The following is a 140,961-nucleotide window of genomic DNA, read 5'->3' as shown; positions in this document are numbered from 1 at the left end:
TTACTTACTTACATTATCCTACATCTCACCATTTCCCATTACCCCATTAACATCATTTTTGCCTACAGTGGCTCGTGTTTATCAAAAGTTGCATAAGGCAAGTTGGTTTCCTTGGAGATCATGTTCCTCTCTGAAACATTGAGTAAATGAGTCATCTGTTTCTTTTCTCCATGTCAGAACCCTTGTGCTGAGTCTGCAGACTCCAGTAGTTCCCGTTTCTGCTGTATGTGAATCCTCTGTAAAGCCAGCCTCCCTGCTCCAGGCTGCGCCGCTCGGTTCCTCCTCTCTGAACATGGGCTGGATTTGGGAAGCACATTGCTAATGGCGATGCAGGCATAGTGCAGGAGAGGTAGATACGGGGTCACTATTTGTCTGGGATATCCCCATGCATGTATATAAACCATTATTTGTAGGTGATACTTTATTGACGATACTTCATTTGTCATTAACAACAAATCACACCTTTTGCCAAAAGATTAATGGTTATTTAATATGTTAATACATTTTCTGCTTGACTGAGTTAATTCCAACACTTATTGATTTTGTAATATAAAGATGCCAACTCCAGTCTCAGTCCTTTTTGTGTTCCACTCTCTTTCTTGTTGTCTTCATTTAGGCTACTTATAACAACTTCTCTTTTTCATTCTTTAGTTCTTTCTCTGTGTCATTCACTTCCATGCAAATATGCCAGCAATCATAACCTGGACACAAGGTGTAATACAGGTTTAAGTACGCAGTAGTGTGTGAGCGTGAGTTTTATTTGGGCCGTCCTTTGTCCTCAAACGTGTCTATCACACAGAACACACCTTGTTTCATGGCCCTCTGATAGCAACATACACACTTATGACTGTGTGTTCAGTCCTGCTCCTGAGGGTGTGCCTCCTGTTTGAATGTCTGCCTGAGCACCCATTTCATACTGAGTTGTTAGACACACACACACTTTAGCAGCCGCATTTCTGAGGTCTCTCTATGCCTGTATACTCTTCCTATCATGAAAATGTGTAACTCTCAGCGTGACAGAGATATGAAATGAGAGTTGAATGTTTGCATACAACTGTGAGAGTCACTAGTGGACTATCACAGCACAATAAAAAAAAAAAGAAAAAAAAACCTGAATGTTTTGGGTGTGAAATACCATCCTGTGACAGAATTATGAGTGCTGACAGAGAACGTCTGCTTACATGAACAAGTTCTGATAACAAACACTAACAGGTATATAGACGCTGAAACGCAGGGTGCGGTTGCTCAGAGGAATGTGCTCAAGGCATCTTACCGCACCCAAACGCCATCTCCCTCCCGCTCCCTCTACCCCCACCCCCTCTCTATTTCTCTGTCTTCCTGGTTTAGCCTCTCTCTCTCTCCCTCTCTCTCTCTCCCCATCATCCTCCCTTTTCTGACGTACCTGGCAGCCATTGAACAGGTATACAGGTCCAGGAAGAGTCTAGGCGCCAGCTAAATCCTGGCCTGCACCTTAGCATGCCTGGCTGAGGAGTCTGTCTTATCTGGGTCTATTTGAATTCAAACGAGCTTTATCGACAAGTACAAACTGCACAGATATGTAGAAAACATAAAGTGCACCAAGTTGTTGGGCCTTCAGAAAAGCCTCAGTTCTCCATTTCAGATTCTCCAAGTCTCTGGACTCTACTGGAGGAACAAACACTATTTTCATAGAATATTTAGTCTATTTCCTCATTTGGTGTTGTGATGATGGTGGTGGACAGTTCTGTCTATTACTGAGGTCCAGATTTTTCTCCAATAAGTGTTTATCTAGGTTCAGTGCTGAGATTGTAAAGGTAATTTTCATACTCATCAGAACATTCAGTGACCTCTCATGTATGGATACACTATATGGAGTCATATGAGGAAATCCAATGTAGTAACATGCATTATTAAAGATTTAGTTTGACATTTTGGAAAGACTGGAAATGGGGAAACAGCTAGCTTGGCTTTATCTGTTACATTCAAGCCCTTGCCAAACGAGACAATGCTGATTAAGCCTATCAGTGCCAGGTAAATCTCTCTGTATTTTTGCAATGTATATATATATATATATAGTATATGTATATAGCAAACGTGGTGATGGATACGGAGTAGGCTGCAGCAACTAGGAGTATGGTGGAGTTTATGTTAGAAAACAGTTTCTATTTTGCCCCATTTATATCAATGAGGGGTGAGAGAACAGTTGAAACACCTGTCAATATAACAATACAATTCAACAGCAGCCAAAATGATCATACAATTGAATCAACACTTGAACTGAAACTGTTTAACCTTTGTTAAGGCAGGATAACATCACAGTAGTGGTAGCTGAGTGTATTATGATAGATGTTAAACATGATATCTTCTTCCTGTTCGGAAGGTTTTTCATAGAAAAACTGAAAAATTCTTCTGTGTGTTTTTAAAGAGAAAAGATGAGATGAGCGATCATGCAAATTAGATATAAGCAGGGTAATTGTGTATTATATAAAAAATGGAGAGTCGCTTGGTGGATCAGGAATCAGAAAACACCAACAGTTCAGGGCACTTTTATTTCAGTTAAATTTCAGACCATGCTGGGTGTGTTTTTTATTTGTATTTGAAGCTATTTGCTGATTTTTTTTTTCCTCCCCTTGAATTTATTTGGTGCATGTCCATAAATGATGTGGCGTTTGTTCCTGGTTAGATTTGATCAGTGTTTCCTTGGATGAATAGAAATGTGCCTCAGTGCTGTAGAAAGGTAATACAAAGACGTTACTCTGTGAATGTGCTCTTGTCTTGTTTCTCTCTTTCTCTCTCTCTGTTTGTCTTGAGCCTGCATCTCTGTGGCCCTGTGAGCTTACCCAGCATGCTTTTCTCACGCTGTAATGTCACACCTGAGTATAAGGTGACTCTCTGGAGCCTGGGGCTTTGAGGTCATCCTTACACCACTGTGCCGGGAGGAAAGGTGCATACACATGTTTAACACTATACACTAGTTGAATGGCTATATGTGTGTTACTCTGTGTTTTTGTTGAGTACATGTGTACACAGGGTCTCGTGCCAATGAGAAGACAATACATTCTGATTACCACCCACCATATAATGATGTTTCATTTCACCTCATGTTTCTTCTGTCTGCAGAACAGAGTAAAATATGATCCTTAATATGTATGAGAATGATTATGTGTGTGTGTGTATGTGTGTGTGTGTGTGTGTGTGTGTGTGTGTGTGTGTGTGTGTGTGTGTGTGTGTGTGTGTGTGTGTGTGTGTGTTTGTGTGTGTGAGACTAAGAGACCTGATTATATAATTGTCATTATGTCATTATAGATAACACTTCAATCACTGTCAAGTACTTTTAAATGAGATTTGTCTTAGAAACCTGACAAACCTGCGTGTGTGTTATCATGTGTGTGTTATCGTGTGTGTGTGTGTGTGTGTGTATGTGTGTGTGCGTGCGCTTTGACCTGAGCTCAACATCTTGTCAGGAGACTGTGACAAGCATTACAATCAGTTTTCAGTACTGGGTGGAGCATTATTATGAACCATAAACAGCTCAGGTAGAAGGAAAGCCCCACCAGTGAGTGGAAGTTTTTTTTTCATTCACAACGTCACTACATACCTGTGACAGGTGTTGTTGTTTTCAATCCATTATTGCCACCCACAAAATGACGGTAATGATTATTCCAGAAACATGATGCATAACTTCACAGACAGGATACAAGTCAGAGGAAACAAGGGGTCTTATTATCTAACCAGCTTGACACCATCATAGTTGGCATGATTTTTTGTTAAACCTGTTACTACCTCTTATTAATAATAATTGATGCTTGATAAAGCAAACAACAAATACTTCAAGGGCACATCTGAAGACTGTTCATTTTTAAAAAATATATATATATATAAGAAATGCTCATTTCAGAATTACAGGTTGTCACACATTAGAGAGGCCCTTGTGAAGGCCTGGTCTTTACCTTTGGACTTTATCTTAAACATCACCAGACAGGACGGCTGTGCTCGAAGAGCTCAGCAAGCACTCCTGGCTCTTACAGGAAGTTCAAATGTCAGTAATGTCATTGAGGTTGAAACCACACAGGCGTCTTGGGTAATTAATGCTGTCCTAAAACAGGTCTAGGTGTGAAAAGCACTTCAGAGGTACAGACAGAGAAGAAAGCAGGAAATTAAAAAAACAACTTTACCCTCTTTCAAAGTAGAAATGTGACCCAGATTAGTTTGAGATTGCACCACCAACACTTGGGATTTGATTTTCCATGAATACCAAATACAGGCTGCAGGAAGAGCTGTCGATGAAAAAGGCAGACAAGACTGATAGAGGCATAAATGTGCAGCCATGTACTGATGGATATCAGTGACCAAACAGAACACGCTGACAAAGCAGTTAAAACTCAACTTGATGGGTGCAAATGTTCTAGACAATTCCTGCCTGGTCAAGAAGAGCATGTTTCACATCTTTATTCTTTCTAAATAAACTCTGTTTGTATACACCCAGGTGCCTGTACACCTCGCTAAAATGAATACAGTATAATCCAACATCGCAAATCCTCATAATCATAATGTTAAGGTGACGATTCAACTTAAAAGTCATTTTAGATCTAGGATTATTTTGCCTGTCCCTTTTATATCAGTAAGGGTAGACTAATTATTGGACACACATCTCTGTAAAACACAATACAGTTCAACAGCACCACAAACTATTTAGGTAATCGTGAAATGCCTACTGTAATTAATTTTCTTTTCAGCTGTGTGACTGGTTGAGCCGCACGTACTTTATCATCAATGACCTACATATTATTTATAGTTTTTTCTTTCTGGCATGACAAAACTGGTCATCTTGGCTATAGGAATAAATTAAAGATCAGATTTTTTTACTTGTGTGCAATTGAGCCCTGGTTTGGGGAAAGGACGTATGTTTTGTGAATAGTTATTGTGAATGTATTTGGAAAAACCCATGTGTTCTGGCAGATGTGTGAGCCTGACGGAGTTCATCGGGTCATCAGGATGACCTAACAGTTGGCAGTGGTTCTCCAGTGTCCAGCGCTCAGATATTAAAAGTTTATTCACTAACTGTGATGGAATGGAAACCTAATCCAGTTGGTTTACTGCTGAGAAATAGGCGGTGCCTTGCTGGAAATCCCAAGACTGCTTAAAATACCACTGTGCACCAAAAGATGTCACCCTCCTGTTCAGCTGCACTGCAATTACAGTATTTCCGTTTCAGCATTGTTGTCTTATACTGCCCCCTACTGGACTGAACCACACTGGACTGGAGTGTGTTCTCAGCTGAAACCTGATATCACCGCCATCGTCTCAGTTGCATGTTACTTTAAATGAAACAAAAACTGCATCAGTTGAAAATATTTTACTATCGGTTAAGACAAAAATAAAATGATCGTGTTAGGGATTAAAAACAGAATACAATAATTTATTTATCAGCTTTCAGGTAAAGAGGAATACATAGTTTTTCTCTTTTTTTACCAACTGATTCGAGGTTGAAGGAAAAACAACACTTCTTATTCATTTTCGCACTTGTATTCATTGATATATTCAGTTATATTTAAGACTTGTCTGATATTTAAACCCCTTTTGTCGATTTAGCAAAACCTACTTAACTAATTCCGTATTGCTATCCACAAGTAATTGATAAACAGTAATTATCTAATATATATCTCTAATTACTTGGGCAGCATCTCGTCTAGGTTACACACGTGATGTTGCGTTGGCTTTGCATCACATGACGGCACACGGTGGACCAAAACAAAACAAAAAAAAAAAGAAAAGAAAAGAAAAAAAAGATGGAAAGCGAAACCGTAGTGTTAAGTTTCGTTTTCCAGGCTATCAACTGTAGTCACATAATAAATAGAGCGGCTGTGACCAGAGCGCTATTCACAAGCTGCAGCATCGCTTCATCTCAGCGTTTCACTTCATCGACCAAGCGCTTTTCAACTATCCGATCACCGAGCACCATGAGCAGATCTACAGGTAACATATAATACTTTGTAATACTTGTTGCGTAGTGCATTTATGTTTCTTGGGGGTTTTTTTGGTTTTTTTTTTGTGCAATGCAACATTTGTTTTGGCCAATTTGACGCCTTTGCTGCTTCATTTCCCCTGTGTTTATAATTGGCTACATATATGAGTTTCTTATATTTTCATGTTATGTTAATTTTGAATTTTTGATTTAGAAAGATGGAATAAGGGAGTGGCAGTCATTTCCAAAAGGCAGACCTGTCAGAAAAATGACATTATTTTTTATCTTTTTGTATTTGAAGCTTCCTTTCATTTCTTTCTACATGCTTAGAGTGTGGTTATCAGTCCAGGAAGAGCAGTGTCTGTTTGTTGTTCATAGTTCAGTAACTCAGAGATCATCAAGATTTTTTGTTTCACTCTTGTGCAGACTGGATTCCTGGCCTATGGCTGGACACCTTTAATGATTTGCTGTATGATGACAATGAGCTGGACTATGGAGACCAGTGGACTCTCAACTTTAACTACTCTCAGACAGACCAAGTCACCAAGGAGGAGAGGAAGAAAGGCTGGAAGGTCTACTGCTGCAGAGCCTTTGGAGAGTATGTATCTTTTTATATTCTTAAAGTAGCAAGATACAGTATACACAGTGGTATTTATTCAGTTCAAAGAAGCCAAAAAAACCGTGCAATCCAACAATAACAACAGTGACTAGATACACTGATTGTGTTGTTTGGTTTCTCAGGCTCCACCCTATTTTCTTTTTTCTTTTTTGTTGTTTTCTTTGCAACTTCATGCCAGGTCATATGATGAATTGTGTGTATGTGAAAGGGAGCAAGTTATGTGCAGTGATAAAACAATGCCAGTCTGTGGAAAAACTGCACCCTGGTAAAAGAGAGCAACTGTAGTTGTACAGTGACTCAAAAGAGTGCACGATATATTTAAAGCAACAAAGTTATGGGAGGATTGTAGTGGAAAAAAATAGCACTTATGGTTTTAACCTTTTTAAAGAGGTAAGTCTGTTTACCTAATGCATCAAATGTAACAAGACACAGCTGCAAGTGTGAATTCTTATTGTAACTTCTTCAAGGACATTACAGAATATTTCTGTATAAAGTAAGTGTTTGAAGTGTTTGAGAAAGATGATGGCTCTTGCTGTCTGAAACTTTTGGACTGTAACAGCCCCATTTGCAAGTGTCATGTTAAACTTTTTATTACACAGATGTCACCACAGGATTGTTTGAAACTGAAATGGCAGTTTAAAATTTTCAAAAACTTAATTTCAGAAACATTCACAGGTTAAAGGGGTAGCTGTACACCTGAGAATACCTCTGTGCCTATGCCTCTCATGAACTGTCTTCTCATTTCCCCACAGTTTCAAGTGTGCATCCTGCTCCAAGACCTGGCCCTCAGCACGGGTGGTGGTGTTGTTCCGTTACCGGCTGCGGAGTGACCGGGGGACGGTGATCATGCGGCCCTTTGGTCAGGCCTGCCGCAGTTGCAAAAACAACATGTTTGAGCTCCCTGGTTTTTCAGACAAAGAGGTGGAACAGGCCTTGGTCAGGCTCTTTTCGAAGATCCGGAAGAATATCTATGGGGAGGATGACGACGATGATGGTGGATCGTCAGCCTCCTCTAACAAAGTGTGGACCAAACCACATGAGAAGACCCTGTGTCAGGCCTGCATTATGGGCATTTGCACTCAGGATAATGACTAGAAGTCTTTGTGTGTGTGTGTGTGTGTGTGTGTGTGTGTATGTGTGTGTGTGAGAGAGAGAGAGAGTGAGAGAGAGAAATTGAGAGGAAGTGGCTTAGTGTGTGTGTGAGGTGCAGAGGCTAGAAGTCTGACAGGTAACTTAGCTGAGATGCACATATTCTTTATTGCTAATATTTTGTTTACTTTGTTCAGTTCTCTTGGTATTTAATTTTGAAGTTAATTGTCTATAATGGCAATGTTACACCGTCAGGATAAGCATGTTAAAGAAAATATTTGAATTTGCATATTTTTTGTACTTTGTGGTTATTAATAAAGTGTTAGTGTGACCACACATTTGTTTTTGGGGTAATGATTATTTCGTGGCTTTGTGTATGAGTATGATGAAGAAGTGGTAACAACAAGTACTCAACTACTGTACTTGTACTTATAACTTATTCTATTTTATACCACTTTATACCACTACTCCTCAACAGTTCTGAGGTAAATATTATTGTACTTCATTTGTACTTTACTTGGCATTAATTTGGTAGCTGTAGATAACAGTTACTTTACAGATAAAGATTTCACATGCAAAATAGATAGTCAGCTCATTAAAAAAAAATATATTGAGTAATTTACCAAAATAAAATGATCCTCACCTTGGGCAGCTACAAAATTATAATGCTGATTATATATTTATAAACCAGTATTAACATCCAGTGATATAATACAGTGGTCAGGGGTCACAACTGAAGGAGGTTGGAAATCAATGTAAAAATGTTGTAATGGAGTATTTTAGGGTGCATTTAGAATACTGAATACTCTTTATCTGCTACTCATTAACTTCCCAAATTATTACAATTATGAATTAATATGAATGTTTTCATTTTGCTAAAATACAATTTTACAAAAAGTTAAAAAAAGAAAACAGTTGCGCAAATATGTGTTCAATATTAAATAAATAATTAATGAAAATTCAATTCATTATTATCAAATATAATCACTTGTATTCTCATATCAGTTCAGTTCATTTTATTTCATTATAGAAATTTTAATTTCAACAACTGTGTGATTGTAATGTTTTCCGTTTTGTCACATTTTATTTCATGTCACTTTTCTTAATTTCATATAGTTTTTCAGACGCTGACATGTCCCCACATGTCACATTTATGCAGTTAGCTACTGTTAGCTGGAGTAACAACAATGTCAAAATAATACTGTAGTTACATTGAAAACCAGTTTGCAAAATTTACTTTTGTGGCAACTGGAAGCAAATGTTTCTCGCCCATGAATATGTTAAGAGAGCTGTATATGGCATTGTCAGTCAGCCTTGCTGCCAATTTGTCCCAGAAACCATCTGTGGTATTGCAATGAAAAATCCCATGCGGCCCAAAAAGCATTTTCCTCAAAGACCACAATAAGAGGTATTTGTAAAATTGTTGACAGGACACCGTCAACTCCAATAAAGATCAGTTTTTATGCTTTCCAATACAAATTTTTAATCCAAGGAGGTTTTATTACTGTGAAAGAGAGTTTTATTAGTGTGACATCATTCCTATCTAAAGTCCATGGGCCAAGTGGGAGTATGTTTGACAGGTCCAATGGGCGAAACACAAATATGCATTTGGAGTGGAAACAGACCCAGAAGCTATTGAACTTTTTGGCTCATGCACCAGGCAAGCAATTTCATTCAAGTGACCGGGCGCCATCTTTGAATCCAGTATCCAGTTCCCATAGTAGTATAATATATCCATGGTCTTGCCATTTTCCACATAGAAATGGGAACGAATTTCAGTCTGACTTTGCCATAAGTCTGTATCAAGCATTTAGCTCCCTGCTGTAGACACACAGTACACAAACTCTGTTTTTATTTAGCTAAGGCTAAATAACAAGTTAATTACATAGCTGGTTAACTAGCTGGGCTAGTGACATTATGAAATAAAATATGACATTGAAAACGTAATTAAAGATAATAGCAGTTATTTAAAAGTGTATTTTAAAACAAAAATGTCTATGATGAAATAAATTGATATCCAATTAATTATTTTTAAACTAAGAATACTGAAGTAACATTTCAAAACAATGAGTTGAGTCTTGATATATTTCCTTAGTTATTTCAAAAATTGTTATTATATATTTCCATTTGCATGATTTATTTATTTCACGATGTCTTCAATGTACTTAATATTGACACTTTGAGATTCCATACACCAAAACCAACCAGTGAACCCAGACAACCGACCAATCAGGTGAGAGCCCTCCTTGTGACAGTTGATGCCGAGCATGCGCAGTGGTCTTTTCTCTTTGGCAGCAACAACAACATACTGAAGAGATCCAGTCAGTCTCGCCCCTCCGCTCTCAGCAGCATCATCGTCGTCCCCGCTGGGTCCGGTGGCAGAGAGGATGGTCCAGCGGAAAAGCAGTCGAAGGGTGCGAATGACAGTGATAAGATAATGGCCCTCGGTTTTCGCATGTTTCCGAATGTGCGACTAGTGACCAAGTGAAACCACCGTGTAAGTAGAACGGCGGAGATTTGGTGTTGTCCTGCTGTAGGGAAGGTATTGAGGCTAACATAACGCGCTAACGTAAACCTGAGAGAGGGAGAGAAACGGTTTGCTAGCTTCGGTAACGGCAAGAAGGTAGGCTGCTTTGGGTGTTAACGTTTTCCCACGGCGCCGGTACAGCCATGGGGAAACGTTAACACTCAAGGTAAAGCGTTTTGTCGGCAGCATTTCGGACAGTGTACACCTAACAGTCGCTTTCTAGTTGGGTTAGTTATTCACACAGACTGTCAGTGTGTTGAACAAAGGAGCTTTAACCGAGGGGCCGCATGGACAGAAACATACAGAGAGAAGTCGGCTGCTGTTTGTTTTGTGCTCCATTTCATGCTGACACACTTCTTCGGGGATAACCACACGAGGTCTGACCTGAATATTTAGCTGATACGCGGTGACCTAGCTAATTATGGTAAATGCCAAAGTGATTTTGAAGTTAAGTTGCACTGTACATCAATATACAGCTTTTGCCTGACTTTGACTCTCTCGTATAAGTTTTATGTGTCTTTTGACAACCTGACTTTGCCCCCCAGCTGTTTATACAGCGGCATGATCCACTCATACTTTTAGTTGAGCTGTTTGAGTTAATGTGTATCAGCTGACAGCAAGTTTTGATAACTGCAATTGCACTGCAGTGGGTGGTTTTTGTTTTGAAGACATGTTACGGTGATAGTAGCAAAGTAGTAACTGTAGATTTGACTTTTAAGGTGTTAGCAGTTAAGGCTGAAATGCTATTTTCTTGTTTGTAAAGTCTTCAATCAATCATAACTTGCTGAATATAGCTAGACTGTGAACACTTATCACAGAGCTGAGATACACATCAGTATGATATTAATATCAAGGTTTGACAGATAGTGTCCATGGTAGGACTGCAACTAGTAATTGTTTTCAACTATATCTTTTTTTAATAATATTCAGTTGTTTAATTCATTTATCAAGCAAAACTGCCAGATAATCAAGTTCCGTCTTCTCATAAGTGCTGATTTGCTGTTTTTCTCTGTTTGTATGTGATTGCAAACTGAACATGTTTGGGTTTTAGACTGCTGGTCAGGCATAGCAAAAAAATTTCAACACATCATTTTGTGCTTTAGGAAGTTGTGATAGGCATTTTTCGCCATTTTCCTGTCATTATATTGACCAAACAATTAATTGATTATTTGAGAAAATAATTGTTAGATTTATTGCTAATGAGAAAAGTTATTAGTAGCAGCCTTAATCTGACTAAATCCATCTTCTCTTTTAGAAAACAGTGAAGTTGGCTCTACACTGTGTCCCAGGACAGGTTCATTTCCTGATGATCATTTTAGCTTGAACCCCACTCACACCCACAGTAGCATCAAGAATTGCGATATTGGTTGAAAATATTGTGACGCTTGACTTTGTCATTGTGTGAATCACTGGATGGGTTTCTTGAGAAACGAAGGATGCCGTGACTTGAGCTATTGTAAGCAGGAATCATCAGACAGGTTTTCCAGACAACATTTGGGATTCTGGAGCTAATGAGTCATTAAGTCTCGATGATTGCATTTCTTGAAATGGGGAATACCGTACGTACCAGAGGAGGTTCTGTGTAGATCTGGTGGTATGAGTGTAACTTCATATTGTTGATTTTCAAACTTATTTCAACATACTTGTGTTACTGGTGTGGTTTAAGGCTAATAGGACAAGTGTCCATTCCACAAGGAGGGAACCACTTCGTGAGCCTCACTCCACCCGACTACTGAGTGACGTATTGACTCAAAGAGCTTTCATAATAGTATATAAATGCACTGTCACAGCCAAGTGCAAACAGCCGAACTTGCGATCCTGGAATTCCAAAGTTCCTCCATGTCCAGACTTCCTGTCCTTATTTAGTATGAGAAACAGATAGAGACTGGCAGAGATGCACAGTGAAGTGAAGTGAACTGGAAGTAAACCAGTGTGCACAAAACAGAGAGCCAAGCAGACAGACTGACCTATTAACTATAGTAAACCCCCGTCACCACCACCATCATCCCTCCAGATACACACACGCACACACACACACACACATGGATAAGGTCCAGTCTAATGCTTGCATCACAGGAGCAGAACTTACAAAATGTTGGCTATTATTCGCCAGTGGCAGCAGCTTCTGTGTGACCCGTATGTCTCCGTCTGTCAGTGTGTGTTTTTCCTGTCTGTCACTGCATAGAAATGGGAGGCAGAAGAGGGGAGGCAGCCAGCCGCGTTATTCAAATGTTCCAGAGCCTGGCCAGCCAGTGGCCAACTGTAGCCGGGCTAAAAGAGGCTCTTTGTGAGGGCCAGACAGATGGCCATAGAATGAAGACTGTAATGATCTCAATGGCCCAATACACACAGGCACATGCACAGACTCCACTCATTACAGGATGTAATGGTGTGTCTTTGTGTGTGTTAAAGACAGGACAAACTGTATGTGTCTGTGTGTGTGTGTGTGTGTGTGTGTGAGAGAGAGAAAGAAGGAGAGGTTGGGAAGACTTGAAGGAAATGAAGCAGAACACATTGATAAAGATAGTGATTATGAACAATATGTGACAAAAGAGAGAGTGTTTGTTTGTTTCCCATATCTGTTCCCTTTCACCACTCTGTTATTACCTTTGCGTCGCATGTCATATAATTCCTTTGTGATATAAAAACTGCTTGTCATGCCAGTTAAGTGAGTTTAAAATTCATAGGAGGATGAGAAAGATAATGAAAAGATCATGATAACTTGTGAATCAACAGGAGGTTTACAAGCTGTTGCCTGGGAGAGTAAACCCAGCTGTAGTAGCCATAGCTGTGATTCTTGTGATTCTTTGGTTTAGTCCCTGAGAGCCAAAGTAAAAACTGGTTGTGGCCCAGTGTATTAGTGCTGCATGGTTGAACACACATTCAGACTGTCATATCTTCAGTAGCAGACAAGCATGTAAACAGCTTAATATATGCAAATTCTTCACAAACGCGAACTAACGGACTCGCAGTGGGCAGCTGAGGTAATATTGACCATGCCTTTCATCAACTGTCTAACAAATCAATGGCTTGGATATCATTAACTTTCCTCTCTGGCCTGTCCTCTTTATAATTATCTCCCTGTCTTCTGAGCTTCTTTCCTCTGTCCCTCTGTTTTCTCTCTATTTCCGGTAAGATAACGTCCTCGCTGTAGCACATCAACTGATCGATGGATGGACTGATTGATTGATCTTCTCTTCATCTCTCTACCATCTCTCCCTACTCTTAGCTGCCGTCTTCTGTCTTGTTATTTTTCTCTCCTTTTTCCTACCTTCACCAGCCTTTTTTTTTTCTCCACCCATTCTAATTCTTTCCTTTTCTCATGTCCCTCTTTCCACCATCCTTTTCCTCTAATCAGTGTCTCTCTCCTACTTACAGGGCAGGAAAACACTGAACCATGTTGCTGTAGGTTGTGACCTGTGGTGAACGGGGGAGGAGGAAGAGGAGGAGGAGGAGGAGGAGGAGGAGGGAGGCGTAGGCAGACGGGCAGACGGGCATCTGCCACAGCTCCCTTAAGGCGGCCTTTTGCAAGCTTGAAGCCATGGGCAACACAGCCACCAAGTTCCGCAAGGCCCTGGTGAGTGGCGACGAGGCCCTGGCCTGGCAGCTGTATGAGGGTAACCCTCAGTTCAGGGACGGCCTGGACCCAAATGCATCATACGGAGAGCAGTACCAGCACAACACAGCCCTGCACTACGTCTGTCGCCATGCCATGACCCGTCTGCTCAGGTAAAACTCATGCTTTGTTTCTATTTTGGTTTGGATTTGTTTGAGGAGTCAATTGAATTTGACCGTCATTTTTGAGGCTGGGGTTTATAATGTAGTTAAGCAGTTATCTAATACAGTTACAAAGGCAGTGAGTCATATTAAATTGAATAACAATTAGCAGTATGTCAGCTTTAATAGATATCTGAGAGTCACCATTTTCATAATTGTATTTTTAAGGCAAATAAAGTAACTTACTACACAGACTATAAAGACTGCAGACTACAGACTATACTAGAAAAAGCGCATGAGCCATTAGGAGCACTGGCAATTAGACCATCACCAACACATATTTGTAGAAAAAAACGCAAACTAGAGCCTTTAAAATGACCAATGACTTCATTGAGCACCTGTAAACATCTCAACAAAAAACAAACATTAAAGGAGTTTTTACAGGTGATGTTCATAGTGCTAGTCGTAGTCAGCCTGTGAAAACAGTTGTGCAGTGGTCTTGTATGGCTCTGGAGGGAGCTTTCTAAGTCTGAAAAAATAACTAATGATGTCATCAGGGTTAGCTCAAACTGGGCTTTAGACTTAAACATTTTAGCAGAAAGCCTGCATTACAAACTTGTTATGTGGAAAAAGATCTGGGCACCTAGCAGAGTTTCTGACGAGAGGCTAATGAGTTGCATTCTGGGAATGCAACACACACACACACACACACACACACACACACACACACACACACCAGCACACTCTCCCTTGGATAATGTCATAAGAGAAACCATAAAGGAGAGTGACTGAGTCTAACATGACCTAAAAGAAAGGGGTCAAACTAAAAAACATATGGAGAACAAGACACCAGTGTGTCTTTGTACCCCCTGCAGGGATAATCAGGCTGCTGGCCATGACCGAGACAGCTGATTCAGTGACTCAATAGCCATCCTTACCTCCTCCTCCTCCTCCTTACACTCTTCCTCTCTCTTGCCCTTTCTTTCCATGATTACAGGGGGGGTCAGAGGAAGCTGTTTGAAAAGGCCAGTCAATTATCTGTGCATCTGCATGTGTGCACACGTGCCTGTGTGTTTTGAGGGGGGAAACTGTGACTCCACAACTGCTTAACGTGTCCGAGTCTGTGAATATAACACAGTGAATCAATTGGTGTGCTATTTGTGTCCCTTCCCACTAACCTATAATGGGCCAGAGAGGCGTGCTGAACGCAGCGCTTGGCTCCTGATAAGTATCAGAGGAAATGCTTCTTTGTTCCAACAGCTCGATTGGACAGAGCAGATAGACGACCGAGAAATCTCAGACAAAATAAAGACTCATGGAGGACAAGCGTGGGCTGGTAGATACAGAGTCTGTTTTTCAGATTATTTTTAACATGTATCTGCTTAATGTTTATTTGCTCTCCTGTAGTCATCTCCATGGGTTGTATTGGCTAGTAATCCCATGAGATGTGCAAAGTGGGAAATCACAAGTAGACCTATTACTGGAAAAATGGGTGTAGTTCAGGAAGTGTAACCCTTCCTCCACAACAACTGAGTACACACTCTTAGAAACATGTAAATAACAACTCTGACTTGGTTACTCATTTATGAACCATTGATTTTTCTGCTGTTTGAAGAAGCAACGGTGTTAAGAAATTTGTCAACATACAGCAACTTCCCCATTATTTTTCACTAAAATGTTATGTGCGTGTGTGTGTGTTCTCTGAGGTTTAGTTTCCTCAAGTTACTGCACTGTCTGAACAGCTTTGACGCTTGACAGTTGCAGCAAAACGTGACGTCCCCTAGCCTGTTGTTTGTAGTAGACTGATATTAGGGCGATCCATCCTGTGCGTGTGCGTGTGCGTGTGCGTGTGCGTGTGTGTGTGTGTGTGTGGAGGTGGGGGGTGGTGGGTTGTAGTTGAGAGGGGGATAATTAGTGATTATTGCTGTGCGGGTGAATTGGCAGTGCGCTGTCATTAGGGGGAGGCTCGGGGGCTTGTGGATGACAGGATAAAAAGGTCAAAAGTGGAAGAGCAGGAGAGCAGTGGAAGAATAGGCTGAAGGGCTGCACAATAAGGAAGCATTCAGACACTAATTCAATAGTGGCTACTGCTGTGTCCAAATTGCGGAGAGAGCCGAGAGGGAGATGTTTTATTTTTTCAGTGGAAATCCTTTGACATCTTATTATTTTCTTCTGTTTTGTTGAATTTTTGCATTACTGAGAAGGTTCAAATACCCATGTTATAACCACTGATCAAAAAGAAACATGTTTTTCTTTACAGTTTAACACACAGCTGCCATGGGACAATGTAATAAAAGATGTCAAATGGAAGAAAGATAGAATATAAATAGACACCGTAGAGGAGGAGAAAAAAATAAGTATAGGATAGAAAAAGAGAAATGGAAGTTTTCAAAAAAAGCAGAAAGAAACTTGAAGAGGAAGAAAGGAATAGGAGGTGCCATATAAAAGAGCGGAAAGCTAATCAGTAAATGGAGATTTTGACAGACAAAGAGCAGAGAAAAACTATTTACTAAACAGAACTGCAACCACAGCTGGGCTCCTGGTGCAACTGGCACATCCATCACCATCTGAGTGTGTGTGTGTGTGTGCACCCGCCAGCCAGCATGTCCATTATCTCAGAGATGCTAAACAGAAATAGTCAATATTCAGCCATCTTTCTTCTCTTCCTTCTCTCCACCTTTCGTCTTACCCACCAACACTCATCTCACAGACCATCTCACTACCATACTTTGTCCTCCACTCATCCCTCCGTCCACTCCTCCCTCTCCACATCTCTGTATCTCTCTTAGGCGCGTTTTACTTTTCTTCTCCACCTTCCCTTCCACCCTCCGATTAAAGCCTTCTTTCCTTATAATTGTCCTTTTGTCCTCCTATTTTATTTAATCTTTTTCTTGCCTGCATTGTGTAGGTCTTTCCTGTTCAGCAAAGAGGGGAACCCCAACAAGCGTAATGTGCACAATGAGACGTGCCTCCATGTGCTGTGCCAAGGCCCGCAGATCCTACTGCTGCCAGAGGGAGCGCTGTCACCACGACTTGCCCGACCACAGAGGGACGAGCAGCGCCGTGCGGACTGCCTACAGGTACAAACACATGTGCAGAGATATATATAGTTTAGTGTACACACTCACATGTTGATGTGGGGAAAAAAAACGTGATGTAATGTATTAAGTCATTGCTTTTATTAAAGTTGACATACAAATAATGTGTCGATGTATTTGTGGGTTTCCCCGCTGCCAGATGATCCTAAGCTGGACTGGGGCCAGGCTGGAGGGAGGCCAGTACGAGAAGGCCAACGTTAACGCCACCGACAACCACCACAGCACCTGTCTGCACTATGCTGCTGCTGCAGGCATGAAGAGCTGTGTGGAGGTGAGAGAAAGTGCTCTGAAATTCAAACATTAGGATGAGCCATCATTTGTGTGTGGCAGATCTGTTTGAGTTCTTTAAGATTGGATTTGGCAAAGGTTTTATAGCCAGTCAAATATGTAGGCTGAACATTATGCCTGTCCTTTCATAGGGAGCATCTGCTTTGTGTTTCATTACTGTCAGATCCAAGTAGCGCTTCCTCCCTTGTTTTTAAAGATTGTACAGCTTTTGGAGCAGGAAGAAAGTCCACTCCTTGAATTAAAAGAACATTGAGCTCAGCTCTGATATGGGCAGCCTAAAAATAACCCAGATATTATCCTTTAAGATAAAAAGTTTGAAAGTTTCTTTTCACCTCTACATTCTCTTCTTTCATCTTTTATTCAACCTTTCATAAACTGTGTTTACACCTCTTTCTTGATGTACACCTTTCAACCCCTTTAACCCATTTTACTATATGTCCTTTTCTTCCTTCATTGCTCCCTTTCATTTTTTACCTTTCCTCTACTTGTCATTTTTCTCCCTCTTTCTTTACATGTCACTGTCTTCCCCTTCTCATATATCTTGTCTGTTTTCTACCATCATATTTTTTTACTCTTTCTCTTTTCCCCCTTCCTCCTGTTTTTTCTTTGTCTGCTCCCCTTGCTCTCGCCTCTGGCTTCCTTTGTTGTCTTTGGTTGCAAGTTCATTCAATTTCTTTTTCCTCCACATTATCCATTTCTCTCTTTTTTTTCACCCATTTCTTTTGTTCTCTCTCCTCTCCCTCCTCGTCCCTCCCTCTAGCTGCTAATCCAGAGTGAGGCGGACCTTTTTGTGGAGGATGAGGACAAGCTGACGCCATGTGACCATGCTGAGCGGCATCACCACACAGAGCTGGCCCTCAGCCTGGAGTCACAGATGGTTTTTTCCTCCTCTTCAGCTCAGCAGTCAAACACAGACGCACATGGTGAAACCAACCTGCTGCAATACAAGGAGGTGAGACCACAGTTACGAGATCTGGGGGTTTCCTGCTGCCCTGACGTTTATAATTAATGTGTTATTTTTATGCTTTTTAAAGTCACAGATCTTAGTTGGTAAGTCATTGTCAAACTTTGAAGCATTCACTTCTTACATTGTTCTTACAGTGGTGGCATCTTGCCTGGGAAATGCTTAATGTTTATTTTCACCTCTCATACTGTCAAGCAAACTTAACTCAAAACTATGCCAGGTGCTTACAGTTTCATGTAGAAATTTAAATTTAATTAACTGTAAACCTTTCAAGTAATGGAAGTTCCTAAATAGTCATTTAAAGTCATGTGTGCAATCATCTTGCTTTTACAGAAGGAAATGTGATACAGGCATAACAATAACACAATTAACACCTGCTTTTTTTTAGACAAACTCATACAGAGAAGCACAAGGAAAAAACATATGAAGATAAAAAAGGTACACAGTGGCTCTTCCTAAAGAGCTGCAACAATTAGTCAATTGAAAGAAAAATTTATAGATGATGCAGGATCATAACTATTACTCTGAATAGACTGTTGGAAATCTACATGAAAGCAAATTGGAGACCATTTGTGCTATCAGTATTTCACAGTTTTATATTATCTTTCTCATTCACTCAGCTTTTGCTGAGGTCAACCAAGTGATGTCAAGCAGTAAATTAACGCGAGTAGCTGCTATTTCAGTCTTTTTTTGTTCTGTATGTTTCTTAGTGCCTGCATTTGTGGACAAACTAAGCAGATTAAATTTCTCACTTATCTGCATTGAACGGCTCCCCTCATTCTTCTATGTAACCATTGAAGCCCGCAGTGCCTGTGACGGTATTCTTACCACTCACCTTCAAATGTCACCAATTTCTCAACAAAATATCTTCTACAAACTTGCACTGGTTCTTGCAAGTATAGGAATATGAGAATGCACACACCTTGCGTCATGGGTCTTAGTTAAGCAGAGGGCACTAGCACAGTCGTCTAGCAGTGGCTGCTGCCAACTGATAGCGGTTTGATCTTCCGTCCAGCATTCAAATCCATGCTAATACTTAATCTCTCTTTCCCACCACAACCCCCTGTGCTCACTGCCTTACATCCCAGTCCTTTTCATTTTTTCTCACATTATCATTTTCACTTCCTTAAACATAGCTCAATCTCATCCTTTTCTTGTTTCTGTTTAATATATTTTTCTCTTCTCATAATTTCTTGCCCTCACCTTCTCTCTGACATAGTTTTCCTCTTCTCTGCTTCTCGTTTTTCTGTCTTTCATCTCAGCCTCCTCTTTCTTTATTTCTGTGTGTATTTTCCTAACATTTTACCCACTCTATCCTTTCAGCCTTACGAGGGACTGAAGCTTCAGGACCTGCGCAGGCTGAAGGACATGCTGATTGTGGAGACGGCAGACATGCTGCAAGCCCCCCTTTTCACTGCTGAGGCCCTGCTCCGAGCACATGGTGTGTGTTTGTCTTTTAGTTCACATTTATACATTGACTGAACCTCACAGCACTGCAGTGAGATTGCAATATTTATGAAAAATAAATAATATAGAATTTGTTCCCTGTCTCTAAACATGTATTTAACCTCCTCCCTCTCTCAGACTGGGACAGAGAAAAGCTTCTGGAGGCCTGGATGTCAGACGCTGAGGGCTGCTGTCAGCGCTCAGGCGTGGCCATGCCCACCCCACCACCCAGTGGCTACAATGCCTGGGACACGTTACCCTCACCCCGCACCCCTAGGACCCCGCGCTCACCCCTCACGCTCACCCTCACCTCTCCCACTGATAGCTGCCTCACACCTGGAGAGGAGGGCCTGGCTACGGTAAGACAGAGTGATGACTTAAATATGACAAGACTGTTTTTTGCTTTTTTTTCTGAATAGAATTTTTTTGTTGATTGCTTTGGGATTGTGAGGTAGGTTGTGATGACAGGATTACTGAAAGTCATAACTATTAACCTTGGGAGCCAACTGTAGTGAACAGCACAGTTTTCATTGTCCTGTTGGATTTCAGTCTAATCTAAATGTACAGAATCTAAGACAGGCCCTGTATGTTCCCTGTATTTAAATGGCAGCCATGTGTTAACAGATAACATGAATGAACGGACTGACGTGTTAAGATATTGCAAACTTTTCTTATCAAAGAAAACTTTTATTGTAGTTGAGCTTTTGATAGAATGCCAAGTGTCTCACTTGTTTGATTACAGTAGGTTAATGTCTCATCTTATTAGAGCAAAGAAGGTCATAGGCCTCTTTCTGACAATTCCTCTCTCTGCTCTTTGTAGTTTTACATCAGCATCAGCCTGTTGTCCACTTTTGCTGATGAGGCAGGCGTAATTACACATCCAGTCCTTACCATTTGTCTGCCTGCTAATCCTGGCTGCAGTTTAACTTTCAGGCTTTTAAAATGTTCAGATCCCAAGTTGTTAGGCTGCTTCTACCTGAAGACTTACATGAACAAGATAAAGGACATTTGGGTGTATCTTAGGCTATGGATGGGATTTAATATTACTTTAAAGGTATGATGAAACAGCATGAACCTTGGAAAAATATGCCACATCATATTCTCTCAAAACATACAATGGAATTGACTTAATCCTCTAGCAAAGTCACAGTCTGTTATTTTGTCCTTCCTCTGTGTAAAATGATGGAGATGACACAGCAAAAAGTACAGAATCTTTATTAAATGGAACATACAACAATTTTATAGGTGCTATTATGCTATCAGTCGGTGTAAATCATGTGATTTGTCCTTCTTGTCCCTCTGCAGTGTGGAATCTGTCTCTGCTCTATCTCAGTCTTTGAGGACCCAGTGGACATGTCCTGTGGCCATGAGTTCTGCAGAGCCTGTTGGGAGGGGTAGGGACCTGTGTTTGTGTGTAAATGTTCCTGCATACGTATTAGATGTCTTCTACATTTTTCTTACGTTCGTGTTTTTCTCAGGTTCCTCAACGTAAAGATTCAGGAGGGTGATGCACACAATATCTTCTGCCCAGCGTATGAGTGTTATCAGTTGGTGCCAGTGCATGTGATAGAGAGTGTGGTTTCCAGAGAGATGGACCAGCGGTACCTACAGTTTGACATCAAGGTAGAAACACTCATACATGCATACACTCTGCTTTTCTCCCTGTTATTTTTTTGTGTGTCTTCGTCCCTCGCCTAACATCTATCGTTCGTTTCTAGCTGTGTCCTTTCTTTCTCTCTCATCTCTCTTATCTCCTCTCTTGTCACCCTTTTTTCCCAGGCATTTGTGGAGAACAATCCCGCCATCCGCTGGTGTCCTGCAGCCCGTTGTGAGCGAGCGGTGAGGCTCACTCGACCAGGCCCCGGGGACAGTGACCCACACAGCTTCCCACTTCTGCCCTCACCAGCTGTTGATTGTGGCAAGGGTCACCTCTTCTGCTGGTACACTTCATGGTTCATTGGCTATACACACACACATGCAATTATCCTGCACACATAGTTATCTTAACATACATATAAACAAGGTGTTACTAACATACCATTTAGCAAAGCCAGACACAAGTCTCCCTTGCTCAAGTATAAGCCAATATAATGTTTAAGCCACCCTCTTTGTCCCTTTTCTCCACAGCTGGAAGAAGAGCCCACTTTGTTGAACATGGTCATTACTGTTCACTCAGGGCGTGACAGCGTTAACCATTAGTCTTGTTTTTGAAAACCGCACTGTAAATTGCAGTTTTCTTTATCACAGCTCACAAAACTGACCTAAAAACTTACGTGAGGCAGCTATTATCTTTTTTGTTTTTGATCAGCCCAACAAATTATATGTTATCACAAACTATGACTTCATTCTGCTGTGCATTTTCCCTCTCTTATCTTTCTGGAAAAGAATGACAAGTTGTCAGACTCCTTAAGTCTTAGTGCCTTGTAATTTACTATGCCCCTCCCTGTCTGCAGGGAGTGCCTTGGTGAGGCCCATGAGCCATGTGACTGTCAGATGTGGAGGAACTGGCTCCAGAAAGTCACAGAGATGAAGCCTGAGGAGTGTAAGTCTGTCCTGTATTGTTTGTGCTTCCTGGAATTTTCTGGGTGTTTCTGGTATAGCCAGAGATCATTTCAGCTGCACCTCAGTAAGATGGCACCACAGTAAGGCAGTTAACGAAAGCTGTTGGCACAGCCTACCAGGATGTGTCTAATTTACTTTTATAACATAGTGGCAGGTGTTCAGGTCATTGATATTTGCCAAATGCATGCATGTGTGTGTCTGTAAGGCAGGTGTTGGACAATTGAGATGTAGCTGAACTGTGTGTTTGTGTGTACTCTCCACAGTGGCAGGTGTGAGCGAGGCCTATGAGGATGCTGCTAACTGCCTGTGGCTGTTGACCAACTCCAAACCATGTGCCAACTGCAAGTCACCCATTCAGAAGAATGAGGGCTGCAACCATATGCAGTGTGCCAAGGTATACTCACTAATCTCTTTGTCAGCATGTCAGCATATTTTTCTTCCATTATGTACTATATTTAGGTTTAAATTATTAAAAACATCTTCTCTCTCTTTGTGTAGTGTAAGTATGATTTCTGTTGGATCTGTCTGGAGGAGTGGAAGAAGCACAGCTCATCAACAGGAGGGTACTATCGCTGTACTCGCTATGAGGTCATCCAACAGCTAGAGGAGCAGTCCAAGGAGATGACTGTCGAGGTACAAACACACACACACTCAGACACTAAAATACAGAAGACACACTCAGTTAATCACACACAGGTTCTCGCTGATACATACATGCAACCAAAATATATCCACACAAACGTACATTTACCTGCTCACATTTCCACAATACAAGAACTACAATCACCTGTCAGATAAGCACATGTTGAAATGCTCCAGAGCATTTAATATACTCACACAAACTGATACACACGCCAATCATCATTTTGTTACAGGCAGAAAAGAAGCACAAAAGTTTTCAGGAGCTGGACCGGTTCATGCACTACTACACTCGCTTCAAGAACCATGAACACAGTTATAAGGTAATTCTCTCTCAACACACACACACACACACACACACACACACACACACACACACACACACGCACACATACGCATGCATCTGAATCTCAAGATCATTACATAATAAATGTGTATTCTCTCCTCTCTGCCCATTAGTTGGAGCAGAAGCTGCTGAAAACAGCTAAAGAGAAGATGGAGCAGCTGAGCAGAGCCTTCATTAGCCGTATGTCTCTCTTATACTGATCCCAACCTGTTGGCACGAGCTGCATCAGAATAGAGTTTCAAATGTCAAAATGTTTGTCAAAATTGCTAATACGTGATTAGAGCATAGTTCTGTCAGCCTCACACCCAAGCTTTGGCTTTATCATAATACATTAATCCAAACCACGTTGTAATACTGGCTAGGTTAATTGCTACAAGGAAATCAGAGACCATAATGGTGCCTGTATAAGTGTATCTTTTCTGGTGCAGGTGAAGGCACTCCTCCAGACACACGGTTCATTGAGGACGGTGTGTGTGAGCTGCTGAAGACGCGGCGCGTGCTGAAGTGCTCTTACCCATACGGCTTCTTCCTGCAGCAAGGCAGCACCCAGAAAGAGATATTTGAGCTCATGCAGGTAAAATGATACATATCTGTCATGCATGCATCTACTGGAACAACAAGACTAACAACTTCAGAGCTCAGCTGTTAACTGGATCCCCCAGAGTTTAAATGGTTAGAACAAAGTATTGTTCCTAGATTCAAATGGCAATGTTACCATTAGTTTGTGTATTTTTATGTACAAATCGGTATGTGGGCCGGGTTGCCATTTGAGGACCATAAATATCCAAAGAAAAATTCATGTACATTTGGCTAGTTGCTGTTGAGAGACTGTACAGGCATCCTTGGGCAAGTGACCTGCACAACATGACTTTTTTATGCATATACGCATCATAGTTGACTTTCCCATTAGTGGTCGCCACAGGGGAACACCAGCCACATAGTTGATTTGGCATAGATTTTTACACAGGATGCCCTTCCTGACACAACCCTGGGTTTGAGGGGCTGGAGAATGAACCGCCAACACAGTGACTAGCAGCCAACCTGCTCTAATACCTGAGCTATGCCTTCCCTTTTGTATGCATATACTGCATATAAATGATTTTTCTTCACACTTTCTGGGCAGAGCACTTTTATGCATGACCACATTTTATAAGATAATAAGATAAGATTTAATCTGAATTCCAAAGTGTTAGTGCAGTTTCTAATTTGCATTTTTGATGCTTGGACATTCCTAATAGTTAAAACACTGCTTTTGTTTTAGCTGGTGTTTTGTATTCTCATAACATGGTACTAATCTAGTTTGCAGCATTGCTGTGATAATGATTTTTTGGTCATGCTGAGTGTTGAGATTGTAGTGATTGAATTTAAGTACAGTTAAGCACAGAAGATCCTTGCAAAAATATTTGAACCACTAGAGGTCCATTTCATCTACTTTTCAGACACTTAAAAAAGGATTAATATTGAATAAAGTCTGCTGTGAGATAATCAGCCCATATCTTATCTACAGTATGAGTTAAATATATGTTACAAATCCCTTTTTAAATTTGAATTTCCAGTCTTTGAGTAGATGGGAGTTGGCATGTTTTCTTTGTTTCGTCCCAGACCGACCTGGAGATGGTAGTGGAGGATCTGGCACAGAAGGTGAACCGGCCGTACCTGAGGACGCCGTGTCACAAGATAATCAGTGCAGCCCGGCTGGTCCAACAGAAGAGGCAGGAGTTCCTGGCATCAGTGGCCCGTGGCGTGGCTCCCAACGACTCTCCTGAGCTTCCCCGCAGGAAGTAAGGACAAATACACTCACACATAAACAAAATGTAGTTTCGCTTTGCTCGGGTTAACAAATTCTTTGCACAGAAGAGACACTGGCAGAGACTCAGGAGACAAAGTACAGGTATAAATACCCTTGATAAAACATTCTTGTGTTTGTATTTGTTTCAGCTACCCTGGAGGATCATGGGACTGGGAGTATCTTGGCTTTGCCTCTCCAGAGGTAAATAGAGACACACCAAAACATGAACGTTTTTATTCTGCCAACTTTTTTTAGTTCTTGCTAAGCTAATGCTGCTTTCTCAAACCACACTGGTGCATTTCGGTGACCTACTTCTGTATGAAGTCATATTAATGCATGACAACGGCTGCAACTGACTTAAGTTTTCTTATGTGTTAAGATGGGGAATCGTCACACTGTACTGGGAGCAGATCAAAGAGAGAGGCAGTCACAGGTAATGTACCATAGTTTCTTGCCATTTTTTGCATATGCATGGGCTGTATTCAGTTTCCTTACAACACTATAGACTAAATGTCACAGCTGCTTAGAGTTGGTTTTGTAACCCAGCTTGAATCACTCTTTGCAGGATTATGCTGACATTCAGTACCGTCGTAGACACAGGCCACGGCGCAGAGGAGACATGCTGAGTCTGCACAACCTCAGAAGCAGCAGCAACACACCAGAGACCAGCAGGAGGAGTGACAACACAGGTCTAGAAAACAGAATGTTTCGTAGCCTTATATAATGATCTTTATTACAGAAGGATAATCCAAAAGGCAAGAAAGGTGTATGTATTCTATGGGGCATTTATAGTACCATATACAGCAGATTTTTTATAGCAATGCATTTGCACAAACTATATATCCCAGTCCAACTCTATTCCCTGCCTCCATTTATAAATTTTGACTTGTCACTGCACCAGACAACCAGCAAATGGGATTTTACTTTATGGCTCTATGAATCAGGTCTGTCGAAGCACACAAGGGCATTGATCACTTGGATCAATTGGCAGTCAAGCCACACAAAGCAGTCCTCGTTTTAATATGACATTTTCTGTTCCAGAAGTTCCAGAGAGGAGCGAGGGCCGTAGGAGAGTGCTGGGCTCGCTGGATGAGGATGACCCGAACATCCTCCTGGCCATCCAGCTTTCACTCCAGGATTCCCGCAGAGAGCGAGGCCTGGAGGGAGGCCTGGAGAGAGGGATGGAGGGGAGAGCGGAGCTGGAGCGTGGACTGGACAGAGGACAGGAGAGGAGGCCGGGTCCCACAGGAGACCTGGGTGATGTTGCTTTGCACTCCCTCAACACGGACGGTCCTCCAGGAGCCAGAGGCTCATCTTTCCCCTCTTCTCTCCTGGATCCTCCTCGCCCCCCTAACAGGACAGACTCCACCTCCCAGCCTCCCACATCTAACCCTCTCCCCCTTCCTCCCCCACCTCCCTCTCTCAGTGCAGAGCTGCTGGAGCTGGGAGACAGCCTTATGAAACTGGGGAACATAACCACTCCTTATGACCTGGACACACACACCCAGGAGCAGCTCTGCTCACACCACACATACAACCACAGTACTCTCACTGCTCCCTACACCATTGAACCCGCTTACAGCGACTGCAGCCATAGACAGGAACAGAGTGCACTGACAGCTCCATATGTGCTCGACCATATCACCATCACAGATCCTCGCTATGACGGCAAAGAGCAGAGTTACTGCCACGCCACTGCTTATTTGGCTGAGGCTGAACACACTGCCTCCTGTACGGCAGAACGCACCCAAAATCCCACCTCAAACCCCGCCCATCCTAGTTCATATAACCGGGAGCACGCAGCCACGTATGACAGCACCCCAAAACCAGACAGCTCTTACAACCCTTGCCCAGAACACAGTAGCTCTTACACTCAGGAGCGTCCTCCTGCCTACGCTCTTGAACGCCCACCCAAAACAGAGCCCCAGCCCCCTGCCCAGTTGTGCCTCCCGTCTCCAGAGCTCGAGCCGGAGCTGCTGCTTTCACCAGTGATCCCCCCAGGGGGCCCTTTCACCCCCAGCGACCCTCAGAGTCTGGAGGCCCTGGACCCCACAGCCAGTGCCCAGCTGCTGGACAACATCATGGCCTGGTTTAACAACAACATCAACCCGCAGAACAACCCCCAGAGCCTGGCCCTCATCCCTTCCCCGCCCACCACAGAAACCGACTCCTCCCCTGACACACACACTGAGACTGAGTCAGAGAGCCAAACCTCCAGGGGCGTGACCCCCGCCCCGCTCTGGCAGCCCCTGGAGGGCGAGCCAGAAGCGGACAGGGGGTCGGCGAGTCCCCGTTTAGGTGCTGCCGGCGTGGAGGGCCTGAAGACCTCGAGGCCCAGCACTCTGGAGCTGGAAAACAGAGAGGCTGGCGAGGAGGGTGTGGACACAGGGTGTGTGGCAGACCTGTCGCTGGACGAAGCGCACACACACCCGTGCTCACACTCCCAACGTGGAAACAGTCCCGCACACACTGCCCCGGCCACGGAGAGAGACTTAGACCTGGTTCTTCAGCTAGAGGTGGACCAATCACCTGAGGAGTGGGAGGAGCAAGTACACCTGGTGTGATGGAGCAGAGAGAGAAAATTGAGCCAAGTACAGGAAGAGAGAGATGAGAGAGTGATGAAAGTGAAAGAGGAAAGAAAATCAAAGACAGGAAAACTAGAGTGAAACTCTGATGGAGAAATATAAGATATAACGTTGATGCCTCGATGAAAGATGTAGGTCTTTGGGGGTTGAGTGTTGCTGTATGTATTATACTGTATCTAGAGAGGACATAAAGCCCTGCAGACTTTGTCCAGTAAAGATGATGTCATACGCAGTTTTATTTTATTTTTTTTTTTTAAGTGCTTTTGTCTGCTGTAAAAACAGACAAACTTATTCTTTGAAAACAAATGAGTGTTTAAAACAGAGTCCATCAATGGAAAGCTACTGATATCATAACACATAAAATGCTGCACGTCTTATTTTATTTATTCCCTGCCTCCTGTATTTGTCGTCTCAGTTTGTTCAGGGTGAAGTTTTGGTGCTGCTGAAATCCAAACTTGCCTCGTACACCAACACTTTATTAACACACCGACCCAACCATGAGCCTGTTCAGAGCTCCGAGAGCCAAATATGATGATAACTTTAACCTTGGAGCTTGTCAGCGTACTGTACAATCAGAGGGCCTAATTCAGATTTTTGGACCTTCATGCACACTGTGCCTGCTTTGTTAAGAGAGCCAACACACTACTGATCTTTCCTGTCAGTAGGCTGCAAAGAACCACGATACACCTGCCTGCTCGGTAAACGTCACGCTCGTATGATGTGCTTATCTGGATTTTATGACAGAAACAAATCTTTTGTAATACTCAGATGATCACAGAAGATAAATTGTCTTGTCCCCTCTGCACAGAGAGGTCAGAGGTCAGTCTCAGCAGTAGGAATTCAGTGTCATGGGTGCTTGTTTTCACGGGGGATTGAACCCTCTAATTTTCCTGGGCACTGCACCGTCCTGCGACTCATTCCATGTACTTCTTTGTCTTTATCAAAGATGAGCTTTCATCCATGACTTTCATACAAATATTTTTTATACAGTATTTTACAGTTGCTTTGGCCCAGTTTTTGTAACGGTTTCAATTTGCAAAACACTCAACACAAAATGCTTAACACATACAATGAAAACATCACTATAAAATTAGGTAATTATGTTTATCAGGGCATCACAATTTTGAATATGTTCATCACTGAATTTTATTCAGTGTTACATGTTAAAATAAAATTGTCATTATCAGACAATGCTGTCAAACTAACTAATTCTAGACCATTTCCACCTCCACAACATTTTATGAACTATAATGAACTTCACTGCATTAGTTTACTTTTTCACTAAAATGTAAATATCTCACTACTACTGTAATCTTGGAAAGTATAACATTAAACCACAATGTGTTCAGGGGAAGAATGTATTAAGTCAGTGTATCTCTTCATTAACGGTTTTGCAGATGGAATCTGAACCAAAGCAGTTGTGAAATACTGTAAATTAAAATCCTTCTGCAACTTTTAAGTTTGCTGTTTTTATCATATCTGTTCCACTACTGATGGCTAGTGCAGTGTGCTGTTGATAGATGGGAGATGAGTTGGGTTTTTACTGTAATTTATCCTTCTTTTTTTTTTAAATTCCTTTATTCCTTATCATAGAGATGAAATCTCTTCCAGTTAAGACCAGAGTTGTTGGGTCTGTGTGCCTTTTGTTTCGATTGTACTTGTTTATTTGTCGGTATTTATTAGTGTCATTACTTTTTAAACATGCTAAACAAGTTGCTAATGGAAGTTAATGGAGAACACACCACTCTGGCTGTTGCCATAATACACTGAGGTTCTTGATGCACATTTGTATTTTTTGTCCTTTCAGCCCTGTTTTATCTTATTTGACCTCATCCCCAGAGAATACACGCCCATGTTTTAGCGATTTACTCAATCAGACGTTGCTTTGAGGCTGTCTGAAAGAATTGATTCTTCTATTATTCATACTTTGAGTTTCCATTATAATTAACAACCACTTTATCTGAATGTTGCTCAAGTGTAGTCGGCCTTTAATTTCATTTTCAAATGTGATGTAGCACTCTGACTCCTGGGTTGTCGTGCAGCCTTTATCTTTAAACTTTATTGCCCAACCATAATGTTTACAACAGAATTAAACACTGCCTTTTGTGTTGAGATATGATTTGGTGCTTTGGGGACTGGAATGGTAATGATGGAGTGTTTTAATCATACTTTGACAGCATGCCAAACAAATGTAAAAAAAAGAAAAAAGAAAAAGAAATCCCATCGAAGAACAAATTCTGATTTTGATGAAATTCCTCCTTCGACTTTACGAAAGCAGCCAGTTATAATGTGACATGCGATCAAACATGCATCACTTATAATTGATAGTGTGAGTTTTGAAGCTTGTTTAAAGTGAAGTGATGAAGTACTCCACAGAAATGACCTTGACTTTAGAGGAAGTGATAAAACCCTGAAATTACACCCTTTCCTCTCCGTATTGAACATAAGACTGCAAAGGTGCTGGACAGGTTGTAGGTGCTGACGAAGACATTTCATAAAGCCTGCTGAGATGTGAGGGCAGCTGGTGTCGCCCCACAAAGTTTCAGACTCTGTTCACTGAGGAATGGCTTGATCCACAGGACTGCACACACTTCTTTTGGGTTGCATGGTGCAACAGTGGAAGCACTGAGTCTGGGGTCTTTTAATTTGCACAAGCATGCTGTTAATGTGTTGCACTAATTCAGTGCTGTCAGGCAAGGTGTGGAGGACTGGTGAGTGCCGCTTTTATTATTATTTTCTCTTTTTTGTTTTCTCAATTAAAAGAATTGGATTTATGGCATCAAGGGAATGGCCCTGTGCCATTTTGCACTTCATATATAATGTTTATATTTTAACAATCCCTCAACCAACAACTTCACAATTCAAAAGAATGAAATTGCACTCTCATAGATTATACTTGATACATTCCCAGTCGGTCCATAAGAGAGGTTTGATGTGTGGCCAAAACTGTAAATGAAAGTGTCAGTGCAAAGTTTACTCTCAATAAAAAGAACTGAAAGTGTGTCGCTATGAGTTCTGTGTAAGTGCTTTGTGACAGTTATTTCAAAAGTGCCTTCAATGAAAATCCGAAAAAGCAGAACAGGCTGCTTCACGTCCCTTTTTCCTGTCCCCTGATCCCTATGATCACTAGAGCATCATATATTTTACATTTAAGATTTGTTCAGTTGACAGTCAGTTTCCACTTCTCACTAGTTTTCAACAACTTGCCAGAAATTATCAAGTAAACGTCATGTTTTTTAAATATTTAAATATCCTGCAGTAACTTGTTTAAACACTGCTGGGGCAATGACATTCAGGATTAAACCCCGTTGTGGGTCAGACACAACTTGATCATTATTTAAATATTGAGCTGTTGATTGCTAATACTGCCAAGTCAAATGAAGTGTTATTCATTCAAAATGTGTTAGTGCTGTGGCTGCAGGACAGTACCTCTGCTAGTGAAAAGGGTACTCTACCAGTCAATACCATAATGGGAAAATCCTCAATCCTCAGGCTTAAATAGCCTCTGCTGGCAGCCACTGGAAAATACAACAACCCCAGCCAACATGCATCTATCTCTAACTTTGTCAAATTCTGTATTGGGATTTCCATCACAAACTTCAAACTTGAAATCATACAGGTCTCCAGAGATGCAGTAAGAGTGTGGTTGGTGTAGCAGCACAGCTTTACTGAATATTACTCTACAATATGTCTACATTTCCAGCAGGTACAAACAGACCTGGGTGTAGTGGTGCCGCATTCAAAGTTTCATCAGTGCATTTCATTCCTAAACTAACAAAGAGCATGTTGTTGGACCTTAATAAAATGAATGATGGCTGAATTCCAGACAAGGAGGATGTATTTAAAAACAAATCATGGCTTTTTTTTATTGTTTAAATATAAGATAATGTTGGTTTGATTAATAAGTAATGAAAATAAAGATAATATTATATTGTATATTTAGATTTGTGGATGTGGTAGTTTGCCTATATAATGACTGAAATAGTAAGATACATTTCTTTTTGCTTATTTTTGTCAGGATCATCGAAACCAGAAAGCACATTTTCTCATTTATGAATCCGATAATATATTTCCTTAAACTTTTTGCATGAAGACAATGCCAAAATGGCTGTAACAGAATAACTACACAGATGTAATTTTAAACCTGTGAAGAAAAATGTTTGGTAGGACAAAAAAATTCTTCCTGTGTTTCACTAAACTAAAAATATATTAGTTCAAGAAAGAAAAGTTGAAACTTCCCTTGATCTGTCCCTCCCTCCACCGGTAGTTGGCGATGTGGTCGCATGTAACGTCTCTTCTTCGCTGTGTCACAGATTACGTGACGTCGTGACACCGCGACGTGAACCGTACGACAGCGGCCTGTGTTTTCACTTGAGCGCTGTAATTTTTTCTCTCTGGTGGAGGATTTGTATCTGCAGTCCGTCACCATCATGAAACTAGTCAGGTATGTGGACGTGAAATCACTTTGTTTGTCGAGTGCTGTGATGATATATGATGAAAACAAAGCGACGCCGCCGGATGGATTAAGATATTTACGGAGAGACGGTGATGAGGCGGGAAGCGAAATGAATGGAGGCTGGTCGGCGATACAATGACCGAGCTCCAGGCTTTGTAACAACTCTACACACATGCATTATGTACAAATAAGCATTCATACACACACGTGGGGTTTTTATTAATTTTTGAGCAGTGGATTTAGCTGTAAAGCCGTTCAGGTATTAGAGCCGAACTGATTGCTAACTAGCTCGAATTAACGTATCCACACCGACGTTAAATTACTCGTAGGCCCCGTCTCTCTTTAGCTACTCCAAACCTAATTTAAAGTTTAGTTCGTTTAAAACCTTACCGAGAAATGCCTTTTTAAAAAAGAAAAAAAAAACTAATCGTAGCAAGAAAGTTGTTCGTGCATGTAAAGCGTAGGCCGCGCTACACAAGTGCTTTTGTTTTGGTGCTATAAGCTCCACAGCGAATAGCTAACCCAGGCTAACTACAAGTTACACCATGCTTTATACGGTTGAGTTCAGATATCACTGTGTTCACACTGTAATTTTGCTCAATGGTACCTTTTAAGGTTTTTGATGAAGCTCAGCCATGAGACGGTTACCATCGAACTGAAGAATGGCACCCAGGTCCATGGCACCATCACAGGTAAGAGCCCATTGGAGCTACAAATCCTTTTCCCTTCAGTGTTGTAATGTTCAGTTGTTGAAACTGTCTAAGAGGGGTGTTGATTCAAATTAATGATCTTATTGGAGCCCATTGTTTGCAGTGCTGTTGTTGTAAAAGCGTGCATTTGCCAGATCATTTTTCTGTGTGCATTCTCACTAGAGTTTTCAGGTTATGTTTGGTAAAGACCTCTGTCCACACTAAAGCACCAGAACAATAAAACTGCATCAGGGCAAACATTAGGGAAGGAGTGAGACAGACACAGTCCAGTTACTCTGCCATGTCTCTGCTGGTTAAAACTGGTCATTCCCTTCCTGTGATCATTGCTGCCATTTTGTAACCAGGTGACTTGGGTGCTGCTACATCATCATCATCACTATTTTATAATTGTGAAGTTGTTTTATTGTATTTTTTATCATTTTAATTAAAATGAATGACCATAGGAAGGGTCTGATGTGACAAACCTTTTGTCTTTTGGGTTTACTGCCACACAGCCCCCGTTCAGGCTGATGTCACTGCTTTCCAGAAGTTCAGTTTTACCTGCTCACAGTAAAACGCAAGGCTGGAGAGTTTTTGAAAGCAGTGGCTTAGTGTGAACACAATAAGTGTTTACAAATTTAGCTAGATTAGTTGGACATCACGCGGTTTGTTCCCTTGTGAAGTAGATTGGGTGGGTCATCTGTGTTTGTTTTCATGTTTTTCATCCCTCTGTTATTTCCTGTTTAGGTGTTGATGTAAGCATGAACACTCACCTGAAGGCGGTGAAAATGACCCTGAAAAACAGGGAGCCCACTCAGCTGGAGTCACTTAGTATCCGTGGCAACAATATTCGCTACTTCATCCTACCGGACAGCCTCCCACTGGACACCTTGCTGGTTGATATCGAACCAAAGATCAAGTCCAAGAAGAGGGAAGCCGGTGAGTGTGGAAGAATTGACAAAGGCTGATAAAACTGTGATGATCAGGGCACACCAGGCTTGTGTCTTTTTGTGTTGTGGAGACTATTGTGCCGGCAAACAATACATAATCCTTTTTTCTCTTAATTTATGGTGTGATGTTTCTGATGTGTCAGAGTTGCTTCACTACGATTATGCTGTATAGGTGTAATAGTGTCACGCTGTGCAATCAGTTTGAAACAAAAACGAAATTGAAATGTGACCTCTTCCAGTAACAGGTAGCATTCACTTTTTTTATCAAGGAACCTTTAGGTGGACTGAGACTTCAGCAATAAGCTGTAGAGGGAAAATGTAAACTATGCTTACTTGAGTTTCACTGGGCTATCATGGAAATATCTTTTCAATATCAATTCAAACCCTTTTGTTTAAGCAAGTTTATAGGTTGTTAATGCATTAACAACCCCTACATTTAGTGAGGTTTATTTAGTAGTTGTGCCTGTTTTAGCACATGTATGTTCTAGGAGGGGCCAAGTCTGATCTGGCTGCAGGTTATATACACTTTGGTTGTCAGTGTGAAGGTGGTACAAACCCTGAACAAGAATTAGAACTTTTATATCAACTGTACAGGAAAAATCCTCTTTTTTTTTTTTTTTTCTTTTTTTTTTTAACTGAGCACAAATGTTGATATTTTGAATGCTAGATTTGTGCAAATTGTTTTCTCACTTTCATTGCCAATATGAGTTTGCATATACCGAAAAGTGACTAACATTAATGCCATCAGTTCTGTGAAGCAGTGGTGTTGCAAAGTAGAAGCTAATGATACTAATCGCGTAAAGAAATTAACCAAGATTAAAGATTTAGGACAAGTTGTGCAGATCTGTCTCTAGCATCTTTCTGCACAGTTGTTAGAAGATATTGGGAATTTTTTTACTTTGTTGTTGTGGTTTAAATGTTGAATGGCCCACACCTCTAAAGTTTTTTGCTCAATCTGCTGGTAAATGTTTGTGATAAACGTGCTGACTGTGTGTCTCTTTGCAGTGGCTGGCCGGGGACGAGGCAGAGGACGAGGGCGTGGCAGAGGACGGGGACGAGGTCGGGGTGGTCCAAGGAGATGATCACCTGACCGTACAGTTTTTTCTCACCACCCAGCTGTTTGTACAGGATTCTTTTTTTTTCTCAGAGGAAATGGTTTTGTGAATTTCAGTGTTTTCTTTATTTTTGTTTTTTTCTTATTTTGTACATTAAAATGCTCCTTTTGAAGAGGATAAACTTGACTATGTGTGTTATTGCATCAATGTTGACTGGGTTATTTGTTTTCCAGTCAATATGCTTTTTCCTGCATTATGTTTTCATTACATGGTTTAATCAAGTGTCTGCATGGAAATGTTTTCTCAAGTTCCCATGAGAAATGCAATTAGAAATGTCCCATAGTTTGCCAAAGGGATGATCACAAATTTGTGCGAAGTCATAGCTGTGCAATGAAATGGTAAAAACATAAAAAGGTAACTGGTGACAGTGGTCAAAATGGATAGAATCCTAGAACTTGATATGTGCATATGTATTATAATTAATAGGAATGAATCGTAGAACCTTAATAGAAACAGACATTTATTCACTGATGTTTGTATTTTAAACATGTTATAACATCGTAAAATATCTAAACTGCTTATTCCTCTGCTCTAACTGCAGCTAGTCAAATGTACCCGCAGTTGCCCTGAGAGACTTGTGACCAAGATTAGTTTTTGTGAACACTCAGATTGTACGTTCCTGTGGATAGAACCAGTCAATTAAATTGGCCTGCCTCTAGGGTAGATAGGGGCATTTCGGTTTTTCATTGACGTGAGTTAGAAGGGGTGTTCCCTCACCAGACTTCCAGAAGAGGCTGCTAAAGAGCAGCATTTGAACCCTAAGTAAATTTAAAAAAAAAAAAAAAAAAAATACAACATAAACATTAAACACAGAGTCATAACCTCTATATTGCTTCATACTGTGTATACGGATGTTAGGGCTCCGTTATTGTGGGCAGGTTATGGAACAGTGCCGATGAATGTCCGGTCTTTTTTGCTTTCAAACGAAGGTAGGGCTGGCGGTAAGAGACACCATTCACTTACTGTTTTAACCGATTGACGAGTCTCTGCTCCGGTAGCGACGAGACGAAGACGTAACCTCAGGACAAAGGCTTCGGTCTACCGACGCCCCTGTAAATAGCTGGTGTTAGCTTTGCTCTTATGTCTCGTTCTGTCGACAGGAACCAGCGTGGCCATCTCAAAAATGTCTGGTGTTGCCAGTGGCCGCTTCATGTATTTTGCTTTTGGGAGCAACTTGTTGAAGGAAAGACTGCAACTGACAAACCCCTCTGCATCATTTTGCACCACCGGTCGACTGAAGGTAACTAGAGTAGAGCAGCTTTATTGTGTAGTTTCCCCTTTTAATCGATATGGCGTTCATGTCGTGTGGAAATTAGCACATACCCAAGTGGTGACGAACGACTTTTGTGTAACGTTATCTTCTACTCTGAAACCTCCAATTTGTGCAATGCCTGACACGCAATCTGACACCAATCGTTATTTATTAACTATTCATTAATTGTATTAAGTAGCCTACGCTCGCCTGTCCGACGGTATACGCTTGTAAATTAAGATCACAACCGACGACAGATTAAACCGACGGGACCTGAACGCAGCATTGCCTACCACGCATTCATTAGCTTAACGGCTGGAAATGTACCATAAATGTCACCGAGGGAATATTAAACGTAGTTCACCAATGTTTTGTTGGTGAACTATAGCCCGGTTACGTCCCAGCTAATAGTCGTTACATAATGACCATAGATGATTTCAGTTGGTTGACAGGTGCCCATTTAACTCGGGAGAACTCAAATAACCCGGGTTACAATTTAACTGCTGTTCTAAATCAGTGCGCAACGGCGGGTAACCATAGAAACAACACATATACTTAACGCTTCGTGTTGTCGGTTAATGACCTGATGATTCACTTCACTGTGTCCCAGTATGTAAATCATCATTAGTATTAATTTTAGATATTGGTCCACTCCACTGACGCGAGTGTTGCTTACCGGCTGCAACAACAGGGTCTATGACCCGACCTTGTGACGACCAATAGCTAACAGACACTGCTGCAAACACAAACATAGCACCCCTCTTTACATCAGTGGAATAAAAGCCTTTCTGTGTGTGTGTGTGTGTGTGTGTGTGTGTGTGTGTGTGTGTGTGTGTGTGTGTGTGTGTGTGTGTGCGCGCGCGCGCGCGCGCACACAGGACTATGAGTTGAACTTTGGCCTGTGGGAGCAACATGTGGAAAACGCTTGGCATGGTGGGGTGGCCACCATTGAGTTCTGTCCAGGCGCAGAAGTGTGGGGGGTAATCTGGACTTTGAGCAATGAAAACCTCACAAGCCTTGACAAGTGAGACACACACATCAAAACACAGCTGTAATTCAGTTCAGAAGTTAATATTGGTCATGCTAACTGAGGCTGCATGTTTCTTCTCCATGTGTCCTCAGCCAGGAAGGGGTGAACCTGGGAATGTACTCACCCCTGGAGGTTCCAGTGGACACTGACAAAGGACTGATTCTCTGCAGGACTTATCAGATGAACAATTTCCACGCGTGTGCACCCTCTCCTCAGTACAAACAAGTGTGTGCACACAAAACACTGGTCCAGAGACAATTCACTGTACTTAAAAGCCATACTATGCAATAAATGACCAATCCAGTATTTTTGTGACTTAATCTAGATGTTCATCAACGTGTCTCTGCGTTTTGAATTAGGTGGTGTGTCTGGGTGCAGAGCAGAACGGCCTCCCAGTGGAGTACCTGAAGAGACTGGAGGTCATTCAAACCAACAACTACAGTGGGCCCTCAATCCTTGATCAAATCCGATCATCTATGAAATAGAGTTCAATAAAAGTTTATTCTTGAAGTTTGAAACACCAGTTGACCAAAAACAGCCTCACCTCATGGTCCACTTAGTAGCTGTTCTGAGAACCTTGTGGTCTCAATGTCCACTTCCTCACAGTTTGTGGGGCTTTCAACTGAATTTCTTTGTCTTCATTATGACCTTCATCCTGTCATATGAAATAGTAAAGTATTTAATAGTGGAGTAATTAAATGATAATAATGAAATATTAATGATGAAGACTGTAAGTCTCAGTTAACATAGGGTGGAAAAAGCTAGTAAGTGGACCTTAAGATTTTCTTTGTCAAATTATTGTTTCCTAGGTAAAGTAGAACCAGTATGTGGCAGGAAATTAATAATGCATGCTCTTAGCAATGAGACATTTGGCCAGCCCCAACACTATTTTATGTTTTTGAGCAGTTAATTTTTGAACTATCTTGACAAACGTATTTAATTTTAAAGCCATCACAATGGAAGACCAAAATGTATGTGGTGGTGTTTAACTCCAGCATTTCTCAGGGGAATATTAAACAGATGAAAAACCATTGTTAGCCTTCCATTGCCTTTATTATGACGTTAACTGTTCTGTTCCTGCTGATAAAGGAATTACGCATCAACTCAAGTGTTGAACGATTTTCAAGGTCAGTTACATATTAAAGAAACATACCTTGGAGTGCTTTAACACAGCTTGATTAAAAATTCTATTTAGTTTATTAAGAGATGAAAATAAAACTGAATGAATCATTTACGTAAAAGGAAACCACTTTATTATTAACAACACAGTGGTCTTAGACAGAATTTTTACCTCTCCCAACATTTTTGATCCTCTAGGAATTATAGAAAATGTAAGTATAGTACAAAAAACAGCAGTCAGGAGAACAGAAGATGTATGGTGACAGAATCAACACCCAATAACACATTTTATGTTTTGCTGAATCTCTAGGTTTATAGGTCTAATTTCCACAAGTCTATGCAAATATGTAGACTTCACGATGGCACAAATTAAAATTTTATCTGACAACAAAACAAAGGCTCATGCAAGCAACATGGTTGGAGCTTTATAATAACCAAGTGCTCATGAATTCTGGGATTCCAGCAACTTCATAGCTCAAACATTTATACATTCTTAAGAATTTGGCTTCAAAACTGCAAGATGAACATCCACCTAAACGATTTTTGGTAGCTGGTGAGCAGGAGACATTTCCCCTTTAACTGTTTCAATACAGAGAAAAACAAAACAAAAAACAAGAGTGAGAAAACAAAATAATGAAGCCGTGCACATGACAGAAATAGGTCCAAATATGTAAAAAAAAAAAAAAAAAAATTTGTTTGTGAAGGAAAGCATAATATAATAACTCAACTCCATATTGAGGTGTGCACCAAAGTCTTGATATTTGCAGACAAGAAATGAAAAAAACAATTTTGTACAAAAGGGCTTAAATAAAGGGTGCAAAAGAGGAGCTACTGGGCACAAACGAGTGCTTATGTTGAAGTCAGTAGCCACGGGAGAATGAGAGATTGTAACCAGCTAAATGCTGTTGCAGCTCAACAGTCTACACCATAATCTTAATTATTATGTATTATATATTATATATATTAGGGAGCATCACAAGATGGCTCTGCATTTATGTGGAAATTAGGACAAGAGCCACTGACAACATACTGAAGTCAAATGAAGCACTATTAATGAAGGCTACATTAAGAAATTGCCCTCAGGTACAGGTGTATGTTGGTAATACACTGTATCCACTACATGATAAACTTCTCCAGTGACTGTTAACACAAAAGGCCATCATTACAGTATCTGGGTTTTGTTCTGTTTTTAATCAGGGACACCTGCATTTTAATTATTTGCTGTTTTCAGATTATTACATTTTCAAATATTTCTGAACTCATTCCATCTGCTCCACTTCCTCTGTAACTTTGTCATTTCCACTGTGATCCATAGGTTCTGGTCCATCCTCACTGTTTCCCATCTGCTCTGTTGTATCGGCGGGCGGCTGCTCTGTGGGATCGGCAGGCTGCTGTTCTGGGACGGCAAGGTTGTGCTTAAGTTTGCTCAGTTCAGTCATGTTGAAGCCGAGGAGAATGGCAGTCGTGTTCCTCTTGAGACTCTTCATGCACTTGCTGCGCTTCTTGCTGAAGAGGGCTGCCAGCTCTGCCTTGGTGAGTGACAGCCTCCTGCACAGCTCGTCAGTCTCGGCTTTGGTCGCGTAGGGGTTCAGGTTGAAGTATTTAGATATGAAGTCTCTGCGCTCCTCGTTGCAGCGGCGCTCAACCGGGGTAGGCTCCAAAACCAGCTTCACTGGGGGTTCGCTCTGAATCTCAGGCTCCGGCGGGGGCAACTTCTCCTGCTCTCGCTTCTTGCGTATGGCTGCCCTTTGTTCTCGTTCTCGTTTGTTGGCCTCAATGACCTGCCTCAATGCAGCCTCAAGTCTCTTCTTGGACTGCAGCTCTGCTTCTGTTTCTAGAGGCTCTGCCCTGGGTGGAGCTGGAATCACACGCGCTGGAGCTAAAGTCGGTTTCATAGTCAGCCCTTGTGGCACTTGAAGAAAGTAGAGTCCGGATGGCTGAATGAGCTGCTGAGCCGGTTTTGGAGGCTGCTGTGGTTGTGGTTGATGTTGTGGTTGATGTTGTGGTTGATGTTGTGGTTGTGGTTGTGGTTGTGGTTGTGGTGGTGGCGGTGGCTGTGGTGGTGGCTGTGGTGGCGGTGGCGGTGGTGGTGGCAGTGCTGTAGGTTTGGTTGGCGGTGGTTGTTTTGGTGAACAACGGCATCGCTGAATGTGAAGCATCACAGCCTGCTGGGTAACCTTTCCTGTGTACACTCCATTGCAGTATATGCACTTGAATGCCTCTGTCTTGAGGATGGCATGAATGGTAGGTGCTACAAAGTGTTTCTGTTTCAGGTGCTGTAGGTGTTTGGATTCATTCTGAAACTTTTCATCACAGAAGGGGCAGTACGCACTGTTGACTTTCACAGGTGCTGGACAGATTTCTGGCTGGCTGCTGGGCTGCAACTTAAAGAAGATCAGGTCGAGGGAATTTGTGACCAGAGCAAGATTGACCTCTGTGTCTCCGAGGACCTCTTTTGGTGCAGTGGTGTTGACGTCAAAGTAAGGGAACAGGATTCCGCCAACACCTTTTGAGTAGACCCTGTACTTCTGCCTTAGGAAATCACAGTATGCTTTGCTTGTGGGATTGTGCTGCTTTACATGCTCAGCAAGCTGTTTGATTGAAAAAAACAAAGCAGAGCAGTATAAGCAATTCAGCCCATGCAGCAGGTGTTGGAAGACACTCTTTTCTGACAGAAGAATTTTGCACGTTAGGCATTTGACAGTTTTGTCTGGCATTTTCTTTAGGAAGGCTGCTCGTGCAGCCACACTTTCTGACTTGGATGTAGCAGATTTTGTCTGGTGGGCAACCTCTGTATGCATGTCAAAGACATTGGAAGGGAAAAGTTCATTGCAGAGGGGACAGGTAATCCATTTCTTAGTTTGTGGTAAGGAGTTACTTGTTTGCTCAACAGTCTTGAGAGGGGTACTTGTGCTTTGAGAGACAGGCATTGCTACTTGCAGTGGAGCAAAAGTGTATGTGGGCATGCCATTCACCCTGTTGCCAGTTGGGATCAGGTGACTCAGCAGAGACTGTGAAGTCAGCATGGTACCTTGTAGGGTGATTTGGTTTGTTGATGCATTTTGTGTAACCACAGCAGGCTTAGGTACAGCCCCAGTTCCAGCTGTCATATTGGCCTGTAGTCCTGATGGAACAAGGATCTGCTGCGTTTGTGGAGTCTGCTGTGGTGGGGCAGGGGCTAGAGCCACTGGTGCCTTTTTCAAAGACACATTAGACACAGTCGGTAGCTGGACCATAGACGGCCCTTGGGGCAAAGTACTTCGAAGGGCTATCGTGGCACCAGGCTGAAGCAAACCTTTAGCCTCAGCACTAGCTAGCTGCACTAGCGCTGATGCTTGAGGGGGCAGAAAAGCTTGGTTGGTTCCCGGGGCACATATTAGAGTAGTACTGTTTGTAGTTCCTTGTAGCTGCTGTAATGTCACCACAGTTCCAGGAGGTTGGCCATTACTTGGTAAAACCAAGGACTTACTGTTGAACATTTGAGGTTGCTGTGGTTTAGGAGCGATACTTGGGAAGGTCACAAACACGCCATTCCCATTGGGTGTTGGTTTAATGGTGTAGTTTTTGTTTTCATGAATCATGCTCTGCACTTGTGTGCTGACTGAATAGTGAGATGGCTCAACCAGCATGTGATGCAACATTTGGTCTAGATTTCCAGCGTTCACCTTGCATACTTTGCAGCAGTAGATCTTTACAGATGTAGTCCCTTGAAGATGTAATCTGTAACCTATATACTGTTCTGCCAAACTGTCCAGGTGTTTCAGAATAATGTGCTTCTTCATCGCAAAGATAGAAGAGGTTGGAAATCCACATCTTCGACACTGGTACCTCTCATTTCCGCGATGGGTGGGTAAAGACGCTTCCCTCTGTGACTGTATATGGGTGCTTGGCAAGGCAAGTTTGGCATGGAAGAACAGCATGTGCTTCTTGACAATCTTGGGGTGGCTGACAAAGAGGCATTGAGAGCAGGGCGCCAGCGCACAGAATGACTGAACATATCCATGGCAGCGAGAGACGTGACTCCTGAAGTTGTAGATGTTGTGTGAAGAGTATTTGCACAGGTTACAACACAGAGATCGAGACCGATAAGGCCACTGGATAGAAAGAGGAAAAAGAAAAAAAAGTCAGTTATTTCAGTCAATCAAATTAACATTTGTACATGGTTTATACAGAGAATATAACATCCCCACCAAACTACTCATCTTAAACAATGAATGACTCTTCTTTTTAATAGGGCATTGGAATCTACAAGAAAGGTATGTGGTTCCTAACAGGTCACTCTTATTTATCAATTACTCAAACTAGCTAATAATATGTTTTTGTTGATATTTTTTGTTCATTATCAAAAGTTCTTAACAGGGGCCGAGTGTCATATTCACCTTTTTCTGTTGTCTTGTACTGTATCCATCTGTGAAATCAACCCATTCAGTATCATGAAAGGCCTCGTCTTCATCTGGGTTTTTCTCAGACTTTTCATTGAGATCCTGCACAGTAAACAATAAGCAAACAAACAATCCATAAATATAAGTAACAGTACAATGTAAAACATGTCTATGTTCTACATTCAAAAGGTGTGTCTGAGAAAAAAAGATTAGCAGTAAAATATACATGAAGCACTGCATAACTATATATGCAGTTGCCAGTTTATTAGGTACACCTAGCTAAAACTAAATGCAGTCTAATACAGCTGACGTGCAGTAAATCCTCCCTTCATGAAGGGTATAATGTTCAGTTTTCAAGAGGAGCCGATTCGTATTTATTGCTGGGTGTTGAGTTGCATTGTGTTAAACTGAGAAGTGTTTCTATTATTTTCTCCTCCCATTTACCACATAGCAATGACAGTAGACTGCATTAGTTTTATCTGGATGTACCTGGCGTCTGAGTGATTATTTCACAAGTCAAATTGTAAAATGAAAGCAAAAGCTGCTAGCAGCAGCCATCAGATAAGGATGGTGGAGTAAAAAGCAAAGTGCTTCACTGAAAATGTGTATTAAGTCACAAAAATTGATCTTCACCTGTGTGTCAAACCTATGCACTCACAGATGCAGTGTAATTGAGAAATAGAGACACTGTGTCAAAACTCAAATCACATTGTGATCTTAATCTGTCCAAACAAAATATGCACCACCATGAACAACGGACCATTTGTTTGGGTGGGGGGTTGGGATAAAATATGCATAAAAATCAAAATCAAAAATATCTGACAAATCAAGCTATCATCATTCAATCATCACATTGAAACAATACAATATTTCCATAAAGCAGGTCTGCTCATGAATTTCCAACATTATTCACATTAGCCCAATACCACAGAAAATCTCTGACAGTAGACATGACATCATATCGCTCAACCCCCTCCTAGTTGCCATAACAACCAAAGAAAAAACCCTCTGAAAAGCTTTCTTTTAATGTGACCATCAACATATCAAATTCAAATCTGATTTAATGTGTTTTATAATGGCTGTATTTAAATGACCATACCCCAAATTTAACAAACATTATTCACCATAAACTGAATTATATAATTTTGAAACTGTGAGGTGGGTACTGCTGCGGTTGCTATAGTGTTGACTGCATTAATAGACGACATTACAAATCAACAAAGTCTTGAAAAATGACTGATGTTATCCCCTAAATCAGTATTAAATGTCTAGTAACTATCAGTTTACAAAACCTAACTTCCTTTATAGTTAACTGACATATAAAAACTAACATGTATTTCCTCTGTTTTACAAGATTAGACTGATGAACTGTAAACCTAAATGTGTCAGGTTAGACTTTTAGTGTAATGATGGGTGGGAGATTAGCATTGGATCCCCAAGCACAGAGTGGAAACATTCGCACAGAAGCACTGATGATAGATATAAAGCACCACAAGGGTGTGTATATGCAACAAAATGAGCATAGTGCTTTTGTGTAAAAGAAAAAAAACATAGGCAATCATAAACAAATAATACAGAGTCTGGCTTATGAGTACTGTTAATTACACTTACATACTAGCCACACGTCAGACCCAAATCTTAATGATGTCTTCACTTATTTTCCATGATAAAACATACCTTCAGCAGGTTTTGGCAGTCTTCCAGGCCAATCTCACTAAGGATGTTTTTCACCGCCTTGCGTGCCTTTCTGATCTTGTCAATATTTCCCACTGGAACCTGATACATTATACCTTGCAAACCTAATAAAAGAAATTAATTGTAATGTTATGCAGCATTAAGACAGACAAAAATAATTTTACTAAATCTTTACGTATTTATAGACACATTCAAATGTATATGACAGTAACTACTATTTCAAAGAGAAAATGGCAAATATTGAAAACAATGGAAAAGGCAGACACAAGTAATACAAATTAGCTGTGGTCAGTTTATGTGTTAGTTTATGTGCAGTGTATATACCAATAAGCCAGCATGGATTTCAATTAACCTATCATCTAATTCTGTTAAGATATAAAGTTATTAAATGCATAAGGTGTGCCAAGTCATACTAAATGACAAAAAAGACCTTATGAATATACTGTAGTCACCTTGGAGTAGAAAAATAGTAAAGTGCAGCATAAAGATAACATCCCTGGACTTGACGATACTTTCCTTTCAAAAAGAAATCACAGCATGGCTGTAACGTTACATGGATATAATGCCTGTATGCGCATCATGGCAGTGCAGTTCAAAACAACAGTTACTGTGCAACAGCTGATTTCACTTTGAGTATCTCACATGTTAAGCCTCTACATGAACATACATGAACAATTGCAATTCACTGACGAGTGAGACGAAAACTTTATCTTTAGCTTGCTAAAACTGTGTATTTGGATTAAATCACCCACTAACTCTAACCTGTCCCTCCAGACAAGTCACCATACATGCTAACACTGTAGTGTATGCGTGCTGCCCACACTGGGCTCGTCCTATAGCCCCTGGTTTCCTGCTCGCAGCGACGAGTCGGGTCCCTAAGCCGGCCACGCCGCTTCCTCCTACTTGAGGATGCCCTCAGCCTCCCCACAGATATTTACCCTGTCTGATTTTCCAGTTAACGTTAGTTGTTGCGTTGCCGCCTCCGACGTTTTCCACTTCCACCGGCCCGCAACTGTGTGTGTCGACAAGCTGCGTCCGCTGCTAGTGCTGCACACATACACTTATCCCAGAAGCATCCCGTGTCTACATACACCGCTGTAGGAAGAACGCAGCACAATACGAAAGGTGGTGTTTACGAACCCCCTCCGCAGATAAATTATTTTTGGTCCGCTTTTGTCCCTTTCTTCCCCTATTGAGGAAAAATATGGCGCTCAAGTTCAGGATCTGACGTAGCTGTCCTTATTTGCATACTGCAAAAACTGACCAATGGGAGACGTCTCACCCTAAAAACTGAATAACTTTTTATTCTCTTATCACGACTGTCAGCCACCGTTCCTGAGTGTCCAGGTGACACATTCCATTATTCACTTTTTGAATTTCATGGAATAACTTACTTGTTAATTGAATTTTGGCTTCTACAACACATAGCTAGGTGTGGGGGCGTGGCCAAAGCGACCCCCACTGGTAGTCACGTGGTACATGACTAAGGCTAACCAATGAGCTGTCGAGAAAATGAGCTAAATGGGTGGTCCTTCTAGTGTGACGTCATATCATGCTACTTTTTTTAGCCAATCATGCTGACCCACCATTTTGATAGGAGAAGGAGTGAAATTGATAGGTTAGATGTGTTTGGGCTAGCATAGCATAAAGTGTTAAGACTTTTTAATATGTTTAAAGATAACGATAATGATAGGGCTAGCTCCCACCACGTGGTAATGTATACCAATTGCTAAACTTAATTTCATATCGTTATGCTCAGTTATAGTTAAAAGTCGATTCAAATCTCTTTGAATCAACAATCTTGTTCGGCCTTCTCACCTAACAACTTCAAAACATGTTTGCTCTCTACAAGTTGAGCAAACCCCAAGCCACCTGTCAGAATCAAATTCCGCCAGTTGACCTTTACGACACAAGGTCACTTTGTTTGGAGACAAGTCGACAATTCATTAAAGCATCACTGTGACTTCACTCCAGTCTAAAGCTTCGTGATGGACTGGTGAATCACAGTTTCTTGCGTCACCGATCAAATGTACCATTTCTGACTACTGAATAATTTTTTACCTATTACACAGTACCGCAAGCCCAGATGTCTATACATTCCTTTACCGACACCAAATTATGCCATGGCTGGTCACTACTCTGTCCTCACCTGTTATTAGTTTTCCCTCAAATTTAACTTGACTGTTGAAAATGTTAATCGAAACTCTGTGTCATCAAGCAGCTGTTGTGCCCTCTGGTCATGCAATGCAAACTAGCGCGATATAATACTCTGGGCAAAAAGAGTAACAACAGGGACAGAGTTAAGTGTAAATGGTGGTCGTACTGCAGCTGATTGCACTGCAGCATTTCTCACCAAGGCATAGCAGCCATGTCCCAATGGTAAGACTGCTGAAGGACAACAGTTAGATTACATCATGTCTTAACCCACTTAGTAGTGAATAAGAGATTTCTCACAGTGAGATTCCCTCTTGTCAAACCAATATACGGTTATGCAATTAAACCAATTAACAAGCCACCAATCAGTATCATCAACTCATAGTGCTTTCATTCCTGCTCTGTTATACTGAACAGACTGTGAATCAAGAAAGTTTCCCCTCAATCGTGTAATTGCAAATCTATCATCTCTGTTGTAGCCTTCTAATTGCAAAGTTATTTGTTTGTTTCTATGCTGCTGTTTGAGTGTGTGCTTTATTCCTGGCAGACTAATAAGCTGCTTGTTATTTCTTTATCATCATCGCTGCTACTATCATCACCATCACCATTATACACTCTAAAGCACACTTTCTGACTGAAATGCAGTGAGTGCCAAACTAAAGGATGTGATTGAGACACTTGATTGGAACAATAATGACTCCTCCTAGAGCAATGATTCCCTCAATTGTTAGCCTCTCTCACATACAATATCCAGGAAATGTTTCAGTGGCCATAATTCATAAACATTTTGAAGCAATTTCTGTGGTGGAAATCATTGCATCATTGCACATACATTAGATGTACATCTGTCTTTGATATGCTAATGATGTTGAGGTTCAGAGTGGGCATTGGTTAAAGCTATCTCTTACAGTATTAGGCAGTGGCAATATATCATCACACACACTACATCCCACTCAACAATTGGACAAGGATCTTATAGGGAGCAGCTTACAGTACACAAGCAGGTAAGAGGTGAGTGTCTTGTTCAGGGATGCGATTACTGGACATGACATGTCAAGGTACTTTCTACATAGTAACAGAATTTAGCAAAACTTCCATTTTACTCTGGCCAGCAGGCCACCCTGGCATCCTGATGTGAATCTTCTCTGGTATCTTTCTTTATTCGCTGAATTTAAAGATGCGTGGTTAGTTTGAAAAGGGCTTTAGGACCATGTATATAAATGGATACTGTGATGCATTGGTGCAATAGGGTGGAGAGGACAAACTGTAGATACTGAACCCTTTAATAATTATAATGTAATAGAAGTGTTTAGCGTATGTTGTATGTGTCATCAAAGCACAGGAGCATGCTGGTGTTCATTACAACAAAACAGTGCAGCGGCTGATTTCACTGATTAAATGCTACTTTCTGACGTGAGGCGCTTTGGAGCGTGAACGACTGCCCAAACCCTCGATCCTAGGGCATACACTTAGTAAAATAGAACCCGTAACAAATGTTTTAACTCTTATATTTCTTTATCCATGTCTGAGTATCACTCAAAAAGCATTGTTAAATAATAATAATCAATTAGAATTCATCATTGTCATACAGTATTTTTTCTGTATTTTGTATTGGGACTGACAGCCCATGGCGTGAAATTGATTTTCATTTGGTAACAACAAAAGCTGTCATCATTGAAAACATTAAAATATTCCATCAATATACTATTAGGATGAATTGGCATTAGGTTGAATAAAGTCCAGTTGAATTAAATATAAGAACTGTATGCCTATCAAAATGTAAACAGAATACTTCCCTGGTATAACAAAATTATGAACCAGCTTGAAACATTAATATGAAAATTTTGTTTAGCTGATTTCTGTGTTGAGGAGAGCTGTTTAAATGCAAATACAAAGTGGTATCTAAGTAAAGGTTATATATAAATAAGATAACCCAGCTTTGATGACTGGAGTAGTTTACCACTTTTACTGGTTAAAGCAAGAACGAGCTAATTCCTTGCTGCAAAAAATACTTATAATAATTGTAATACCTACAATACAAGATTGTTTCCAGGAAATTTAACTATCTAACATTCAGAACACACACACAAAATCCATAGAATATCATAGTTAAACATAGTTATGGATTATTTTGGCCGTGAAAACTTTATCCGAAACGTGTAGTTATCTACAACTGTTGCACCTCCAACGCCAAGGATCACACATACACAAGATAAATGATTTCAGTCAGAAATGTATTAAATTAATCACTTTCATTACTAACAAGCACAATTTACAGTCAAAACAGGCTATGGTCCATTAGTGCCTTAGACAAGCAAGTAATTAATACATTAGTCATTTTTAACACAAGGGCAGGATTCTTTAAAAACTGCAGTTAAGTCAGGTCATCTTTAATATCAATAGACACGAGAGATTTAGCTGTACAAGAGACTGTGCAGTATGTCCCTCATAACTTTAGAGAAGCATAAGGAAAAGTCTGGCATTTTATTTATCATTTGCACTGCCTCAGAGGTCTGTGTACAACTAGCATGTCTTTTACTTTATTGATATAGACATGTGAGTCTATACCTGCTGCATTCAGATCATTTGTTTGAGCACGCTTCAGAAAAAGATCCTTTGCTGCTTTTTCAGGTCCTGGGAGAACAAGGACCAATCCCGCGGCAGGGGATACTAAGATCTATGAAGATCTAAAAAAATCAGGACAGTGCTGTTAAATGTCACAGTATTTTTTTAACCTACAAAAGATTTTGTGCATTTTAAACCAGATTAACCTCACTCTATTAGAGATAAGGAGTGCATTTAGGTGTATGCAGCTTCTCTGTATTCAAGCTCTAGCTCAGTGTAGAGAGTATTTCCCACAGCAATTCCTTCAAGCCTTTCGAGTAAAGGGAAACCACTGAGGTCACAAATGGCAATCACAGCACACTTATATCCATGTAGCGTTAAAAAAACACATCAATATCTTAATCAGGAAAAACACTGTTAGATGGGCCAGAGCATAATACCTGGGCAAAACACACTTAAAGACGGAGCTTTAAATATGCCCCCAGTAATATCTGAATCCAATAAATAAAAACGCATTGAGGTGAACTGCAATATAGAAATAGGTTACATCATTGTCATAATTTCATTTAAACTCTGCAAAGTGAGGGGTCTGAAGTACAGAATCCACACAAGGCATCGATTCTTTTAAACACTTCAAAAAATCATCTACAGACAAAATGTATGTGTATTAAACAGATACAGGATTTACACGACTGTCAACAGGTGATCAATATGATTTAAATCAATTGTACATTTTGTAAACTGGATTTTTTATTAGGAATTAAACCGCCCCAAACATGTTGGGGGGTCCCATCTCCATAGAGTCGTCCATTTTGTTGCATAATGTCATTTGAGCTTGGGCTGGAGTTCTTTTAGCTGACAGATTTTTCGGAGTCCATCAGAGGGAGGAGCAAAAGTAAGAAGATTATCTTCCAGATAAAATTTTAGACAATTGAGGTATCGAACACCAATTGTTTCCCATTTCTAGAGGTAAAAAAAAAAAAAATCAAATTCCTGGAAGAAAACGATAGGACACTGCATTTTCCATGGTGGCTGGAATGTTGACCACATTAGCCCCTTGTCCCATATACCACACTGACCCCTCTGCTCACATGGTGAAAGGAGAGGCTAAGGAGGATCTGTGCAATATAATATGGCACAGGGGCAGAATGTAGTTATGCACTGTACTGGACCATGGAGAAATTCTTCATGGCACTGTCCAGTGCCACTCCGGCCTCCTGCATTTCGTACCTGTGGGCAAGACCAAACATCTGGATCAGTTCTCTGTAGAAATATCACATACCTCTGACATTTGTATTAGTGGTGGACCTTCACAGGGTAACTCGCTCCATGCTCACCAGTCAGAGGTGGAGACAGTGTAGTAGATTGGCAGCTGAGGGGAGCTGGAGAGGCAAGTGGACTCCTCCAGGCCGCATGCTCCCATGTTGGAGAAAAGAAGCCAGTCTCCCACACTGAGCTCAGGCAACAGGCAGCGCTCCACCACCTGGTCCAGCTGGTCCAGTGACGGGCCCCACAGGCTGCTGGGATACACCGTCTGCTCAGCGCACAGCACATGCTGGAGAGAGGAATCAAATATGAAACAATGAGAAAAGTAACTGATTGCTCTTCTTGAACTGATCGAGACCTTCTGTCTTAGTTAATGACAGCACTACCCAAAATGTAAAATTATGCCAGACAAAATAGGAGGTGGTGGGGGGGTGGGGGATGGGTCCAAAAGTCTGAGACCACAATGGGAAAGTGGTCTCAGACTTCTGGGCCACACTATATATAATTTCAGTCTGCAACTGCAGAAACGATACGCCATAAAAATACCAATAAAAATATTACATATATGTTACATATAACATTGATGCATCATCATTTGCATGCAAGCAAGTTACTGTGGTAGCTAAAACCCTTTAAATTGATAACATGTCCTCGAACTAAAACTGGAGTCATAATCAGGTAAAAAATATGAGGTTGGAGACTACAACTGTTAACCCATTAGCACCAAAGGTCTGTGGTGTATCATATGAACTACAACCCTGAAACAGAAATTCTACGTCACTGGCCATCTTTGTCTGTTTATTTTCCCCTGACCTTATTTAACTGTTTATGTTGTGTTATCTGTGCTACTTGTAGTTATTTTGTGATTATGAGGTCAACAGCACAGAAGAGGAAATGCATCGTTAACTGTAGTAACCAGCTGTTTTTTTGTTTGCCAACGACCTTTTGAGTAATGTCACATCAGGTCAACAGGGTGTGTTTAAATAACTTTCCTTTGTAGGAAAAAAACCCAGATCCAATGTAGGCTCTTTATATGGGTCAATATATCTGAAGCAATTCAGATCCTGCTTCCTTAAATGCTCACAATGCATGACCCCCTTTTCCCAATAGAACACGAGCTATCAGATGCCTCATTCAGTCCTGAATGGGGTTGACTTTTGGGTGGAGACCTACTAACCTTGTGCACTGATGGGGCAGCGATGGAGTTTCCCAGGAGCTTGCGACTGAATGGGCCATAAACACCCTCATTCATGTAGTACAGGAACTCGGTATCCTCATTATTTTCACCTATGAAAATATAGCGGGTGACCATGTCAGAAATGTAGAATATTATCTACAAACTCAGGTCTCCAGAGTGGGACTTGACCTCTAATAGTTTAGTGGTGATTATGCAACTGTGTGAAAAAAATCTTGAAGCAACAAATATGAAAACACAAATTATTCTGTCCTTTCTAAGACCGCTAATAAATTATCCATGCATATTCACAGTCAGGGTGTAGATAAAGAGATACTTCAAGTAGATCTGAACAGACTACAGAGAAAAACGAGAACCTATGAGAGAATGAAACAACTCACCTTGTGCTAGGCTGTCCCAGTGGCGGGTCAACACCTTTTTGCCGATCACGTTGACTGCCAGGCTGAAAGCTGAGGCCACATAGAAGCTGCCTGGCTGAGCCAACACTTGCACACCAGACAGTGGGGGGAAGTAACCGTCCAGCAGCGGCCTGACTGCAGACTCAACCTGTACACAGTGTTACAGCAAATAAGAGCGAGTGAGTCTAGATAAAACACCTGTGGCGCAAGACCTTTCTTTATAGACATTAAGCACTTTTAAAGTGTTTTCAGTAAGATGCAACAGAAATTATGTTTGAGTTACAAAAAAAATGGCAGCGTATCCAGTGCTGCACTTGCATCTCACATGATTGTGCAAATAGCTGCATAGCTAGATGAATAAAAATGTCCTGAGGGTTCATCAGCGTAAAGCACATTTTGCAATATGAAAAGTAATTTCACACCAACTTACATTTGTAGCGTTTGTTAAGGAAAGCTTTTAAAAAGTGATGTATTTTCACGTGTGTGTTCTTCAGTTAGGTTTTATGCTTTGAACCCAGTGTTTGCAGAACGTGTGCTTTGTTATTTGACATGCTATGTAAAGATTAAAACTGAATTTGATGGAAAGTTCAGGTATGAGTCAACTGGTGACACGTTTAGCTCAAAAGTCTGACTGAAGCATCATAATCATATCGCAGCTGTTTACTACTTACTTGTTTGAGCTGAAACTCTGAGCCAGTAAATCCACCACCAATGTCCAGGATGTTCATGTTGAAGCCCAGATCCACCTGAACAGAAACAGGCACACACTGAGTTATCCTTAATGAAAAGAAATTCCCAGAGATAAAAAGGTGTTGAGGTTCCAGAAAATGAACTGATATATCTACTATGTGGAAAAAATATTTTCCCATACAGTACTCACCCCCATGTCAAACACACAGCGGGCATCTGACAGTGCGTGGGTGTAAGCTTGTTGCAGGTCTTGGCAGGAGCTGGGAATGTGGAAGGTTACCCCCACCACCTGAACTCCTAGCTCCATGGCTGCCTCCAGCAAGTGCCGACAGCTCTTCAGAGAGGAGCCGAAGGCCATGCTGGTCTCAGCCGCGTGGGCCTCAGTGGTCAACTGCAGCAGCAACCTAGAAGAGACAAAAAACCCATCAGCCAGGGATCAAAACATGAATGAAACATCTGTCTAAGCAAGATAAATTTTTTTTTTCATTAGCAAAGGGTTTTCTAATTTTCAGGACAATGGAAAAATCATGTACCTTCCCATCAAAACAGTAATTATGTGGACACAGTCAGTTTTTCAGAAATGCATGAAGATAACTAACACAAAAAAAAAACGTTTGCAGCTTAACTTGATCACTTACTTTGCACTAGGGTGTAGACGGGAAATCTTTGACAACTCTGCCTCATTTTCGCACACAAGATGCTGGATGTTGTTCTTGGCAGCGTACTTGATGTGTGCCAGCTGCTTGCAAACACCTGACAGAATGATGTTTTCTGGTGGCACGCCGTGGTCCAACACCAGGTTCATTTCAGCCTAAGGGAAAGAGGACACACACGTTAGATAAATGAATGAAACAAAGACTAAAAGCCCCATCAAAACAATCAAAAATGGTACCAAGTGTGTTGCGTAAGTTGAAAGGATAGCAGTAATCAGCAGACCAGTAATCAATAGAGTGCTTGTAATGTAATGGCCCCAAAATGTCAAGAGTTATCATAAGAGGATGAAACACTGAGCAGTTTAAAATAAATAAATAAATCAATGAATCAGAGCTGCCTGAATTTGACTCTGTAAGGTCTGGAGTTTACCTTGTTGGTGCAAACGAAACCCAGGCCCAAGGAGGCCAGCACCTGGATGACTGCAGGGCTGCTGTTGCACCTGACTGGGTAGTAGGGCTGCAGCTCTGGCACAATGCTCTGCCAGCAAGCATGCTGTCGCATCAGGGCACCGAGGTCACCCACCACAAACGCGCTCTTCTCCACCTGTAAACACAAGAGTACACAAAGCAACAGATCAAACCACTGAAATCACACTGCACACACACAAAAATCAACCTGCTGAGTATCAGATAACAGTGTCATGTAAGATATCTGAAGAATTCTGTGAATTACTTCTGGAAGCTACTAAAAGGCCTGCGAGCTGGACTGACCAGAGCCTGTTCGTAGATGTGTCCATCAATGACATCTTCTAGGGTCACTCCTCCCTCCAGGAGTTCAATTATGTAGCTGGGTTTGTCAGCGAGTCCTTTCATCTCAACCGTATTCCGCTAATCCGACAATCATAAAGAACAGATAAACAAGTCAAGGGGTCACGACTGAGCCAATGGGGTCCTGCCGGTATGCAACAAACTGGAAAAATAAACAGGGAGAAAAAAAACATAATGATTAGTATTATCACAGTAAATTTCTTTACAGTAATTCAACAAGACAAACAGTAGGCATAGTGCTATTTAATGTCTTCCTAGATGCATTTCCTCTATTTAAAAATCAACAACTACACATAAAAGACTGTAGTTCCTTTGGATACACATACTTTTATCTGTTTTATGAACTCAACACTTAACTTGAAATATTCTTAATTGTCTTCTTTCATTTCATATGATCCAAGTATTTTTCTTAAACAAAAAAACAAGAGAGCTTATATTCTTTCACATATAATTAGTAAATGCTCTTCAGGCTTCAGGTTCTCTTTGAGCTTTTATTTAAATCTACTGACTTCCAAACACTTCAAATCCAATACAAACGTGTTTACTCACACAGTGATTTCTATGCCAAATTCTACCCAGAGCACAATGATCCTGGACTTTGCTACAAGTGTGTGTGTGTGCAAGCAAGCATGTGTGTTTGTGTGTACAGACGGGCGCTGGGTCACTCACATGGACAAGTCAGGAGATGGACCTGTCCCGCTATCAGCTAGGATCCCAAGGTGGCTCAGCGTTGAAGTCAAAGTGCTCCCGGTAAAGAGCTGCCCCTAGGCCCTCCGGGTAGCGCTCATACACCTGTGCAGAGACAGGGGAGCCCTGAGGGGGAAACACACATAATATTAGACGTCAAACATAGGAAAGTCAATGTAAGAGGAAGACATATGCTATGTGTTTATCACAAAGGGGAAAAAAAAAACAAATCACATCTTATAATCACTCTTAAGTCTATCTGTATTACCTATGAATTAGCATTTGTTGTCACTGTGGTTAAAATTTCACTGACATAAACAATGTGTTAAGCAACTTTCGCGCCCGTTTACGCAGCTTGTGTTTTTAAACTCAACACAAACATAGTATTACTAATTCATTATATTACTCCAGCCGCCTGTTTTTAATCACTATTAGTTCACATTATGCGGTAACTGTCTATATACAACCCGCACATGCGCAATGGTGGTGTCACAATACTGTCACAACTTGACAAAAGAGATATTATTATTGCAATGCTTCACCAATACGAAACACAAAACCTTAACTATACCACACAAATGTCTTTACCGGTTACATTTAACAGGTAAAAGTGCCGCTGCTCTGAACATATGAAACGTCATCGCGAGGAAACGCACCGCTAAGAGATTCCTGGCAACGAAAGCGCTGCTAATGTTGAGCTGGCTGACGACAGCACGTCGATACAAGAAGCTTATGTTAGCGCTGTATTCTGTAATAACCCCCAAACAAACCTCAACAGTATACGAATAAAAACTAGACTGCTGTGCTAAGATCACTCAATGTATTTAGAAATATCCTGAAATTCAATATTAGGACTACTCAAAAACACAGCATTCAATGAATCGGTCTGTCATGTGTGGCAAGAAGGCAGAAAGACCAGCCCGCCATGTTACGTCCGCCTGCTGAATCCAAGGAACTCAACCGAAGTATTCTGCTGTACTTACGTGAGATAACGGCCAGAATGTTTTGGAAAATCGTCTTCTCTTTTTCGGCGGAATTTTTAAAGAGTAGTGGGCACAACGATATAAGAAAGAAAGAGGGCTGTTTTTGCCATATGTTTAGATGAGGGACGAGCGTCGGTCGAACTGTGTCTTCTCTAGCTGCTGGTGGGTGGAGAACTACTGGAACCGAGCACGGGAAGTGGAAAAGGTAATCAACGGCCCGGGGGCGGGACCTAAGGTTCAGTTCCACCAATGAGCTGTCTGTATTTTTGAGAACATACCAAATATGTATTTCCGAACATCCATACAGGCCGCAGCAGATCTGTGATGTTTACTCACGTTACATAACCATAAACTTTCCGTAGATGGCCACTCGTTCAAGTCAATCAGTCCTCAAGACCTGTGCTGCTCTTGCTTTCATGGGATAATTCAGATACACTTATTCCACCTGTTATCATTTATGTATAGGAGATAGACCCTACGCAGAAACACTCATTTAACACAGTCCACTTGCAGTTACAAAAGCATAATGCTATTTTAAGCATAATGGTAAACAAAATGTCAAATAATAATTTCTTAAAAACCACAATTGGTGTGATTAAGTTATATATCATATCATGTATCACTCCCTCAGTATATGAAATCAAAAACAAAAATGTTATATAGAGCAGATAGCCTGTTTCACCATAGAGCCAAACAGTAAATGCAGTAAACACAGTCTATGCATTTGCCTGTCTAATAAGATAAACATTTTATTGAATTTCCAAAACTCATCAAACAATAATCTTCTGTAAATATAAATGTATGGCGGAAACTTTGTACCCCTGCCTTGGGATATAACCTTTTGGGCTATTTGTTTAGCTTAGGCAAATTTTAGTTTGAATTAGTTATATTTAAGTGTATGTTAAGTAAATAGCTCAAGAGCTTATTGGGAACAAACAATGCAAGTAAAAACGTTTTAAGCCATATTTTCTGTTTTTCTTTTGAATGTAATATCAACAAACGTGAGTGTGCAGAAATTAAAATTAGTGGCACTGCATGAATTTTACACATGGGTGTGAGAATAATCCTGACTAACTTAAAGTAAATGTGAAGAAAAGATAACATGACTAATCATTGCTGGCTCAACCTTTGAACACTTTTAGGCGTTCACAGATGCCTTGAGGATTTTTGTATTTTTCTTGTTTGATTAAGTCTGTGTGAGAATGCAAAAAGATGACCTTGTTTTAAGTCACATGCTGGCAAAAAACTGTCTCCTCTATGATAATATGGTCCTGCACTCACCACAATTTTAATTTCTTTGAGATAAGCACTCCTTTTCATAAACATGTTTACATTCAGTGAATGTAAGGCCAATATTTTCATCCCTATTTTTTTTTTTTTCCAGAGAGCATTCATGAGCCTTGAAGACATTTAGAGTGCATAAACGCAGGCCTTATGTCTGGGAAAGTTATGAGGTTGAGAAAGTCACTCGGCCCAAAGCCTTCAAACTACAACACTCAGTCAATTACATCTTATTACTGTTTCCACACTTTCTCTGGATTCATATTTTAAAACAACAGTGTGGGAGTGACAAAATTCAGAAAATACAAAACACACAAATAATGTCTCTGTCTGTCTCTGCTTTTGACGTTCTCTGTTTTCCTACTTGTGTCTGATGGAATGTAGGGGATTATTAAGATTCAAGAGCTTATTGAATATTTTGTTGATTAGACCATAAGCCTTTGTCACACTCACTCATAGCCTTATTTCAGCTGTGATAATTTAATGCTTTATGCAATCCAGTTTGATGGGAAGAACTTCATTTTGTAAAAATTCATTTCATTAAGCATGGTAGTCAGGAGTTCGGTATAACGCTGAAAAAACTCAGCCTGCAGCCACCTTAGTCGTATGACTTGTGTTTCTGTGATACTGGTGCAACTCGCTGCATGGCTTCATCTGTGTGTCTGTGGCAGTCCGCCTGTCCTATAGCTCTTATCTTTGTTTTATGACAGACTCTCCATGGGACACTGTGTTCACAAAACAGCATGGCCTAGAAAACACCAGATACCGCACAACAAGGAAAGTCCTGTGGAAGCAATCTGACACTAATATTTTGAAGTGTCTCAGCTGGCTGGCCTCCTTTACTATGGTCAGAGAGCAAGAGACTGGGTTAAATGTATGGATTCACTCTGCATGGTCATGCTAATGGCCCTGAGGCATAAATTACAGAAATATCTTAATCAGATTGGGCTAAGGACTTCTAAATCCTGAGAAATAAGGTGTTTCCAGATACTGGATTTTAAATCTATTTGGGAGAGTTAAGTGGGACAGTCAAATAAAGATTTATTTGTAAATATTGTGCAATATATGATACAAGATAAAGTCCTTAATAAAACCATAAATCATAGACAGATGACAATAAACACAAGGTGTACAAAAAGCAAGCAAGGAAATGAATATTCTATCAGTGAAATGATATTCTAATATCATCATGATATTTTCATGTTTAGAAAATTAATGGTTTTTCAAAGTAATGTTTGCATTCTTTCCAGTTTAGGTTAAAAGATACTTTTTTGTTTATAACTGCACAAAGTCTGTAATTAAGACTGGTGAACATGCAAGTTTTCATTATCATTTTAAATGGGTATAATGCTGTTTTCTTTAATGTCATCCCAATTTCCTATTGACAACAGAACACAGTGTAAAGTATATAGTAAAGTATGTGCTTCAAGGTTCTCATCAGGGTTCATGGCGACAGGAGTAAATTAGATTTTGTGCTTCAGTTCCACTAAGTTTAGGTGAATGCCTTCACTGTCTTCAGGGAGGAAATTCAATTTGCAACCAGAGGTAACAGATATAAACAAACAACAGCATAAATAACCAATTCTCAATACCCACAAATCCAAAATTAAAACATTTTCCAAACAATGACGGTTTCAATAAGACAACTTATCAGAGTCTAAAGGATGCTAGAGTGGCTCGGCAGATTCAGTATCTGTATTTATGGCAGACGATTAAGTAGCAAGAAACATCAGAAATGTCAGTGCAGAAATGTCAAGATATTTTTGAAGGTGACTGATTGTTAATGACTAATATTTTTAATCTGTAAAATGTCTGCTAAATACATCTGTTGTTCACAATAGAGCTTTTTCACAACGGACATTTTGACTTGTCATAGTGGGAAAACCACAGGTGTTACTAATGACTTAACAATAACAATAATAATAATAACAATGGTTCTGTGTTCCTGTAATTGCAATGACAATGACAATGAGGTACAATTAATTTTATTATTTGTACCATAATTTACTGTGACACATCAAAATGTCTTCTGTGAAAAAGGGGAAGGCCTATTTTTTTATGACACAAAAATTAAGGGATCCTTATCCAAAAAGTTTTCTGCAAGTTATGTGTTTGCATATGAAAAATTTATATCAGCCAATATATAATGATCATATTGTTTAACTTTTGAAAATCCGATACCAATGTCAACATGAAGATCCAGCATGAGTCTGGCTCTATAACATTTGTTGGAATAATTCTAACCCTACTTTTATAATAACACTTTTGAACATGTAGCAGCACAGAAGCACAGATGATGTAACCACGTGAAACCATAAACAGCTTATTCTTTAACTCTAGGAAAGCAGACAAGATGGACTATTTCTTTTTTTTCAGATAACCAGAGGCACTTGGTAGAGAGGAACATGTGTGTGCACAATGATGTTTAAACTTACATTTATTATCAGAATAATGATATAATAAGAATTGTTAAAGAATTACAAACAACTGAATACTTTTAAAAGCACTTGTTGACCTACAAACATTTACTGTCACCCAAAGGCACTGACTGTTCAGTAATGCAGTAGTTACATCTCACCAGAGGAGGTCGATATTGAGAGCCACTGACTGAGCTGTCAAAACAAACACATGCTGCCTTTAAGTACTGTCAGAAATTATGAAATTATTGTCAATTACAACTGGGGGGAAAGTCAGTAGTAGTAAAACTTATGAAAACAATATGAGTCAAACAAGTTAGGTCTCATAAAACCTATTTTCTCCTTACCAAAAATAAATAAATAAATAAAATCTAAAAAATAAAATTAAAAGATACATTTTGAACACATGACTTAATTCCTACACTGTGGTATTTCTGCTTTTAGTTAATACTTCTCACCACAACTGCGTACTACCAACCACTTTGAGTGGCTGAGCCTCATTTCAACCATTTATTCATTCAGCTATTTTAGCTTACTCAATTTGGCTTACTCACTTTTAGCTCAATGTATCCATAACATTTAGCTATTTAACCATTGATTTATTTCTTTTAGCTAACTATTTCAACAAATAATCGATTGATGTTACATTTATCTTATTTAATCTATGCAGTACTTTTAGCCATTTTAACTATATACATTACATTTAGCTAAGTATTTCAAAAAAAATCTCTATAGCGTTACTTTTAGCTAATTGAGCTTATCCATGATGTTTAGTTATTCTAACCATTTATCAGTTACCTTTATCTGTTTCTCTGCTTGCATGCTAAATACTTTCAGCAGTCTTTAACCACAGATTATATACAAATATAGTTAAGTACTTAATAGATAAATACTGTATGGTCTATTATTGTTAAGCACGCACATATGTAAGGTTACTTTTAATTAAAGCGCTGGTCAACACAAACACGTGCTCTTTCCAGTACATTCATAGCTCTTTCTGCTCAGACACTGAACCTCACGAGGACAGGCTGATCACGTGAAGGCAGCATAGTGCGCAGCAGACTCAGCGCAGACGCACTACTTCCCCCCCGGTCAGCTGACTGTGAGTGAGATGTTGTGTTGAAGGACCTCTGAGGCGAAAACCTGCTATTATCTGCGCTATGTATGGGAAGCTGCGATTACTTGACTGAATTACAGCGTGTGGACCAAACACTGAAGGCGTTAAACACATCGGTAAGTATGAATATTTTATGTTTATTGATGTCGTGACAGCGTGAGGCTGCACTGCAAACAAGCTCATGTCAGCAGCTAGCTAGCAGTGAATTTAACCATGTATGAACCTGGATTATTTTGTTGTCTGCCACTTTTGATTAGATGCTGATCTACAAATCAAACCCGAAGAGCAGCATTTCTTAATCACGCGATGTTGTTGGTTTTTAATAAAGAGGGAGATCAGTATTTAGCATGTCCTCTACAATATGAAGACTGATCATATGACAGTCAATCAGCAGACATGGAGACATGTCTGTCTCTGCTGTCCTTTCCTGATGCAATCAGTCAGTTCTGTTTGGCTCAGTGACCACACTATAACCATTGGGAAATGTGAGGAAGTCCGTGAATCGGAGGCAAAATAGAACTCAAAAGAGGAAGAAAGGACTTTATAATATGACTCTGATTCATGTACTGATAATTGCACTTTGTGAATTGGTGGAAAAGTACTCAGATCCTTTAAAATCTACTATAACACTCAGTTCCAAGTAAAAGTCATGCATTCAATATTTTAGTTTAGTAAAAGAACAACAATATTATCTGTATTAGTCAGTGTCCAAGTTAAAAGTGATCCTGTAATTATGTAGAATGATCTCTGTCAGAGCTTTATACTATCATATATTTATATCTATCATATATATTATGTTCTTGGTTTATTGATGCGTTTACATGTAAGCAGCATTTTATATTTTAGCTGGTTGAGATGGGGCCGATTTCTGCTACTTAATCTGTTGGTTAATCATACGTTTGCTTAGAAACTCTTAATCCAAAGCGTCACCAGTAACTTAAATTGTGAGATAAGTGTTGTGGGGCAAAAGGTAGAATATTCCCCTTTGAAGCGTTAAATGGATATATTCAAGTAAAGAACAAACGTTGCAAAATTGAACTTAAGCACAGCACTTGGGTAAACCTAGGCCTGCATATAACTACTTTTATAATGAAAGACTCAGAGTGCAAAGTTGGACCTTGTTAAAATTGTCTACCCTCCAAACACACAATACCATTTCCCCACCACTTTGAGTTGTTTAGGTAATAATTAGAATAACATGTAGGAGTGGGCTGAATGAATAAAATCCTTTATCACTCCATCCATTCCTTTTCCATTTATCACTGTTTTGTGCTAATCCAGCAAGTAAAAGGGCTGACAAATAGTGTGAAAGCCATATAAAAATCCAAAATTACAATAAAGCACTCCTGCTCACTGATTTCAGACATTGCCCGCAATGATGAAACAACAATATGTCTGACAGCAGATTTTTACTTTTTACTTGCCCTCCTTCTTCGTACGATCGGAGTAAGGAACAGAACAGCAGTCCCGGACAAAGTCTCAATAAGAGATTCATTACTCTTACCTCTCTCGACAGTGACTTCCTTACACTCGAGGCCCGGTGGACAAACTTTCCTGCCAGCAGCCATGACAGAATTCTGGTTAATCTCCGCTCCGGGGGAGAAGACGTGCCAGCAGACCTGGGACAAGATGATGGTCGCCACCTCACGCACCAACAACCTCTCTACCAACAACAAGTTCAACATCCCTGACCTCAAGGTTAGACACAGCAGTCATCTGTAGCTACAGCCACTGTAGGGGAAAGCATGGGTGGACAGCAAAATGGCTGTGATGGAGCATTTTGTTATAATTTTGTGCTCTGTCTCCATCAGGTCGGAACACTAGACGTCTTAGTGGGTCTGTCGGATGAGCTGGCTAAACTGGACACTTTTGTGGAGAGGTAAACTTTACATTTACCAAGATCAACTTGTACATGTTATTTCTCAGTTGAAATGGTTTGTAAACTGTAAAATGCCTTCGGTATCTGTTAGGCAGAGGGAGACTCATGCTAAGCTAAAGCCAAGTTTTGTGATGAACAAGTGTCTTATTATAGTACAATCCTGACTGTTTTCTTTCTGATCCCTGCGTTGTGCTTCAGTGTGGTGAAGAAGGTCGCTCAGTACATGGCTGATGTTCTGGAGGACAGCCGAGACAAAGTCCAGGAGAATCTACTGGCTAATGGAGGTAATCTCCGTTACCATCCTCACAGTGATGCACAGACGTTGTTGGTGTTGTTGATAAGACTTCAAAGCGTGAAGTGATTGTGGTTAGCACTTACTATGTCTGCAGCTGTATAATCATGATAGCATACAAAACCAATTTAAGTAGATGTGATGAATGCTGATGGCTTTATCTGTTTCTTTCTAACTCTCCGCAGTTGACCTGGTCACTTATATCACCAGATTTCAGTGGGACATGGCAAAGTACCCAATCAAACAGTCTCTGAAAAACATCTCTGAGATCATCTCCAAGGTATGTTAGAAAATCACCTGTACACATAATGTTAATCTTATATACACAACGGGCGCTTTAGTAGGAATGTTACTGTGACCTTTCTGTCAGCTCCCGCCAGTCTGATCATTCTCCTCTGACCTCCCTCATCAACAAGGCACCCGCCATCCACAAGCCTTCTGCTCACTGGATATATTTTGTTTTTGGCACCATCCTGGCGCTGCTGTGTGTGAAAATCCGTGTAGAACAGCAGTTTCAGAAATACTCAAACCAGCCCGTCTGGCATCAACAATCACGCCACGGTCACATATCACATACAGACATTTTGATTTAGCAGAAAATGTCCGGTACTGAACTAACTTCTAACAGTCACCTTCTCGTGCTTGGTTTCTAGCAAGCGACTCAGATAGACAACGACCTGAAGGCCAGAGCTTCGGCCTACAACAATCTGAAGGGAAATTTGCAAAATCTGGAGAGGAAGAATGCGTGAGTAACAGCGGAAAACATCTGTCCCTCTTTTCGTCGGTTTGTTTTTAAAGAAGACTAAATCTCCATGCATGTGGCCCTGAATCTGATTACAGAAGTCTTGACTGTATCCCCTTTTATTCCAATAACGAATGATGAGCTTGTATTTTTCTGTAAATTTGAAATCTGAATAATGTACGATAAGGTGCCATCAACCTTAACACCTCAAACATGAGCATTACAATCAAAATGATCTTTGTGTAAAAGTCATCCATAACCTACACACAGCAGTTACATACAACATCCATCAGAAAGCATTGGGTAGAGAGCTCTTTCTCTTTCTTGTTTTTCCTGTGCTAGCAAGAGAAAAACTCCATTTACATTGTTGCCTTAATAATAAACAGTACTTTAGACATCACACTCTGTGAGCCAGCCCTGATTTCATGCTGTAGCATCAAGAATTTGCTAGGCACTACTTCTTCTTACCAAAATGTAAGTTTTTTGCAGCCTCCTTTGGATGATGTCTTTGTATCACTACAGAAGATGAGATTGAAGTAGTTATTATAGTTTGGTTAAATCAGTACCTCAGCACTTTGCATTGTGTATTTGGGGGACCTACAGCAAAATGAGACTTTTCTTACTCTTCTCAAGTTGCCTGTGTGTTGTCATATGTCGTCCTTTAGGGGGAGCTTGTTGACCAGGAGTCTGGCTGACATCGTGAAGAAGGAGGACTTTGTACTGGACTCAGAGTACCTGATTACCATGCTGGTAGTCGTCCCAAAGTAAGTACAGCTTCGCCAATGTCTCTATATCCAGTATGGAGACTGATTTTTATTTTGTAAAAAGAAAAAAAGTTTATTTCCTTCATTCATTTTGTTTTAATAATTTATTTTTTTAGGTATAATATGCTTTATATAGGGCAAACAGAATAGATTTTAGGCCTGGGAATGGTAATATTCTACACATGCATACATTTTTCTTTAACAGAAAACAGTGTCTGCTTTTTTGTTCAAGAACTTCAGTATTAGTGTCAACCTTAAAATTTCATGTTCAAATGTAAAAACACACTGCTGTTATCTTTCCCTTTCTACTGTCACCAGGACGGGCTACACTGACTGGCAGAAGACGTATGAAACGCTGGCAGAAATGGTTGTACCACGCTCCACTAAGTAAGAATTACTAGATGATTCCGCTCAGTTTTATTTCAAATTTATATTTAAAAAATAAAACTAAGACTAAACAGAAAAAAACATAGACTCATAGATTGTGTCCCTTTTTTAATTCACAATTTAAAATTTTTTTTTTTTTCGAACTTCCTTAGACCAAAGACGTCTCCCTTTCTCACCCCTCTTCAGTTGGTTTAGCCTTGTGCTTGACTCTGATTAAAATTGGAAATATTTCATGGTTGACCTGCAAAAAGCAATTGACTCCCATTAGAATAGAAAACATTACGTGGTTGACCTGTAGAAAGGAACTGACCTTTTGCCAACATGGCCAGATGATTTGAGACGGGCACAGCTCAGTGTGATGTGGTAACCTAGCAACCTGCATTTCCAGAACAGATATGGAGCTCTATCTGCCGATATGATCTGGGAACACGAAACTTCCTTTGATCCACAAGAGAAATTAGGAGCAGTGAGGAGAGGAGGACTTTTCTGTTTTCCTGTGATTCTTTTTTTTTTTTTTAATTCCAAACTTTACTTTGATAATATCTTGCTGACAACTGTTCATAAATCCCTGGGCAAGTTGAAGAGTTTGATGATGTGCATTTGGCTCTTAGTTGTAGATACTTTCTATCTAGTATCTAGAAATTGTTTTCCAGCGTACATAACTGGTTTGGGTTCATTGCAACAAGCAATGTGTTTATTTGGGAGAATTTAGTTGTTGTTGCATTAGCTACACAAATGGTGACTAATGTGTATGTTTGATATGAAAATCTGTGCCCGTGATCAATTGCTAGTTTCTTGGCAGTACTGACCTGTACGGGCGTGGGAGAGAATCGGAGAGTCAAAAATGGAGTAAGGTATCATATTAGGTGTGTCATACTATCCAGTTATCTATGAGCCTTTCATAGCACCTTGTTTTTTTTCTATGCTGTTATTGGATGGTTGAGTGCGTGGTCCATAGGACTGGTTGTTACAGTTAGGGGAGGATGTGACACTTGGTGCCTTATGTGCAATACTTGACAAAGGTGGCTGGACCAACGTGTAGCTCTTCAGTACATTTACAATGTGCTGGAGCGGTGTTACTTTTAGTCATCTTTTAATCTCATAATATATAAACTGTATAAACTGTAGCACAAACTGGTCCACAAAAGAGGTGTGTCATGGCTTGTTGTCAGTTGTGAGACGGGAGCGGATGGTACAAATAGACTGACTCGACACAAGAGGAAATGTTGACTCTTAACCCGCGCAGCAACATAATCATTTAAATGATCTTTTACATGAACAGATGGAACCTGTGTGTTTTGGTTTATGAAGTATAAGATTGACCAGAGAGCCTGTGTTGTGCGTGTCTTCTACGACAAATACTGCAGATGTGCGAGTCTGTAGCAAACACACTGTGCGCTCCGGCTCTCATGTCGATCTGTCGTCCTGTGTCCTCTCCTCCAGGCTGCTGTTTGAAGACAACGACAGCGGTCTGTTCAGTGTCACTCTCTTCAGGAAGGCTGTGGATGACTTCAAGCACAAGGCCAGGGAAAACAAGTAAAGGACTCAGTTTCACTTGTATCATTGGAATGTGAGCTGCTCAAAGGGTTTATGTGTAAATTTAATCACAGCAAGGTTTGTTAAAAATGTTTTTCTTTGGACTTATGTTTGGCTTTTAGCCATTTGACAGATGTTTGTTTTTAAATTACAGATTATTTTTATTATTGGTGGTTTTCCAGGAATGATGTTTATTTATCCTGCGGGAAATCAACCACACACTAACAGTGATAATGATGAAGTAGGCTATCTGTTTGTTAACACAGGAACTGCCTTGTTATGCTCTAAAAAAAGACACGATAAACACAATTTTGCCAGCACTCGACAGTCTCTCCAATTAGCACAACAGAGGAATCTCATTGTGTGTGCTTACGTATCTACGTGTTTGTATGTAGCCTATTTTCAGAAGTGCACTTGAGTGTGGGTGTATGTGTGTGTGTGTGTGCTCATGCACGTCTGTGTGTTTGCTGACAGCTGATTGCACGCTCTCTGCTGTGTGTCCTGACCCAGGTTTACAGTGCGTGATTTCCAGTACAATGAGGAGGAGATGAAGGCAGACAAAGAAGAGATGACACGTTTGTCCACTGACAAGAAGAAACAGTTTGTACGGCTGCTGTTTTCTTCACAAAGCGTACTGATGGCCATCTAGGGAAGGAGGAAGTTACTGGAGCTCACTATTCACAGAGAGGGTTTTGACTTGGTTTTGATGCTGAGAACCTTTGGCTCCGTAAATATCTAAGCATCTAAAACAGTGATTATTTCACCAGTGATTTCAACTAAATTATTACTGAGCTCAACAATAAATTAAGTTAGGGTAAATAATGACAAAACAGTGCATCAGCTTTAGACCTCATCTGTGGGATGAGTATTTATTTTTGGTCAGTTCCAGGAAATTGAGAGGCATGTGAAAATGATTAAAATGATGTTGCTGTGCTTACAGGGGCCTTTGGTACGATGGCTGAAAGTGAATTTCAGTGAAGCCTTCATCGCGTGGATTCACATAAAAGCCCTGCGTGTGTTTGTGGAATCAGTACTGAGGTGAGAGAGTTAAGACTTAGCAGTTTCCACGAGGTTTAGCTGCGCCGTGCTTTTCTTTCCCATTCTCTGCTAACAGCAAGTTTAGGACTCCATCCATCCATCCATCTACCCTGTTAGCGTAAGATTAGTGCCATGTCCTGTTTGTGAAACGTTAAAGTCTCTTGTGTTTCATAGATATGGGCTACCAGTCAACTTCCAGGCCATGCTGCTTCAGCCCAACAAGAAGAACATGAAGAAGCTGAGGGAGGTGCTGTATGACCTGTACAAACATCTGGACAGCAGTGCTGCCATCATTGATGTGAGTCTCATTCACACACTCTTTGGAAAATATAATTATTTTAATATAATTATTTTAATAAGCAGCGTTTAGGAAGACTGAAGTCCTGATCATCCCACGATCTGGGAGTTTGGAGTTACTGGCGTCTGGTCATTTCTTCAGGATGAGGGGACTAAAAAGATAAAATTATTCCATGTGTTAGTTGCTATGGATATTTTAAACTCCCACCATACATCCATCTTAACTGGACTTGATGATGATTTACATATGTATATGATATTTGTCTTCCTGTCCCTCCTCTGTGCCTGCAGGCCTCCATGGACATCCCAGGTCTGAATTTGAGCCAGCAGGAATATTACCCCTATGTTTACTACAAGATCGACTGCAACCTGCTGGACTTCAAAGTCTAGATACATTGCCATCATCATCATCATCATCATGTGCAGTAGTGTTCTGGTGTGACTCCGTCACATCACCAAGCTTTAATTTATTTCCACACCCACTCTGTTTTCCTGATTTTCTCACTGTCTGCGTCCCCCCCCCCCGCTTATGTTCCTGGCACATCTGGCACATTCCTGGGTCTAACCAGAATAAGTTGTTAGGAATCAGAACTGATTGGTGACAGTAAGTAAGGTCAGATAGATTACAGAGGTAAACTGTCTCCAGTCATAACTTCTGTTCTAATACACTTGAATATGGGAACGCTCCTCTGTTGTCACTTCCTCTTTGTATTACGCTGTAAAAGTGAACAGCTTCACAGTGTACTCCCACCAAAATGGTTGACATTCCCTTGTGGCATCAAAGGACTTATACTGCATTTTCATTGTCACCCCCCCCTCATTCTACTTTATTTAAAGTAACATGAATGGTACATATGTGGGGGAAGTGGGGGGTGGGGTGGGGTGGGGGGGAGATAAATGTATGTTAAATATTGTATTTATTTAAAGACTCTAAAATCAGTGAATGTGTTTTTGTTTGTTCAGTTTTTGAAGGTGATGTGTTTTTAGCTCCATGTAAGGAATGTCTGTTTACAAGTAGATGTTGACCACGGTTTCCCCCTCTCCAGCTATTATCCTGTGAAATACTGAAACTGCTCATTTTACAGTATAAAGAAGCAATATGTTTGCTGCTCGTATGCTCCTTTTGATTTCTGTATATTAGCAATTTTAAGAATAACTATGATAGGTCTATGTGCAAATACTGTATTGTCAGTATAACTGAAAATTGAACCACATATATTTAAAGTAAATGTGAAAATAAATACTCTATGTGAAAGATACTTGACTTCACTTCACTTTATATTCCTGCAGAATACAAATATAATACAAGAAGTACAGCCTAAAAAATCTTTCTCCAGACTTAATATGTTTTCATCTCTTTATTCTATCACAGAATACCAAAACCACTCCTGAACAACTTAATAATATTTACAACTGCAAATAAGATGGACTATTGCAAAACCCAAAACTTGCAAAATCAGTCTCTTTCAAGTTGCTTCTGAAAACCCACTTTCATCCAAAGGCTTTTAACAATTTAACTCCAGGTTAACGTGTGTCTATGTGCATATGCACGTAGGCCTACATTCAATAATTTCACATTGCTCACTTGATTTTTCGTCTTGTTTTAAACATAAAAATGATTGTTATTATGTGTTAAGGTTCTGGCAGTAGACAAACAAAATGTGACAGTCCGTGCAGAAATACATACAGAGGCACATTTTTCATCCTAAATTATTTTTGCCAATCAATATTTCTAACTGTAACTTCTGACCCTTTACCAGCATTTATAACTGCATTATTGTCAAGATGGATAAACATCTTTTCACAACATGCCAACCTAAACTTTTCTTGATAAAGTCTTTTATTAACAATTAATCACTCCATTTTTGAAAGAGTGTGTAATCAGAGTGGTACTGATTTTTTTTTGTGTGTGTGTTGTCTTTTATGTCCTTGTGATTATTTTTTAATTTTAAGAAATCAGCAAAGCTCTTATAAAGACAAATGTATACAATATAAAAAGACATTCAGAAAATATGAATAATAGTTACTGGTTTAGTACATATTTGCATGGTGATGATGATGATGATGGTGGTGATAGTGATGATGCTGACAGAGGCTGGACTTGATTTCCCTCACAGCCTATCAGCAGATGCACTTTCACCCCTCCAACTCCAACTCCACCTCCCCCACCCCTCTCCATTCTCTCTCTCTCTCTCTCTCTCTCTCTTCTCTTACTCTCTCTCTCTCTCTCTCTCTCTCTCTCTCTCTCGCAGATGACGCAGATAGCTCCGGTGTATGTGTTCATACTGCTCAGCTGCTGTCTGTGGAGAGCAGCATCAACGACCACCAGCTCCACCAACACCAACAGCAGCAGCAGCAGCAGCAGCAGCAGCTCCGACTGAAGATGGAGACGGAAACATGGATAGAGCTGCAGTAGGGATCCGGGGAGGATGCTGCAGCTGTTGTGAGACAGGCCGAGCCGTGTTCAGCTGCAGCTACACCTGCCGTGGATGATTTTCCCGATGGGTTGTGGAGGGAGTCGGGCGGACGCGATCATCGAGCCGAGGTATCATGAAAGCTGGACCAGGGAGACGGAATCGACGTGGCTTACCAATACGGACGTAGAGACCCCCCTCTCAGTAGCAAACAGTAAGAGCCTCCGTCGTCCTTCATTGCACGTACCACAGGCCACATAACACTCAATCTCTGTTGGTCTCAAATATGATCAAACATTGCAGAGAGGCTGCACTGCAAAGCTAAATGAACCATTCAAAACACAGCCAGCTGTCAACTCCCTGACATGGCAGTTTTGTTTCACCTCTATTGTTTTCTTATTGCTGAATGAAGCCAGGACAAGAATGTGCTTGTGTTTCAAGTGATAACCTACTGGAAGTCCTTAACTGTTGTCCAAAGGTAAAGCCCTGGAGGCCAGTCTGCGAGAGAAGAGGATGGTGAACACAGGCACCCAGTGTGGGAAGCAGGCCCTCACCACCACCACCTCCATCTCCACCTCCACCACCTCCACCACCACCACCACCACCACCACTACCACCACCACCGGCTCAAACCATCAGAGGAGACCCAGACGCTCCTTAAGTGATGTAGGTAGCACTGGCAGTAGGTGCTGGCATGTCTGGCTGCTTAAAAAAAACGAACAGCAGCACCCTCTGCCCGAGCAGCATGACATAATGTAGCCGTGATGCCAGGTTGCTCTGCAGAATCAGAATCAACTTTAATCTGACTCCAGCTGTCAGAAGCTTTCAATATATTTACTCAGAATGTACTCAAGGCATGAAGAAGTTTCCCTATCTGGAATAGATTTGTAGAGATGTGATGGAAGTTTGCCCCTTTTTTTTGTTTTTTAAATTACAGGCCAAATTTACAAGACGACACAAATATAGACATACACAAAGAAAGAAAAGCAAACATATTATATACAGACTGGAGCTGGACATCAACCCTGCAGTATCTATAGATAATCACTGCATACTGCAGTAAATGTGGGGTTAGGGTAGAAGTAGTGCAGGAGTGCACAGTAGTGCAAAGATCGCTGGAATAACTGCTGTGTGGAAGGATAATAAGTAATTCATTATACAGAGGTGTAAACCTGAAATGATTGTTTGATGAATTGATTAGTTGATTAACAGAAAATTCACTTTTTGATACTTCTTTCACAAAAAAATCATCTGATTTCAACAGTTATATAGTTAACTATATCTTTGAGCCTTGGACTAAAACAAGGAATTTTAAGAGGTGCTACCTGAATTATAATTATTGTTTTCCACTTCTGTCTGACGCTATAGACAAAGTGATTTATAGTGAAATTAAGCACAATCAGTGAAAATAATCATTAGCCTACAAAGGTGGTTTACACTATCCATATACTATCTATCAATACTACTATCAACTACTAAAAATATTCTTGATTCTTAGGAGCATGTCCTATCATAACATTTGCTTCCAACCATCTGTTTCTCTAATCTTTTATCTTTAGAGCTAATTGCACTAAAGAAACTGAGTGTTATCTCCTCCCAGAACGCAAACTTATGGGTTCTAAAACTTATGTAGAGGTGTTAGAAAGACTAAGACATATAACGCTGTTTAGGCATGTCTTAGATTCAGTTTGGGGGTCTGTTATTGAGGACTGAGTTATGAATGTTTCTCGTCCTTTACAAAACTCATTTAACAATTCAAAACGATCTGAAAAATTGATTCCTCTGACCCAACAAATTACGTTTTCAGCATCTCAGAAACAAAGACTGTTGTGCTTTATTTATTTAACCTTCCACTTAAGGGCAGTGCTCCAGCAACTCAGTTCTCAGTTGGTCGTCTTCGCCCACTCGCTCTCTGTCCAATGTGGTGACATTTAAATGACGTGACCTTCAAATTCTTACATCTTTCCACAGCAAACCACCCGTGACTCCAAAAGGAGGGCATCAAAGGAGGCCAACGCTTTGTCTAAGGATGGGCAGTCTGTCAATATCAATGGTAGTGGAGACGCTGAACCTGGAAATGTGTGTGATGAAAGATGAAGACAGGCTGAGACTCTGTGAAGAGGAAGATGGCCGGAGCTCTGAGCAGTTCATCAGAGGATGGGATGGTGATTTGCAGAAGTGTGCGGATGATGTTTGCCAGTGACTTTGCAAGATTTACAACATAAGCTCCTGCATTTGTCTCCACCCAAAGATCTCGGGATGCTGCATCTTTGTTGTTGCCATTGCAAATGCATGTGTGAAGCAGAGAGTGGGTCACAAACAGTGTTCACACCCTCCACCATGCTTTTCTCCCATGCTTATGGCGCCGGTCAGGGAATGTGCCACTGTGTTAAAGCCAGTTTTAAGAAACAGAGTCCCATATGCACATGATAATCACAATCTGCACATCAAATGTTTTGCGTGTGGGGCCTTCCTAAAGAATTAGCTTCAGTTCTTTGTGCAAGTGTATTCCTTTTGTTGTGAATGACAGACAATAGTGTGGGAACCAATGATGATGCTGTTTAACCTCAGTCAGTGTTGTAAATGATTTTCATTTAGAAGAACCTGAAGTGCTGTTTAGAAGCTGTGATTTGGAGGTTTGAAGCTTGAAGGCTGCAGACTTATCTTTTCCAGCGTTCAAAAGATAAAGAAACAAACACACCCGCATGTGCCTACAACTTATTTAGATTTGAACTGCTCCTGTGTTTATTTATTTATTTTTTTTAACTTTGTTCAGTATTGTCTTTTCCAGTTCTCTTGCATCTTCCTTTATGTTGTATGATTTTACAATTTATTATTTACCACAGCATATTGTGAAAATGTGTCATTTGTTTGGCTGACGCTGATCTGCATGTATAAATCAATCACGAATTGATTCAGCATTGGTGACAAGTCTCTGCCCAAACATAGTCAAAAATCGAGCTGATTGAAATTCAACATTTTGCCCATCCAATACACATGGAAATGGATCATAAGGATAATGAGATTTACAGCCAGCAGATGGTGCTGATGATCAGCTGGGGTTTAACTAATTGAAAACCCCTGGTGAATTGCTATTGACAATAACAACCCCTTTTAAGAAAGCTATTGATTTAATAGAGGATGTTGAGTTCAGCTCTGCTGGAGAGTAATTGAAAGTCAACCATGTTGGTCATGTCTTGTCAGTAAATTGAGAGTCTGGTTTAATATTTGATGCTTATGATAACACCGAGATGATAATGATACTGTGTGTTCATGCAGGCCAACTTTGCTTTGTGATGGAAAAGAAAATTTAAAGTCTTACACACAGGATCTGCCACATTTTTTCTTTGTATTAAAATTGTTGTCAGCTTCTTTAGTTGTGAAACCCACAAAAAGTGATATGTGCAATCATTTCTCATTAGCTATGGGCAAAGGCCACAGCAGAGTTAAATAGGCTAAATCAATAGACCAATATCTTGCATTTCTATATATCTTAAGACCTAATACATTTAGATATACAGTTATCTGATTTTCCCTTACCAAGCCCACAATCACATGAGTTAATTGCAGTCATTTTATTTGTTTGCTTATAATCATCATCTTTCAGCAAGAAAAGCAAAAACCAGTGAAGTTTGTATCTATTTATTTATTTATTTATGTAATGTAGGCTAGTAGATCAACAAGAAATGGCAAAAAAATAGACCTTATTTTTTCCCATGAAATAAAATACATCAGCTAACATGACCTTTGTGAATTTTAGTCCTTACCTTATAATTTGATTACAGGTGTAACCAGGGAAATATTAGTAATTTGAGATTCAAATTATGCCGTTCCGTCTTTATACCGCAGCCATTAGTCTGTAAGTTAAATAATCAATGACATACAGTATATGTTCAATACAATCATAGAAAATCTTGATGTGGCATGTAACAGCACAGTCAGGAGATGGAGCTCTGGTAAAGAAAATGTGTGCAGCTAAATGAGAAGTAAAGGAAGTTGCCCACTGTAGTGCTGTCTGAAGTGATTAGCACAACTTGATGTTAATAGTAGGCAGTGGTGAAAATAAGATAAAAGATCCTCTATTTAATTGAATATAGGCTATTAATATTACAGTAAATATATACTCAGTATACCCAGTTAAAAGTCCTGCATTTAAAACTTAAGTAAAAGTATGTAAGTATGAACAGTTAAAGTTTCATAAGTGAAAGTGGGCAACCATATTATGCACAATGACCCCTTTAACTAGTTACATATTATGTTATTTATTCGATTATAGTAATTGATTACTTTTACTCAAGTCTTAACATGTCATCAATATTTTTAATGTGGTACCTGAATGAGACTGAGCTACTTTTACTTATTGTAGGCTACTGGTGGTAATCATTAACAATGTGTGGTAATTTATAAGACAATTTTATGCTTTGTGAGCCTAACATCTACATCTTCAAAGCAGGAATTTAAAATAAGACTTCATTGATCCCTGAAGGGGAAATCACACCTTACATAGAGACAAGCTATGAGGTAAGAAAACAGATAAAGAGCTATGTGTATGAAATAAATTGAAATAAAAAAGAAATTAATTACATTTCCTCAAAAAGCTGTATATGTCCTACATATTATAATACCTTGGCTATATAAGGGTTTATAAGGGTTATAAGGGTTTGTTCACAAGCTATTTACGCAAAAGAAATCCAGAACTATAGATGTCAAATAAAAAAAAGTATTAAGAAGCATAAAATGGAATTACTGATGTAATGTAAAAGTACCTCAATATTTTGTGACTGAATAAATGTATTAAGTTACTAGCCAACTTAGCTATTTTAATCACCAAAATTCTCAGTTGTAATGCACATTTTAACCCATTAACATTAATATAAAACATTACAGACTGGAAAAATAAGTTGACAATTATAACTCATACCATGCTAACTGACAACTGATGTTTTGCACTTTAATTTAATTAAACAAGCTATGTGGTTGAGGTTATAGCCTACAGCTTTAAGTCTGGTGCAGTAAGTTTGGTACAAAATCAAAAGTCAGATTTTTAAATGTTAAAATAAAGATTAGAAATGAACCAGAGATGATGGGAAAGGCAGAAAAAATATTGCATGGCTTCGATTATTGTCAGCAACTAATTTCGATAATTTTTGCAAATGTTTTTAAGTTTTCAAAAAACAAAACAAACAATAACAAAGAAAACGTCCGCCATCTTGTCAGGTTCTCTCGAGTATTTTGAAAAACTCTAGAATTTTTTATGGACCTTATATGACTTAAAACCACACACCTGATGGCGGAAGCTCTTTAATGACAATTTCCTCTTCCTGTTGAAACTGATTACGACGCAGGCTAACCGGCGGGCACCGAGACCACGCGGAAACTCTCTCAACCGTCTGTCTGTCACTCTGAACCGTTGGTGCTTTTCGTTCACACCGGACAGATAACAGCTGAGAGAACGGTCAACGTCTGACTTTACGTAGCTGTGCGATTCTAAAACATTACTAGACAGTTTTCTTTCATTTTTTTCTTTCCAGTAATGTGGTTAAAATGATGTGAGGATGGCCAAGCGACCGGGGACTGACGACGGGATGCTGACTTCGCCGACCATTCTCCGGGATTTCGCCGCCGACTTGAACACCGGGGATGTGAACATGGACTGCGGCGACGGAGCCGAGGAGGTCTCCTTGGAAGAAATCTTGACTCTTTACAGCCAGCCGATAAACGAGGAGCAGGCATGGGCAGTGTGCTATCAGTGTTGTCGGACTTTAGCACAGAGACATCGGAGGAAAGGCTCCAAGTCTGCCGGTGCTTCTGCTGCCGACTATCCGAGGAGGATTGAGGGACCCGGGGATGTGAAAATCGGGAGAGACGGGACTGTCAAACTGCACTTTGAAGACGGCACAGGTAAACGAACCGAGCCCAGCCAGGTGTCGGGGATTTTTCTCAAACGTGTGTCTGCTTTGAGTAACTGCGCAGCGAAACGGCTGTTACCTCAACAGGCTGCCAACAATGAAGCATTTTTCCTTCGCATCACTCACAGGCCAAGCGAACGGAGCATCCCTACAAAGAGGCCATATTGTTGTGGCTGTCTGCTTCCAGCCATGTGGTGAATTTGTTTACAGACGCCCGATGCGGTTGTTATTAATACATCATTGATCACCACATAGCTTCTGGGAATCATAAAGAGCAAGAAAACTGTATCATCAATTATAACCGACCATGGTTTGCTATCACAACAAAATCTGGTATTTACATTGTAAACATGGCTAATAATATTGCTTCATTCAAACGGGGGTGATAACAGGGCTTGTTCAGAATGGCTGCTTTGGGTTTGTGTTTAAAATAATGCTCCTGCAGCGGTCAGTTAGCTTCAGTAAACAATGAACCATGTGATGGATTCAAACTGCAGAGCACCTTGGGAGCAATCCAGAGCAAAGCTATATAGGCAGAATTAAGGCCAAATACAGATGACTCATATTGCTGCTAACAGCCCCATTATTTGTGTTGTGACATTTAGATAAGAGCACAGATTAATGGGGGGGGGTCTAGTAGTTCAGAGCCAGTGTTTGGTGTGGGCTGCCTGGTGTCAAACACAAGGAAAACGTATTTCAATATAGCTTGATGAATGTATAGAGATCACAGTTAGCAATGCACATAGGCTGCATAAAGTGCATGTCATCAGTGCTGGTCCTGAAGGTCCGGTTTGTTTCAGGTTAGTGTTCCACCTCAACTGTACAGTATATCTCAGAGCTGAAATGATTAATAGATTAATTGATCAGTCAGATTACAGGAAATTACTAAGAAGCACTTTTGATAACCATTTAAATTACTTTTCAAGCAAAAATTCCACTGGTTCTACTCTCACAATTGTGAGTATTTGCTTGTTTTTGTAGTTGTCTATGACAGTAAGTTAAATACCTTTTTGGGTTTTGCACTGTTGGTTGAACAAAGGAAGCAATATGAAGATGTCACCATAGGTTTTCTGCCATTTACTGACATTTCAAAGTGATCAATCTTGAATGAAAATAATCATCAGTTGCAGCACTAATTTACTTGACAACAGGAATAGTAAAGCAGTTAATGAAAATATTACGCAATTTCAGGCCTTTCGACTGGGATCTGCTGTCATTTAATGTTGTCAGGCATAGATTTACACCTGGGATGCAAGCTGAAATATTTATATTATTGCAGACCAAATGGTAAATCTGGAGTAAAAATAATCCCCGATTTCCAAACCAACAGGGATCTGTGTCCTGTAATGTATTTTTAAAAACACATTCTCTATTCAAAGGAGCCTCTGGGTGTGTAGAGAGATGTACACAATGTTTCAAAGCATTGTACCCTTTTAACTGGACTTCATTAATATGTGGGATTTTGGGTTTGGGAGGAGGAGGTGTGGATGTCAGCAGAGCCTCAGGCACTGAGGTTATGTTCTCTCTCTCCTGGGAACCTATTAACCACCTTTCTTCTTATTTTCCCCTCCCCTGTTTACCCCCACCCCACCCCCACCACCACCACAACCACCATTTCTGTCTTTAGCTGACCCCTCAGTCCAGCTCCTCTTCATCTCAGCGTACTAAACCAACCACCAGTAATGTTTGTTGTGTGGAAATTACACTTCCAGTATAAACAGATTCAGTCAGTGCTGCTGAGTGTCTTGGCATAGTCAAAAATAGAACAAACGTGATGATTAGATGCAAAGGCTTTAGAAATCTGACTGCAGATGAGTTTGGAGATTATGAGGAGAGTCCTTTGCTGCTCCTCTGGCTAGTTGCTGGGTATTTTGGGACAGCTTGGCACTGTCCTGATTCTTATTAGGCCTGGCGATGAGAGAGATGTGAGACTTATTAAGCCTCCAGTAGCTCAGCGGCTAGTTTAAGAGGTTACTACTCCTGCAGAAAATCAATGCTTATGCAACGTACGTATGGCCTGCACATGAGTCAGTGACAAGGTGGCATGATTTGGCCAGCACCCAGACCACCAACCACCAACACTGAGCTCTGCAGCCGATATCACCCTGTGTAAAGATGTTGTCTAGAGCCATACACTGCTGCTGTGGTCAGCTATCAAGCCATCTCAGCAAACAAGGAAGTGTTTATTTTTGTGTTGCATTGCAAACACAATCTGACTAATAAGCAGGATGGAGTCCAAATCAAGTCTTATTTTAGACTCAATTGATGCAAGATATACACCGCCCCTGCTGCAGTCCCATCAATTCACACGGAGCATGGTGATGAATATATTCACTCCTACTCCACGTTGCCGAAAGCAGGGCCAAGCCTGAATGCTGCATCAAGATGAAAGTTGTTTACCCCAAGACTTTCAATGATTCACACCTACAGTACAGAGTTTTTTTCCCTTTTTGTTGATTTGGTGCATGCAGTATTTTAACTGGAATGATATTCATACAGTTAATGTGGTTAATTATCTCATTGAATGGGTTTGAGTAAGAATGGCGCATCTGCGTCTATATTTGTTTATTAGATTGGAGGCCAGTGATTGGTTAAAAGATCAAACTTTTGCCATTTTATCTGGTAAAATAAATAACAATCTACCCATCTGTATCCCATTCTCTGTGAAACCTTTTTAGCAGCACAGACATTGATTTTTCTTTGAATAGCATAGTCCGGGTGACACTGCCCGCTGCTCCAAATATGCTCTCTGTGATTTACTTGTCCTAGGAGAGACAAGAGCTCTGGCCAAGCCACCTCTCCTTTGCTGGGACAAACAGAGGACCTAGTGTTTCCCAGATGAGCGTTGGTGCATGGATGTTTATTTTTTTCCTCCTGGTCTGTTGGCTGTAATTTATAGTGACCTGAACGGAATAGAGCTACACTATGAAACGAGTATTTTCCACCAACATGTCTTTAAGCTCTGCATAAAAAATATGAGTGACTATTTTCGTGTAATTGGAAATTACTCAATCGCTACCTCCACTTATGGAATTTAAACTGAAATGGCACTGCTATTAGCATTCAGACCAAAGTGTCTCATTTATTTTGGATGACCTCATCTTAAACTCTGGACTGGTGTAAAGGTCTGCACATCTATCGCTCTATTTGTACTTTAACCCTTGACGTTGCTCTTACCTGCAGTTGTCTTTTGTTCAAAGCACTGATTGCTTGTGATGACTCGTCAGTTGTTCAAATAAAACCAGTAGGTCAAGTGTAATATTAAATTGGTCAGTGTGGGGAAGAGAGTACTTCTGTGTACTTTTTTTTTTTACTTATGTGACAGGTGTGTCAGAACACCACTCTGACTAAAAGATAAGATTGTCAAACGTTGCTGATTTGTTATATCTCTTGTCCTGTAAGGGAAAGAGAAAGTATTGTTTTCCCATCCGTCTAGGTTTTTATAATCCTCTGTATTTTTAAGAACAGGTTTGTAGTGTACCAAAAAGTCTTATGCACCCCATTCAATCTCAGACGCAGTGATTTTTGGAAAGGTCACAGTCAAGGTTGAGGTATTGTTTTCTTTATTTTGACTTTCCATTTCGACAGAGCCTGCCATGGTAATGGATGGTGAGCAATGGTTAGATGTCCTTCTCCCCCCGCATGCATGAACAGTCATGTTACCACAAGCAGCCCCCTGTGGCAGGTTTTGACACCTCAATTTGCCTCAGGCAGTGTGCAGTGACTGCAGAGAAAACACAATCATTTATTCACTCACTAGTTTTATAGTCATCTGTTGTGCTGTAGACAAGTAGTCTGGCTTTTCATCTACTCCTCCTGTCTGGCTACATTTAGTCTCCATTCTCACTCCTAACATGAGGTTTAATATTTTATGCTCTGTAACACTGGGTGATATGTGTTTTTTTTTTTTTTTCTCTGTCTATTCACTTGAAGATGTCTTGCATAACTGTACAGTACATGCACATAAAGAATTCAGAGGGTGTGATTGCCATGTTGATTGACTGTTACAAATAATTACTTGTATTAGTAATTATCGTTCTCACTTAATGGGTGTAACTAACTACTTTCCTTTCTGCTCTGTCATTACAGATAAATACCAATCAGCTCCAACATCATCAGCGGTGAGTTTCACATCACAGTCTCCAGCACTCCAGGTTTTATTTTAACCACAGTTCATCAGTTTTGTTATAATCAAGATAGAATATGCTGTTTTTCACTTGAAAGTTTAGTTAATTCAGCTATCAGATTTTTTTTTCACTCCACATCTGCATTATTTAGATCACTTATCATGTTGACACAAGGAAAAACTACCTCAGAATCAGTTTTCACAGCTTGCCCACCATTGATGCTATTAGTGAGCAAAACATTCCCTCTGCTTCAAGCCAGTGCAAGATGACATTTAAACATTAGCTGTTTATCAAAGCTTGTGAAAAGTGGCAGTAGAGCCTATTTTCTTTTAAGCAACTGATAGAAATCTGTTCAGTCTGCCACATCAGCACAGTAAAAATATAGTTATGTGACTGCTCATATATATATATATATATGATATGCACGTACAAAATAAACTTTCATAAACATAAACGCAGATTCCTGCACCTGCACAGAAAGTTTTATCCATGAAAAATAATTTTGCCCATTCAAATATAAAAACATGCACGGCATCCTTTCAAGTATTTTTCCCAAAGATTGAGCGCTGACCTGTGATGGACTACGCATGAGTGAGTGGGAGTGAGCTCTATAAAAATGGCACTCTCTACTTTGTTGTGCAGTTATTGTCTGTGTCTTGCACTCTAATACAGAAGAACACATCTTTGTCCTTCTTCTGTTCTTGTTCATGAATGCATTACTTCTTTTTTTTTTTATTATTATACACTAAAACACCAGCACCAAAACCATGTGAAGAGGCCAGTGTCTGTTTGGCCAAGCAAGTTACACTGTATAATGTTAGGAGGAGAAGTCTCTCTCTCAAAGATGTATACACAGACTAATCCTACAGGGTCCTCGAACAACTCTGAGCAGTCAGATCGTCTTTCATGTTTGTCTTGTAGCTCATGTGATCACAGGCATGCACAGTATGAGTGTCTTTTTGCATGGTTTATTTGGAAAGAATTCCTCTGCCTCAGCTGACAGTCAGAACAGAGGTGATTTCATGGCTGAAGAGTGAAAATGCTAAGCATGGGTGTTTTTCTCTCCTCATACATTAACCTTTCCCCACCACCCTCTTCTTTTTCTTACAGTATTTTTGCTACTGTAGTTGATGCTGGATTGCTATAGACAGTGGGTGTTTGCCTCTGTCGGTCTCTTGGTAATAACATCTTGCACAATTGTTATTTGAGGGGATCTATGTGTCAGTCGTACAGAATCGACCAGGTGGCTAAACCTTGAGGACGCACCTTGTTTTTAAAAAGCTATTTTTGATTGACATGTAGCTTGAGCACAGATAAAATCGCCTCTGACCTGTGTGAAGTGTCTGTCAGGGCCAATGGCTTTTTTTTCATAATCACTTTTTAGCCATGCATGCTAAAAAAACAAACAAACAAAAAAAAACAATGGCATTGTGGTTGGCGATATCTGTCTCCGTGTTGGTTGGTTGGTCCACTGCTTCAGTCCAGACTGAAATATTCCAACAAATAAATAAAAACAAATAATTTCCTCTAGTGCCACCAATTTTGGATTTTAGTAAAATATCTTGACAACAATTTGGTAGAGACATTCAGGTCTGCCTTAGGGGGAATTGTTGTAGGTCTTTTCATCTACTAACACAATCAGGTCCAAAATTTTAAATACTCATTTATGTCCAAATAAAAAAAACACAGTCTCAGCTATACCTCTGTGCTTAGTGCTAATTGCAAATATTAGCAATGCTAACGTTATTGTTTCAACCAACGATTATGTTCATTATCAACTAATCTGTCTATTGTTTTCTCAATTGATCGATTATGTCCATAAAATGTCAAAAAATAGTGAAATATGGCTCCTACAATTTCTAAAAGCCCAATGAAACTTCTCTAAATGTCTTGCTTTGTTATTTTACTGTCATGTACATGTTGAATGTTGGATATAAACATTTATTCGATGATCAAAATGATAGCCAATTCATTTTCTAGCAATCGACTAATCACTGCACCTCAAGTTAACATGCTAAACATAGGCATGCTAGGGTTGTCGTGATGCGCATGTTAGCATACTAAAATTAGCATTTCGCTACAGCCTTACAGGGTGACTAAGGTGGCTGTGGACTTGTTTTTGCAAAATTCTTTTTTGTGTGTGTGCTTGATGTAATTTTGTGTCCTTAGAAGCTATTAACATGAACTAGAACTGTAAATTTGACCTGGCACTTTTCCGTGACCTAATTCCATTCAGATCATTTGTGTAAATTGATTTAATACACTCAGTCACACTCAGAGACACAGTATTGCCCTTTGAAATGATAATTCAAAGAAATGCTTTACTTGGTCACATTTTGGCCATCGTCCGTCATGTTTTGGTCTTAAGTGTTTGTTATGTCTCAGTACCCTGTGTAAGTGAGTCAGCCAGCTAACCACTCTCATACCACTACTTCTACACACTTGAGTGTTTTGGAGCTAATCACTGGCTCGAGTAGCGCTGACCCACTTTCCCTCGCTTACACCAAAGAACCTGTGTTCGAGTAATCATTACGAGAATCAAACAAGATACTGATTTATTTCTTACATTAAATTTTGTCACGTGGTAGCTTTTCTCTCTCGTGGTGCTGTCCTGTCATGTTTGTGGTTAGTAGTGTGTATGTCTTACAGGAAAATAATTTACTTTATGTGAGACACACACCTTATGTTGCTACCTATAGGACAAGCTTAACCCAGTTTGTAGATTAAGGTGAGATTAGTTGTAGTATCCTATTACAGCTTCTACAGTTTGCCAGATCTGCGCACGCCCTTTTAGCTCAATTTTGGGCAAAGAAAATTTGTTTGCCAGCACAATACACGAGGTAAAGCTTTGGATTTTGAAATGGATCCTAAGAGTTTAAGTTTACAGGGAGTCGGTCATTAAGTGGTAGTTAATGCAAATAGTCTGCAAGTTTTTTTTTTCTTACTTCAAATAATATGGCGCCATTACGTCCTCTAAGTTTGAAATGTTGCTCACTCACAGACCTGCTCTTTCTTGTTTTAAAGTAAAATTCAAATCTTTTCAACTTGGGATACATATATTTGGATATTTGGCTCAGACTGAGTGGTGTTATGCATGTCTTCGTGTGTCAACAGTGTACAGTAGTGGCTTCCACGCTGCAGCTGGTTGAACAGGGGCTGCATGTGTCTGCATGTGAGGCTTCTGTGTTCAGTGTGTGTGTGTGTGTGTGTGTGTGTGTGTGTGTGTGTGCATGTCCCCCTCTTACAACAGTCGCTGGAGGCTATGAGCTCTGTCTCTACCAAGACTGGCTCGCCTCTGATGTCAGAGAGCACATTTTAAGAGGAGGAAGAGCGAGAATTTTGATGTAGATTTTAGTCAGAAATTTATTTTGGGTCAGTTATTTGCATGCTTGTTTGTAGAGTTCCCTGCAGTGAATGAGTGGCACCCAGTTTGATCTCTGTATGCCTGACATGTACCAGTGAACTCATTATGTTACATCGTGCTGTTATCCTAATCAGCCAATTGATCTTTGTGAAATTGACAGCTTAGCTTAAAAGCACCCATGCAGCTTATATTACAGTCAACAAGGTTATATTTCTGCCTATATAGGGATATCCACAGTAAGCAAAAAGCCAGGGGAATGCAATTTATTGAGCAGTCTGAACTATTTGACCCAGGGTATTCTATTTATATCCAGAACAGAGGAAATCTATTCCTTGTTTTTTTCCTTTTCTTTTCTTTTCAGGCCTGACAGATATATCAAGTTTCCTTGTTAGTCTGCCAAGTTCATTAAGTTATCAGATCTTTTACCACAGATGTTTTGCAGCAGCTGCTTGAAAGTCCTCTGTGGTTTTTTGGAAAAAGACAAATTGGATTGTGTGAAAGAGCCAGATTTTTCTCCTCCGTCATAAAAGCTGCCTGTCAGATTTGTGTGGTGTTCAGTTGTGTGGTCCGGGGATTCGGACAGCATTTTAGGTCAAACTCATTAGGAGGAGCTCGGTTGTTTTGCAGCTGATGAATAATGGCTGTCATGAAATAAACTAGATTCTGTGGGTTTGTCATTTGGGGAGGATGTTTCTGGCACATACAACAAGTGCACCATGTGTTGCTAGGACTATTTAACTCTGAAAAACTGATGCTTCACAGTATCACGTGTTGTCAGTGTTTGTGAGGCAGCTTGTTTGTGAGTTTTGAATTTTCTCAGTCTTACCTGCATCCCTCAGCTTTTATGCTTACCTCACACGGATGGCTAAGAATGATTACATGTAATTTCAGCGGTGGCTATTTGATGATGCAGTGGGAGATTTTCCCTGTCCTCAGCATTTTCCAGTTGACTTCCATTGACTTGAATGCAAACTCAACATTTTTTACCACAAAAGAGCATGAAGAGATTTTGACCATGAAAAGATGTGAAAGAGAAGCATCATGTTCTGTCTCACTATGAACAACGATAGTGATGCTGCAGACGGGAGGAGACGGAGCATCCGCTCCTGCAGTGAAAGACCTCTAGATTTAGCTCTGGTTATGTAACTGTCTGTGCTGTGATGGATTTGCTCTACTACTGCACCAAATGCTGAAGGCTGCTAATCTGACTGCTTTTTGAACTCAGATAGCCACAGTGATGCCTTGGGCTACAATTGCAAAAGCAAGAGTGTGATCGTGTTAACGCCGACCCAAAAGTGAGGTCAGGCCAGTTGCAATAGTTTGCAGCTTGACAATTGATATGAATGGACAGTAAAATGATGGCATTGAAAAGTGGAAAATTAGGAGTAGTTTTATATTTCTGTATAAACTAATGTAGTTACAGGACCCCACAGTACATAAGCCTGATTTTTTTTTTTTTCCTTTCTCATGTGTTTGTGTAATGTGGGTAATGGTGCTCTTTAACACAAACAACTCATTCTTATCACATCTGCGTACTGGTTGACTCATTGGTTCTTCTCCCATCATGGGTACTCCTCTTGTTCCATTTGACTAGTTCGCGTATACAACTGAGAATATGTATCTGTTTTTCAGCCTACTCCTGTGTTTTATTGTACTTGCAGTTTGCCACATATTTGTTTTTTATAAGAGGCTCTGTGAGGGGAAAATTGTGATAGTTAAAACTGAAACATGTACTGCACTTGATTTATTTAACTTGATCTAACCAGAGGGAGCCACATTGAGGGGGGGAAAAAAAAATCACTTTTCCAAGGAGGTTCTGGCCAAGAAAGCAGCACAGACAGTAAAACTCCTCCAGACAGTAGCACACAATCTTAAGGTCTAGAGCCACATGAGTTGTAGCCTCACTCATGAGTGATCAAACTCGCTTGCTTGCGTCTGTGAGATTTTTGGCCCGGGAGGAGACCAAACAGATGTCCTTAATTATATATCCCCTGTTATTTTGTTTGGTCATCAAAAGGCCAGTATTTAAGTGTACAGCTTGACCCATTTTAGCTGGTTAAATTGGGGAAAAACATTACATTACTCTTAATTCTATTTATAATTTTAAGGCTCTAAGAAGGTCATGTTTGGGGGAAAAAGTGCACTTCAGGATTTTCTTTCCATATTCATTTGTATGAGTTTTATCCATCAATTGAAGTCTTACTACTACATAACTTAGTAGCTTTTTTGTACTAGTTAGGCATATGGGGAAATTAGCTGTGGCTATGATGTTCATGATTTGACATGACCACATCCCTTACCTCAGGAGACAAAGGTTATTCATGAGTGAAAGATCGTCTTCGTATTCATCATTGATTCTCAAGATGCTGCCTCTGACTCTGGTCTTCATGAGAAACGGAGAGTCTCTAGTATAAAAAAAGTCATTGTTGGGAAAATCGCATCTCTTACCCCCGATTAGAAATGTCAAGCTCAGTATCTCTTATTTGTTAGTTGAGCGTGAGAAAAGTTGCTTCTGAAGGAGGCTAGAGTATTTTCTGAATGGATTTAAAGATCCACAGTTATGAGGATGTTTGTAGAATTCACACACTGTTTCTGAACTTGGTGTATTCAAGCCTGTCTCAGGATCGTAGCTGAATATATCCTCACTGATATTGTTTTCTTTCTTTGACACCCAGATGACTCATCCTGCTACATTCCCTAATAAGCATTTGGAAATGTAGGCGATTTCATGTGTTACCCGTGGTTGACTGAGACCTCATTGATGGGAGCATATGTGTGTTTCATCCACTGTGGCGAGCTCCCACCTATCCTGGGTGGGGTCTGGTTTCAATTAGTGGTTCACTAGGAAACATGTGCCTGAAACCCAGCAGTGGGTTTTCTGCCTGTCTTTCCCAACTGTTTATCCGCATACTTGTTTCCCTTCCTTTCTCCGTCATGCTCCTCCTCTGCTTTGCTATCCTTGCCTCATTCCTCTGAGTCACAAGTCTTCATATGAGATTGTGATGTGTAATTGGAAAATCAAGCAGAATTTTTCCTCTTTCTCTATTTTGCCTGTCAGCCAGCCTGGGAACTTAAGATAGAGTTATTAAATGAATTGAACAGTGAGCTTCTCTGTGCTAGCTACTGTTGAGTCACTGGACAGTTAATTATTACAAGCCATTTCTGTGTTGGCTGGGAATTTGGATTTAAACAATAACTGTTGGCTAAATCTGCCAATGCCTTGCCAGGATAGCACATGTTCCTCATTTAGAAATCTAGTCTAATGCAACTGGTTAAATTGGACATGGATTGAAGAGGATTTTCCACACTTGATTATTGATGTTAATTTACTATACATGTTCCACTACACAGTAAATCCAAGATGGCCCATGAATGAGACCCCTTGTGCTGTCTGTCACTCCAGCATTCCCTACTACCTCTGCCCATTATAGCGCATGTTGTCCTACAGATGGATTAAAAGGTTACATAATGAGACACTAAGGAATAGGATATTCATTTTAGCCCTGGAACTGGATTATCAGCTGCACACAGAGATGGTTGATAAATGATAACAGTATAACGCCACAAAATTGATCTTTGCCCCGAAAAAATACGATCAACAGATTAGTGTTGGGAAATTCTGAATAACAGTTTTAGTTTCATTGCATTGGTATTTTAAGGCAAAGAGCCAAATAAAGCAGACAGTTCTGGGATTTATCCATAAATAAGAGGACCACAATCCCAGGCAGTTTCTAGTGACACAAATTCAGAAATAACTGGCAGGGAGACATAACATAGTGCTTAAAAGAATTAACCTCTTATAAGGCAAAAATGGTGAATAAAAAGAAACAATATTGTTTATTGAGTTTTGCCTTTTTTACAAAGATTCACTATTTCCCTTAAGTCAGAGGCCCTTGTAATTAAACAGCAGTGACATGAAACCTGTCATCCTCTCTGTTTCAGACATGACTGTTATAATAACTTCTCACCTTTTCTCTATAGACAGAGTCAAAGAAGTAGACAGGCCTATTATCCGTCCTTCTTAGTGAAAACAATGTATTTACATATTTGGTCAATTTGAATTTTTAAGATGAACAAAGGGATGAATTTCTTTATGGGTTGAGAAAAGCTTCTTCAGATAAATACACCATTTAAAAACCCACTGGATAATCTGAAAGAAACATTGACAAATCTGCAAACAGGTGCCATGTGGCTCCATTCCTTTCTTTATGAGAACATACAGTCCAATTAGTCACATTATGCAGCACATGTTGGAGATCTTAGATAATCATTTCATTACCGTAATAAAGCCATTTTAAAAACGCTTTGAAGTGTGGCTCATTGTTGCTACAGTGAACCCTGCAGTGTTGCCAAGTTATGCCACATATAGTTGAAAACAGCATTGGGTTGTCACTGATCAGACATTTTCAGTTGAATAATAGTGGAAGGATTTTTCTTTGACTGATTGATTACTTAATTTAATGGATTTAATGGAGTCTCTAAAGAATACTGCAGTCACGCATAGAAGCACTTTTACTGGAGTCACTGTTAGTCAGGACTAATAAAGTCATTTTTAATTGGTCAGCATCAGCTGGAGTATAAGGTCAATTCCCAGTCAGTTGAGATCCTTTGTTTATTTACCTGAAACCAGGTTTGTCAAGAACCTGAGAACAGGTTTTCATATGCTGTTATTATTAGATCATGAGAACTTGACTTGAATGTATGACACACACTATCCATACCAAACATCTTGAGACTTGGGCTAGTTCAAACATGATGATGATGCTTCGACTCTGTCATGTCAGTCATGTAATGATTTTTTTGCGTTGGTCGCTGAAGTCATTGAGGCGAAATGTGCTCAGTCAGTACCCCTCCCCTCTGTGTGCTACACTCCCACACTCCACAGCCAGGTGCTGTTCCCTGGCACCAAACGCAAGCATAACCAGCCATGCCCATCAACACCAGCCTCACCCACAGCGACTCTGTTTTCCTTTTGGACACCTCCCTTTTTCAACAATGTGGCGCCATTCCTTTCTTAAGAACATACAGTCCAATGAGTCACATAATGCGGCACATGTTGTAGCTCATAGGTGATTATATCATTATCTTAACATTGCCATTATAAAAAAGCTGGAGGTGTTTGTTGTCACTACATTTAACCCCGCAGTGTTGCCATGTTATGCCACATGTGGTTGAAAACAGCATTGATCAGAGACATTTTCAGTTGAATAATTGTGGTAAGATTTCTTTGACTGATTGATTAGTTGATTTAATAGAATAATGTAGCAAGAAGCACTTGCTGCTTGCTGCTGACTAAACATTTGCTGGAGTCAGTGTTAGTCAGGACTAATAAAGCCCATTTTTAATTGCAGTATAAGGCCAATTCTCAGTCAGTTAACATCCTTTGTTTATTGCAAACCGTGGCACTGTTCTGTAGGCATGCTCTATTGTGCTCTGTAAGATCACTGGAACCTGCACGCTGGAAAAAACTTTAGTCCATCATTGCAAGTGAGCTAACCACAGAGCAGCACAAACAAATACACAGCAGCCAGCAGTTTCTATTAAGGATATCCACGCTGCTGCAAATCCTGTGCAAACATTCTTGCCACAGCACTTGTACACTGACACAACCCTCTTGTTTGATATTATAGGAAACAATGAAGCTCAATGTACAGTACAGCACTGGCGGAAAGCAACAGGGATACAAGCTGCAGTATATTTTCTCGTAGGCTTAGTGTGCCCTGTGGAGCTATAGTACTGTATGTAGGAAAATACAAATAACAGAGGCACTTGTGCTGAATATTACATGACTAATGTAACCACACAAAAAACTGTAAAACTGAGGAATGAAGTAAACATTTTCAACAAACGCCTCAATGGACAATAATTTTACTTCTTGTCTAAGAAGTGACAGCTCTAAACATATTTTAAAGATGCTATTGCCTGATTTTCTCCGTCATCATTGAGCCCTGATTGAAATCGTTTTCCCCATCCTACAAGATTTCCAAAGTTTGTTTCAGGTCTGCTCTCATCCTGCTTCTAAACACTTGTTGACCCGAGAGCATTGGGTAGATTAAGTTGTCAGGAGAGGACACATCAGTGGCAGAGCCAACTGGACATGCTGCAGTGAAAGAACAACTTTGTCTCGTTATAGCCTAGTGGTAGTTGGAGATATTAAGATGAGTTACAACAAGTTGCAAAAAAAAAAAGATGGGTCATACCCTACTTATTAATAAGGGGAAGCAGTGATGAAATGAAATCATCCTCAGATTATGGAAATAATCATGCTGTTTGGAGGAACACTGTGGCCTTGTTTTGCATCTGGTTTGAGGACACGAACTGTCTTCTTGTCTGCTCAGGTGAATTGAGTTTGCTGTAGATAAGAGATGTTTACCTAACTAAGACAGGGGTGCAATGAAATTTGGTGTGTTAAATGAGGATGTGCTGGTGTACCAGTAATTATGGAGCAGCAAAGGCAGAGAAAACATATAGAAAATTGAGTGTCTGTCAGCCTGAAAGAACATAATGTTGGCACTCTTAACAGCAAGTAAACAAATGTCAGTGGACAGGAAAAAATGACTTACTAGTATATTAGTAAAATAATTACTATCCTCATGTTTGAACAAATGTATTTACTTGTCAAGGTGAATAACAGTTAAGGTTGTGTCATGTGTCCCACAGGTTATTGACTCACTGGGTGTCATGATATACAAAGCTCTGGACTATGGCCTCAAAGAAAATGAGGAGCGTGAACTCAGCCCGCCTTTGGAGCACCTGATCGATATGATGACCAACATTGAAGAAACTGAGAGTGACCCCTGTCCGGATGAGGGCTACGAGGCCACTGAAGAGGAGGATGAGTGTGAGGAAGAGGAGGCGGAAGAGGAGCTCGTCTCTGCTACCACCACCGGCACAGTCAGTGGCATTCGCAGCTATCAGGATATCATCTCGGTAGGTTGTTTCGGGGGCAGGAGGGGCTGGCTCTTTTAAAGATACACTGCGCTCACCTCCAAGTGATCAGTGCAGATGGCAAAAATTGCTGTAAACAAACAGGTAAAGTGTGTACAGTACAATATACCTGGTGCATTCTGAATTCCTTGCACACAAACTGATGCACATTGCATTGATTGTGAGCTATGACATAGTGCTTGTATTTGGTTGCAAATGAGAGTTAGTTTTTCTGCTAATTAAATGTGCAGATTCTCCTATATCCTGCATGTGTTTAAAAACTGAACTGCCTGGATGTGCCCATATTCCTCCCTTTTCCTGACATTTTTACATCTGGTCTGTTAACAAAGAATTGCATCCACACATCATCATCACCCTAGCTCCAAACAAATTCCCTTGATATAGGCTGTCACGCTGTAAGTTCCCCAAGTAGCTTCTGTATATGAAACTGGTAATTATAGCTGTGTAAACACACTGGTATTTGGGGAATAGGCTTAGAAACTTTCACAGCCTGTTCCCTCTATATAATGAACCCGGTGTAGAACACAAATGTTAGGTCTGTTTTCTGCCGGTGTGGCTCTAGCCTGGCCCCTAATTCCCCCAACAATGATTCTCTTGAGTGTGAACTGCAGCATGTTAGTATGACAGGGCTAGATTAGGTAACTGCACATTCCTGACTAACCTCCTTCTTTCCTTGTACTCTGCTGTAATGTCAGACAGAGGTAGGTTGGGTCGTTGAGGGTTTGACGAGATGTGAAGCTGACTAAAGATGACAGGAGTGGCTAGTGAAGCATCCCGATAGGACATGAATAGTTAGATGTTGAATGTGCTGAATAGGTTTTCTCAGGGCATTAGTGAAATGGAGTGAACTGAGGAGTGGCTACATGAGCTGTCATGCTCTTACCAAAGCTGTCAATCTCTGTCAGTGTATTTTGTTGTTGATGATTGCTCACCAAATTTCACACACAAGGAGTTATCAGTTTGACACCACATCTGCAAACTGTGACATTGGCACATACTGTTGTTCATCCACACGTTTGCCTTCATACTTTGTAATAATAAATATGTTTTTGTGCTTGATAAAGGTCATTGTTTTTAGCATAAACAGTGGAAACCAGTGGTATTTCTAGCACGTCAATATTCTCCTTACTCAGGGATTATTTTACCTGTGAATTTCCCTTAAGTTACGAGGAAGACACTTTCTGTTGAGTCAGACATTCCTGTGGCTTGCCAAGCCCATCAGCATGCAAATATGTCATTCTTCTGGTTTCCTGCTTTGTGTTTGTTGCTAGAGATAATTTGACAGCTGTTCCATTACTCTGACAGACACCCTTTATTATCATTACAATCACTGTCAAATACCATAAGGGTCAGCTCTAGATGCTTGGGTGATGCTTATCAGACAATGTTGCTGCTACTGGACAAGCAGGTCCACGCTGTTGAAAGTTCTGCTTCACACAATATTTTTAGCACACTTGTGTCATGGCTTTGAGGATAGCTATGTTGATCACACCGGACGGAAATATCTCAACAACTTCTGGATGGATTGCCATGACATTGTATACAGACATTTATGTTCTCCAGAGGGGGAAGTTTACTGACTTTGGTGATCCCCTGACTTTTCCTCTTGTGACACCATGAGGTGACCTCTTTGGTTTTCAGTTAAATGTGTAAACACCTATTACATGAATTGTCATGAAATTTGGCGCAAACATTCCTACCCCTCTCAGGATCAATTGTGATCATTTTCCACAGACTTTCCATCCAGCAACTTTTTGATTTGACCAATGATTTAGTTTATGAACAATATTCATGATATTCCCCTTCGCCTCAGGTATACTTTGTGTTGAGCACAAATGACCAAATGTTACCACGCTAATAACATGGTAATTAATGTTTATTGCAAAAGTGCCCATAAATACATACATATAACCTGTTCCTTTCCTTTTCTCCTCTACAGCTATGTTCTACCCACCTACCCAGTCCATCAGACGCTCCCAGTCATTACCAGGCTGTATGTCGCGCTCTCTATGCTGAGACTAGGGAACTGCGCACCTTTCTGGAAAAGATTAAGAGCGCCAAGGAGGTAAGAAACTGTAGCATCCTACCTCTGTGAGTTGTTTTTAAATCTGATGAGGTCACAGTCAAGCAGAAACACAATCAATTACATCTGCTCACCCACTTGAATATTTTACCATAACAATTGATAATACCACATACGAAGTGAGTCTTATTTAAGAAATAATGTTTAACTTCTACACCCGCTTTTAATAATTGTCAGTCGTCCACATTCCCAAAGTCAGGTGAAATTGAAAGTGAAAGGGCAAAGTGTGTTTAAAGGCACAGCACAGACAAAAGGGTATGAGAAAGTACTGAACTCCCTTGTCCTTGGTGTTTACCATTCTGCTTTAGTAGGTGGATTGGCTGTGTAGAACTCAGTTGGTTAGATTAGAAGCTGTTGCCGGGAAAAGAAAATACCCGAGCGGCGCCCAGAAATGGCACAATAGCAACAAAACAGCCCATAAAGCAGTGATGGTCCAGAAGGACTGAGACTGTGCGTGACCTCCTCGTCGGGCCAGCTGAGAACTCAGCCAAACTTGATCTGGCATCAGTACACTAGCTAACTGATTCCTGTAAATGAAGTATTAGTACTGAAGTGATGGAGTTTGATTAGTGAGGGATCCCCTACAGAGCTTGTACTTAAGCAACTGTTCACTAAGATCTGATGGAGATCACTATTTTTTAATTAAGATTAAAAATTAAAGATTCATTAATGTGAAGAAAAACACACTGTCCCATACAGTTAAGTATATAGCCTATTTTCAGAAAAGAATGTTGTCATTACAAATTGTTTTAGCAATTAAATGGTAAATACAATCTGGATAAATGAACAATGAACAACCTGAAGTGCATCATAGAGCTTGTGGGAAAATGTTTTCCATCCCTCATTCATGCATTCATAATAAACATGAAATCAAATTCTTGTACACATACCACTATGCTGTTGTTTGCCTTGATTGAGGTTTAGAGAAGATGTAACCACATGAATTACTCCACAGCTTGTCAGACAACATAGCTTTACTTAAAGTTTTACGAACTGGCTCTGACTTCTGCAGGAGGCATGGCTCATGCAAACAATCTTATGTAACATATGGTTATAGAATCAAGTGCAACATTATTACAGCAATTTAAGGAGCTTACAGGAGGGATGCTCCTGCCTACAGAGGCTCCTTTGCACTTCCTGTTGCACTGACTGCCACTGGGTAATTGATAATAAGTAACCATACACAGTACCACACATCACACATGCTTACAAATTAGGAGGCTAGTCAGTGAGTCTTTCTTTCAGTTTTTCTTGCACTTGTTTTTGCTATTTTCTGGCACTGCAGATCCACTCTTTCCTGCCTCTCCAGAAATATACTGAAATATTCTTTTTTAATTAAAAGCGTCAGTGAGAGACAAGTGATGTATAAAAAAAAAAAAAAAAAAAAAGGTGTTAGTTGGCAGCAATAATAGCTATCAGAAGAGATCGGTCAGATTAGCAGGAAAAAAGATTATGCTTGCGTAGAAGGAATGTGTTCCAGCAATAAATATGGGTGTGGATGAATAGATGTGAAGATGATAAGAAGAAAAGCAGCTGTGGCTGTCAGCACAGGCCCCTTTTGATCTAAAAGTCTGACATTGAGTGATCTCGAGTGATTATGTTTGATTCAATTATTTTAATTAACCTAAGTTGAACTTGAGACAAGAGCCTTTTTAGATTTGCTTACGAAATATGAAGAAGAGTTTGAGTGTATCTGTAATGAAAATAAACTGTGTAACTCACTCCAGTCTGAGCGGCTATTTTGTCTCTCCTCAGTCAGTACATATAAATGTCTTCAATTAAAGGAAAGGACAGTGGGACAACATGTTAAAAATACACACAGCAGACTACATCAACAACGCGGCGGGTGATTTGACATATGAAACAGTCACACAGAACTTCCAATAACTAGCTTGTTCAGCGAGGATTCAGCAGACACGCATTAATAGCAGTTATTAGTTGGCTATTGACTTGACTTTTTCCCCTCTGGTACACCAGCAGTATAGCATGAGACGAGATATCGACGTCCGCATGTGAAACAGCATCCATCGATTAATTAACCAGACTGCTATGAAAATACGGGCAGATTGCCAGTGACCTTAACTTAATTCCAGTCAGTACTGGGAATGCAGTGGTACATGCAGAACATGTATTAACGTTAGAAAACAATTTTTAATTTCTATCTACATTTTCCCTCCCCCTCTTTTTATGTTCCTCCTGTTCCTTTCCTTGGCTAGAACCTTCGGAAAATGGAAGGTGAGACACACGAGGAACCTGTCAAAGACCTCAATGAGCTGCAAAATGCAGACTGGGTAAGAAGGACTACTTTACTACACCAAGCACCACTAGATTTAACTATGTGTGGTAAATTACACAACAGTCACATGCATGTGTTCTGAAGTATAATTTTTATTCCCACTAGGCTCGGTTCTGGGTACAGGTGATGCGAGATCTACGAAATGGTGTAAAGTTGAAGAAGGTTCAGGAACGCCAATACAACCCACTGCCCATTGAATACCAGCTCACACCCTACGAAATGCTGATGGATGACATCCGTTCTAAACGTTATAAACTGCGAAAAGTCATGGTGAGGATTTCACCGGCCGGGGTCAAAATGTCACAATAAGATTATTCTTTTGATTATGCTTGTTTCATCCATGTGAAATTGAAATCTCAGATGTCTGGTAATGGTCTTAAGTGCATGTGTTTGTAATTCCAGGTGAATGGAGACATCCCTCCAAGGTTAAAGAAGAGCGCACATGAAATTATTCTGGAATTCATCAGGTCACGACCGCCGCTCAATCCTGTGAGTAATACACAACATGGTGGCAGTAATCTATCGGATACTTTCCCCATTGGTGCAATATTAATAATTAATACTTAATAAAAATTAATACTTAAAAAAATGCAATCAATCTCACTTTGGTTTCCATGGTGATGGCAGTCAAGTGCTCACGCCTGTGCTTGTCATGGCAGGCCTCAGCCCGTAAACTGAAACCCCACCCTCCCCGACCCCGGAGCCTTCATGAGCGACTGCTTGAGGACATCAAAGCTGAGAGGAAGCTCAGGCCGGTCTCACCAGACATGATCCGCAGAAGCCGTTTGGGTGAGACACTGATACAGACGTGATGATTATCTTTATATCCTATAAATGAAAACAACACTCTCCTGGACAGAACTCTCACACAAATAATTGTGCTTTTTGTTCAGACTATCAAAGCAAACCTTTTTGTTCTATCTGAAAAGAAACCTCGGCTGAGTGTGGCCGTTAACCCGCTGCTGCTCTTTATGAACCGCCTCTTAACAAAAATCATTAACCATGACTTAATCATTCTTAACTGCATCCATCATGATTACTCTAACAGCCCTCTTCCCCCATTGATCCGTTCACTTCATCACAAGTGTCCTAGTGTTTAAACAAGGACTGCAGCTGTAACTGCAGCTGTGAGCCTTCAGTTGTGTGTTAGACCTGCACCACTACCGTTGTCATTACTGACAAATGCTTTCTTGGACTGATGATTCTCCGGTTTAAACTTCACTGGCATTTATGATAATATAATTCTATTACATAATGCTGCCTTTTGTGGTTTTCCTTATAAAACCCAGCAGTGCAGAATAGGTCATTTTGGTATCTGGTCATAATTGGCCAATTGGAGATAAAGTTTTAAACCATTAAAGGCTTTGATCAGATAAAAACATCAAATATCAGTCAGTCAGTACCTACTACTGTCTATATAAGATGCCTTTTGTTTAGGGCTTTAGGAGGATAACATACAGCTGTTGTTGCATAAACATACATATAGACTGTACAGGTTTTCTGAAACACTTTCTAAAGTATATTATTTTTAGGAACAGTCTATTTTGTGAATGATATGTTTTATAAACTTGGATGATTCATTGACTTCACCATCCATGTTAACTCTCATGGATTTCTTTTTCTCCTTTTTTGCCTCCATTCCCTTTTTTTTTTTTTTTTTCAAACATGGGCATATCTGTCAGTCATGCGACCTCTTAGCATGTCTTACAGTTTTGACTCATCAGGTAAAGTTGAACATCACCTGTTGTGTTCCTGTTGTTGTTCCTTGTTGTGCTCCACCCCAGGCTATTTTTAGGGTCCGCACTCGCTTCCCCCTGATTTAAACACACACACATCTTGTTTTTTTTTTTTTGTTTTGGTTTTTTTTTTTTCTTTCATGCTTGTGTCATAGGAATTGTGTGTCTGACACACTACTGTCACTCACTTGCTGTTATGATACACACACCCACTCTACCTAAAGAAAGGATGGAGTTAGCACAGTGCAACTTAATCTCAAATTATGTGAAACTGTCATTTTGATGTTTACCCAAAGATTTTTAATTGGGTAATATCAGGACCAAATTTAAACATACTGTTATAAGAGCAGGACTTCTGTATTTTAGGAATATTATGAATGGTATAAATTTCCCAGTGTTTGAAATGTCCTGGGTAAAAAAAAAAAGCTACTCACGTTGACTGTGGTCTAGTTGCTGAGGCATAGCCATTGAGCCAGAGCCAGTAGGGTGAGATTATAGATCATCACTGTCTCTCTGCCTGCCCTGCGTGTCACCCTAATCTGCTCTCACTGTGGAATATGAAAAATTACATAACGCTGGTGTCAGCAGCCCACCTCAAATAAATAGTTGAATGGCAGATGATGGTCTGAATGTAGGACTGTTCACAGGACGACCATAATCCAGATGGACGTACGGGAATAATCTTTTTCTTTTTTTTCCTTTTTTTTTTTTTTGCACTGCGGCTCATCATCTTTCTCCCCTGGCACTTCCCTTCACTTCCCTCTCCCTCTGTGCTTTCCAGCTATGCACAAAGCATCTATGTGTGACTGTAGCCCCCCAGTTCACCCCTGGTCTGACAGATGCTTGTTGCTGTCATGCCCTCCCTGTGGTACCAGTCTGGTGTTAGGGATGAAAATATTCATGTCCGTGTAGTCCTGCTGAAGGCTCTATTCTCGTAACTCCTTTACAGGTGCAGGGAAAAGCATCAGCACCCCTCAGGACTTGTTCCGCAGCTCAGGTAAACTACACATGAAGCGACGTCTCATGGTATAAAGCTGGCATTAGTGGTGTGACCTGTTGCTTTGGCAAGTACTTTGTAACACAATACATTTAAGGGTTGTCGGTCTGGTTTGACTGAGGAGAAAATCTGTAACATAAGCATGCATTTGGCAAGGCTTGTCTTGCTCAGCATGCAAGACAACCCCCACTGCTTATACTGACTCTGTAGTCATATGGTTACAATATGAAGACGCCCATAGTTCACACAGGAAGCATGATGGCCAGCTGTTAAGATAAGGAGAAAGTTTTATGGTTCACCTGTTCAACCAAAATTGTCTTCAGTTTGTCAGGAGCTATGATCCTCTCCTCTTGACTGACTGTTCTATCTTTGACCCACAGACACTCCTGATGCACCCAGGAAGTTAGCTGGCAGCACCCATTCTCTGGCCAGTGCCACCACGGGACCCAATCAAGGCGGAGTGCAGCCACTTAGCCAGAGGAAGAGGCTGCTCAGGGCACCAACGCTGGCCGAGCTGGACAGCTCCGAATCGGATGTAAGATGTTAGCTGTGCTCAGAAAGAGAATCTAAATGGTTTGATTGCATAATAAAGCTGATTTATTATGATTTTAGCAGCTTGTAAAATGTTGATGCGGTATCTGCAGTTTAACTGGTGTATCCTCGGTTATACAAGAAGGAAATCAAACCCTAATATTTTTGCCTCTCTAACATCTGTCCACAGCTAGGTCACTTTGAAAAAGGTTTGAAAATGACGCATGGCGCATAAATGATCAGCCTTCAAGTCATTTGTGTGTTCTTGTTGTTATTTCCAAAGAGGACAAATTTTCTAAAATGTGCTTATTTCAAAAGTATTGCTTAAATTATCTTGAAGACAACTAGCTTATTAGTATTTCTTAGAGAAATTGGACTGGATTGAATTCGTGTAATTTTCTGGGTGACAGGAGGAGCCCACACGAAGCAGCTCCAGTATGTCCACGTCTCTGTTGGAGGACACGTCACCCGAGTCCGTCATAGGGAAGAAGGGTAAGAGGTTACCTTCTGTAACATATTCTGTAACATATTATATTCTTCATAATGTTCAGTCTTTAGCTGCATTTTGACACATTCCTCTTTGTTTGTCCCAGCTCCTCCAAAGTTCCTGCCTGTCTCCGCCACCCCACAGCCAGACAAGCGTCAGTCTCCACAGAGACGACACTCTATCGAGAAGGAGACGCCCACCAGTGTCCGCCCCTTTGTACCTCCATCCAAACAGAGCTCCAAGTCTTTGGTACGTTAACTATGGGAACTGTTTTTATTGGATTAACCATCAATGCCTCAGTAAATTAATAAATGAATGAATGAATGAATGAAGCCCATCAGGTTGATGATAGATCTTTAACCTCCCACATCTCATCAAAACAGATTTTACTGCATTAGTCGCAAATACACTCACATTAGATTATTAAACTAAGACAGTATATTACACTGTCCTCTTATCTGGTCAGTCAAATAAACAACGGTCTGTACAATAATAAAATATAACTAAATACAAAGCAGAAAATATGTGGTTACATTAATGTGAATGGCAGAGTCATGAACATGGACATCACTTATAATTTGAATGAATGCAGCCCATTTCTGTGGCTACATCTACCAACAACACTGGGCGTACAATATACGTCTGTTGAATTTACTCCCGTCCTGTGACTGCTCATTTGTTTGCCATGAGGTCATTGGTTCTCTGAGTAACTCTGTGCTGGTCGTATGATTCTAGTGAGGTTGATGGATTTAATTGAAACCACAGGACAGGCCGCTGTACGAAGAGGGATTTAGATGGAATTAGTTCATTCTCACCGCTTGCTAGTTTAATGGCAGACCTCTGGCGCCCAACCAGAGTCACAACCAGCTGAAAGTCATCACATCAGACGAATTCACTTGAAACACTGGAGTAGACGTTCTCACTGGCATAACTTGATATTTAAAGTTTTACACTACACGTTCACTCTATCTCCTGCTTAAAATTAGTGACCATTTCTCTTGCATTGCTATTTTAAAGATGATCCAGAGGAAAGTTAGTATTGAGTGTGAATGGTTGTATGTGAAGTTTAACTTTATTACTCTGATATTGCTGGTGATTCACTTTAAAAACATCCTCTCTTGCCTCTTAAAAATGAGAATAAATAAACTTATTTGTGACAGTTTGAGGTAATCAAGAGATACCGTTTACTTTCTTTTACCAGAAGCCATGTTTCTTCTCATTTCCTCTCTCCCTTTTTTGACACAAGCACATGCTTTAGCATGCTTCGCCTTTCACATAGATAGCTGGAGTTGAGCTTCTCTATTAGATGTAAAACAGTAAGATCTTTGTTGTAGCTCTCCTCCTCTTGTGGTACTCATATCTCATTAATGTGTTTACACTGGTTGCCTGCCTTGTCCCCAAGACTTACTCGGAGTCATTTTCTATTTTGTATAACGCTGCAGCTGATGGCGGATCCCAGCGCCAAGGTAACTTGGTCAAAATCCTGTCTATCCATCACCATCATTTCTTTTAAAGTTTTGTCCCTTTTTTTTTTTTACCAACTTTAAGAAAATTAAGAACACTGCGAAGGACACAAGTTAGGGGGCACACAGGAGAGAAGATTATAAGGAAGACTAGCAGGGACATGTAAGATGGAGTTCTGCACTATTAGTAGACACCAACTGCGATCCATGGTGTCCATGAAGAAGAAATCATGAGATGAAGGCTGTTTTCCTTTTGAGACAGACACTATCAGATGATTCTTCAATCATGGGACTGGCTTTTACAAAGTTCTGATGTTATGAAATTTAATTTCATGCAACATATGAAATGAAACAACAGCTCATGAGCTCATGCCGGGAGTGAGTTTATGTAATAATGTAGTTTTTTGGGACTCCTCAAAAAAACTTTAGTAAACCTAGTCTTTGTGTAGATGTTGATTAGTTTTGCTGTTATAAAATGCCAAACAAACATGGCTGTAATAAATTATATAACAGTTACATCATATCCTCTAATAAGCTCATGGAGTTCTTGTATTAAATTTTATGATACATACTGTTTGTGATTAAGTTGCTGGAACATAAGGTTCTGCTTCTGTTTGAATGTCCTGTTCCCTCTGTCTGCTGGTCAGGTGGAAGCTGCCAGTGGTGCTCAGGGCACGGTATGTCACTGTTACTGCATATCATCAAAGACCCATAACACTGTGTGGGGAACCCATCCAGAATACTGTATAACTCAACAGATTACTTTTAGATGAATGGGACCTTGGGTCACGATCATTTGTGTCTGTGGCGTACTGAAAATACCTCAGGGAAGGTTATAAAGAAAATAATGAGTTGAGAAATAATCTGTGAACATTTACAGCAGAGGCTCACATTCACTAATCCTGAGTGTAAATGATTAGTAGAAGTAAAGTTCCCTGAGCAATTTTTTTTTTACTTACTGTTAAGTTTGACTTTGTGTGCACTAAGCTATTAAGTTGAGACAAAAGATAGATGAATAAAGGCTTCCAGCTATGTCACAAATCTCCCGCTTGCAACATGGTGGGGGTCCACTTGCTTGGGTGGGTGGAAATAATGATTATATGAATATGGACAACATGCATGTTATGGTTTTAGTTCTGAGTTATGTTAGATGTAAACATCAAATTCACCAAGCTAAACTGGATGACTCCCAAATTTATGAACGTAGTTATCTGTTGAATCTTATTTTTGTTTGTTTTTAATTTGGACCTGTGGTCAGGAATAAAGTAAATAGAATGATTGAATAAAGGAAACTGATTGCCAAAAGCTGTGGACCGCCAACATGGCGGGTGTGTTACATCGCCAGGATGCTCTTTATTTGGGTTCATTGTCACACTGTCCTGTCATTGGAACCATCCTTTTATGTAGAGAACTGTTCTCACCCTCACCATCTCATTGCATGTCTGGTCTTTTGGTTAAGCGGTGTGCAACGGGCGCTTGTATTTTGTGGGATTCATACATGGTGTTAGTCTGTCTGGTAGCAGATGCCTTCATTTCTTGCTGTTGCACTGTTTCGGGTTATCATTTTACTGAGCTGTGAACATTAAGGGAGTTTGCTGATGTGATGAATCTTTTCTTCCAGGAGGAGTTCTGCTACCCGGTGGAGTGTCTGGCTCTGACGGTGGAGGAGGTGATGCACATCAGACAGGTTCTGGTCAAGGCCGAGCTGGAGAAGTTTCAGCAATACAAAGACATCTACAACGCCCTCAAGAAAGGAAAGGTAGGAAAAAAAAAAAACAACCTGTGGATTTGTTTTTGTCTTCATCCAGGCTAATATCTTCTGACTTAATGAAATGCATCAGATACCATTCACCTCACCTCATTTGTTCCTCTCTAGCTTTGCTTTTCATGTCGGACCAAGAGATTCTCCCTCTTTACCTGGTCCTACACCTGCCAGTTCTGCAAAAGGTAAATTGAATCACTTTTACCAGAACCACTTTACTGAAGTACAGCAGCTGTTCAGTAATCACTAACTTAAGGGATCATTTATATCTTTCCCAGGCCTGTGTGTTCCCAGTGCTCTAAAAAGGTAGGCGGCTGATGTATATTTAACACACACTCATGAGCACTTTTACTGTAAAATTTCACACTCTTGACACCTATTGGCTAATCCATGAGCATTGTCAGGTTTTCTATAAATACTGAATAAGTGGTTTTCATCATTTTGTGTATCTTTCGTACCTCAGATACGGCTGCCATCTAAGCCTTATTCCACCTTGCCCATCTACTCTTTGGGTCCAAGTGCTATGGCTAAAGAAGAGGCAAGTGGAGCGTCTGCCCCCGCAGAGCCTGAAAAGCACCCGTTTGGGTCTGGACACAGCCGACACAGCCTACGCAGGAGTGTTTACAAGTATGTCGCAGTAGAATTCCCATTTCTTTTTATATACTGAGAAAATATAGTAAAAGTGTCGGGCTCTGTCAGGGTAGTTGTTCATTATGTCTCTCTGTCCTCAGGTTGTCCAAGCACGGAAGTAGTAGCAGCAGCAAAGATGGCCGGTCACAGGACGAGCCAGAGCTGCCCAAGGAGCTGACAGAGGACTGGGTCACCATGGAGGTCTGTGTAGACTGCAAAAAGTTCATCACGGAGATCATCTCCTCCAGCAAGCGCAGCCTGTGCGTAGCCACCAAGCGTGCCCGTCTCAACCGCAAAACCCAATCCTTCTACATGTCGTCGTCCAGCTCTGTCAACTTCAGGCCCTCGGAGCGCACCATCAATGAGGTGTAGGAAGTAGGACCGCCCTGTGCACTTTTGTTCATGCTGAGCTCATTCGTTCAATGAAAAAAAAAAAAAAAATCCTCTCTTAGTCTTTTGACACGGACTGGTTCACTGCAGTTTATGTAAATGGTGATTTTCAAAAAATCAGAAGTGACCATGAAGCCAGTCCATCCCACCCCAAAGGTAGTAAAGGTTCTTGTACCTTACCCCCTCTCAGGAAAAGTTGGCACGCTATGATTGGCCATGACTAGTCAGGACTCTGCAGTAGCTGCCACGTAACATTGGACAGCCATGTTTCTAGCAGTAGCAGTGGTAGTTCAGGACACGGTGGGTAAAATGGATATATTGAGCTGCTGATGTCGCTGTTGTGAACCAGGTAAGAGAATGTATATTTGACATAAGAGCGGGATCAGCTGATACAGAAAGCCAAAAGCTGCAGCGATTTCGTGTAAATAGTATCAAGGTCCGGCCCTAATCTTAGCTATCAACAAGTTTTCCAGTTCCTGTTTACTTGGAGCACTCAGGAAGAACAACCGATTGTCTTTTTGACAGAAATGCACTGTAGATCCTCCTGTCAGGTCTGCTGGGGTAGATCTCAGCCACCCCCTGCCCCTCCTTTATTCTTCCAGCAACAATTATGCCAAATGTTACATCATTCATTTTTTAGCCAGTTTAATTGCATATTTGCTATTATTACAGAACACATTGAGGGGTAAGAATAGTCAGTTTATTTTTCTGGGAGGGGTTTAGCTTTTAGTTATAATGTATATTCAATTCTGTGCCTGGTGCCAAACTGTATTTTTTTTTTTTTCTTTGAATGCCTTTGTAGTTATGGACCTATTGTACATATGTGTGATAAACTCAATGGGGTGCATTTTAGGGTAATCCAAGGTTTGGTTTCTTGCCCTTCCATGTTCCAAGCTGGGCAATAGAAGCACAGAAATGTGGGCTATGAATGTGTACATGCTGTATATCCTAATTGTTCCAAATTTAAATTTAATATAAAAAAAACTAAACTAAGTAGAAGTATAATTTTACCATGTTTTAAGATTTCTGCCTCTAGAATTTCTTTATTTGAAATTCTTCTCTGAGACCTTTATTATTAGTGTTATTTTGTTTGTGTCAATGTAATAGTAAGATTTTATTTCTATTGTATAGTTTATAAACTCCTCAGTGTTAAGATACTCCTCTAAATCGCAAATAGCACTTTTATTGGACCAATTCATTGTTTATTTTGGGTTTTTGTCTTAATTAATAATTATTAAAATCTTTGTTTTTCAGCTCTTGGGAGTCCATAGTGCCATTTCCCAGGGTTCCTCATAAATGAAAATGTGTGTGAATGGCTGCAGGTTGTTTGTAAGAAAGAATAATGGCTAAAACAAAACACTCCACTCCACTGACTTGATTGTAGGCCATTTTTAAGCATATGACTGTCATCGAATATGCTTTATGAACATTTTATCCTTTTAAAAAAACATAGTCTCACTCACATTTACACATACATACACACATAAACATCTTATGTTCATATAGTGTGTTTTGTGACAGTTGTTACCAAATGGACACAAAGTCTAACCAGCCTGTCAAGTAATGATGCCATGCCATAGTACATCTGATCAGTTTTATTTTAGACCTCTGTAAGGAATGTGTGCATGCTGTATTGTGATCTATTTGTTTTTATCAGAAATTCTAATAAAATCATCATGATTCTAATGTTTCACTCGGTTACCCCATTACGCAAGTGCAAAATCATATCAGTCAGCAGAGGGCGATGAAAAGAAATCTTTCACATCATCCTGTTGTCTGAGGGACATCGTGTGGTAGAAGATGTGTGTTGCAGGCATTTTAAGTTGCACCAGTTTTCCATATTCAGTATATACTGTATATATTTAATTAGGCTGACAGGGTGATGAAACATAAAGTGTTGTCATATAAACACTGTCTTTGCAATTGACATCTTGCAACAGGATGAAATACTCTACATGGGCTACCTGGAGACCTTCACTTACCTCAGTTTTCATTCTTTTGCTTGGTTTCTTGATTTTTATGTAGTTCTTCTCTGGTATTGAAAATAAATGAAAGAGGCCATGCTCAATCTTAAAACTGATTCTGTCGCTTTATTTTATCTTTACTGTAAATATTTATTGTATGTCTTTAGCTTTAAGAATTAGGTGCATTTTAAGAGGTTATATTGTTTGTACAGGCATTTTAGCATTAATGCTTGAAAGGAGCTGGGTGATGTGCTTAACTGATCTTAGTGGGACTTGTGTAAAAGATAGCTAACCCTGGCCGCACACAGATGGCAGAGCATTTCTAAACCATCCCTGGCTGTAGAGGTGTAAACCTTCTTAAACCCCCTGTCCATCACATTAACCCAGAGTAGGGGGGTGACATTACAGATTGGCAAAGGGCCCTGTCATGTGACACAGCAGGGAACCTCCTCAATTAGTATTCAAAATTACTCCAAGCTGAGAGCAGGTGCCCCTGGTTGTGATGTTTCTCTCAAACCACGATCTGATTCTACAATCAGAAACTAAAGGCTTTTGAAAAAGCTGTTTAAGACAGAAGAATTGGGATCTCAGGGATGATTTCATGTCATTGTTTTTGTTACTCTTTCTTTACACTTCTTTACACAGTATTGATACTTTCCAGACGGTTGTTCAGATTTAGGTGAAAAAGTTCAAATGTGAATACAGCGTGTTTGAAAATCTGCAAGGTTAATAGAGCATAAGGTTTCTAGTGGTGGATATATGTGTGTGCTGATGCATGCATTCTGCTCCTATATATGTATACAGGTCACTTAACCACTATTGTGTGCATGCGTGCATAAGCTGACACACAGCTTTGGCAAGCAATGAAATGCTATCCGTTAATGGGTTAGTAACAGACACTGAAAATAACCTGCCAGGCCACAGCCCCTCTGAGGGGTGACCCTCACACACTGGTTTCTATGGAACGACAGCAAGCAAACACACAGTCAATAAAAAGTCTGAATAGGCCGTGTCTTTAGCGGCAGCTCAATAAAAAGTTTCACAGGGTGTTGTTCTTAAATGCTGCTCTGTCTAACTGAGTGGAGCATCATCTGACATCTGAGCTGTTGGTAAATTATCTTGATGCAGCTCAAATTTGTAAAGTTTTAGCTTCATTGTTTACAGTCTTTTTGTCTTGATAATGATTTAAGTAGGCAACACACATAGACACATATAGAAGGTTACTGTGAGGCATTCAGAGTGATCAGGCTAACAAGGAGCAATTTAACCCAACGTCAGTCAGAGCTTGCCACAAAGCATTGTGTTAATTTCATCTAAGATAAACAGTTTTAACTTCTTCTCTAATTCTTAAAATATGCAATACTTCTGTGGATGTTGCACTGGTACTTTATGACATGGAAAGCACATGTGAGGCCTTATAGCCAGTGAACATGCTTCTGTGTCCGTGTCAACAATGTTCCCTTGTATATGAAGGGAACATGACTCAGCCAGCCTGCAGACAAATGGAGGACCATTTAACTCTGCACCAAGTACAACTAAAGAGCAGCAAGCAGAACACACAGACTCAGTCACCTGTTCTTGTATGTAGAGAGATTCAAAGCAATGAATTAAAAACAGGTTTTGCTTTGTTGTGTCACCACATATTGTAAAAAAAACAACAAAAAAACCACCTTTAAAAACCAAGTCACACAGGTAAGTCAATAACCAACATATAACCATGTTGTACAATAAGAAATGTAAAGAAAAGAAAAATAAAGAAAGGTTTTCAATTGTGCAAGTAACAGCAGCACGTTGTGCAGCATGCAGCTGATCAGTGATGCGGTCTTAAATAGATAGACTCACTACAGGGATGCATGCCACAGATGATCCGTTGGGGTGCTAACAGGGTTGCCATGGCAATCGATCGTCACCCGGGCCGGAGGCTGGTTGAGTACAGTAGTGAATGTATGCTCAATGTGGGTCAAGAGGGTTACAGGATGAAGACAGTAGTGGCCAGTGTGATAGTAAGACATGTCTCAAACAGTCTCAAACGGTCTCTACTGCTTTTTGTCGACAAATGGAAGCTGTCAAATGGAAGCTAGGTATCAGATCAGTGAATGTGCTTGTGAGCAGCCACATGCAGGTTACATATGTGTCAACATGAGCCCATTGTAGGCTGACAATCTCCCCGAAAACCATTTTCGGTCCTAGCTGTGCTTAGCAGGTCACTGCATCCCCACAAGGCACTTGCATTCAAAGGCAGCATTGTCACATATCCTCACATCAACATAGCTGCCTGAGAATCCCTTTTCCTTACCAAACAATTGCACATAATGAGATTAAAGGTAAACCACCATTGAGGAAAACACAATCATTTGTGTTTACAGTGACTTTTCTGAGTCATCACATCTTTTTATTCTACTTCTGGGACTGTGATTTTCAAGCAAAACATTCATAAAATGCTTCACAGAACACACTTTGTTGGGGGTTGCAGGAATAATTCTCAAAGTCATAGATCAAGCCAACAAAACTGGAATAATGTTGGCCCAGATAATGTCATTTCAGTAAAACTGTTCTTCTTAGCAACATTTCAGCAACCATGATAGACTACCCAGCACCGCAAAAGGAGCTGGTCCATGGGCTGTCACAACTGTTCTCGTCATCAAGTGCACTCTGTTTGATGCCTGTGGGTCACGGAGGAATGTATTTTCTATAAAGTGCAACTTTATTAGCTGTATGATCTGTCACTCTCAGTTTTACAAAAATGCCAGAGTTCGTGGATTTAGCACAACCATACAGAGAAGTCGTCTGCAGCTGCCAGACAGAGTGATAGGCTGTGTATAAATGTCAGGGAAATTAAAACATTAACACTTTTAGTTGACATCAAATGAGTGCAGCCATCTGCGGAAAGAGCTTTTTGGATTACGTAGGTGTCTGAACAGCTGCTTGTTGTGTGACTGCCTCTTGTCATCTCTGGGGTTCTCAGCTCAGTTCCACCCCAGGTGTCTTAGACCTGACACTTCTGCGCGTCAGCTGAGCTCTCCTTTGATTCACGTTAAAGTCAGCCTGGCTTAACATGCTGCTAAGTTGTGACAGAGACTGAGCTGCGTGAAGGAATGCAGTCATTTTGAAATGGTTTCCCATTTGTGTAGTTAGAGGCCAATAAATCATGGCAAAGGGGAGGTGAAGAACATGCAGCTAAGCATTCGCCAAAAGTAGCATCCTGGTTGATAGATCACGGCGGGTTGGGTCTGTTGGAAACACAGACCAGCGGCAGAGAGCCGTGGTCAAAGAGCTTGTATGGCAAAGAGCCTTTTGAAGTCCAAACGTCCGTCTTTGGGTCGTAACACTCGAAGCAGTCTGAGTCCTCGATGACATCGTGGCTGTTGAGGATGCGTCCACCGGTGACATAGAGCTTGTTGTTGATCACCGTAGCGCTGTGATGCATCCTTCGCTCCTTTAGATTCTCACATTTGACGAATTTGTTGGCTTTGGTGTCGTAAGCTATCATTCGCCTTGTGTACCCTGGAAATTAAAGTTTTCAGTCGGGTGATATGTTTCTTACTGTCAACAAATCACATGCACACGCTCCATCAGTGAGACATGACGCTGCAATGGGTGTCAACATTACAATTAATACTGGAACTTAATTTCAGTTAAACCACCCACACACTCTACTGCTGCTGGAAATACTCACTAGAGCACCAAATGTGTATTAATCCACCGCTGAAAATAGTCCCAAACAAATTCACAATTTGAGTTATGTTTGCAAAAAACTACAGTGTCCAGCTATTTCAGGAAATTACACAGCCTTTTGTAAAAACATAAAATCACCAGCATTTATATTTTTATGTCTTTGGTAGGAAGCAATGGGCTCTGGGCTCAGAGTCACAGAGGAGGGAAGTATATCGAGAGACAGATTAACACCTTGTTAATTGTAAGTCTTTTGATTGGATTTGTTGACAAGAATAATAATGCTAACCTTATCCTCTAATGATGCAAGTCCTACATGATTTTAAAAACAGTTAAAATTAACACCAACTGCAAAGATGTTGATGAGTTTATTTCTAGTGTGAAACAATGTAAACGTTAGGGACATTGACATCTGAGCTCACCTCCTATGATGTAGATCTTGTCCTCTATGACCGCTGCGGGGGCACAAACATTTTTCACTGTCCTTGTCTCTAGCCTCGACCACAAGTTGCGAGAGATGTGATACACCTGTTGACACACGACAAACATCAACAGTCAGTCTGTTTTCTAGAGCATCAGATATTGTGATTCACACATAGTGTCGCCTGTATTTGAATGGCGACAAATATTAGCACCTATCTTTGGACCCTAAAATGAATGGTCTTCTCTACCTGAATCAGCCTGACAGGGTTCTGCATGGCATCCTCCCCTCCAAAAACATAGATCCTCTGATCACTGGCTGCAACAGCTGGATGCAGCACCGCTGTGGGCATCGGCGCCATGGCCTCCCATTGATTAAACATACTGTTATACCTCTCTACTGACTGAGAGATTCGCTTATCTACCCCAATGCCTCCTAACACAAAAATAAAGTGCTGATAGGACACACTCTGGTGGGCGTATCGTCGCTCCAACATGGGCTCGGCAGTCCTCCACTGGTTGGTTTTAAGGGAGAGTGTGTAAACTGTGGCGCTGACTGAGCTGTCGCCTGATGTCATGCAGAGGCTGAGCCCGCCAAGCACATAGAGGATGCTGTGAATACACACATACGCAGCTTTGTAGAGGCGCAGGGGGAGCTTGGCCAACCATTGCCAACGATGAGTCCTTTCATCATATAGTAAGGCTTCTCGAGAAGTTTGTTCATTGTTTTTGCGTCCTCCAACCACCACCAGTGTCTCTCTGCAGGTATAACGCCGTGGTGTGGTCCAAAGCGGCTTGAGCTCACGACTACACTTAGCACTGACTGTGAGCATGAGGCGACGCACTGACTCGATTATCTCCGTACAGAGTGTGGAGGACTGTACCAGAGGGTCGTTGGCAATGAACTGGAAGAGGTACGTTGGATGGATGTAGCGAAGACGAACTTTCTTGAAGAGATCATGGATTGCACCACGACGTGAGAACGGGTCATGGTGGATCCATGCCAGGAGGGTCTCAAACACTTGCTCCTCCTCTGCACAAAGTCGGTCATCCTCTAGGTAACACATGAGCTCAGGAAGAGACAACTCACAGAAGTCCTCTGTTGCAGCTACATCAGAGAAAAACCTAACGGCCATCTCCTTTGCTCTCTCCCTCAGACTCTCACAGTGAAGGATCTCAGAGAGCCGGATCATGCTCAGACAGTTTTCTGGACTCAGCTGCTCCTGGAGAAACAACGAGCAGGCCTCAAAGAGACCTCCATAGTGAAGCATGGATGCTGCCTGCATGAGCGGGAGCACAATCTCCATTGTGATAGTGATGCAGCCTGTGTAGACATAGTCCACGATGCCGCTGATGACATTCGAAGAGATTCCCTTCAGATTCACACGGGCCTGACTGCTCTCTAGAAAGTTGCTGCAGAACATGGCACGGAAGTACGGGCTGCTGGACACCAGGACGTTCCTGTGACAGGGGATCTCCTGATGCTCCGTGCAGAGCAGGACGTCTGTCAGGATACGCTCCTGCCGGAGGATGTTGAGCTGGCCGAGCAGTTGGGAGGGAAGTTCTGAGTCTTTGAAAGAGAAAACGTCTCGTGGTCTACAGGCCATTCTGTGTAAAGCAGAAAAAGAGAATCAGTCCATGATCATAGTGTCGCATTTCTGTTGTCCACTGAAAAGAGAAGGTTGACAAACACATAGTACTGATGACATTACAGTCTGACCTGTGCAGAAATTAGACTTGAATGTTGTGATAAAGAAAAAGGTTTTTTAGGTGCTGTTGAAGTTGAGTTGATCTACCTCCATTTAAGAAATAGTTTGACATTGTGCCAATTATTCGCTTTCTTGCAAAGAGTTAGATGAGAAGATCATTACCCCTCTTACATATGTTAAACATGATAGCTACAGCCAGAGCCAGGACATGGTTACCTTAGCTTAGCATAATGACTGGAAACAGGCAATAAATAAAGGTAATAAATTCACTTACCAGTGCCTCTAAAAACAAATTGTGGTTTTACAGGAGGTTATGTGCCAGACTACTTCTTGGCCAGGCAAATTGACTTCCTGGAGTCTCACTGTGAGGATGCCAGGCAAAGTATTCTGTTAAGATCTAAAAGTAGATTGTGATGCTTCTACAAAAATACTTGCATCCACCAATAACCCACCAAATACCTAATCTACCAAAATGCTACTTGAAACTGGGGTGACACACCTTGTTCTGGCATTTTTTCTGATCGCTGTTTCATTCATACAGGTAAGTTATTTCAAATTGTGTATATTGCATTATGCTTTAAAGGAATATAGAAATTTTATTAATGACTGATTAGCTGATTAGTTTAATCTGTAAACTATTAAAGTAATTTATATCTACAACACGACATGCACTGTAGAATTAGGTGATATTGAAGGCTAGCACAGTTTCACTTTATCTTCCTTTAATTTTTTATCTGGCTTTTTCACCTTTGCCCTCAAACTAACCCCTGTGATAGCAAACCCTTTCATTTATTAGCTGGCACTTAAACTCTTAAAACTCCTGCAGTGCAGCTGTCCTCGATGTGAATTACTGACTCACACATTTCTATTTTGAACTGCTTCTAAATTATCTTGATGCATCCATGTAGCATTAGGCCACATTTATGTAATGAAGCTATCCATCACTGATAAAACTACCAGAGCTGTGTCAACACACCATCTGTGTTTCATCTCCCCATCACTTTGACTTTCTCTCCTCGTCTGTTTCTGTTGCTCTTTTCTATATGTTACGTTTGTGTTTTTTTAAAACCATATCTCCCTCTCAGTCTCAGCCTGTCTCCGCCTGGTTGAAGGGTTTGTGATGATCCTGCTGCTTAAAGAGCAGGAATTTCACTGGGCCATTAGCAACACTAAGTCTTCTAATCACTCCCACGACAGCTACTGATTTACTCCCACTTACCGGCCCAGCCTCTCTGATATATTTGGACCTCTAATCATTATTGTATACTATGAAATGCCAATGGCTGTGAGTGACATTTTTCCATAGATCACGCTCAGATCCTAGACAAGAACTGCTAGTAGAGACAGAATTATTTTGAATCCCTTTGGACACTGTGTAGTCATCATAAAATGTTATTTTATTCACATAAAAGTTTTTATACTTTTTAGTGACAGTTTAGTGGAAAACTGTCACAATGATAATTATCATTAAGTAAAAACATGTAGTACACACTTACTTTAGTCATCTAATAGTGGAAGTGTCTGATTACAATCTACATATTTATATATTTATTTATTCGTTTTTTGTTTGCTATCGTTTAAAAAATTAAAGAAAACTGTTGTTGCACAATAAAAACTTAACTAAATTGAACTAAAAGATTACATAATAAGATAAACCCATGACTTGGAGTTTCCGACCGAGCCTGCTGTCAGTTCAACAACATCTGTGACTGGGTGAATCCTTACCTCCTGCCCTCAGAAAGTCAATAATATCGAAAATATCCTGTCAGTCTGGTCCGAAAAAATTTCAGTTCCAACCAAAAAAGAGCCAAAAATTAGTCCAGAGAGAACGTGGGTGTTGTAGTCAGGGAGAACGAAGGAGCATGACACAGAGAAACGACAAGGCTCTCCAGTTAGGCGCTGGTGAGCTCGCCATGAGGCCACTGTGTACATTCCTGCAGCTAAGAATAGTATCCTGGGCCACTGTGACTCCAGCCAGGCCTCTCATGTGACACAGAGCCGTTTGGTACCCGGTTGCCGGCTTAACAGCTCTGCCAGGGTCCAGGGGAGAGAGTGTTTACAATAGCCAGGGGAGGGAGAATCATCACGGGGTCCTGAGTCAGCCATCGAGACCACCCAGGCTGGTGTTTAATCAAAATGTCCCCGAGCTGCTAGCCTTTGTCCATCTTCCTGTGCCGTTTAAGTCCTCCCATCCTCCTCCTCCTCCTCCTCCTCCTGTATGTGTGTAACCCAGGATGAAGGTAAATATAGAGCAGCGCTGATGGGCCAGCTTGATCAGGAGAAACAGCTGTAAGACCTGGGAACAGTTTACCTCAAGGTGTGGTGGTGTTTTTGGGTGTTGTTACATGAGTGTGCAAAACTGGGAATGATTCTATTACTACTGCTACTAGTCACCTGTGTGAGGTGTTAATTACTTAGTAGCAATGTGTGTCACACTGCCAAATAACACCCATTACGCTATATCCTGCATATAGTGGATATACACTGTTTGTCCTATAAAAAAAAGAAGTGCAGTGAGAATATTTCTGCTTGTTTCCAAAGTATTTTCTAAAGTCAGTAATTTTTTTCTTCATGGTAAAGCAGTAAAATGCTTTCTCTTCCTCGTTGTAGTTTTTTTTTTTTAGGATTTAATTATAGTCAAAAAATCCTTGACACTATAGAGGTGTTAAACAGTATTATGTTTATAAAATTACATCTATTTCTTCCAAGTTTGCTTTTTTGTCAAATACTGGATACCTTCACCTCATCAGGCCTCTAAAAATGAAACAGTCCAAGAGGAGAAACTGCTCACAGCTTATGTCCACATCAAAGCCTGAACCGCTGATGAGGAGCTACAAGCAGACGTCACATAATTTTAAAGGGGCATAACCTTTTATGTCATAACCTCATGTTTCCACTCATATTTTACGGAGGGAGATACAGTTCTGAGGCATTTAAGATTCCTTTTTCCTAATCTCTCATGTCTCCAAGTTGTCATTTCTTATCTGTGGCCCCTCCTTAACTTGCAGTTCCTGAGGCAGTGAGATGAATTATTGTCATGTTTGTTTACTGGCATATGACAAGGAACTGGAGTTACATGTGGACAGATTGAATGACATAGCTACAAGAAAGTGAGCTGTCAGCAACAGACATCATGACATGTGAGCACACGCATCTTTGGTGGACTTTGAAACACAGTGAAATCCTACACTCTGTTATTGGTTACCGAGTGACAGCTTCATGCTCGGAGCTCATAGTATGTTCTGCAGACTCCTTCAGGGATCAAGCTGAAAATCTGACAAAGGCTAGTTTCTGAAAAAAAAAAATGCAGATTGAGGTGCAGAGCGGAGATTATGATTTCCCGCTGTTACTTCATCTTACTGGCTTAAAATCCTACAGTCTTGATTCACTGATTTACCTGGTGCTGAATAATAATGCCTTTTATTTAAATCCACTGACAGTGCTCAGCCCCAGAAGTGTGCAGAAAGAAATCAGGATTTTCAGTTTTTTTCCTGATGTTTTTATGTTTTGAATGATATTGTGTAAGTGAAGAAATAATGTTAAACTTTAAACTTGACCTTGGTTTCAAGTTTATCTTTTATCTTTTACAATTAATTATCACTATGTTACTGGTTGGTTTCTGGGTGCCTAAGGAAGTAATGTGGGGGCCCAGCAGCTCACTTTTGCCCTGGTGCCCCTCAGAGGTTAATCCGTCCATGATCTCAACACTACCTGACATGTTGCTCAGCAGGCTGTGAATGGCTTTGCATGCCCTAATAATAACAATAAACACAGCCTTTTGAGGTGGAATATTACTGGACACGACACTGATCAGGTGTGATAACCAATCACCTCTCATTTGTCAAGAGCTCCATTCACATCCACGGTCACGCCTCGGCAGGAAGTGACGACTGTGGCCACGAGCGTGACGAACGGCTTGTTCGAAAATACAACAAGGAAGTGACCGTTTATTGAGAAGGAAAATAATCACCAGAGAAAACATCTCTGCAAATCGGGGGTCGCTTCGCTCGGTTGTTGGGTGTCGGGGTGGGGTAAAGTCACCGTGGACTTGCCCGAGAGCCCGTTTGTGACCGTCTCGAGGGATTCTGCTTTTAGCCAGCTAGCTAGCTAGCGATGAACACGGACGTGGAATTTCACATCAGGCAGAATTATCCGTGGAACAAGCTCCCCGCTAACGTCAAACAGGTACCGTGTTTTAACGTCTCCTCAGGCCGGGGGGCGAGGAGGCGGGGAGGGGGGTTAACCTGTCAATGTCACACGGGCGGCTGTCAGCGACGCACCGCTCGCTCCCTTCCTCTGCATCGGTTTCTCCGTTCAGCCGGAGCCATAACTGACCATCACTGTTGCAGCCTCTGCTATAACTCACACTAGCATCACATGACACACAAGTCGAGTCAAGTCAGATTTTATTAATGTGGCCCAATACTACAAATCACAAATTTGCTTCATGCAAATTACAACATCATCTGTCCTTAGACCCTGAAAGCGGACGACGAACAACTCCCCCACCAAAAAAAAAAAACCCTTTAATGGGGAAAATGGTAGAAGCCTCAGGAGGAGCAACAGAGGAAGTATCCCTAATGCAGGACTAATAGACACGCAGATTTACAGTATGGACAATGAGGATGACAACACCATAGATTGTAAACATTAATGGCTGTTTGATAGGTGGCACCACATGATTTTAGTGCTTGTCACCTGCACGCATTGTAATGTCGGAAAACGTTAAGGATGTTATTAGTGTGCACAGATCCCTCATCCTGCATAAACGTTGTGCCGTTACGCCAACATGTCGTGGCAAAGAGGAGGCGGGCACGTGCACATGTAGAGTATCTGTGTGCTGTTGTTCCAGCTGCCTGCATCCCAGTGCATCCTCACCAAAGCTGAATAACTGATCAGAAAAAGACTTTCAGGCTTACTGTGTGTAAGCTGGGTTGTGCCAATATAACTGATAATTTTACGAGTGCACCAAGTTGTCAGGTTTTTTTCCACTGATACCGATTTTGTTATTTCAATTCTGCCAATAGGAGTACGATTTGATATCAGTGTTGATTTCCCTTGAATTTAAAATCCATATAACTCACTTCCTGGATGTAATGAGGTCATAGATTGCCTTGGCACTAAAAACTGAGTTGGTGGTCTAAGCTGATAGTGAAAACGTTAACTTATAATAATGATAATAATAATAATGACATTGACACAGAAACAGAATTTAATGTGGATTGGTCATGTCACGGCCCATACCTGATTCACTTAATAAGGTCAGTTCTGGTGCTGATACTGATCAGGCATACCAGATCGGTGCATCCCTAGAAAATCTGTTTGGAAGTATGCACTACTAAAACACTATATCAGCTGACACAACAAACTTAAAATGGCCCTTCCTTGATTACCTGGTCCTGTTTTGGGTCCCTGTGTCAAAATCTAGTTTTTAAGACCTTCATTGTTTCAGTTTTGTGTTTACATCTTGCATGTTTTTAAACTGATGTGTTAAATCAAATTACATTGTAGTAAATCTGGGGCCAGGTCATATTCTTGCATAGAAAATTTGTATGCATTGCACACACAGTGGAAAGAAAAGGGGGTTAAAAGGGGCCTAGTAGCTAGTTTATTTGCACCCTAGCAGGTTAATTCAGCCATGGTCCTCACCTATGTGCTGTGTTTGTTCTGCAGAGTTTGGGGAACTCTCAGCGCGAGTATGAGAAACATGTGCTGCTGTACAGCATCCGCAACCAGCTGCGATTCCGCAATAACCTAGGTAAGAAAGTTTGTCCATAACACTAGACAGACACATTCTACTGTATGACATGTCATGATTCGATGTGAGATTAAAAAGAGACGGAGAAAACAAATTCTCTTGCATTTTATGGGTCTACAATAAAGCATGTGAGTAAGTTTCTGGATTGGCCAAATATAATCTCAATCATCAAATACATTTAGGATAAATCTAATTGTTTATTCTGCATTAGCTTAAGTGTATGTAAAAGTAAAATAGCTGCTTAGTGTTAATTGTAACTGCACCAGACCAGGTTAGCATGTTTTATTGCAGGTACATTCAGCAATACTTGACTCCTCTCTTGGTACGCTTGTATGTGTATGAGTTGCTGTTATATTATTGGCATTATCCTTAAGCATACTTGTCTGCAATGATTGAGAAAGTGATTATATTACCACTTAATTAAAAAGTCCATGACACTTTATCTAATCAATTATGTTATTTCTCTTGTGACCATTCGGAGCTTGTTCCGGATCAATATTCCTTTTTCAACCTGGATTGATCTGGTATAGATTGACTAGAAGTGTTCCCTCATACAGTAACCCTGGCTGTGACCTGACTGCTGTGTCTGTGTGTTATGAGCAGTGCGCCACGTGAGGAAGGATGAGCGCAAGTACTATGAGGAGCTCCTGAAGTACAGCCGGGACCACCTGATGCTGTACCCATACCACCTGTCTGACATCATGGTCAAAGGGCTGCGAGTCACTCCGTTCTCATATTACATAGGAATCATGGAGGTGAGGAACTCATGCTGCATTGCAGAATAGAAGTGGCAAGACTGGTGTTTGATGTGGCTAAGCTTCGACACTTTTTGTGTTATCATAATCTCAGTAAGCAGGTACTCTCACACCTGAACATCTATCTTTGTGCACACAGTATGTGAAATCCCTCGCTGATTCAGGAGTCTTGCTTTTTATTCAGAAACCCAAGACAATAACACTGGTGATTTCACAATTTTACGTGAGCTTTCAGAACAATGAGCTGGGTAAACTCAAAAGAACAGAGCAGGAATTCTTGTTGTGCAGCAGCAAAGATTCTCTAATTGGTTTGGAAACATCCAGTCTCTGTTCATTTAAACTGAACAATGACTTCAGTTTTGTAATCCCTGGAAACAACTGCAGAAATGGCAGTTTCAGGCAAGACAGGGAGTCGAAAGAAACTATTATAGTAAGAAGGATCTGAGCTTTTTACAGCTCTGTGCTTTCATGTGTAGTGTGTTCTTTGTTACACTAACAATGGCAATATACCAAATTATATGCTACTTCTCAATAGATCTACTAAAAGGCATCATTTTGTGCATTGAAACCGTTACTGTATGGTCAGTATGTATAGAGGAGAAAGTCTTTGTCATTGGCTTGCATGGGTGAGTAGTGCACTTGAAATTTCATTTTGTTTGCATGCCACTAAGAGGGGAAATGTTGTAACCTAGCAACAGAGTTGTTGCATTTGATTATGAGATATACCCAGGTAGTTTATTAAATAATCTGCTGTTTTAGAAGAACATGTGGTTTAATATTGTACATGTAATGTTGCATTTCCTCACGTTGATAGTCTTGGCATCAGTCAGGCACTAGGTGTCAGTCAGTGTCTAGTGACAGTGCCTCATGTAGCAGTTTAGGGAGAAGACTGATCCCAGGACCAACACACCCAGAGAAAAATCTCTGTTTGTTCTGCAGTCAGTTTGGGCTTTGCCTGCACGGCGGCTCACTCCCACTGCTAAAGCTCAGTCTGTTGTTTGAGGCCGTCACAGCCGGGCTCACAGAGAACCAGTCTGTCGGAGACTTTGACCAGCCGGGTTCTCCTTGACTTCTGAATTTCTCAATTACATGTTCACATGGCTAGAAGTGTTGCTTTGAAAAGTAATCCATACTACATATATAGTAGTATATATGTAGTAAAGTACTTATCATTTCTTAATGATAGTAATTCAGTTACCTCTGTTCTGTTACACTTGAAGCAGATTATAGATATATTTATTATGTGATGTCTTTACATAATTTCCTCAGATGTATCTCCATTACTTCACAATCGTGTGTGTGTGTGTGTGTGTGTGTGTGTTCGTTCTTACTGTGTGTTTGCAGATGCTAGCTGGCACATTCGATTGTTCCACATTTAACATACTTCCCATTTCATCAGAGCAGATGTGACTAATACGTTCTTTCTTATGACTTCACTTACAAATGTGAATAAAGATGAGCCATTTAGTTTTTAGCTCACTTAAAAAGGCTTCACCCACTTTTATATGCATGCTAAACTAAACTTGACTGAGCTTTAACTGTGGCCACTGAAGTGCTGAAAGCTATGTCATATTCTGATAATCCGTCTTAAGCACTTAATGAAAACGGGGAGTAGAAATTAGCATGGCCGCCCAGATCTGCTAATCCTGTTATTAATCAGAGGCAGGGGACATAGAAAGGAGAGAGGAAAAATGAGTTTAATTCTTCTTTTCCCTGTCTACTTTCTCCTTTCTTTTTTTGCACCTCCAGGATATTATGAACAGTGAGAAGAGTTACGACTCCTTGCCCAACTTCACTGCTGCTGACTGTGAGTTCTTTCCCCTTATATTTTTCCCCCTTCTCTTCCACACTGTTGAAATGACTTCACTGGGCTTCTGTGTAGCCCCCCCACCACCACCACCTCCTTTTTCTGTGTGTCTGGTCTCTTTTCTACATCTTTGTTTTTAAAATGCTGTCAAAGTACAGGGCGGTAGGACAGTCTCTATGAAAAGATGCAAAGTTTTCAGAAAGCTGAGGGTCAGGAGGTCATTGGAGGGGCACTTTAAACTTTAAAGATCTCCAATGGTTATTTTACTTTGCTTTATTATTCATAGTGAGAATCAGTTCTTCAGTACTGACCCTTACAAATGAGGGGACAAGGTAATTAATGGACAGAAAATTAATTGGTCACTCTTTTTAAAATCAGTTAACTGTGTTTGTGTCAGAAAAATTTGGAGATGTCATCTTTAGGAAATTGTAACTGCCATTTTTGTTTTACTTTTCTGGCCTTTAATCAACCAAGCAAATTAATCAGGAAAATAACTGACAAATTAATTTACTTAATTTATGTCTTGTTTCTTTTTTTCTCATTGTGAAACTGCGTTTCTAACACAGAGCAATTAAAAGATAAATTAAGCTAATCAAAATATTGTTGTTGTTTTTTGGAAAATGGGCTATTGGCACCTGAGTGCCAGCCTTTTTAGCAGGTGGAGCATATTTTATTTTTTTATACATTTTTCTTGGCAGGTGCATCAGATTTTTTTTCAAGTGTTTTTGATCTGCTTCTGTGTTTTGGTTTTTAAGTACCGGGGGTTTGAGTTTTCTTAGAAAACTTACTACTACTCCTCTTAAATAACAGATCCCACAATAATGTTGTCTATAATAGACATGGTTTTCATATCTCCTGACTAGCATAACTAATGAACATAAATTATTTCATTGTATTTCCATAACCAAACCAGAGCACTGGCCAAATGGTTTTTGGATTGGTTGTTATAAATCCTATTTCATAGTAAATCAAAATTGCTCCTCAAAAAAGAAAGCTGTCGCTTCTCTGATGTGTTACTCCATCACTGAGGAGCCGTATTCCTCAGAAATTATTGCAAAACCCAATTAAGACTGCGTCAGCTGAAAGTCAAGTGTGAGGTCAGTTGTAGTGTTCTTTGACTTTCTGCTGTCAAGTGAAACAGGCTTTGGCATTGGCCTGTGAGTGACTGAGTCCTGGCAGTACAGGACCTTCATGCTGCGGAGACAGAAGGCTGCCAGCAGGCTGTCGGAGCCTTGCTCGGAGGGGCCTCTCTCCTCTAATCTCCCTGGAGGAGCTTTGGAAGTGTGTCATGCAGAAGTGGGTGGATGGAGAGACAGTGAAAGTGTGTGCGTGAGAGGTTTATGTGGGTGGATGTTTGTGTGTTGTGTCTGTGTCGCGGTGAAACAGCAGGATACGCATGTTGGATTATGCCGCGTTAGGAGGCTGAAATGCGAACGTCCCTTACTGGTCACTGCTTGCATTGGCAACCGTCCCAGCACATTTTGCTCTGCCCCTTGCAGGCCTGTGCAGCACAGGCAAGAGGATGTGACAAGGTGGGATTTGGAGACAAATTTTCATAACTCTGCTCTACACTGACTGTAAAACTTTTGCTATATGGCACAGCATCTCCTCAGATTCATAATGTACATGTTAATTTGATTACAGATGAAAATGCCTGGACACACTTTTATTGGTAGAGATACCTTGTGTGTATGTTGGTAGGTGGATTAGCAGTGCTTTAGTGTGTCTGTATATACGTGTGTGGGTAAGTGTGTGGACGTACACTGTCGGCAGAGTTTGGATGAGTCACTGTTACCGCTTGCGAAGCTCCTTCGTTGGTTGAAATAACTCTTCAATATGAAGTTGGAAATATCCAGAAAAACTCATTCTCCAACTTTGCTTCTTGTTGTAATTCTCTCCCATTTTTTTCCCTAAAGCTTCAGAAGCTGTAATTGAAAAATGCCAGGGACACTTTTGCAGCTGCAATGCAGCCAGATTTATTTTCTGTAGGGTTAATGTGTAGTGATTACAATTTCATAGCCAGTTACTGAGGCATGATTGAGTTTTACTGAGTCACTCATTTCCCCATCGTCCCACAGGTCTGCGGCTGCTTGGCATTGGGAGAAACCAGTACATCGACCTGATGAACCAGTGCAGATCCTCCAAAGTAAGACTTGTTTATAAAATAGGCTTTTTAAAATAGCTGGATAATTTATAAAATGCAAACCTAACACTTAAGACATATAGATGTCATGTCTCTGCTTGCATTATGGACTCTGTTATGTTTGCAACTTTAGTGCAAAATACACATGGGAGTATAGGATATTGAATCCAGTAGTACTTAACCTGTTTGGCATCCCAACAACAAACTGCACAGCAATATTCTATATAACACATCCTCATAAATGTAATTAATTGCTGTGATATATAGAGTGAATATTTGAGTCTTGTTCCACGATACTCTTTATAATCAAAATATCGACACTTCACAGTCCTTCTCAGTTGGTTTTGGTGACTTGAGCTCCCCACACCTGATGATCTTTTTTTGTCAGAAATTCTTCCGCAGGAAATCGGCGCGGGACCTGCTACCGGCCAAACCAGTAGAGATCTCTGTGGAGCCATGGTGGGTTGCACAGACGGGCTACATTACCGAGGACGATATCAGGGTGAGATAAGGACTTTGTTTCTTTTCTTTTCCATGTTTCAGTTTAATTTTGATAATAGACATGTGTGTTTACATGTTTTATTTGTAGTGATAGCAATTTGAGATTATGGGTAATATCGTAGTCGTAGGATGGGAGGAGAGAGAACAACATGAGTTTTTTGACAAAACCACTGAGGAAGCAACACTTTATTTTAAATCTTTTTTCCAGTATGCGCAGTACATGTATAATAGATCTACAAATTGAATGAAAGAATGAGTGTTGATTAGATTTTTACCTTGAGCTTAAGTTACAGCTGTTCATCCCGTGAGCCCCCTCATTGCATGTTGAGATCTCACCTGACTAAAAATCATTATCTGCCAAGTTTACAACAGTTTTTTCTGCCTCCCACAAAAGGCAACGCTGGAAAACAGTCCACACTGTTATCGCATGCAAATGAATTCATCCCTCCCAGCAGCTGCACTACCACTGTTGTTCGCTGGAGGTGGTTTTTGACATCCATGGAAACAAAGCCACAAGTACAGGTGCACTCTAATGTTGCCTCTATTGTGTGTGATTACAGATCTGTTCTCCAGCAGAGAAGAAAGCCATAGATAAGATGATAGATTCTGGTCCTCAGCTGGCTGGTACAATGGAGTACAATGTAGTGTTAAGTGAGTATCTGCGACATGTTGATACAACTGTATCTGTATACATTAGTCTTTAAGATATGATAAATGTACTACTCTGATACCGTACTTTGGCAAAATGAGCCCAAATGTACACTAATGTTCAGTGTGTTTTCCTCTCTAATTCTCTGGTAATGCTGTTTATATATTGTTTTAATTCTAATAACACAATCCACTTTTTCGCTTTCAGTCTGTCAAAAACATTCAATAAATTCCTTTACCTTGTGTAACACTATTTATAAGTTTATGGTAAAATTTACCATACATGGAGATAGAGGGGGACTAAAAATATGAAGCACTTTTCAGTATAATACAGACCAGTATAACACCATTGTTAAATAAAATACCTCCCATCTTCACACCCCTCACAAAAGCATGTTAACTGCATTGTCCACCCTCAGGAGTATGCTTTATTTTTTCTAATAAGACATGAGAACAGCAACATGATAACTATACGACAACTCAAGATTTTGCACATAGCATTGCTTCACTGTCTTCCTTTTTCCAAATTTGATTTGGTCCAGTCTCTTGTTGAATTATGTCGCATCATATATCTTGTTTCAACAGGAAATATGGAAACAAACTGTCTGTCTGAGGGGCCGTTTTGTGTTTGGCTTTACAGTCTTTGTGAAACGGCATTTTGAGATCTACCTTAGATCTGACAGTAGACACGCTAACAGGTCATAGTAGAAAAAGCACAGGTATTACTAATAACATTAATTATGGCTCCATTCTATTAACGTGTGACAGTGACAGTGAACCAGCATGAACAACACCAGGACCCTGAAACTGAAGCAACTGAATTGAATTCAGCCATCATTCATTTTATTATTTACACAGTGACATGTCAAAATGTGTTTGGTGAGAAAGGTCTATTGAATATATCTGCTTTTAAACCATTAAAAATAGGGTGATGAGATCATAAAATATTAAAAGCAGTTTGTTCAGATTTAAGTCCACTGGTGCAGGACTAGCTCCATCTATTAAAGCTCCACCCTCACTTAAGGGTACTAAGAATTTGAAAAATATGGGATTTTGATATAAAATACAAGAAAATCTTATCATTTAATACCAAAAAATGTTAAGTATATTTAATGGAAATTCTAACATGGGCAAATAACGTCCTCATCAATGTTCTGGTGTGAATTTAAAAGATGAAGCATGGGGACTGAGGTTGTGTCCAAGCAGTTTAAATGTTAATTAGAGAACACTTTGACAGTGATGAGCCTCTGCCACTGGAGTGCTGGTGACTGAGTGGGAATAGATACAGTTAAACACAGGAGGTGCTGCGTGATTTGAGTACAAGTACCTGTTTAAATGAGATTTTATTTCTTCCACTGCTCTTGAATGTCTACTCTTTCTGTTCTAATCAGACGAAGTTCAGTATCTAGATAGTAATATTATATATTTTTTTTTTCGAAACAACAACAGAGATGTTAATGTGAAGAAGCACAATCATGTTTAAAGAGTTGTTTTTGTATTTTTGTTCTTTTATTGCAGGCCTGTACAACCGGGGCTTCATTTACTTGGATGTTCCCATATCTGATGACAGCTGCATCTCAGGTGTGTGTGTGTGTGTGTGTGTGTGTGTGTGTGTGTGTGTGTGTGTGTGTGTGTGTGTTGTGTGGTGGTGTTGTGTGTGGTGTGTGTGTGTGTGTGTGTGGGTGTGGTTGTTTAAAACATCCTGTTATTATCTTTCCTGAAAAATTGCCTTCACTAAACACTGTATGTAATTAAGTGACAACTGTGGGAACATAAATGAGCACTATGCTTAATGGACTTGCATTGCAATGCCTTATTTTGTCATTACAGATACATACAGTCTTTAAAAAAGAAAGCAGAGAAAACACTTAAACAGCAAAATAAAAGAATGTAAAAAAAAAAAAAAAATGGAAATTTTTGTACAGTTGTTCATCACTGTTTGTGTTTTTCAGTGCCCCCGCTGGAAGGCTTTGTCATGAACCGGGTCCAGGGCGATTACTTTGAAACGCTTCTCTACAAAATCTTTGTGTCCATTGATGAGCAGACAAACGTAGCGGAGGTAGGCTTTAGAAATATGTTTCATTGAGCCTGCTGTGCTCATTAAATGTAATATGACTGTGTCTGTGTATTGATCAATTTTTCAACCGAGTCCTATGTTCTTTTTTTCTTCCTGATCCTTTCTCCCTCTGTGACTCTCAGCTGGCGAATGTGTTGGAGATTGACTTGGACTTAGTGAAGGTGGGTGTCCATTTGCTGCAGAATGCGACAGTCTTACTGTAATGTCTAGACTAAAACACTGTTTTTCACAACAGGATGGTAAAACGGTAGATATGAGAAGTATGGCCCTGTAACTTCTCATAAAGTTACATAATGTTCACATAGTGCACCTCTATCATACTGCTATATTATATGTAAAGGATAATTATGTAAAGATAATTTAAGGATGTTTTCATAGTCTAATGCAAAATACTTTCACAGTTGACTGTATGAAAGAAAGCAAAAAGCTCTTTTCTCTTTCCTTTTTGGAGCCAAATGTTGAGATTTAAGTTTGGAATCTAATCCAAATATATATTATAATATATATTATGTCATTTTGTTACAGTGGTACATTGGCTTTGCTGTTATTTTTTTTGCACTGGCCATTTTAAGTGGAATAGAGTGCAAATTGGTGAGAAAAGCAGAGACACAGTGTAGCCTAGCAAGTAGATATTTCTGCACGATATTGCGGTTTTACTCTGAATACATACTCACACACACCTGAGAGGTATACTGTGACAGTCATACGCAGCACACACACAGTTTCAGATTAGATCCATCATGCCCCATGACTCTACCAGAGGGCTGAACAACACCATTTCAGTTGAATTGGTGCTCAAGTTTGACCCAGTTTTCCCCAGTTCCCTATTCATTCTCTATCAGACACGGAGCCAAACTGCCTGTCAGTGTTATGACCTCCAGTGTGAAGCGCTGAACTCCCCTGTCCCTTGCTCTCATCTCATTCCTGCCGCTGAAAGGCAACACTTCAGAGAAGTGGTTGAAGGCAGCAGTGGCAGCGATTCTCCAGGAGAAACCCTGTAACGTCAGAGATGATTGAGATGTCTGAGAGGTCTCCTTTGTGTGCAGAACTTTTCCCATTGTGACCTAAGTTTAACTTTCTCTCATGTAATGACTACCTCATGGACTAAGTCACTCGAAAAAATTTTCTTCACTGTGCTTCTTTTGATATGATAAGAGGATAGCTAAGAGTTGACTTCGGCTTGCACCTCTAGGGCATCAAGGTGTAGAAAGCAATCAAGTCTACCATACTTCACTGAAGTAGCCTGTTCAGTCTGAATAAGAGATTTAACAGCAAGGCAAGTTGACGACTGTATATATTCAGGAAATAATGGAAAACCCAGCCAACTCTTAAGTGGAAAGTACACAGTAGCACCTTTCTTTTCTTCCTTTTTTGAGACAGTTTGAGTCAGTGGACATGTAATGACTTTTTATTGTAGATGCTGTCTGCTCATCAAGTGAGCATCACCCCAAAGATTATTCAGGTAGTTTTTAATCTCTTTTAGACTCTCATAACTCAACATTGATGTCAGCAGAATTTGACCATGTGTTACAAAAGCAATCTTCTTATAACCAGCAAACCGTCGTGTCTATCAAAGCGCCCATGTTTTTTTGGACTACACTTTCACAACCTTCACGCATTGTTTAAATCGTTTTTTCTGAGTACAGTGATGGTTTCAAGTTATCTCTTCCGAATGAAGGTTACACTCTGACCATTTTGAGTCAATGTTAACGCCAGCAATCATACAGTAAGAGATAAAGCTACCCCTTTTTCCAGCGACAGTCTCAAGACACTTTATTGTGAGTAAGTGCTGCAGCCCGACTTTCTATTTTTCATTCCCTTTTCATTGCCCTTTCTCATGGTCTATCCCCACCGAAGGTATAACTCAGGCAAACACTAAATGTAGTATAAATAGTAAAGGAGGGTTACAGGTTTGTGATATTGGCAGTGAAAGAGTAACTGAGGACCTGACGAGCGAAGTCAAATATTTTGTCTCTACTGTGTTTTGTTAGAATGCAGTGTCCATGTACTGTCGCCTCGGCTTTGCTGTAAAGAAAGGTCAGGTGTTCAGCTCAGACCAGCTCCACCCGACCTGGAAGAACGCTCCATCTGTCAACAGACTCAAGTATGTGCATCCATCCATTACTTCCACAGAACAAGCAAATTGCAATACGTCGTCTTAATTCGATCCATGGTCATCCCATAACTAGGAGTGTATTTTCTCTTGAGAAGGTTGAGACAGTTGCAGAGTTTTACAAAATTGTGCTTACACTTGAATCATTTTTAAACACCAAAGGAAAATTAACTTGTATTTTATTGTAATTACAATGAAAAAAGAAACAAGACTAGGTAGATAAAACACCTAGCATGTGGCTGGACCACATCGTAGGCTATTTGCATTCTGTCTTGTGTGAGCTAGTTTCAACCCTTCATCTGTTTGCCTCTCTCCTACTCTCTGTGCTATACAGTACTTAAATACAGCCAAATTTCCAACAAAGCTGTTCACATTATCACGTTTTTTTTCTGTTTCTGTTGTTAGTCAATGGAACAAGTATGAAATAGTGACTGAAATGCAGCCCATTTAGACTAAATGTTAACTTCCAAGCCATTTTCAAGCTGCTGCTCTGCTGATTTTATAACCGCAACATCGTCTGACAAAATGATGATCATAGAAAGTTAGAAGTTACAGAATATTGGCGTGTTTTCACATATAGTCCTTTTTAAATGAACCAAGGACTCATTCCTGCAGCACTCTATAGGACTGGTCCCACTGTTGTGGTGCAGCCAAAAACGTACATATGTGAGGATTATTACATTTTACATGGTCAAGGAAATTATATTATATTGAAAGACTTAAACCACCTTTATGGTTAGAGGCTGATGATTTCAATACACAATGTTCTGATATATTCATTCTGCATGTTGCGTGTTTGAGTACCGGTGTCAGTACCTTTTCTGTGCTCTGTGTTAGGAGCACCATGGACCCTCAGAAGATGCTGCTGTCCTGGGAGCAGGGCAGTCCTGTCATGGAGGGAGGCTCCTCTGCCACCGACACCGACACCACCAGTCTGGAGGACCAAGGTCTGGCCCCACACACATACACACACACATACACACACACACACACACACACACACACACACACACACACACACTTGGCTTGAAAGCATATTCAGCAATGTATGCAAATTAATACACATGCTGATGAATGCACACAAAGCACTTTCTGAACGTTACTTCAGAGGTTTTGAAGCAGCAGTGCTAATTAATCCCTAAGAAAGCTTGGTCATGCGTTTGAAAGTCATTCTCACATTAACAGGTGTTTGTCTAAAATGGTCTAATTTTTGGTCTGATTTTAATATTGTTGTGCATGTTAAGCTTTATTGTTGGGTTGCTCGAACTAATAAACTGGATATTATGAAAGTATCCTGTTCGTCAACCACATTTATATGTTAATTATCAATTAAATTTAATCTATTTGTGAAAGAAAATGTTTTAGTCCTTATAAAAACATTTCATCTTCACAACATCACAGGCTAATGTCATCAGTTCAAGAGGGATAACAGCCGTGCAGTTGTGCTATTACATGCGTTAATCTTACTGCACATAGTTCTTGCTCTTGCTATGTGTCTTTTCTCTGTCTCTGTAGCAGACACAGCCAGCGTTAGCAGCCTGAGCATCCCAGCTGCACCCACCAAGAGGATCGCCTTCCTCTTTGACTCCACCCTTACAGCCTTCCTTATGATGGGCAACCTGTCTCCGGTTGGTGAATGGATGTGAACTTGAACAAACTTGAGCTGTCAATGTTGAAAAGGCTCATTACGAACAGAATCATTTTAATTTTGTGTCTTTGTCTTTGTATCAGAACCTGAAGAGTCACGCGGTGACCATGTTTGAAGTGGGTAAGCTTTCTGATGAGACTCTGGACAGCTTCCTGGCTGAGTTGGAGAAGGTGAGGCCATCAGTTACAACAAAGAAAATAAAGCTAGTGAAGCCTTTGTCAGAACCTTGTCTGATTGGCTGTCATTTGTGGTGAAAAAAACTAAAGGCTGTAAATTCGATTCAGCAAATAATTGTGTATATACTCATGAATACGACATGCATGCACACAAACACTGTGGTTTAACTTCTCCGCTGGTTTCTGCGGCTCCAGGTGGAGAGCACAGCAGAGGGCGAGGCACAGCGTTACTTTGACCACGCTCTGACCCTGAAAAACACCATCCTCTTCCTGCGCTACAACAAAGAACTCACTCAGGACCAAGGACCTGATATCCCAAATATAGGTAACTAGACAGTTACACTCTCTTTTCCATTGCCTTTACGGGTAACCACATACAAGAATCAGACTTCATACACCTGCACGTGTCTATAGATGTGTTGTGCAGACCAGATTTGGTTTCTTGTGTTTTCATTCTGGTTTTGGTTTTAGGTTCTCGCTGCTTTCCCAGCTCCAACAGCACAAGTGCACAAAATAGAAACTCAAATTTTTGTCTACTATCTGCACACAGTTCTGTCTGTGCTTCGTCTGTGTTTTCTGGAGTCAGGTGACATGACCTGTGGGGAAAAAAAAAAAATGCAGGTGACATTTTGTAACGATCGTTTCAGAATCACTCTCAAACCTGCACATAGCAGTCAGACTGAAGTTTAACGTGAGAGCCGCGTGGTGTGAAGTGAATGACACACACACACACACACACACACACACACACAAAGAGAGACTATAGCTGTTAATGTAACATACATTTGCTCTGTAACATGACAGATGCAGAATCATTAAATCTTGAAGTACATTAATTACAGTACACCCATACGTGTCTTGTTAACATTGTCTTTTGATCATGTGTATATTAATTTGTGTATGATTCAAAGCGCATATGACTCATTTTAGTAAAAACAGAAATGTATTTCTCTTAAAACAATGTGCAATTCAGGTGAAAAGAGAAATCAATAGCTCTTTAACACTTTGTCCCAGTTGTTTATCTTGTCTCTGTGGTAATTCAACGATATTCTGAACTGTCAGTACCACAGTTGCAACAAACAGCTCCTCTAAATGATTCATATTCAGCTACCTAAACCTGTTTTGTGGTCATAGAAAATCAATAACTCATTAAATGTTTAGGTTGTGTATAAGGCTGGGAACTCTTCTGGGAACAACAAAGAGGAAGTGGCAAACTACATCTTTGTGTCACTCCCGGCTGTCTGTTCCTCACCTGTGTCTGAACAGTTTTTCTTGAATATGGTTCTGGATGAAGAGGCATAGTGCGAGTCCACAGTAAAGCTGTATTGTTCTACTCGTGTCTCTAGAGGGAGCAGCAGAGACCGAGTCCTCCAATGACGACAAAGCAAATCTCTGAGTTTCCATGTAGCTACCATTGTGCCACCAGATGCTGTTTGTTTGGTTTGGCTGCGTGCCTCATTCCTGATTGTCTTATCTCTCAGTCCTCCTCAGCTGCTGCTCCAGGCCTCTGCTGAGGAGTGAGTGCAGCGAGAGCCTGCTGCCTGAAGCTAAACTAAGCCCCTAATGATACAAAAACTCTTGTGATGATTGCTCATTTAGGAAGTGAGGAAAATGTATCTTGCCAACAAAAATAAATTTTGTAAATTCTCAACAAACCAGACTTAATTTGGTTGCAGATTGTATTTGAAAGGCTGTAGAAAAGAAAAGAAAAAATAATGGAGAGTTGAATTGTGATTCCAACATATAGAGTTAGTTAATGATGGCCTGTTCACTATGGCCTGTTCACTATGGAGGCATTGATTTAGTGAATGTGAAGCAGCATCATTATCACATTAACTGGATTTGAAGAACTTGCTCTCTCTGCATTGTGAAATAAATATAAACCTCTTGACCTTTTTGGCTGGGTTTTAGTCAGTTCTTACATCATACGTCTGTGACACTCAACTCTGGTTATAATTTATCTGTTAATTATCACTATCAGCAGCTCACAGACACCTCCTATATTATTTATATCTTCTGTTGGAGGCATGAGGTGATTCTTAATTTCAAAATGTCAAGATGACACTTGTGTCCTTTGAGAGAACGCTCTTCATAAGTCAGCTTGGAGAGAAAACTCTTCTTACATACTGTGCATGATCCACTGCTCTTCAGCTGCGTCAGTGTCTGATGCAGCAACAATAAGTTGCATTTTGTGAAATGTGGTTATTCACTTCCCTTCCTGAGAGGTAGATCAGAAGACTGATACCACTCTCCTATCTGTGATTAAGCTTTAGCTAGCAGTTGGTTAGCTTAGCTTAGCTTAGCTTAGCAGAAAGACTGGGAACAGGTGGGAAACAGCTAGCCAAAATGTTTTTCTATTGCTTGAAAGAAAGAAATGTACTATATAGAAGATACAAGAATGTAAACTACATGCACACACCCAATGACTTGCACTCGGCTCTCAGCCTGTCCTGTATAAAAGTTGTGACTGTCCCCGACCCCCCCCCCCCCCCCCCGACTAGGATTCCCCTTGGACATGTTGCGCTGTGAGAGCCTGCTGGGTCTGGACCAGGCCACCTGCAGCCGCGTCCTCAACAAGAACTACAAGCTGCTGGTGTCGATGGCGCCGCTCAGCAACGAGATCAGACCCATCAGCAGCTGCACGCCTCAGGTACAACGCCAAGAGGGAGGGAGAACAGAGGGGGTACTAAGTAGCATGCTGGAATACTGGATCCAATATGTGTGTGTGTGTGTGTGTGTGTGTGTGTTAGGATGTGAGAGTGCTCTGTGTGTTTGTGTTTTAGTCAACAGTTAATGCGCTTATGCTTGTGTGTTTTGTGTGGTTGTGTTTGCCCTCGCTGTGTGTTCACACTTGTGTGGCCTGAGTGATTTGTGACTGTGTGTGTACGCTTTGTGAGTGCTCAGCCTGCAGTTGCCCCAACAACAAGACTACACAAAGAGAGAGAGGAGAGGGAGGGAGAGAGGAGGAGGCAAGGCTCATGAGTAATTCCTCTGCCTGGCCACACTCCAGATTTCTAGCTGAGCTCAGAGAGACAGAGGGAAAGAAGTTAAACTCTTGTTGTGCCATTCACGCTGCTGTTTATTCTTACACCACCGGGACTCGGTGAAGTGGAATTCAGTGAATTCTTCTTTGTTTTCTACTCACATCTCTCATAGCAGCTTCATTTTCTACATCTCAGACAGAAGAACAACATAAGACCAATTATTCCTCTTTGTGCTTGTTGCTTGTTGCTCGTTTGAAATATGTGTTTATGTGAGAAATGAAATGGAGAGGTGTCTGTCTGAGGATGTGTACATGTAGGTGCATTAGTTCTGCTCCTGTGCACTTGTGTGTGAGTACATGTGTGTGTTTGTTTCTCCCTGCAGCACATTGGCCCGGCCATCCCTGAGGTGAGCTCCATCTGGTTCAAGCTCTACCTGTACCACGTGACCGGCCAAGGCCCGCCGTCTCTGCTGCTCTCCAAAGGCTCCAGGCTCCGTAAACTGCCGCTCATATTCCAGGTTAGTCTAAACTAATTATTAATCAGGCAGGTTAAATATGTTTAGGTATACAGTGGACTGAGAATATGTGTGCTGATGCAGGTATAAGCAAAAGAAACCTCTTTGAAGTTAGATAAGAAAAGCCACACATGTGATTACAGAAACAGTACTCTGGTTCTGATCAAAGACGTGTACAGGTAGTTTTTCATTCATCTTTGACACCTGCCCTTTAAAATGTTGACCTTGCTGTTTCAGTTGGACGAGCAGGTAATCAGAGCACTGGAGGTAAAATTCAAGGCTTTCCTTCATCCACCGTCAACCTTCATTTTTTCATCAAAGCACCAGAGTTCATCAGAGTCACAGTCGCACCACACTGTGCACCTGCATCTTCCTCCTTCCATGGCTTCCCAGTGGTCTTGGAATTTTATGAACTATTCTGGGAATGCACGGCAGGGAACAAAAGAGAATTGGATGTAGTGAATTCTCAGGGGAGGACGGGTAATATCATGCAAATGGGTCACTTTATGGAAACATGGCAGCATGTATTCCTCTACATGTTTCAGACGACAGACTGTTTGTCTTCATGGTGAACCTACCTGCAGTAAAAACCGGACTTCTTACCTCTTCACCATTTTCAGAGCATAATACAGCTATTTAAAAAAACAAAACAAGAAAAAATAATAATATCTTAGCTTCATGGAAAAGTTGAGGCTTAATCAGGCAGAGTCACCCCAAAAGTCATAGCAGGTAAAATCAGTGCCCGAGTGGAGCTTTAATTACTGTAATCAGTTAATGTTTGCCATTGTGGGAGGTTGACAAGTTGACATGTTAATTTAATTGGAGGAGTGAGGTTTCCACTGCTTCTTTCTTGTTTTTTGCGTCCCCAGATTAAACCGTTTCTAATATAAACAATAGAGGGGTTTCATATTAGATTTAGAAACTTGATAAGCGTTATCGCCTTTGTACAGCTGGGAGATACTGAACAATACTTTATTTCATCTACCTTTAACTTTACTGAAAATTACTCCCATATTAAAAAATGTATAAATGTATATTGTTTTGTGTGTTGAGTAATGAGCTGCCTGAGGAAGATGTGCTCACATGATGGTTTCAGTTATTAGCAGCTGTGGAAGAATTCATTGTTTAATCATTTTTACTCTGTTCAGGTGTATGACAGGTTGTTGATCACTTCCTGGGGTCACGACCCTGGAGTCGTCCCTACGTCAAACGTGCTGACCATGCTCAATGATGCACTCACACACTCTGCTGTCCTCATCCAGGTGAACACACATACATAAGCCTGATCTCTCTGTGAGGTGTTTCATGTTATCTCAAGGTGTTTTTTTGCATGTTTATTTCAGTTGTAACTTGTGTATTTGGTACCAAGTCGCTCTGTGTCTACGTTCAAACTGTATGTGTGTGTAACCCTCAGGGTCATGGTATGCATGGCCATGGAGAAACGGTTCACATCCCGTTCCCCTTCGATGAAGAGGATCTGAAGGGGGGTAAGATACTCTTTGTGCATAAAGCTGGACCATATGTTATGCTAATACATGTGTTCATGATATGCTAACTCTAATAAAGAATAATTCATTCATATAAAACCAATTCAAGTCTTTAACAATGTTTGTTTTTGAAGTTTTTTTGAAGTGTTTATTGGTGGTGTTGTAAAATGTCTTCATACATATGCAAACTAACTAACACTTAAAAAAAATGACATCATATCTGTTTATAACTCCATTATAATGTAATGTATGCTGATCTAATTATATAACAATTATGTATTTCTATACTGCTTATAAATGATAAATGGGGGGTTAAAGTGTCAGCCACTTTTCTTGTTTATACAGAATAAATTAACTTATTAATGGATGATATTTTACTGTATGTTATTATATTCTCAGTGCAATGTTGTTTATAAATGATTAACACAACCTCAGTCAAGCACAAAAACTCAATTCATATCAATCTTACCCATCTTCATCATTGTGAGGGCCCGTCTGGAGTTCAAGGTTACACTTGAAGCATCATTCCCATTGGTTGTGTTGTCTCTCTCTCTCTCTCTCTCTCTCTCTCTCTCTCTCTCTCTCTCTCTCTCTCTCCCTCTCTCTCCCTCCTTCCTGTGCAGAGTTCTCCTGCTCCAACATGTGTGTGCACAAAGCGCTGCAAAAGCTGAAGGAACAGGTGGACCTGGAGCACCAGTGTGGCTACATCACCATGCTCAACTCCAACAACAGGCACCGTCGCAGGGCCAGTGACAGTGCCGAGTGCAGAGGTGAGGGCAGCCAACGCAAACACACTTCTTTTTTTTTTTTTTGCACTCAGATGTGCGTCTATGTGAGCACTGAACAGGCAAGACTTATAGTTGAATTAGTAACAATGTCCTTGCCTCTGATGGCCATTGGCACTGATGGTGCAAATTAGATAAAGATTGCTCACAGTCCACTTTAATTATGCTGTTTGTCTGCATAATTGTGTCCCCTATTGTGATAGCATTTGCTAATGGACGTGGATCGAACTGCCTTAGCCTTTACATGGAGATTCACTGATTTAATCTTGCTGACAAAAGTGATCAAAGATTTTGTTTAATGTAGGTATTCATGCATATTACAGTACGTAGTTCATACAAATAGGCAAACTATTATTTATTGAGCAAAAGGGAAATTATTCAAAAGTTTAGCCTTTAACGAAGCTTCTTAACTGAAGGTCATTCGAGCCTTAATCTAGCTGTGATCAGTTTCCCAGAAACAACATTTCAATGCCTTAATGTTGATGGAGGTTTGTTGACTTTCTTCAAGGAGACACTCATCTAGGTGGAGGCCTGGACACCAATGGCAGCACTGAGTCCTTTGAGCTCGTGACAGAGGAGAATAATGGGGAAGGCAAAGGAAAGACTGACAGTAGGTTTACTGTTTTGGTTAATGTATTTATTATTCATTAATGTCTTTGATAACTTAATCAGATGTATGAGAGTTGGACGAGGTGGTGAGGACAGCAGAGAGTAAAGGATAACCTGGGACAAAGGTCTCACGTCAGCTTCAAAATGAAAGTCATCCCCATCCCTCCTCTCTCTTGTCAATCCCTTTCTTTCAGCCCTTTCATCTGAAGATGAATGGGTCCCCCTCGAACTGTGCTTCGGCATGCCTCTCTTCAGCTCCGAGCTCAACCGCAAAGTGTGTCGAAAAATCGCCTCGCACAAGCTCTGCAGCAACGAAAGGTGAAAAAAACCAAACCAAGAAAAAACCCCACCCAGCATCCTCACAAATTTCTCTTTTGTTTAAAACATTGAGACAAGTGTAAAGAAAAGTGTTGCAGCAGTGCTAGACTTCAGGCTTTGTTGTTCTTTCAGCCTTCAAGAACTACTTCACTCAAGCCGAAAGCTGTCGCTGAAGGTGTTGAGCTTTGTTCAGTCATTCCAGGTAAAAACATGCTGCTGTCTCTTCAGGCTGCCACTTGAGAAAACTGACAGAGGAGAAAAGATGGAGCTGTGTCCAATGAAAATATCAGGAATCAGGAATTTAATTTTACAGATGGAGTTTGTTAGAATGAATCAAGATTAATGAGTGATTAATAATTTATAAATACATTTAATAGAATTGTTGTTTTAATCTGGTTTTGATTATTCAGTGCTGTCCAGCAGCCACATCATTAAACCTTTTGTTTTGAATCAATATCAATCAATCAATACAGTATGCTACTCTTGCACCAATTAGTTCATTTAGTAGGCATCTTAATAAATTTAAGTGTTTTTATTTGATTGTATTGAGATATAAAAGACAAAAATCCAAACATGAAGTAATGTGTATTGTACATGTAGTGTCCTGAAATTATAGGAGAAATAAAAGAAATACATAGGAGACAAATAAAAGAATAATATGTGACTGTTGAAAATTGAGTGCAACAGCATGAGAGGTTATGCGAGAGATGGGTTGAGATGTAATGAGGTTTTCTGTTGATTTGCAAATGTATTGGTGTGTGTGAGAATGTGTGCGTTTCAGTCAGTGTGGATGTGTGTAGAGGTGAAGAGAAAGGCGGAGAAAAACAAGGCAATTTAAAGCAGAATGTAAAAAATAAGAGAAAAAAATAAAAAGGAAAAGTGAAGGACATGGTAAATATATACTTTTAGTTTTAAACATCATGTCTGCTCTGTGACACACAGACTGTAAATCAGACAGGAACCATTCTACTTAGCCTTTCCTGATTTGTTGTTTTAATCCCAGAGAAACGTAACCTTGTCCCACATATCCTCTCTGCCTGGTGTGCTGATATGTGACCTTTGCCCTGTGTTTGGCAGGACGGCAGCCAGCCCTCTGACCTGGACAGCGGCGTGTCGAACCCTCTCAGTCAGCCCCCGGCGGAGTCCGGTGTCCCCCTGCCCGCCCTTAACCTCCTCTTCAAGGACGGACAGCTGAGGGAATGGAGCGGGCGGGCCCCTCCTGCTCTGGACATCTCAGCCCTGCAGAAGGACCAACCCACATAAACCAACCGCCCCCTCCCCACCACCACCACCTCAAGATTTGGTCACGAAGAAAAAAAACAACATCTCCTTGAAAAGGGCCGCCCTGTCTTGCAGCGTCACGTCTCTTTGAGGAAATTGTTACTCGAGGATCGACCCTACATCTTCATATCCGACCACAAGGAAACACTTCATAAAACTTTGCCCTCTCTTGTTCATCAGTATCCAATCATGGGAAAATTAGCCCCGCCAGCACTTTGTCATTTACCTACTTTATGAGGAATCATCCTTGCCAACACTAGTTCAAACCCCCCCCCCCCTTGCCCAACGTTTCCCTCTGTGATTCCTCGTATTCGTAGCAAGGCAGTGTTATCTGTTGGAGTGGTGCTATTATCACACTATATAAAAGTGATGCAGGTAAACATCATATAACCTGGAAGACCATTTAACTGGAACACAAGTTCTGTTCTCTACTCTGACTACCCCCCCCCCCCCTCCCCTCCCACCTTTCAATCAATGGATGTTTTGTGATCTTTGAGAGCGGAGTGTAAAGTGGTTAATATTGTATAGATGTTCTAAAAATGACCCACAAAATAAACAATGAAGTGTTGAACAGACTTCTTCAGGAATCAATTGATGATATGCATATTCTAGGACCAAGTTATTTGGACTTGCCAGTCAAAGGAGAGAGTCTAAGTACAGACTCTCCCGCTGCCTCCCTGTGTTGTCTCATGTTAAGTGATCTGATGCATGATACCGTTGCACAACCTGTACCATAAAAAAATACTTCACTCTTGTAATCTATATTGGGCATTTTTTTTTTATTTGCACTTTGCAGGATTTCACCAAACCTGGGGATGAAGAAATGACATTTAATTTTTTGTTTTTAAACAAGGGATCCCTACTAGTGCGCACATGATTTTAGAGCTCACGTCTACCACAAGGAAGTGTTTCCTCTTGGAGACTCAGACACACTAAAAATCGACGGGGGCGTCAGCGAAACTGCTGTTTTTTTATGCTTTGTTATCATTCTTTCTCAGTGCAAGAGAACACCAAAGACCAATTTTTCTCCCTGTGAAATATTTTATTTCACTTCCGTTTTACTGTCCTTCCTTTTCATTTTGTTGCCTTATTACTGTCAGCCAATCAGAAACTACCAGGTCTTGGCTCAAATTAGCTGATTTGATTAGATGTTTTTTTTAATTTTTTTTAGGTTTTTGCAAATTTAATGATTTAAAATGATTCATGTGATTTTCATTGAGTGTATATAACAAATACAATCAACAGCATTGGGTCACAAACTACCAACCATGACCCCTGCTCGAGAGGCTGGCAAGATTAACCAAGTGTAACTAACTGGACTGAATGGGAACAGTCAGGTCTGTGTGTTTGACCCAGGCCTGTTGCCGCTGTTGCCTGCCAGTATCGCTCCCTGGATCGACTCCAGTTTGTGTGCAGTGCAGTGCAGTGCACTCTTGGCTATCCCGCAACACTCTCCAGGGGATTCTGTTTACATCATGTTTTCAAAAATGGGGTTTGTAGTCGAGAGAGAACAAGTCGACTTCGCTGTGAAGGCTGTCACAGACCCAAGGGATGGAACTGCTAATGCTTTGCCCAGCTTCTCAGAGATGTAATGGCCCAAAAAGTGTCTGAAGTCTGTCATGAATTTTCAGTGTGGTTCCAAGAATATAAAGTACTTTATATTGCATAAAGAATGGTAACCCATTTAGTTTTGTTTTTTTTTGTTGTTGTTTTTTTTTTATTTTGGCCTTCTGTAGTTTTTGACCCACTTGTGGTTGTTGTTTCTAATAACGTGATGCTGAACTAGAAAAAAAAAAAAGACTTAACATGAGGTCCCATTGAAGCATGATGACTGTGTAGAAACTGTTGTGTGTATGTTGTGTATGCGTGTGTATTGTACACCTCACTATTGGTGTGTTTTAATACACGCCTACCTTTCACAATAAGAGTCCCCCCACCCACCCCCAATCCTGCCTGTCCGTTATCTGGTTGCAGTTATTTGGTCATCCCAGATATCCCCCATCCTCTCCCAGGTATACATCCACCACAGTGTTTCAAAAAATGCTAGTTTTATATGTCAGCCTATATTTTAGGAAATCTTTGTTGTAGCTTGTTTAATGGGCCTGTGAATATCATTGACTGAGTTAATGATGATGCTCTTGAAATTAAATGGGGAAAAAAAAGAAAAGAAAGTGACATTCCTTCAACATGCCCTCCTCTTCCATTCTTGCTCCATGTCCGATCTGCTCAAGATACATGTTATTATTACAAATAAATATGTAAAAAGTATATGAAAATATAAATAAATATGTAATAAGAACAAACTCTTTTTCCTCCCTGAAAATGTCTCTAAGTGTTGTTTCTTTTCTGATCTATACTTTGAGGTTTTGTATCACTGATTCCAGCCTCTACTTGCTCTGAATTGTAGCCAATCGCATTACATGATATTAGGCCGCTAGATGTTTTCCAAGCCAGGTGGAACAGATGGTGTGCAAGACGCAGCGGCCCGGATGCTCTGTCCATCTGCCTCAAGTATACACTTGTTCACCAATCCTTGTAGATGTAAATGGATGCTGAGCTGAAAAACAATGTCTGATACATGGGTGTGAAGCCTTTGAGAAGCTATGAAAAGCCCACATTTCAGTCTGTGACTGGTTGTGCCCCCACTGGACAGGTGGAGTCCTGCCTAATTGACTGTGTCTCCCAGGTCTCCCTGCTTCAGTAATTTCCCAGCACCACAAATTGCACTGTGTCACCTGGGGGGTGGGGGGTGGCACCAGGGGCATAAACTGGGTCACACCACCTGAGGATAAGGAGCTCGAAGAAGCGGTCAAATGGGCTGCATGTCACCACTCTCACAGTTCATTTCTTCCCTAACACCCTCAGCCACACACTGATACAGAACCTCGTGCTTGGGAAAGGTGTAATGCGGATCTGCTGAATTCATTTTGCAAATTTGGTATTTCTGAATCCCATCATATGTATTGTCAAACTGGGACTGCTGCAAGGCTTCACACTGAAATAGGAGCAAAACCAGGAATAGAAGACAGAAAAAAAAAGGTTGTGCGCATACACAGTACGTGCATAAACTTGAGCCAAAGCTGGGGAAAGGTCGGTGATGGTGAAATTATACCGGCCTCTTGCATGATGAATTCTGCTGCTTTATCATCTTTACATCATTTTTAGCAAAACTGGAAGTTGATAATGATCCTTTGAATCATGTTGCGTCATTATAAGGTCAGATCATGATGCTACAGCTCATCTCTCTGGGTGTTAGCTGTCATAGATGTCCACTTTTGTACTGAATGTACCTAGACTGCAAAAGGACTTATAACTAGTTTGTCTGTATCGCTAAAGATGACATGGGAAACACAGATCTGCGATCTGTACAAGATTTCATGGCACTCCATTCGATAGATGTCGATATGTGGATATGTCATCCACAGAGCTGCTCCGCTAATGTAGCTAACAATCACGTGATATCCACTGGTGCAATCTTGGTTTGGTAACCTGTATGAAGAAATCTGAACTCTGTGACCCAGGTTGAATTTTCTAACTAACCAGGGAAAACATTCAATCTGGATTACACAGTGCTGGAAATCACACAGTGTGATCCTATGCAGCTCCAAGAAAGCTCAGTCTCTTAATTAACCTGATAGTCGTGCTGCCCAAAGGCCTCCTAACTAATCTGCTGAGTTCACTGTGTTAACTGGGGCCTTTCTGCCTGTTTAAACCAGACGGACGGATAAAGGGAGCACTGCTTCTACTGAGACACGTCCTTTGTCATATCTAATATACTGAATGACTTTGCAGTTGTAATGGGTCCCTCCTGTGGGTACCCAGCTCAGTAATGGGGTCAAACACAGGCTCATCCGCCCTGTTAACAAAGTTTGTGTCTCTGTCTGTCTCGCTTCTTCACAGATGTGAACATTTGTTTCCCTTTACAGCCTGTGAAACAGCATCTCTTGCAGCCTCTCACTCACAGCCATAACGTTTGCAGCACAGGTGTTTTTCAGGCTGCTGCAGCGTGTGCCATTTTTGGGGCATACTGAGCGCATTCCCCTTGCCTGTGGGATACAGTGGTGAGAAAATAGCCCATAACCGAGAGCGAGTCTAGGCAGGACACAAGCCACTACAAACGTAATGGAGACATTATGGTCCCAGCAGGAGATGGAGAGGGAGTGAATGACTGTGCAGCTTCAGTTCACTCAAGGACAGACAGGTGGTCAAAACAGTAAAAAAAAAAAAGATGTTGGAGCCCTCACAGTCCTCCACACTGTGTAGATTTGTAATGTGCCATAGGGCCACATTCACCTACAGATGGAGGTTTGTCTACTCTGTGCAAACAGATAGTTTTTGATCACAGTGTTATTCACAACAAATAAGATAAAGTAAGAAAACTAACAAGATGAATAACTAGAATAAAATGAAATGAAAATGAATGTAAAAATACCAGTAAATCAATAAATAAAATAAAAATGGTCAAACAAAATACTAAATAAAACAAAGTACAGTAAATATAACCAACTAAAATACAATAAGAGTACTAAAAAGTAAATCAAATAAAAATAAACGTAACCAACAAAATAAAATAAAATTAGGCTACATTAAAATTACTACATACATGTATATTAATCAAAAAATAAAACAAGTATAATAATATAAAATAAAACATAAAACAACATACAATAAATGAAAGTTAAAAGTAAGTAAGTAAATAAAATAATTAAACTAATAAATAATTAACTAACTAAATAAATAATTTACAGCACTTTTATTTCAGTATTACGGTAGCGAGGTAGGCCTATTAGTATTTTTTTCTTCATTTTAATTAAAGCCAATCTGTGTATCAAATTAAAAAAAAACAAAAACTGTTGAGCATTTCAAACAAGCATTCAAGTTTTCTTTTCCTGGTGATGAGGAGCGGACATTAAAGGTGCGGCGATGAAAATTACGCGCACTTCCGCTTTAAAAGCGGAGCTGTGAGAGTCGCTGTTGATGCCGAG

At 40.6% G+C, this 140,961-nt stretch overlaps 11 protein-coding genes across 21 annotated transcripts; 8 read left to right on the top strand and 3 right to left on the bottom strand.

Moving 5' to 3' along the window:
• Positions 1-5,842: 5,842 nt before the first annotated feature.
• LOC111223035 (receptor-transporting protein 4-like) lies at positions 5,843-12,628 on the top strand. Of its 2 annotated transcripts, XR_002665158.1 has the most exons (4): positions 5,843-5,955; positions 6,371-6,542; positions 7,316-7,709; positions 12,613-12,628. XR_002665158.1 is itself a non-coding variant. In XM_022747002.1 (3 exons), exons 1-3 carry the CDS (start codon positions 5,940-5,942, stop codon positions 7,656-7,658), a joined length of 531 nt encoding a protein of 176 aa, XP_022602723.1. In that variant the 5' UTR covers positions 5,843-5,939; the 3' UTR covers positions 7,659-7,995. The 2 variants fall into 2 exon arrangements, 1 of the variants encoding a protein (XP_022602723.1); XM_022747002.1 differs by lacking the exon at positions 12,613-12,628 and having other exon boundaries at positions 7,316-7,995.
• Positions 9,995-29,072, top strand: LOC111223034 (ankyrin repeat and IBR domain-containing protein 1-like). Its single transcript, XM_022747001.1, has 21 exons — positions 9,995-10,149; positions 13,558-13,908; positions 16,805-16,976; positions 17,134-17,265; positions 18,043-18,234; positions 19,570-19,687; positions 19,831-20,051; positions 20,998-21,086; positions 21,171-21,315; positions 21,472-21,632; positions 22,146-22,234; positions 22,518-22,648; positions 22,753-22,887; positions 23,130-23,216; positions 23,353-23,419; positions 23,668-23,813; positions 24,842-25,020; positions 25,178-25,229; positions 25,408-25,461; positions 25,594-25,717; positions 26,070-29,072. Exons 2-21 carry the CDS (start codon positions 13,721-13,723, stop codon positions 27,590-27,592), a joined length of 4,005 nt encoding a protein of 1,334 aa, XP_022602722.1. The 5' UTR covers positions 9,995-10,149; positions 13,558-13,720; the 3' UTR covers positions 27,593-29,072.
• A 2,869-nt stretch (positions 29,073-31,941) lies between these two features.
• snrpd1 (small nuclear ribonucleoprotein D1 polypeptide) lies at positions 31,942-34,933 on the top strand. The gene is made up of 4 exons (XM_022747382.1): positions 31,942-32,057; positions 32,685-32,761; positions 33,506-33,697; positions 34,714-34,933. The coding sequence occupies exons 1-4, from the start codon at positions 32,044-32,046 to the stop codon at positions 34,788-34,790; spliced, it is 360 nt and encodes a 119-aa protein (XP_022603103.1). The 5' UTR covers positions 31,942-32,043; the 3' UTR covers positions 34,791-34,933.
• Positions 34,934-35,644: 711 nt separating this feature from the next.
• Positions 35,645-38,136, top strand: LOC111223418 (gamma-glutamylcyclotransferase-like). Of its 2 annotated transcripts, none has more exons than XM_022747556.1 (5): positions 35,645-35,752; positions 35,924-36,063; positions 36,954-37,099; positions 37,198-37,330; positions 37,465-38,136. In XM_022747556.1, the coding sequence occupies exons 1-5, from the start codon at positions 35,719-35,721 to the stop codon at positions 37,588-37,590; spliced, it is 579 nt and encodes a 192-aa protein (XP_022603277.1). In that variant the 5' UTR covers positions 35,645-35,718; the 3' UTR covers positions 37,591-38,136. The 2 variants fall into 2 exon arrangements, with proteins under 2 accessions (XP_022603277.1, XP_022603276.1); XM_022747555.1 differs by having other exon boundaries at positions 35,645-35,764.
• A 24-nt stretch (positions 38,137-38,160) lies between these two features.
• LOC111223112 (activity-dependent neuroprotector homeobox protein 2-like) lies at positions 38,161-45,471 on the bottom strand. Its single transcript, XM_022747140.1, has 5 exons — positions 45,240-45,471; positions 44,284-44,405; positions 42,604-42,708; positions 40,294-42,318; positions 38,161-40,257 (listed from the first exon to the last, which is right to left on the bottom strand). The coding sequence occupies exons 2-5, from the start codon at positions 44,389-44,391 to the stop codon at positions 39,484-39,486; spliced, it is 3,012 nt and encodes a 1,003-aa protein (XP_022602861.1). The 5' UTR covers positions 44,392-44,405; positions 45,240-45,471; the 3' UTR covers positions 38,161-39,483.
• A 3,197-nt stretch (positions 45,472-48,668) lies between these two features.
• On the bottom strand, positions 48,669-55,893 carry LOC111223204 (antizyme inhibitor 1-like). The gene is made up of 11 exons (XM_022747264.1): positions 55,721-55,893; positions 54,720-54,863; positions 53,994-54,192; positions 53,653-53,826; positions 53,208-53,380; positions 52,760-52,973; positions 52,551-52,625; positions 51,862-52,027; positions 51,464-51,573; positions 50,358-50,575; positions 48,669-50,250 (listed from the first exon to the last, which is right to left on the bottom strand). Exons 3-11 carry the CDS (start codon positions 54,093-54,095, stop codon positions 50,175-50,177), a joined length of 1,308 nt encoding a protein of 435 aa, XP_022602985.1. The 5' UTR covers positions 54,096-54,192; positions 54,720-54,863; positions 55,721-55,893; the 3' UTR covers positions 48,669-50,174.
• A 4,598-nt stretch (positions 55,894-60,491) lies between these two features.
• Positions 60,492-68,720, top strand: LOC111223533 (V-type proton ATPase subunit C 1-A-like). The gene is made up of 13 exons (XM_022747722.1): positions 60,492-60,651; positions 62,052-62,233; positions 62,347-62,414; positions 62,613-62,698; positions 62,892-62,986; positions 63,360-63,451; positions 64,114-64,212; positions 64,531-64,599; positions 66,043-66,135; positions 66,646-66,739; positions 67,076-67,173; positions 67,348-67,471; positions 67,762-68,720. The coding sequence occupies exons 2-13, from the start codon at positions 62,102-62,104 to the stop codon at positions 67,858-67,860; spliced, it is 1,149 nt and encodes a 382-aa protein (XP_022603443.1). The 5' UTR covers positions 60,492-60,651; positions 62,052-62,101; the 3' UTR covers positions 67,861-68,720.
• A 1,012-nt stretch (positions 68,721-69,732) lies between these two features.
• Positions 69,733-73,334, top strand: LOC111223385 (brain and acute leukemia cytoplasmic protein-like). The gene is made up of 3 exons (XM_022747498.1): positions 69,733-70,098; positions 70,363-70,550; positions 71,856-73,334. The coding sequence occupies exons 1-3, from the start codon at positions 69,960-69,962 to the stop codon at positions 71,979-71,981; spliced, it is 453 nt and encodes a 150-aa protein (XP_022603219.1). The 5' UTR covers positions 69,733-69,959; the 3' UTR covers positions 71,982-73,334.
• Positions 73,335-75,326: 1,992 nt separating this feature from the next.
• LOC111223386 (protein spire homolog 1-like) lies at positions 75,327-104,683 on the top strand. 7 transcript variants are annotated; one of them, XM_022747499.1, is made up of 20 exons: positions 75,327-75,785; positions 79,883-79,914; positions 89,945-90,214; positions 92,172-92,297; positions 94,532-94,606; positions 94,717-94,881; positions 95,014-95,100; positions 95,271-95,400; positions 97,297-97,344; positions 97,725-97,879; positions 98,286-98,367; positions 98,469-98,611; positions 99,805-99,828; positions 100,473-100,502; positions 101,447-101,584; positions 101,702-101,772; positions 101,866-101,893; positions 102,051-102,214; positions 102,319-102,583; positions 103,862-104,683. In XM_022747499.1, the coding sequence occupies exons 1-20, from the start codon at positions 75,440-75,442 to the stop codon at positions 103,901-103,903; spliced, it is 2,421 nt and encodes an 806-aa protein (XP_022603220.1). In that variant the 5' UTR covers positions 75,327-75,439; the 3' UTR covers positions 103,904-104,683. The 7 variants fall into 7 exon arrangements, with proteins under 7 accessions (XP_022603220.1, XP_022603223.1, XP_022603222.1 ...); XM_022747502.1 differs by lacking the exon at positions 97,297-97,344 and having other exon boundaries at positions 102,319-102,585; XM_022747501.1 differs by lacking the exon at positions 99,805-99,828 and having other exon boundaries at positions 102,319-102,585.
• A 3,060-nt stretch (positions 104,684-107,743) lies between these two features.
• On the bottom strand, positions 107,744-112,109 carry LOC111223474 (kelch-like protein 38). The gene is made up of 4 exons (XM_022747638.1): positions 112,098-112,109; positions 108,915-110,271; positions 108,666-108,771; positions 107,744-108,075 (listed from the first exon to the last, which is right to left on the bottom strand). The coding sequence occupies exons 2-4, from the start codon at positions 110,268-110,270 to the stop codon at positions 107,786-107,788; spliced, it is 1,752 nt and encodes a 583-aa protein (XP_022603359.1). The 5' UTR covers position 110,271; positions 112,098-112,109; the 3' UTR covers positions 107,744-107,785.
• A 2,190-nt stretch (positions 112,110-114,299) lies between these two features.
• fam91a1 (family with sequence similarity 91 member A1) lies at positions 114,300-136,240 on the top strand. Of its 3 annotated transcripts, XM_022747622.1 has the most exons (24): positions 114,300-114,557; positions 116,046-116,130; positions 116,734-116,885; positions 118,635-118,692; positions 120,771-120,838; positions 121,224-121,337; positions 121,897-121,987; positions 123,503-123,565; positions 123,937-124,043; positions 124,184-124,222; positions 126,053-126,165; positions 127,012-127,121; positions 127,690-127,802; positions 127,906-127,992; positions 128,194-128,323; positions 130,500-130,648; positions 131,365-131,499; positions 132,645-132,758; positions 132,911-132,983; positions 133,607-133,753; positions 134,277-134,378; positions 134,572-134,695; positions 134,828-134,897; positions 135,773-136,240. In XM_022747622.1, exons 1-24 carry the CDS (start codon positions 114,486-114,488, stop codon positions 135,956-135,958), a joined length of 2,502 nt encoding a protein of 833 aa, XP_022603343.1. In that variant the 5' UTR covers positions 114,300-114,485; the 3' UTR covers positions 135,959-136,240. The 3 variants fall into 3 exon arrangements, with proteins under 3 accessions (XP_022603343.1, XP_022603344.1, XP_022603345.1); XM_022747623.1 differs by lacking the exon at positions 116,046-116,130; XM_022747624.1 differs by lacking the exons at positions 116,046-116,130; positions 116,734-116,885; positions 118,635-118,692 and having other exon boundaries at positions 114,489-114,557.
• Positions 136,241-140,961: the final 4,721 nt, after the last annotated feature.

This window comes from Seriola dumerili, unplaced genomic scaffold (assembly GCF_002260705.1).
Source record: "Seriola dumerili isolate Sdu_G_001 unplaced genomic scaffold, Sdu_1.0 BDQW01000110.1, whole genome shotgun sequence".
Taxonomy (NCBI): Eukaryota; Metazoa; Chordata; class Actinopteri; order Carangiformes; family Carangidae; genus Seriola; species Seriola dumerili.
Note: the sequence above shows the minus strand (reverse complement) of the source record. Positions and strands in the feature narration are given on the sequence as shown.

Coding starts and splice junctions, on each gene's coding strand:
- LOC111223385 (XM_022747498.1), top strand. CDS start 69,960: ATGATTTTCCCGATGGGTTGTGGAGGGAGTCGGGCGGACGCGATCATC. Junction 70,099..70,362: donor CCCCCTCTCAGTAGCAAACA/GTAAGAGCCTCC, acceptor TGTTGTCCAAAG/GTAAAGCCCTGGAGGCCAGT. Junction 70,551..71,855: donor CCAGACGCTCCTTAAGTGAT/GTAGGTAGCACT, acceptor ATCTTTCCACAG/CAAACCACCCGTGACTCCAA.
- LOC111223034 (XM_022747001.1), top strand. CDS start 13,721: ATGGGCAACACAGCCACCAAGTTCCGCAAGGCCCTGGTGAGTGGCGAC. Junction 18,235..19,569: donor ACCTGCTGCAATACAAGGAG/GTGAGACCACAG, acceptor CTATCCTTTCAG/CCTTACGAGGGACTGAAGCT. Junction 21,633..22,145: donor AAGGGTCACCTCTTCTGCTG/GTACACTTCATG, acceptor CCCTGTCTGCAG/GGAGTGCCTTGGTGAGGCCC.
- LOC111223533 (XM_022747722.1), top strand. CDS start 62,102: ATGACAGAATTCTGGTTAATCTCCGCTCCGGGGGAGAAGACGTGCCAG. Junction 62,699..62,891: donor GAATCTACTGGCTAATGGAG/GTAATCTCCGTT, acceptor AACTCTCCGCAG/TTGACCTGGTCACTTATATC. Junction 67,472..67,761: donor GCAGTGCTGCCATCATTGAT/GTGAGTCTCATT, acceptor CTGTGCCTGCAG/GCCTCCATGGACATCCCAGG.
- LOC111223474 (XM_022747638.1), bottom strand. CDS start 110,270: ATGGCCTGTAGACCACGAGACGTTTTCTCTTTCAAAGACTCAGAACTT. Junction 108,772..108,914: donor ACCCTGTCAGGCTGATTCAG/GTAGAGAAGACC, acceptor GTGTGTCAACAG/GTGTATCACATCTCTCGCAA. Junction 108,076..108,665: donor CAAGATCTACATCATAGGAG/GTGAGCTCAGAT, acceptor TTTAATTTCCAG/GGTACACAAGGCGAATGATA.
- LOC111223418 (XM_022747555.1), top strand. CDS start 35,719: ATGAATGTCCGGTCTTTTTTGCTTTCAAACGAAGGTAGGGCTGGCG. Junction 35,765..35,923: donor AAACGAAGGTAGGGCTGGCG/GTAAGAGACACC, acceptor TTCTGTCGACAG/GAACCAGCGTGGCCATCTCA. Junction 37,100..37,197: donor AACCTCACAAGCCTTGACAA/GTGAGACACACA, acceptor ATGTGTCCTCAG/CCAGGAAGGGGTGAACCTGG.
- snrpd1 (XM_022747382.1), top strand. Junction 32,762..33,505: donor GGTCCATGGCACCATCACAG/GTAAGAGCCCAT, acceptor TTTCCTGTTTAG/GTGTTGATGTAAGCATGAAC. Junction 33,698..34,713: donor GTCCAAGAAGAGGGAAGCCG/GTGAGTGTGGAA, acceptor GTCTCTTTGCAG/TGGCTGGCCGGGGACGAGGC.
- LOC111223204 (XM_022747264.1), bottom strand. CDS start 54,095: ATGAAAGGACTCGCTGACAAACCCAGCTACATAATTGAACTCCTGGAG. Junction 50,576..51,463: donor CTGCCCCATCAGTGCACAAG/GTTAGTAGGTCT, acceptor TCCTCTCTCCAG/CATGTGCTGTGCGCTGAGCA. Junction 50,251..50,357: donor ACTGTCTCCACCTCTGACTG/GTGAGCATGGAG, acceptor TCTTGCCCACAG/GTACGAAATGCAGGAGGCCG.
- LOC111223112 (XM_022747140.1), bottom strand. CDS start 44,391: ATGTATCAGGTTCCAGTGGGAAATATTGACAAGATCAGAAAGGCACGC. Junction 42,319..42,603: donor GTACAAGACAACAGAAAAAG/GTGAATATGACA, acceptor CTTTCTATCCAG/TGGCCTTATCGGTCTCGATC. Junction 40,258..40,293: donor CACCACCGCCACCGCCACCA/CAGCCACCACCA, acceptor CCACCACAACCA/CAACCACAACCACAACCACA.
- fam91a1 (XM_022747622.1), top strand. CDS start 114,486: ATGAACACGGACGTGGAATTTCACATCAGGCAGAATTATCCGTGGAAC. Junction 127,803..127,905: donor TGATGGGCAACCTGTCTCCG/GTTGGTGAATGG, acceptor TCTTTGTATCAG/AACCTGAAGAGTCACGCGGT. Junction 132,759..132,910: donor ACTCTGCTGTCCTCATCCAG/GTGAACACACAT, acceptor TGTAACCCTCAG/GGTCATGGTATGCATGGCCA.
- LOC111223035 (XM_022747002.1), top strand. Junction 6,543..7,315: donor TGCTGCAGAGCCTTTGGAGA/GTATGTATCTTT, acceptor ATTTCCCCACAG/TTTCAAGTGTGCATCCTGCT.
- LOC111223386 (XM_022747499.1), top strand. CDS start 75,440: ATGGCCAAGCGACCGGGGACTGACGACGGGATGCTGACTTCGCCGACC. Junction 101,894..102,050: donor GTTCCCAGTGCTCTAAAAAG/GTAGGCGGCTGA, acceptor TTCGTACCTCAG/ATACGGCTGCCATCTAAGCC. Junction 102,584..103,861: donor CGGAGCGCACCATCAATGAG/GTGTAGGAAGTA, acceptor TTTGTTTTTCAG/CTCTTGGGAGTCCATAGTGC.